The 134,963-nt window shown below is 39.1% G+C and overlaps 6 protein-coding genes across 8 annotated transcripts; 2 read left to right on the top strand and 4 right to left on the bottom strand.

Moving 5' to 3' along the window:
* Nucleotides 1-33,729: 33,729 nt before the first annotated feature.
* On the bottom strand, nucleotides 33,730-40,711 carry LOC136675190 (protein Daple-like). Its single transcript, XM_066651617.1, has 11 exons — nucleotides 40,590-40,711; nucleotides 39,989-40,110; nucleotides 39,458-39,511; nucleotides 38,384-38,448; nucleotides 37,147-37,264; nucleotides 36,950-36,966; nucleotides 36,717-36,834; nucleotides 36,119-36,223; nucleotides 35,255-35,419; nucleotides 34,662-34,844; nucleotides 33,730-34,375 (listed from the first exon to the last, which is right to left on the bottom strand). The coding sequence occupies exons 1-11, from the start codon at nucleotides 40,709-40,711 to the stop codon at nucleotides 34,167-34,169; spliced, it is 1,278 nt and encodes a 425-aa protein (XP_066507714.1). The 3' UTR covers nucleotides 33,730-34,166.
* On the bottom strand, nucleotides 36,723-43,585 carry LOC136674334 (protein NYNRIN-like). Its single transcript, XM_066650295.1, has 12 exons — nucleotides 40,612-43,585; nucleotides 39,924-40,110; nucleotides 39,600-39,714; nucleotides 39,458-39,511; nucleotides 39,307-39,378; nucleotides 38,725-39,102; nucleotides 38,229-38,448; nucleotides 37,961-38,139; nucleotides 37,787-37,880; nucleotides 37,362-37,712; nucleotides 37,147-37,264; nucleotides 36,723-37,016 (listed from the first exon to the last, which is right to left on the bottom strand). The coding sequence occupies exon 1, from the start codon at nucleotides 43,459-43,461 to the stop codon at nucleotides 41,365-41,367; it is 2,097 nt and encodes a 698-aa protein (XP_066506392.1). The 5' UTR covers nucleotides 43,462-43,585; the 3' UTR covers nucleotides 36,723-37,016; nucleotides 37,147-37,264; nucleotides 37,362-37,712; nucleotides 37,787-37,880; nucleotides 37,961-38,139; nucleotides 38,229-38,448; nucleotides 38,725-39,102; nucleotides 39,307-39,378; nucleotides 39,458-39,511; nucleotides 39,600-39,714; nucleotides 39,924-40,110; nucleotides 40,612-41,364.
* Nucleotides 43,586-43,957: 372 nt separating this feature from the next.
* Nucleotides 43,958-46,000, bottom strand: LOC136674336 (uncharacterized). Its single transcript, XM_066650296.1, has one exon. The coding sequence runs from the start codon at nucleotides 45,389-45,391 to the stop codon at nucleotides 44,093-44,095; it is 1,299 nt and encodes a 432-aa protein (XP_066506393.1). The 5' UTR covers nucleotides 45,392-46,000; the 3' UTR covers nucleotides 43,958-44,092.
* Nucleotides 46,001-56,058: 10,058 nt separating this feature from the next.
* Nucleotides 56,059-85,713, top strand: pom121 (POM121 transmembrane nucleoporin). Its single transcript, XM_066651676.1, has 13 exons — nucleotides 56,059-56,639; nucleotides 61,537-61,743; nucleotides 63,417-63,581; nucleotides 63,964-64,044; nucleotides 64,239-64,413; nucleotides 66,469-66,560; nucleotides 66,689-66,768; nucleotides 67,135-67,256; nucleotides 69,750-69,849; nucleotides 79,497-79,898; nucleotides 80,624-81,976; nucleotides 82,143-82,235; nucleotides 82,671-85,713. Exons 1-13 carry the CDS (start codon nucleotides 56,113-56,115, stop codon nucleotides 82,766-82,768), a joined length of 3,495 nt encoding a protein of 1,164 aa, XP_066507773.1. The 5' UTR covers nucleotides 56,059-56,112; the 3' UTR covers nucleotides 82,769-85,713.
* A 726-nt stretch (nucleotides 85,714-86,439) lies between these two features.
* Nucleotides 86,440-107,751, bottom strand: nsun5 (NOP2/Sun RNA methyltransferase 5). 2 transcript variants are annotated; one of them, XM_066651677.1, is made up of 10 exons: nucleotides 107,548-107,751; nucleotides 98,389-98,508; nucleotides 95,738-95,909; nucleotides 95,438-95,546; nucleotides 95,149-95,287; nucleotides 90,431-90,546; nucleotides 90,144-90,322; nucleotides 89,621-89,822; nucleotides 86,820-86,972; nucleotides 86,440-86,735 (listed from the first exon to the last, which is right to left on the bottom strand). In XM_066651677.1, the coding sequence occupies exons 1-10, from the start codon at nucleotides 107,638-107,640 to the stop codon at nucleotides 86,579-86,581; spliced, it is 1,440 nt and encodes a 479-aa protein (XP_066507774.1). In that variant the 5' UTR covers nucleotides 107,641-107,751; the 3' UTR covers nucleotides 86,440-86,578. The 2 variants fall into 2 exon arrangements, with proteins under 2 accessions (XP_066507774.1, XP_066507775.1); XM_066651678.1 differs by lacking the exons at nucleotides 98,389-98,508; nucleotides 107,548-107,751 and adding an exon at nucleotides 97,169-97,789.
* A 4,987-nt stretch (nucleotides 107,752-112,738) lies between these two features.
* On the top strand, nucleotides 112,739-133,000 carry ripk4 (receptor-interacting serine-threonine kinase 4). Of its 2 annotated transcripts, XM_066651159.1 has the most exons (9): nucleotides 112,739-112,839; nucleotides 112,919-113,108; nucleotides 118,562-118,853; nucleotides 120,310-120,458; nucleotides 120,686-120,735; nucleotides 121,568-121,726; nucleotides 125,577-125,683; nucleotides 127,704-127,947; nucleotides 131,590-133,000. In XM_066651159.1, exons 2-9 carry the CDS (start codon nucleotides 112,927-112,929, stop codon nucleotides 132,849-132,851), a joined length of 2,445 nt encoding a protein of 814 aa, XP_066507256.1. In that variant the 5' UTR covers nucleotides 112,739-112,839; nucleotides 112,919-112,926; the 3' UTR covers nucleotides 132,852-133,000. The 2 variants fall into 2 exon arrangements, with proteins under 2 accessions (XP_066507256.1, XP_066507255.1); XM_066651158.1 differs by having other exon boundaries at nucleotides 112,804-113,108.
* Nucleotides 133,001-134,963: the final 1,963 nt, after the last annotated feature.

Here is a 134,963-nt window from a genome sequence, read left to right as displayed (position 1 = left end):
AAAAGCTTATACAAAGACTAATGCTCAGAATTGCCAAACAATACTTCGCGACCTGTGGAACAAAACAGTGAGCTTAAATGTTCTACCATTGATTTGGCTAATCAGAGACAGGTGAGGAATCTAAGCTAGAACTCAGGTGAGTGTGACCTCTGGTGGTTTGGAGGAGAAACTGCTTGGGCTGATGAGACATAATGGTGGAGAGAACCTCAAAAGAAGTGAAGGTGTCACATTGTTTAAGACTAATTTCTAGGGTATTTTGGTAAATATTTTGGGCTGACGTGACATAACTCCCCCTCTGACGGGCAGCTCCAGAAGCCCTAGGACCCCTGAGTCTGGGCCTACCCCTGAGTCTGGGCTTACCCCTGAGTCTGGGAGTAGGACGATCTGGATGATCTCTGTGAAAGTCCTCTATAAAAGAAGGGTCCAAGATATCTCCAGCAGGAACCCAAGAGCCCCTCCCAGTCTACCAGATAAAACAAGCGGCCACCCCGACGCCTGGAGTCCAGAAGCTTGTTGACTATATATGCTGGGGAGCCATCCACATCTAAAGGAGGGGGAGGGAACCCAGCATTGTTTTCCACCTGGGAAGAGACACCCATAGGCTTGAGCAAAGAGACATGAAATGTTGGAGATATACGATAAGAAACTGGTAACTCTAGCTTATAAGAAACAGGAGTAACCTGCTTCAACACTCTAAATGGACCAATAAATCTAGGACTGAGTTTTTTACTGGGAAATTTCAAACGTATATTTCTGGTAGACAACCATACCTTTTGTCCTGGGTAAAAGGGAGTAATCTCTCTACGTCTTTTATTAGCCTGAATTACCTGTCTACGAATGGCTCTTTGCAAACATACATGTGCCTCTTCCCATGTTTGCTCGCTCCTTCTCATCCATTCATCCACTGCAGGCACAGATGAGGGTTCTCCTGACCAAGGGAACATTTGTGCTTGATACCCCAATACACACTGAAAAGAAGTGATCCCTGTAGAGGTGCTGGTAAGAGAATTCTGGGCATATTCTGCCCAAGGTATAAAACGTGACCAGTCATTCTGTGATCTCCAACAATAAGACCTTAAAAATCTCCCTATTTCTTGATTAAGCCTTTCTACTTGTCCATTAGCCTGTGGATCATACCCTGAAGTAAGACTTATATTAATATTTAATGTTTAATATTTAATATTAAATGACTGCAAAACGCTTTCCAAACATGAGATGTAAACTGAGAACCTCGATCAGAAACAATATCTTCTGGAATACCATATAGTCGAAAAACCTGTTGAAAAATGACCTCAGCTGTTTCCATAGCAGTAGGTAATTTTTTCATGGGTATTAACCTGCAAGATTTAGAAAATCTATCAATGATTACTAGAATGGTTGTGAAACCTTGAGATACTGGGAGATCAGTAATAAAATCTAAACTTATATGGGACCATGGTCTGTGTGGGATTGGCAAAGGTTCTAATAAACCCACAGGAAGTTTCCTACTTGATTTACTTTGTTAATACTTGTACAGTATGTGCACAAATTCACAGACATCCTTATCTAGGGTTGGCCACCAGAATTTGTTTTTGACTAGATGAAGAGTACGTTGAATCCCTGGATGACCTGAGCTGGGAGTAGAATGGACCAAGTCTAAAATTTTAGTCCTTATATTATTTGGAACATATTCTTTATTTTGAGGACATTCAGGTGGAGCTGGATCTGTAGCTCTCTCTGCCTCTATTTCGTCCATAAAGTCCCATCTAATCAGAGCTACAATCAGAGCTGGATTAAGAATAGATTCAGAGCTTGTTCTAGTATCCTTATTCCAAAGACGTGAGAGAGCATCTGCCTTAGTGTTCTTAGACCCTGGACGGTATGTGACTGTAAAAGAAAAACGATTAAAGAATAGGGACCATCTAGCTTGTCTAGGATTTAATCGTTTAGCTGATTTAATATACTCAAGGTTGCGATGATCTGTTAGTACCTGAAATGGATGAATGGACCCCTCTAACCAATGTCTCCATTCTTCAAACGCTAATTTCATAGCCAACAATTCTCGATTCCCCACATCATAATTGCATTCCGCTGGACTTAACTTATGTGAGAAGAATGCACAAAGATGAAGTCTAGGTGGAAATCCAAATGAGACAAAACTACTCCAACTCCTGTCTCTGAAGAATCCACCTCTACAACAAAAGGCAAAGAAGGGTCAGGGTGTTTCAGAATAGGAGATGAAATCAACCTCCTTTTTAATTTTTCAAAAGCTTGGGTTGCTTCTTCTGTCCATTTTATGATTTTATTACTCCCACGTAACAGAGAGGTGATAGGAGCAGCTACAGAACTAAAACCCCTAATAAATCTCCGATAAAAATGAGCAAATCCCAAAAATCTCTGTAACTCTTTAACCGTTTTAGGCATGGACCATTCTATGATTGCCTTCACCTTACTGTCATGCATGTGCACCCCTTCTGAATCTATGACATATCCCAAAAAAGATATTTGTTCTTGGTGAAATAAACACTTTTCTCCCTTAACATATATTATTATCTAACAGACGTTGGAGAACTTGACTTACATGATCCTGATGCTCTTTCAATGATCGTGAAAACACTAAGATGTCATCCATGTAGACAATAACCCATTTGTCAATCATATCTCTTAATACCTCATTAATAAATGCTTGAAATACTGAAGGAGCATTGACTAAGCCATAGGGCATTACCTTGTACTCATAGTGGCCCCTTATGGTGATAAATGCCGTTTTCCACTCATCCCCTTTTCTAATTCTTATAAGGTTATAAGCACTGCGCAAATCTAACTTAGTAAACATCTTTGCATCTCTCAACTGTTCTAAGGCCGCAGGTACTAGCGGAAGAGGATATAGATATTTCACAGTAATGTCATTAAGACCTCTGTAATCAATACAAGGCCGTAAGCCTCCATCTTACTTTTTTGAATAAAGAAGAATCCTGCCGCCACAGGTGAAGTTGAAGTGCGAATATAGCCTGCTTTAAGTGACTCATCAATATATTCATCTAAGGCTTTAGATTAAGGTAATGACAAGGGGTAAATTCTACACCTGGGTGGTATAGTTCCAGGTAAAAGATCTATAGCACAATCCCCAGTTCTATGCGGTGGTAACTGACTAGCCTTTTTCTTTGAAAAGACATCTTGTTGTTTAGAATAACATTTTGGAATTAACAAAAGATAAATTATTAGCAGGACTTTCCACTGAAGTGGATTGAACATGAAGTTTAATACATTTAGAAAAACAGTCATCTCCCCACTTCAAAATTTCCCCTTTTCCCCCCAAGAGATTAATGGCTGATGGAGATATAACCAAGGGAAACCTAAAATTATGGGGTGTCTAGGTGCGTCAGTTACAAGAAAGGATATCTGCTCCTCATGTAGAAGTCCCACTCTCATAGACACGTCAGCTGTAGTTTCAAGGACCACTCCTTTCCCCAGAGGTCTGTCATCAACAGTTTTGAGTAACAATGGCTTGGAGAGCAACTTGGTAGATATTTTCCACTTTTCAATAAGTCCTCTATCCATGAAGTTCCCAGCTGCTCCTGAATCAATCAATGCTGGAACAAGAAACTTTTCTGAACTCCATTAAAGTATTACTGGTATCTTTAAACAAGTATTTTTATATATAGAAGTCAAAGAACTCACCTCAAACGTCCTGGTTTAGGACATGAGTTGAGCATATGACCCGACTGACCACAGTAGAAACACAATCGTTCATTATGACGTCTTAGGCGTTCTTCTGCAGACAGATGAGTTTGACTTAGTTCCATAGGTTCTGGATCAGTTGTGGGAGCAGGCAAAGGGTTCCGGGATGGAGCTGAATATTGCAAGTTCCTTTTATTATCCAATAAATTGTCCATGGCAATGGAGGTTTGGATAAACTGGTTGAGAGTCATAGATTCTCCCTGACAAACCATTTCTGCTTGTGAATCCCTCTTAAGTCCTCTTTTAAAAACAGTGAGCAAAGCAGGGTCACTCCAACCACTACCCGCTGCAAGAGTGCGGAACTCTAATGCAAATTTTGCGGCCGTTCTCCTTCCCTGCCTAATTTCACATAAAGCTGTGCCAATATCCCTGCCAGCTTGAAAATGATCAAATACAGCCTTAAATAGAGTGTAGAACTGTGACTCAGATTTTAAAGCTTCATGTTCCTGGTGCCATAATGCTGTATCCCATTGTTTGGCTTTACCAGTGAGCAAAGAGATGACAAAATGAATTTTATCTGTGTCTGAATGAAATTGTTCTCTATTATGTTCAATGTACAGGCTGCATTGCATAAAAAAAGATTTGCAAAGTTCAGGAGAACCATCGTACCTTTCAGGGATGGCAATGTTTACAGAAGAATGACCAGTTGCAGCCCAAACAGTAGGTTGAGATAGTGGTTCATGCAATACTGCTTGATGCTGAGTTTCAGAATGTTTCCCAGAAAGTTTTCCTTTGTTTGCATTTCTTGCATCAACTTCTTCAGTTCTTCCATCATGCGTTCCTGTTTAGTTAGCCTATCTTCAAGTCCTGCTGACTCCATGATAGGCGCGAAGTATTCTGTCATAAATTTCAGTCTTACAAAATGTTTGGGAGTCAGTTGTAGGTTTATTCAAGAGACAAAAACCAAGTTGAAGAGGAGTGAAAAAACCATGAAGACCATTCGAGAAAAAACAACCATAATCCTAAGGAATAAACCAAGTCCAAAGCCAAGATTCAAAAAACCAGAAAAAGCTTATACAAAGACTAATGCTCAGAATTGCCAATATAGTTGAAACAATACTTCCAACCTGGTCTCATGGGTTATACGTACCTCTGAACACTTTTTTTGCAGAGGACCAAATACGTACTGACTGGTACATTTTGGTGCCGATTTTAGAAGCGAATCTCCACAGTGGGTGCTAAAGAGAAACGCAGACTAATGAAAAACTGTGATGGTTTTTCTATTAAAACTCTGGTTGACGTTAGGATTTTTGAAGCTGTTAATCGTCACTGTTATTTTTTTGTTAACGTTTAGAATAGTTTGGGATCGCCCATGATGACTGTCTGTTCTTGAGTGAGCAAATCAACTAACTATTGCCTCCTGTAACGTAGCATCTGGTACGTGTAGGTGAAGCTATATCGTTTAGTCTGGTTGATGGAGCAGATTGTGCACTTTTTTTCTACCAAACTAAAGGTTCCCATAACCTTTTACCTAGACATATCGGGGAACGAGACGTGCTGTCTACTGATTAAATTATTAAATCGTATGAGTGACTTTTTAAATTACGTGTCTTGTCGTCAGGCGACACCTGAGCATATACGTAGCTTTAGATACGTTTTGTAGCCTGGTGGCTAATGAGTTGGCACTTGCTAAATAAAATGGTCAGTGTGTTTCTGTGGCCGTAACGATGTACTTTGTAAACACCATCGCTCTTGTTATGTTACAAGAATGTAAAAGATATCGTGGCTCCGTCAGTGGAAAAATAACAGCGTACTTCGGTTGCTATGGTAACAACGAGTCTATGGCTGTGTCTGAAACTTGAAGGTATGTGCCTTGACCTCTTGTTGCCTATGTAGGGCCTTAGAAGGTAGCATCGAGATAAAGGTATTTCAAACCAAATCTCTTTTGGGACACATTCAGCAGGCATTAATTCATTAACAATTAAAATGCATTAATTAAATATTGGATTTGGGACACTAGGGGCGGCACGGTGGCGCAGCAGGTAGTGTCGCAGTCACACAGCTCCAGGGGCCTGGAGGTTGTGGGTTCGATTCCCGCTCCGGGTGACTGCCTGTGAGGAGTTGGTGTGTTCTCCCCGTGTCCGCGTGGGTTTCCTCCGGATGCTCCGGTTTCCTCCCACAGTCCAAAAACACACGTTGCAGGTGGATTGGCAACTCAAAAGTGTCCGTAGGTGTGAGTGAATGTGTGTGTCTGTGTTGCCCTGTGAAGGACTGGCGTCCCCTCCAGGGTGCATTCCCGCCTTGCGCCCCATGATTCCAGGTAGGCTCTGGACCCCCCGCGACCCTAAATTGGATAAGCGGTTACAGATAATGGATGGATGGATTTGGGACACTACTTCATACCGTCCTGCTTAGCTTGTGTTGGCAGCATTTCTTCGTCTATTTAGTATTATTATTATTGTCATTATTATGATTAATGATAATAATAATAATAATACTTTTGTCGCACATTTATAAGCAAATAAATAAATAAACTACATATTCCATTTAAAGAAAATAAGTTAATAGGAAAAAAGAAGCAGAATCTTTTGAAAAAATAAATTTCTTTAGAAATGTAAAATTGAGGCTGTACGGAGTTCCGCATGATTGGTTTTAAGTAGGCCGTTAATCAGTGCAACACCGTGCTTAACGGGAGCAGGAGTGAGCAAGTGAGCGAGTGTGTAAAACCTTGTCACGTTAGTAATGAATGGTACACATTTATATGAGATTAGTAAGAATTATTAAATGTGTGCTGAACTTTTCTACGCTGTGTTCAACTTAAATACACTTAATGTTACAGCAGTATGTTTACACACGGGACCGATTCCCTCCAGTCCACCTTAAATTCAGCCTTTAAATTACTCGTTTTTATCCATTTTCACATGCTTTATTGTTATGCTCTTTAAATGTTGTGTAAAACTGATAACCACATCTCACAAACTTTTCCTGCCCTCAACTTCATATGTAACGTTAACTTAAAATACTTTAAAAACATAATTTAGTGAGTAAGGTGGACATGATTTACTTTTTGCGCGTTTTCGTAGACACTTTCGGTGTGCGCATGTGTGAAAATATGCACGTGTCAATCTATTAGTGTCGTTCATGATGAAGATGGTTTTCAGGACACAGAAAACTGTTTAAATATTGCAGTCTTTATCTTATTAACCAGACAAATTTACTATGTACAATTAATGTCAATATATAAATTAAACTAGGCTCACTCATATAAAATAAAGTGCAGCTATGACTCTGCCATGATGGCATATTCTGTGTAAAAGTAGAGAAGTCTGTGAAAGGCCAGTGCAAATATGGTGCTCCAGTGAAAACAACTGAGGTGGCTAGGCCAGCCCGTCACAGATGTCTTTACTTAATTTCAAAACTTGTATGCATAATTGGGCCTCTTGTTTAAGGGGCTCAAATATAAGTAGTCACATTAACAGAAATGAGTTATGGTTTTTAATGCCATTTGCTTTCTATTTGTTTAGAAATGCCAGGAAGCACCAGGAAGATATGCCCAGGGTGCAATGGTCAGATAAGTGTCTCCTACAAAGCTTGCCCAATTTGCAAAGAGCCACAACCATATAAAGCCAAACTTAAGGAAAAGAGAAAATTATTCCAAGACAATAAAAACAAGTGGAAAAATCTATCAAAAAGAACAACAACAGGACTGTTGTTCTTAACAGCAGCCATATATTGTTAAGGTCAGGTCATTGCTAAAGGTGTTACCAGCTATTTAAGAAGTTAAGTCAGTTATCCAGTCATATTTCACAGATAATTGTTTTGTCTTTTACTGTTTTTTTTTTGTATTATGTATTGTATACATGAGTTTTAAGGTTTTTGAACAGAATATGTTGTACAGGAGAAATTGATCAATAAGACAGTATTTTTGTATTATTTGGTTATGAAGTATAAAAGGCACTTAGTCACATATTATTTGATGTGACAGTCATCTTATATGCTATTTAATGTCTTTTTTTCAGCTTGACAAACTTGCAACCCTTGATTTCTTCCCTGTATTGCTTTTGGGGAAGAAATGCAAAGGTAGTTTGGTGGCAGATGCAGTACTAGGTGGGGATTACCTTCTAGATGATGATTTGCTTCAGAGGTTAAAAATGATGTACGAAACCATGTTAAAGAGTAAGTATAAAAAAATAGTTTTTTAAAATATTGCTACTGTGGGTTCGAGTCCCGCTCCTGGTGACTGTCTGTGAGGAGTGTGGTGTGTTCTCACTGTGTCTGTGTGGGTTTCCTCTGGATGACTGCCGGTGAGGAGTGTGGTGTGTTCTCCCTGTGTCTGTGTGGGTTTCCTCCGGGTGACTGTCTGTGAGGAGTGTGGTGTGTTTTCCCTGTGTCTGCGTGGGTTTCCTCCGGGTGACTGTCTGTGAGGAGTGTGGTGTGTTTTCCCTGTGTCCGCGTGGGTTTCCTCCGGGTGATCCGGTTTCCTCCCACGCTCCAAAAACACACGTTGGTAGGTGGATTGGCCACTCCATAGGTGTGAGTGTGTGAGTGACTATGCGTGTGTGTTGCCCTGTGAAGGACTGGCACCCCTCCAGGGTGTGTTCCCGCCTTGCGCCCAATGATTCCAGGTAGGCTCTGGACCCACCGCGACCCTGAACTGGATAAGGGTTACAGATAATGAATGAATGAAATATTGCTACTTTTTAAAAATAGTTTCCTGAGCATTTACCACAGTATTTCCATGGTAAAATAAAGCTATTCTAAATCTCCCCTCTTAAGGGTTATGTAATTATTCTTGGTGAAAAAAAATTACCGATCAGCTATAGCATTAACACCACAACCTTCTATTTTTATTTTTAGTCCATCAGCTCCACTTTCCATACAGGTGCACTTCTACAGATGTGGTGCTGTTGTTTGTGTTTGTCGTACTGGTATGATTGGATCAGGCACAGCAGGGTCAATGCAGTGTTAACAGTAATCTATTAGCCAAATACTGTAATACCTGCTCTGTGGTGGTCCTTTAGGGGTAAAGGAGAACAGGGTTAAAAGGGGTTAACAAAGTATGCAGAGAAACAGATTGACTACAGTGCACCTGTATGGAAAGTGAAACTGATAAAATGGACAAAAACTATAGATACAAGAAGATGGTGTTTATGTTATGGCTGGTCAGTGTACACCTTATAATCTGAAGAACTGAATTCTGAAACAAGTACCATGTCAGTACCCAATTCCTGTTTTCTCAACCAAATGAGAATTATAAAATGCATTGGTCCTCCTGTGGAAACAATGGTTTGAATCCAGCATTTTTTATATTTTGTGTATCCCCCTTCTAAATATGCAACCAATAGAATAAGCTGTGTCTGTAGCACTCTACCTCTCATTGCCATGGATATCCGGAATTTTCTGATGACACTGTAAGAAACCAATTTAGAACCGAAGTTTATGAAAACTGTTTTAGTATAAAAAAAACATATATGCATAAAATCAAATTAAAAGAAAGGTGTTGGGGTTTAAACACAGTACAAAATAAACCACTGTCTGCCACCAATCTTTACCTGTAAACTACAAATTAAAAATGTAAACTTTGTTTTTAAGAATCAATACCATATTGCAAAACAAATGTTGCGATACTTGATATTTATATATTTACTTACAATCCAAATTATAATAATACTGCACCAGTTTTTGCAAGCCCCTTCCTTGTAGCATCAATAATTAGCCAATTAGCCATCGATTTTATGGCATAAAGTGCAATTGTTAAAAAAATTGTGCAAAATGTGTTGGAGTTGTCTTGTTAATTAAATTTGTCTTGTCTTTAAGTTCATTTTCAAAGAGAGAAGGACAAGGCCACTGGGTGCCCAAAAACCACTGTCCTGGATGGTAGCTCAGAGATCACCAGTCAAGAGACTGAAGACCCACAGACTGCCAGTCTGGAAATCTCTGGCTTGCAGGTCACCAGTCAAGAGACTGATGACGCACAGACTCCTGATTTGGAATCTGCCAGCCCAGGAACCCATCATCTGCAGACCACCAACCTGACCACCAGACCTGCAAAAGGAAGCAATATTGCTGGTCCCCAGGGCCAAAAGGCCAAAAAAAGAACGAGAAGTGAAGTATATTTTCTTAATAGACAGTAAAGTGTTGTGTATCACAGTAGTTACAATGCGATCGGAAAGTCTTCAGACCCTTTCACTTTTTCACATTTTATGTTGAGGCCTTGTGATAAAATAAAATTAAAAACAAAGTTTTCCCCAATGAATCTACGTTCAATTACCCACAATCACAAAGTGAATATGGAATATTAGAAATGTTTGCAAATTTATTATAAGGCAAAAAATAAAATTTGTATGGACATAAGTATTCAGAACCTTTGTATGACACTTTTTAGCCCAAAGCCTCAACATAACGAAATCAAAGTTCTGAAAACGTTCTAAAGGCATTGTATGTTACACTACATATTGTTTTATTTCGTATTAATTGCTTTTATCTTATTAATTGTATTTAGAGCCAGGCGAGCAAAGAGGAGTTGAGAAGAAAAACAAAAAGCAAAAACGTAATGAACATTTTCTCTTTTTTAAAATATGTTAACATAATTAATATACATTATTATATTATCACAAACCTGAAATAGTGATATAAAATGCAGTTTTTGTCATATTATACCTGAATTGTTGTGTATATATATAATTATAATATAGAGCCGCGCTAATGGATTAGCATAGGATCTTATCCTGTGTATGATTATAATTTAATAAGGTGTTCATTAGTCAAAACTTGGTGTATGCAGGCTCTGTTTGGTATGTTCTTTTTTTATCTGTTACTGTAATAAACCAGTAATGGCTGTAATGGCCTGTCTTTCAGATGAGTGTCCTGAATGCACTAGAAGAAAGATGCAGAACCAATTTCCTTATTCCAGTGTTTTGAAAAGAAGAGTGAAAAACGTAGGTCTTCCTTAAGCCTTTTCACAGGTTTTATATAGATATACTCAGGTTCACTTATTATTCATTTTTTTAAATCCTCTTTGGTTATATAAACAAGACTGTTTCATTCATCTTAATATCAGTATCTGATATTACCACCACAATTGCAGGAAGTACAGCAGAGGTATTATGCATTCATTGTGCCAAACAAATGCAGCTGGATATTGATATTTTTTTCTGAAATTTCAGACTTGTGTTATGATCTTTTTTTTTTTTTTTTTTTTTTTTAATTATATAGGGGAAAAAGGAGGTCCTAATTCGATGGGTTCCGTGCAAGTCTTGGTATGTGTGTAAATAAAGTTGTAACATTTGAAAGTTTATAGGTAATGGGCTCACAATCCACAACCGTTTAAACAGTGTGATATTTCTAAAGTATCAATAGTTCCTGAAATATTTGTTTTAATTATAATACTGTATAAAAGTACAATATAATATTTACATGTACAATTTGCTAGCTTGAAAAATTACCTAAATATGATTACTGACAGTATTTCATTTATGTTTACAGTGGGACCAAATGGAAAGATTCCTGGGAGCCATCATCCTTTATTGACAAATGAATTTGTTATAACATTTGTATAATCTTTGTACATTAATATATTATTTACTTAAAAATAATGGCTACCATTTAAGAGGTTAGATTTTTCTAAACTGTTCTGTTCATGAAAAAAAAAAAGCTTTTTTGATATTTACAAACTCCTGCTGTGTCAGTTTTGTGGTCTAACTAACATTCTCTGTTCAATAAACTACATACAGTTAATTTACTGTTACATTTTCGCATTTGGTTCATTTTAAACAATAATCAATATGAAGTTATTCCATTTGCAAGAAGCTATTTAGCTGTCCTTACTGCACCCCAGCAATATTTGTGGTCTCAGTTGATGTAAACCACAATCATTACATTGTATAGCAAGGTATTCAAGAACGTACTGTAGTGTAGTAAGGTACACCGAAAAATATAAATATATTTCTATATTTATATTTATAGTTTTATAGCGTTGACCTTATTCAAACTCCTCCAATCTCTGATATTTGACTTAATGATATTAGTTAAAATTTATAATTGGCTTAGGCAATTAAAACATTAATAATTAGTTTGAGAATGAATAATAATCATGCTAAATGAGTATGTCAGGATTTTCAGGAAAATAATGAACAAATTGCAAACACTGTGATTTCAAATAATTAGAGTTTTATTAATAAAGAGAAGGTATTTAATTAACATAGCGTAGCCTTATAATCTCACGGTATCACCGCAGGGAAAACCGATTTTGACCTTAAGGTGGGCTAGGCACTACTGGCTTGTGATTAAATTGTTGCTAACTAAGGTTTAATAAATGGTAAATTATAAAGAAGGGTTTACTTAGACATTAGCTCCTGGAAAAGGTGTGAGATACGCTAGCTTACTCGTTTGCCGTTTCACCGAGCCGTCGCGTCCTGCTGTTTAATCTCCGTGCTCTGGGGTTGTTCTCGTCGTTCCCACGTGGTGAGAGACAGGCCCGCTTATGGAGGAGATCTCTTTCCGGTTGAGTTGAAAACTTTCGGCTTCAGGCTGAGCTGCGTCGATCGAGATTTCCCCTCTGTTAGAGTTTCACAGGCGTGGCTGGTTTCCACCGGAATGGAGCGGCTTTCTCCGAGTATTAGCTCGTCTCGTTGTTCAGTTTTCCAGGAGTAATGTCTTCAGGAATCAGTTTATAACGTTAATATATCTGCTATCGACTAATCAAAAGGTTGATATCTTATTCTGGCCACAAATAAGTTTCACCTGCTTTGATCACTCGTGAGATCACACTTCGATGGGTAATAAAACATAAACAAGATTAAAAGAAAAGAAGATATTCAAATTACTCGGCGTATTAGTAAAACTTCATACTATTAGCTAATTTCGAGACGTCTCTCGTAAGCTTTCAATGAAGTCTCTGAGGTTTCTCTTCGTTTTGTTGTCGGCGTGGAGAAGAAAGCGTTTCTTTGTCGTTTCAAGGTTTCTCGGATTTTCTCGCCGTTACTGTTGTCTTTTCTTCTCCGTGAACTGTTTCTTCTCGTCGGCTGAACTCTTCTCTTCTTGGCTGCTGAACTGAACTTTTTGATCTTCTCAACTGCTAAACCTCGAACTGATCTGCTCTGTGTTTTCAAGGCTGGCGCGGTCACGCCCTAACGGGGGATGTCCTTTTCCTGATTGGGCACAAATTCAGTCTCACGTGACTCTCGCGAGGGGGAGAGAGTAGAAGGGGGTTTGAGTCACTGATTCACAGAAAGAATATGAATTTCGCGTATCGAAATTCTTATACCTGTTATCAACATATAACAATGAGTACACTGGATTATTAATATCAAACATTTACATAAGGTTTCATTTTTATGTCCCATTTATGACGATACGCTAGAAAGGAATATTAATCTGTTTTCTCTTATTCAGAGGTAGGATTTCTTTTCATGATAGAAACAATCCACAATATACAACATTTCATTAGGAGGTAGGCATTCATCTGAGGGTACAGAAAGTGACATTAATACATCTGTTTATACACAAATAATCAGAGTTCGACTATTTTCCGCTATGGTTTCCGGCGGCTCCGAGCGAGGCGTAGTTTCGCCAGTGTCCATTTGGGGTCGCTGTTGGTCCATGTGTAGGTGAGTCAACGGGGTTCACTCGAGGTCACTTTTGGTTTAAACATTTGTTGATTCCCGTGGAAGATAACGAGACATTGAGGTGCCACTTTGTCATAAACGGGATTATAATCCTTCCTTTTGTTTGAGGTTCCTGTCTCTTAAAAGCATTATAAAACTTGGTTATCTCGACAGTTCCTGTTAGTTAAAAGAGAGAAGGGGGTTGTTGGGGCCATGTGTTACTTAAAAGGGTTCTTTGATGTCTTAGATTGTGTGTGTGTGTGGGGGCTGTTATGTTGCAGACGAAAAGTCTTCTTCAGACTGGAAAAGTTTTAATTCAAAACTTTTCATTTCTTCATTTCAATCTGTCCAAATCTATCTTCGGTCTATACTCCACTACAGTACATATTCACACTCTACATCAACAAATGACAAACTACACAATTATGCATTGTACAGCAAACTATACCTAACCTATCACTGTTCATTATAAGCTGTTATGTTTTGTCTTTATTTAGATCTGAGGAGCAAGCTATCTTCATCACTAATCACAAAGATGTCATCAGATTTGTGTCACATACACAGCAAAGCCAAACATGTAAGTTCATATTTGAACAGCTATTGGAATATCTCATTTAAATTAACTGTCCATACTGCCATGTATTGTCATATCAACCTGTATAGTTCATTGCTCAAACATCAAGCTGCTAATATGCTGTTGTACTAGTCCCTTCCTTATCCACAAAAGATTCATTTACAGTTGTTCCTTGTATTGACTTGACAAGATCATTTGTCTCTGAGCGTACATATTTTGTGTAAGCGGGCTTAACCTTCCAAATCAATGTTTTATAGGCTTGGGTGTTTTTCACACAAAAAGAGGTCTCACACAGAGTCATGGGTGTTGCAAAGCTTCAAGAGGGGAAGAAGAACCTTGTTATCCTTGTGTGTGATTCTGTGTGTGTGTGATTCTCTGAAGTTATCTCTCTATCATTTACCTGCAAAGTAAATGTTCACTTTTACTTTGTTTTTGTACATACTTTTCACCAATTTTAAATGTCTGTATAATGACATCTTTTTCATCCTTAAGTACATCTAACAGAGAATGCAAAGAAGATTCTCGCCTGCCTGATCCACATAAGAACAATGAGAGAGCTGCAGTGATGTACAAGGACAACTGTTGACATCTGTCTTCTGAGGTCTAGGCCTAAATTCACCCAGATATCAACAACTGTTGACATTGATGGCCTGCTGGGTCAAAATTGTAATGGTATACCAACACTGAGGGCATCCACAAGAAGTGCCTGAACCAGCTTTAGTTTCTGAGAATGCCCAGGTCCTTCAGTGTGTGCAACAGTATGCTACAAATGTTCTATCACCCTGTTGTTGCAAGCACCATCTTCTATGTTGTGGTGTGCTGGGGAGAGGGCAAAACAGCAAGGGAGGCCAACGGACTGAATAAACTGAAAAAAGACTTGAGTCTCTCACTGGATCCAAGCAGATCACACTGTAGGAGGTTGTGTAGGACAGAATGCTGGTAAAACTGCTGGTGATGATGGAAATTCTTTGTACACCTACCCAAATCCTGATGGCATAACATTTTAACTAAACTTGCTATGACTATTCTTATCACAAACTGCTGTTTGTATATTAGGACTACTAGGACAATTGAATATATCTGATCACTTGAATTTATCATGAGTCACTTGTGTTATGACCACATTTCTCTTTGCACACTACAATATTGAATGTACACTGTATCATCAAATGTTTGATTTTCTCCTGCTTTTGTTGGAATAACTGTCTTTACTGTCTGAGGAAGACTTTCTATTAGATTTGTAACATTGCTGTGAGGATTTGATTACGTGAATTTTCAAAATTTACTTAATTTGAAGTTAGCTCTGACTTATGTCTGGAAGACGGTACCATAGCATTCAGTCCAATACTGCTACATTTTGTATGACATTGATTCCCCTCCACAAGCTAACATACTCCTTAATTCCCAGAATCTGAATGGACAGTTCCCAACACACACATGCACACTCTAATTAACGTCTATGTAACCTCCTCTATCTGTCAAACACACTTGCTCACTCAGATTTCAGATATTTTTAATTTACATTTATGGCATTTGGCAGGCACTCTTATCCAGAGTGACATGCAAGGTTATTCGTATTGCAGATAGACCAATATATTATTAGGAGTCGTACCCAAGGACTGAAGGGGACATAGTGTGATGTTACCTACTGTGCCACAACAACCACATGACATGTCTATGTAACATCCATACACAAGCATGCCCTCAAACACACCACACATAGACACAGTTTCACTTAAAAATTATTTTCAATGCAATTATTGTACTTAACACTGAGATGTATTTTTTGTAATTCCAAAAATCTGTATTTTGTAGCACCTTGCACAGTTTTCTCCTAGAGTACTGTATTATTACTGTATTCTGTTACTGCCACTAAATTAGTGTATTAACTAGTACTGTATTCCATTACTGATGTTCTGGATGCTACATGTGACTTCTGTGCTTATATATGTGGACTGTCTGAAAATACTTATGTCGTAGCATGTTACATCTTTCTATGAACAACTTCATTCCACATCTACTTTAGTTAGTAGATTCAATAGTTATAGTCTTCTGACTATTGGTCCTGATCTGTATTTACTGTAAGTCTTTGTAATTATTGCACTCTGTATACTGTGCTGTCCTGCACTTATGTTTTGTGTCATACAATATTCCTGAAAGAAATTTAGTTTCACAGTGTACTTGTATATAGCTGAAATTACAGTAAAATCTCTTGATCTTACACACATATGCTTTACAATGTTTGATTAAATTGTAACTGAAAAATCACTGAATAAATTATACTTGCCAACAGTTTTTTTTATGAAATCATATTTAAGATTCCCACAATAACAATTCAAGAGGTCAAAACAGACTTTGTAAGATGGTGTGGTATGATGCAAAATAAACTAATACAATTTGGACAAAAGTATTGGGACACCTGGTTGCTTATTATTTCTTCTGAAATCAAGGACATTAAAAAGAGTTTCTCCTTTTTATGTCGAGGGAAGACTTTTTACTAGATTTTGGAACATTGCTTTGAAGATTTGACTGCATTCAGTGATTAGCGTTTGTGCGTCCAAGATGTTGGATGATCACCACCATCACCTCACCCCCATCTCCCAATATCACACACCTCAATGCTGGGGTGTTTGTACTTCTCTAGACAACACTTGGTATTAGATATGGTGCTATTAGATTCGTGTTTATGTGTTCCAGGAAGTCATATTCTATTGGCAATACTTCTCTACAGGTACTTGACAAGCTGTGTGTGTGTATTTGTATATATGTGTCAGTTATGGGTGCAACTTAAAGTAACTTAACATGCATTAAAATAAATATACATATATTTGGACACACATAGATCAGCCCTAATATTACAACTACTGTTGTCCTGAAGGGGTGTTCTTGCTATGTGCTAATGTGTATGTAGGTGCATATGTAGGTGCTATGTGTCAAAGTAACACCCATGTAAATGCCAGGACCCCAGGTTTCCTAGCAAAACATTGCTTCACTAACACTGCCTCACCCAGCATCGTCTTGTCATGTCTTCCCAGGTTCCCACATGATATAAAATAAAACCAGATATATTAAACAAGTTCACCATCTTCCATTGTTCCATGGTCTAGTTGTGTTGTTCATATGCCCATTGTAGGCACTGCCAGTGGTGGACAGATGTCATTTTGGGAACTCTGGCCGGTCTGCAGCTATGCAGCCTCATATGCAACAATCTGTAATGCACTTTGTGTCCTTACACATTTCTATCATATCCATCTTAAACGTTTCAGTAGTCCTGCAGTAGCTCTTCTGTGGGATTAGGCTAGGTCGCTAACCTTTTCTCCCCATGCGCATCAGTGAGCTTTTTGTTCCCATGATAATATAATTGGTTCATCTGTTGTCTTCATTGGAACACTTTTGGTATGGCTGTGATCATTTAGCATGAAGTTGTGCAGAGTTAATGAGCTAGGGGAAAAGTCATGCTCATAAGTTCTCATCATATGTTCTGTGTTTTAGTTGTAAGACAAGGGCAGGAAAGAGAATGACAGCTCGATACAGCTGGTTAGAGGTCTAGCTGGCTAGAGGTTTGCTGTATTTTACTACACCAAGGACTGATACAATATATTCAGTTGCCCTGCATGGCTTTGGCATTGCAGCATATTAATGTCAATGGCCAGTCAGGAAGTTTACTCATTTGGCTAATAATTATTTTTGACATTTTCATACCACATTTTTCCTGGCCCCTGGTCATTTACTATTATGCAAGCTTAATGACAAAGTATAAATCCACAGTATTGGTGAAGGAACTGCATGCTTTCTGCACTGAGGCTGGGCACTGCACAGAAACACCTCCAGTTCATCACTGGGGGATCATATGGCATATAAAGAAACCACATCAACATTCTACTAAGATTTATAGTTTTAATATAATCATGAATTTGCTATGTTGTAGTTAAATGTTGATTCCCGCTCCGGGTGACTGTCTGTGAGTAGTGTGGTGTGTTCTCTCTGTGTCTGCGTGGGTTTTCTCCGGGTGCTCCTGTTTCCTCCCACAGTCCAAAAACACACGTTGGTAGGTGGATTGGAGACTCAAAACTGTCCGTAGGTGTGAGTGAATGTGGAATGACTCCAGGTAGGCTCTGGACCCACCGCGACCCTGAACTGGATGTAGGGACTCTCTTTGTTAGGAGTAGCCGCTGCCACCACCTTTGATAAGCCAGGAAGGTCTGGACACAAAATTTAATTATAACCCCAACAATGACGCACAAACAGACGAGGTCCGATTAATATGAAACAATCTTTTATTTTGCACAACACCATAAAATACCTCCCTATATTTGACCTAATCCTCCTCTACAGCTACTCCAGGAAGTCATCAAAAGTGGACCAAAACTACACTCTGTCTAGTGATCACCACAACTGTAATCCACCCCAAAAGTGATATCAATCCACACACATCGTTGTAAACCCTTCTTTTCTATAAAAGAAAAGAATACTACACACAGCAAAGATAAATAGTTTAGACTGCCCACTTCACTTGACTCCCTCCCCTTCAACAGCTTTAAAGAGTTAAGTCAAGATACTACTACTAGTTATATAAGGAAGTAACGAGTATTCAGGTTATAAAAAGGGAAATCCCATGCCAAACATTAAAGAACACTATAAAACTACACTCTTATGTATTAATTAAAAGTACGTAAGAAGTTGTGAAAATCTAAGAGTCAGTATGAATAATTAGTCCCCTAAACACACCACAAAACGGGCAACACAGAGTTTATCATCATTAGCATGGCCTCAATAAAAATAGTCTGACCAGGAACGGACTGACCCGGCTCAATTTGGAAGGTCCCCAGACAAAGCCTGCGTAGGTTCCACTCCGAGCAGCGCCCGATAAACTCCTCCACGCCCAACGCTCCACGCCCGATAAACTCCTCCAAGTCTGACGCTCCGCGCCCGATGAACTCCTCCGCAACCGATGAACTCCTCTGCCCACCGGAATATATCACAATCCAGGGCCGTTCACCCTTTCACCGCCGCTCCCCACCGCCTCTCAAAAACGCGATCGCGACCAGGAAGTCCTCTCTCAAAGGTCGCTCCTCCCCTTAAATCTAACCCCACCCCTTTTCTTCACCATTCTTACACTACCCCCCCTTTTCAATGGGACGTGCCCTCACGTCCTTCACAATTTCACAACATAGTCCCTATGCCACACTGGGGCCCTTGAGATTCTAGAGCGTCCAGGTAAAGGAAACTGAGAAATATCCACTCCTCCATCGCTGGATCCTTGTTGTCCATCTGGATTCCGTACATGATCTTCCGCATCGGCCAATGGTTCAATTGGGTCCAAGCCCCTTGTTGGTAGCTGGGGCTCATCCACTGTCCCTGCTAACCTCTCTCCCCTAGAGGCTAAATTGGACACCCTGTCGTCCCCAGTGTCCCCCTGGAGGGCTGTATTTTCTCTGCGGCTGTACCAGGTTCCCCATGCAGAAGCGCCAGGATTTCCTTTTAAAACCTGCATTCTCCGGCCCGGATCTGGTCTCTCCCCAGATATTCCAACAGGCAGTTCTCTGGGAATGCGTCGCTGTACCCCTGGAAGAGAAGGAACCGTGCAAAGGCGATTATAATGAGCAACAAAGTCTAATCCTTCCTGGGAAGACAATTTAAAGAGCTCCTCAGACAACTTTTTCTTAATTGTGTATGGCCCTGTATAATGTCTCTGAAACTTGGGGCATCTCCCCCTTCTTCTTGACTTCTCGGAGCCATACTCTATCCCCGGCTCTCAACTCAATCGGTTCTATAGATACATTCATTACTCTAACTGGGACTTCCCCTTGAATAACTTGCCCCAAAGAACGAGCAATGAGAAGATCATGTCTCTCTACAAGCACCTCACTGGGTTCCACCAGTCCCCAAACCTCACCCCTCGGAATCCCTGGGACCAAACCCGACACCACCACCTCAGAACGGGGGGGAAGGACTACATTTTCTTTCACTACCACCTTCCTAACACCTCCTTTTTCAAATATCCCGGTCATAGGTAAACACTTGCCTAAAAGTGAACAAGTATGATTTTTCAAATCAATAACAGCCCCAAATTTAGACAAGAAATCAGTGCCCAACAAAACAGCCTGACTAATGTCTCTACAAACCAAAAAAACATGTTTAACCCGCAAATCATCAAACCCACAGGAACCTTCCCAAGTCCCAAGAATGTCCAGCAATGCCCCGTTTGCAGCCCGCACATTTCCCCGATAAACTTGCAATTCCACGGTGGCATCAACCCGTAAGTTGAACAAAAAAGCACTACTTATAAGAGATACTTGTGCTCCTGTGTCTATAAGGCATCTAGCCGGCTGTTCTAATATCCTCCCATGGATATAAAATCCCATACCAGCACTTTCTAAACATAACAGGGGCTGACTGGATAAGCCCAGGCAGGTGGATGAGCAGCCCACAACACCCACCCGTTCTAGTTTTCCGACAACCTTGCTGTAACACAATCTCTGCTTATATGACCAAGCTCACCACAACGCCAACACCGCCGACGAGAAGGATCCGGGTCACCCCTAGACCTAAATCCCCTACTCTCTCCTCGAAAGCCCGATGAGTGTGCCCTATCTTCCTTTAACTTTTGAACTTCCTGAGTCAAGTGATCAATAGCTTGCAAAACCTTGTTAAGAACAGCATCTTCCTTCTCACAAGCGGCTTGTATGCCTCGTACCTTAAGATCTCTAGATGCGGAATCCTCCCTTTCCAAATCCCGTAACACTTCCAACTCGGTGGCCAAAGTGATAGCTTCTTCTAAGCTCTTCGGTTTTGCTGCTCTCAGCTGCACCCTTATATCACCCTGGGCCACCTGATTAATAAAGTGGTCCTTAGCCAACATATCTACAACCTTTACTTCTACTCCAGGGTAAGCCTTCTGCGCTAGCCTCCTTATTTTATTTCCAAATTCGCAAGCTGACTCCTGACTCCCACGCCTACAACTCTGAAAATTTAGCCTCTCAAACTCCTCATTAGCAGGGGGAGTCAAATATTTCTCTAAATGCATCTTCAACTGCGTATACCCAGTTCTAGCCTCAGCTGGCAAGCCCAAAAAAACTTCCCGAGCCTTTCCTTTCAATAACAAAGTCATAAATTTCACCATTAAATTATCATCCCAAGCATTTAATTCAGAAGCCAATTCAAACTGTCCCAGCCAATCAAGCCATGCACAGGAGACACCATCAAAAGCATCTGGCATAAACGCAGGCCTAGAAACCGCCATACTAGAATTCCTAGAAGGCTCCATCTTGTCTACGGGGGAGGGTAAACTTCTAAAAAGTCTCAAAAGATAGATCCCACCGCTGCTGCCAAAATGTAGGGACTCTCTTTGTTAGGAGTAGCCGCTGCCACCACATTTGATAAGCCAGGAAGGTCTGGACACAAAATTTAATTATAACCCCAACAATGACGCACAAACAGACGAGGTCCGATTAATATGAAACAATCTTTTATTTTGCACAACACCATAAAATACCTCCCTATATTTGACCTAATCCTCCTCTACAGCTACTCCAGGAAGTCATCAAAAGTGGACCAAAACTACACTCTGTCTAGTGATCACCACAACTGTAATCCACCCCAAAAGTGATATCAATCCACACACATCGTTGTAAACCCTTCTTTTCTATAAAAGAAAAGAATACTACACACAGCAAAGATAAATAGTTTAGACTGCCCACTTCACTTGACTCCCTCCCCTTCAACAGCTTTAAAGAGTTAAGTCAAGATACTACTACTAGTTATATAAGGAAGTAACGAGTATTCAGGTTATAAAAAGGGAAATCCCACGCCAAACATTAAAGAACACTATAAAACTACACTCTTATGTATTAATTAAAAGTACGTAAGAAGTTGTGAAAATCTAAGAGTCAGTATGAATAATTAGTCCCCTAAACACACCACAAAACGGGCAACACAGAGTTTATCATCATTAGCATGGCCTCAATAAAAATAGTCTGACCAGGAACGGACTGACCCGGCTCAATTTGGAAGGTCCCCAGACAAAGCCTGCGTAGGTTCCACTCCGAGCAGCGCCCGATAAACTCCTCCAAGTCCGACGCTCCAAGCCCGATGAACTCCTCCGCGCCCGATGAACTCTTCCGCGCCCGATGAACTCCTCCGCGCCCGATGAACTCCTCCGCACCCGACGCTCCTCTGCCCACCGGAAACTGGAGTCAAGCTATCCGCACTTTGGAAACTGACGGTCAAGCCATCCGCGCTTCAAATCCGAATGCACGTATAGGCGCGTCATTACGGTTTTTCATTGCGGAGAACACCACATCCGCTTTGGGACAGATAGAGAGTCTGAAATCCGCGTTTGAGCAGCGATGTCTCTGTTACTAAATAAATGCACGCGTTTGAGCAGCGATGTCTCTGTTACTAAATAAATGCACGCAATGCTAAAATGGACTAAATGGGCTAAAATTAACAAGGCATTAGGAATATATTTCGTTTTAAATCTCTTTAAAGAGGCAAAACACGCTTTGATTATTTCATACATTTACGTATTTTTTTTACTTTTCTATAAACACTTAACTGGCTTTGAATAGTAATCCTGGTGGACATGTAGAAATACAGATTACATTTTACTGTCATTAAACAGAGGTAGCTCACTGTATAATATTCTCATGGATTTATACTGAATACCTACCAATATGGATTTCTCAAAAACTACCCATAATGCCTAAACCATTCCACTGTCATTAAACAGAGGGACCTTTTGGCTATCAGCTGTATGATTTTGGTAGAATTTCACTGTGTACTTTTCTCATAAACTCATACTGAATATTACCAATATGGATTTCTCAAAAATTACCCATAATGCCTAAACCATTCCACTGCCATTAAACAGAGGGACCTCTTGGCTATTACCTGTATGACTTTGGCAAAATTTCACTGTGTACTTTTCTCATAAAATCATACTGAATACATTCCAATATGGATTTCTCAAAAATTACCCATAATGCCTAAACCATTCCACTGCCATTAAACAGAGGGGCCTCTTGGCTATTACCTGTATGATTTTGGCAAAATTTCACTGTATACTTTTCTCATAAACTCATACTGAATACATTCCAATATGGATTTCTCAAAAATTACCCATAATGCCTAAACCATTGTACTGTCATTAAACAGAGGGACCTCTTGGCTATCAGCTGTATGATTTTGGTAGAATTTCACTGTGTACTTTTCTCATAAACACATATTACATACGTACTGATATGTATTTCTCAAAGATTACCCATAATGCCTAAACCATTGTACTGTCATTAAAAAGAGGGACCTCTTGGCTATTACCTGTATGATTTTGGTAGAATTTCACTGTGTACTTTTCTCATAAACACATACTGAATATTACCAATATGGATTTCTCAAAAATTACCCATAATGCCTAAACCATTGTACTGTCATTAAACAGAGGGACCTCTTGGCTATCAGCTGTATGATTTTGGTAGAATTTCACTGTGTACTTTTCTCATAAACACATATTACATACGTACTGATATGTATTTCTCAAAGATTACCCATAATGCCTAAACCATTGTACTGTCATTAAAAAGAGGGACCTCTTGGCTATTACCTGTATGATTTTGGTAGAATTTCACTGTGTACTTTTCTCATAAACACATACTGAATATTACCAATATGGATTTCTCAAAAATTACCCATAATGCCTAAACCATTCCACTGTCATTAAACAGAGGGGCCTCTTGGCTATCAGCTGTATGATTTTGGTAGAATTTCACTGTGTACTTTTCTCATAAACACATACTGAATATTACCAACATGGATTTCTCAAAAATTACCCATAATGCCTAAACCATTCCACTGTCATTAAACAGAGGGGCCTCTTGGCTATCAGCTGCATGATTTTGGTAGAATTTCACTGTGTACTTTTCTCATAAACACATACTGAATAATACCAATATGGATTTCTCAAAAATTACCCATAATGCCTAAACCATTCCACTGTCATTAAACAGAGGGGCCTCTTGGCTATCAGCTGTATGATTTTGGTAGAATTTCACTGTGTACTTTTCTCATAAACACATACTGAATATTACCAACATGGATTTCTCAAAAATTACCCATAATGCCTAAACCATTCCACTGTCATTAAACAGAGGGGCCCCTTGGCTATCAGCTGTATGATTTTGGTAGAATTTCACTGTGTATTTTTCTCACAAAGTCATATTACATATTTACTGATATGGATTTCTCAGAAATTACCCATAATGCCTAAACCATTCCACTGTTATTAAACAGATGGACCTCTTGGCTATTACCTGTATGATTTTGGTAGAATTTCACTGTGTACTTTTCTCATAAACTCATACTGAACACTTACCGATATGGATTTCTCAAAAATTACCCATAATGCCTAAACCATTCTACTGTCATTAAACAGAGGGGCATCTTGTCTACCAACTGTATGATTTTGTTAAGATTTCACTGTATACTTTTCTCATAAAGTCATACTCAATATATACCGATATGGATTTCTCAAGAATTACCCATAATGCCTAAACCATTCTACTCTTATTAAACAGAGGGACCTCTTGGCTATCAGCTGTATGATTTTTACAGAATTTCACTGTATATGCTTCGCATAGATAAGAAAGATATTTTCTGAAGCCCATGGGAAAGGACCTTGTGCATTTTCATATCATATGGCAAAAGCATTTGAGTTACAGTGGTTTTTCTGTGATGCTTGGAAGGCAGACTACACAGCTGTTTTTAAACAGAATCTGGAAATACACAGTAATTCAAGTTCTTCATAATTTTGATAATTATTAACGTTCAAGTTGTTAGGATGTTGGAGTTGGGGGCGTTAGAGGTGGTTTGGTATTGGTTGGAAACTAACCCTAGCTGTCTATGTTTTTGAACATAACCTACATGACAACCAATCAAATGAGAGCATCCATCCGCTACAGAGCAACCCAGAGTACAGCATGCCATACTTATGTAACTGTAGGGAAGAGACCACTGATGCAACAGCAGAATATATAGTGCCTTGCGAAAGTATTTGGCCCCCTTGAACTTTTCAAACTTTTGCCACATTTCAGGATTCAAACATAAATATATGAAATTTTAATTTTTCTGTGAAGAATCAACAACAAGTGGGACACAATCGTGAATAAAATAAAATATGCAATATTATTAAGAGGGCCGAATAATATTGCATGCCCCACTTTTCAGTTTTTTATTTGATATTTTATTTTATTCACGATTGTGTCCCACTTGTTGTTGATTCTTCACAGAAAAATTAAAATTTCATATATTTATGTTTGAATCCTGAAATGTGGCAAAAGTTTGAAAAGTTCAAGGGGGCCAAATACTTTCGCAAGGCACTATATATTCTGCTGTTGCATCAGTGGTCTCTTCCCTACAGTTACATAAGTATGGCATGCTGTACTCTGGGTTGCTCTGTAGCGGATGGATGCTCTCATTTGATTGGTTGTCATGTAGGTTATGTTCAAAAACATAGACAGCTAGGGTTAGTTTCCAACCAATACCAAACCACCTCTAACGCCCCCAACTCCAACATCCTAACAACTTGAACGTTAATAATTATCAAAATTATGAAGAACTTGAATTACTGTGTATTTCCAGATTCTGTTTAAAAACAGCTGTGTAGTCTGCCTTCCAAGCATCACAGAAAAACAACTGTAACTCAAATGCTTTTGCCATATGATATGAAAATGCACAAGGTCCTTTCCCATGGGCTTCAGAAAATATCTTTCTTATCTATGCGAAGCATATACAGTGAAATTCTGTAAAAATCATACAGCTGATAGCCAAGAGGTCCCTCTGTTTAATAAGAGTAGAATGGTTTAGGCATTATGGGTAATTCTTGAGAAATCCATATCGGTATATATTGAGTATGACTTTATGAGAAAAGTATACAGTGAAATCTTAACAAAATCATACAGTTGGTAGACAAGATGCCCCTCTGTTTAATGACAGTAGAATGGTTTAGGCATTATGGGTAATTTTTGAGAAATCCATATCAATACGTATGTAATATGTGTTTATGAAAGAAGTACACAGTGAAATTCTACCAAAATCATACAGCTGATAGCCAAGAGGTCCCTCTGTTAAATGACAGTGGAATGGTTTAGGCATTATGGGTAATTTTTGAGAAATCCATATCTGTAAATGTTCAGTATGAGTTTATGAGAAAAGTACACAGTGAAATTCTACCAAAATCATACAGCTGATAGCCAAGAGGTCCCTCTGTTTAATGACAGTGGAATGGTTTAGGCATTATGGGTAATTTTTGAGAAATCCATATCAATACTTATGTAATATGTGTTAATGAGAAAAGTACACAGTGAAATTCTACCAAAATCATACAGCTGATAGCCAAGAGGTCCCTCTGTTTAATGACAGTGGAATGGTTTAGGCATTATGGGTAATTTTTGAGAAATCCATATCAATACTTATGTAATATGTGTTTATGAGAAAAGTACACAGTGAAATTCTACCAAAATCATACAGCTGATAGCCAAGAGGCCCCTCTGTTTAATGACAGTGGAATGGTTTAGGCATTATGGGTAATTTTTGAGAAATCCATATCGGTAAGTGTTCAGTATGAGTTTATGAGAAAAGTACACAGTGAAATTCTACCAAAATCATACAGGTAATAGCCAAGAGGTCCCTCTGTTTAATGACAGTGGAATGGTTTAGGCATTATGGGTAATTTTTCAGAAATCCATATTGGTAAATGTTCAGTATGAGTTTATGAGAAAAGTACACAGTGAAATTACACCAAAATCATACAGCCGATAGCCAGGAGGCCCCTCTGTTTAATGGCAGTGGAATGGTTTAGGCATTATGGGTAAATTTGGAGAAATCCATATTGGTAAATGTTCAGTATGAGTTTATGAGAAAAGTACACAGTGAAATTACACCAAAATCATACAGCTGATAGCCAGGAGGCCCCTCTGTTTAATGGCAGTGGAATGGTTTAGGCATTATGGGTAAATTTGGAGAAATCCATATCAGTACGTAGGTAATATGTGTTTATGAGAAAAGTACACAGTGAAATTCTACCAAAATCATTCAGCTGATAGCCAAGAGGTCCCTCTGTTTAATGACAGTGGAATGGTTTAGGCATTATGGGTAATTTCTGAGAAATCCATATCAGTACATATGTAATATGTGTTTATGAGAAAAGTACACAGTGAAATTCTACCAAAATCATACAGCTGATAGCCAAGAGGCCCCTCTGTTTAATGACAGTAGAATGGTTTAGGCATTATGGGAAATTTTTGAGAAATCCATATCAGTACATATGTAATATGTGTTTATGAGAAAAGTACACAGTGAAATTCTACCAAAATCATACAGCTGATAGCCAAGAGGTCCCTCTGTTTAATGGCAGTGGAATGGTTTAGGCATTATGAGTAATTTTTGAGAAATCCACATTGGTAATATTCAGTATGTGTTTATGAGAAAAGTACACAGTGAAATTCTACCAAAATCATACAGTTAATAGCCAAGAGGCCCCTCTGTTTAATGACAGTGGAATGGTTTAGGCATTATGGGTAATTTTTCAGAAATCCATATTGGTAAATGTTCAGTATGAGTTTATGAGAAAAGTACACAGTGAAATTACACCAAAATCATACAGCCGATAGCCAGGAGGCCCCTCTGTTTAATGGCAGTGGAATGGTTTAGGCATTATGGGTAAATTTGGAGAAATCCATATCAGTACATATGTAATATGTGTTTATGAGAAAAGTACACAGTGAAATTCTACCAAAATCATACAGCTGATAGCCAAGAGGTCCCTCTGTTTAATGGCAGTACAATGGTTTAGGCATTATGGGAAATTTTTGAGAAATCCATATCAGTACGTATGTAATATGTGTTTATGAGAAAAGTACACAGTGAAATTCTACCAAAATCAAACAGGTAATAGCCTCGAGGTCCCTCTGTTTAATGACAGTACAATGGTTTAGGCATTATGGGTAATTTTTGAGAAATCCACATTGGTAATATTCAGTATGTGTTCATGAGAAAAGTACACAGTGAAATTCTACCAAAATCATACAGCTGATAGCCAAGAGGTCCCTCTGTTTAATGACAGTGGAATGGTTTAGGCATTATGGGTAATTTTTGAGAAATCCATGTTAGTAATATTCAGTATAAGTTTATGAGAAAAGTACACAGTGAAATTCTACCAAAATCATACAGGTAATAACCAAGAGGTCCCTCTGTTTAATGACAGTGGAATGGTTTAGGCATTATGGGTAAATTTTGAGAAATCCATATCAGTACGTATGTAATACGTGTTTATGAGAAAAGCACACAGTGAAATTCTACCAAAATCATACAGCTGATAACCAAGAGGTCCCTCTGTTTAATGACAGTGGAATGGTTTAGGCATTATGGGTAATTTTTGAGAAATCCATGTTAGTAATATTCAGTATAAGTTTATGAGAAAAGTACACAGTGAAATTCTACCAAAATCATACAGGTAATAACCAAGAGGTCCCTCTGTTTAATGACAGTGGAATGGTTTAGGCATTATGGGTAAATTTTGAGAAATCCATATCAGTACGTATGTAATACGTGTTCATGAGAAAAGTACACAGTGAAATTCTACCAAAATCATACAGCTGATAGCCAAGAGGTCCCTCTGTTTAATGACAGTGGAATGGTTTAGGCATTATGGGCAGTTTTTGAGAAATCCATATTGCTAAGTATTCAGTATAAATCCATGAGAATATTATAGTGAGCTCCCTCTGTTTAATGACAGTAAAATGTAATCTGTATTTCTCTATGTCCACCAGGATTACTATTCAAAGCCAGTTAAGTGTTTATAGAAAAGTAAAAAATACGTAAATATATGAAATAATCAAAGCATGTTTTGCCTTTTTAAAGTGATTTAAAACGAAATATATTCCTAATGGCTTGTTAATTTTAGTCCATTTTAGCATTGCGTGCATTTATTTATTAACAGAGACATCGCTACTCAAACGCGGGTTTCAGACTCTCTTATCTGTCCCAAAGCGGACGTGGTGTTCTCCGCAATGAAAAACCGTAATGACGCGCCTATACGTGCATTCGGATTTGAAGTGCGGATGGCTTGACCGTCAGTTTCCAAAGTGCGGATAGCTTGACTCCAGTCACCGGAATATAACACAATCCAGGGCCGTTCACCCTTTCACCGCCGCTCCCCAGTCCGACGCGCACACACACCAGGCCCCGACCTCCTCCTCTCTCCTGTCTCAACTTGGAAGCCTCTCAAAAACGTGATCGCGACCCGGAAGTCCCCTCTCAAAGGTCGCTCCCCCCCTTAAATGTGTCTAACCCCACCCCTTTTCTTCATCATTCTTACATGGATAAGGGTTACAGATAATGAATGAATGAATGTAGTTAAATGTTCATATGCAACAAGGATACCTGTGTATTAAAAACAATCTGAAAATTTGAATTCATTTTGTTGTTGAGTTTTAATTGAATAGTGCCGACTGACATTTTCTGCTATAGTAGAAATGCATATGGATTTTTGCATTGTATTTAAAAGAGAAAAGGAGGCAAGATGTTGAAACTGACTGTGGATGTATAATTATAAATTTATCAGTCGTTGCTGAAATGACTAACACTTGTTTTTGTCTGTGTTTGTGTGTAGGGATGAGAAGAGGCAAGTATCAGCTGGCTGCCTTAAGCCTTATGTTAAGAGCCTTTGCCAGCATTGATTTGTTAATAAATCAAGTGGGCTTTATAGACAATTGGTTACGTTTTGAGGGCAAGCCTGGTCTTATAGGTAGGGATGGTATCCACCCCACGCGGGAGGGTGCTGCCTTACTTTCTTGCAGCATAGCACATAGTCTTTTAGTTAGTCAGCAGAGTAGTGTAGATAGCTGCTGACAATCCAGAGCCGGGACCAGGCCGCAGACAGACAGGCTAAACTGACCGTCTGCGAACTGTCTTGAGGCGTCACCCAGGTTCAACTGTATTGAGACTGTGTCTTTCCCCCGAACTAAATGTAAAAGTAGAAAAACAAAATCAGCCTGTTTCAGCAACCTAATCAATATTAAATCATACACAACACCTAGCAGCAACACCTCAGAACTAAAATTTGGGTTACTCAACATAAGATCACTAAACTCAAAAGCACTCATCGTAAATGATATTATAAGTGATCATAAATTCAATGTTTTCTGTCTCACGGAAACGTGGGTTAGACCAAATGAATATTTAGCACTAAATGAAGCCACCCCCCTAGGCTATAATTATGCACATAGCCCAAGAATATCAGGCAAAGGAGGTGGAGTATGTGTAATTTACCAAAATACCCTAGAAATTAGTCTTAAACAATATGACACCTTCTCTTCTTTTGAGGTACTCTCCACTATTATTACAAATCCGGTCACAAAAAAGGACGCATTTTTATTATGCAACATTTACAGACCACCAGGGCCTTACTTACTAAGCGATTTTGCTACAAACCCAGCGGTGTGCAATCATAAAGTTATAATTGTAGGAGATTTCAATATCCATTTTGAGAAGGAAAGTGACCCACTAAAAAAGGCATTTACCTCAATCTTAGACTCGATTGGTATTACTCAAAATGTAACAGGGCCTACACACTACTGCAGCCACACTTTAGACTTAGTTCTGACACTAGGTCTTAACATTGACAAAATTAATATCTTACCGCAATCCTTAGCAATCTACGATCATTACTTAATTTCATATGAGCTACGTTTTAGCCATAATATATGTAAGAACCCTCGCTATTCTACAAGGCGTATAATAAAACCATCTACCGCCCTACAATTTATAGAAAACCTACCAGAACTATCGACCCCAGTTCCAACTCCATCAGACACAGTGGACCTAGATGTACTAACTGATTACCTAGAAAATACCTGTCGATCTACTTTAGAAAAGGTAGCACCACTTAAACATAAAGGTATAAGACAGAAAAAGCTCGCACCATGGTATAATGATAAGACCCGTACTTTAAAACAAACATTACAAAAACTAGAGCGGAAATGGCGATCAACCAAGCTTGAAGTGTTCCATTCTGCTTGGAAGGACAGCCTTATAGAGTATAGAAATGCCCTCACTAAAGCTCGCTCAGCATATCTGGCCTCGCTGATCTCCCATAAGAAAAATAATCTGAGAGCACTGTTTAGTGTGTTTTCTAGAATTACAAAAAATCAAGCAGGTTCTGAACAACTAATTCCAGCAACTCTCACCAGTAAAGATTTTATGGACTTTTTTAATAATAAAGTTGAGAATATTAGACAACAAACTCAAGCCACAGGATCAAATCCATCCTGGCTGCCACCCGATGTGAATGATATAAAACATAATATAACTTTAAAAGAAAGACTTGAAACCTTTTACCCACTCCCACTCCCAATTAGAACTAGAGAAGATTATCACCTCCGCAAACTGTACAACTTGCACACTTGATGCAATTCCCACAAAGTTGCTCAAAGAAGTACTACCAGCTATTATTGATCCTCTTTTAACTATAGTAAACTCATCCCTTAGTCTGGGCCATGTACCCAAAGCTTTTAAACTAGCAGTTATTAAACCTATGATCAAGAAACCAAATCTTGATGCTAGTACACTGTCTAATTACAGGCCTATTTCTAATTTGCCATTTCTGTCCAAGATCTTAGAAAGAGCTGTGGCCCAACAACTTAGTTCATATCTACATAAGAATCATATATATGAAAAATTCCAATCTGGATTCAGGCAACATCATAGTACAGAGACAGCTCTAGTCAAGATAACAAATGATCTTCTTCTTGCCTCTGATCAAGGCCACGTATCCCTGTTGGTGCTTCTTGACCTAAGTGCAGCTTTCGATACAATAGACCACAATATTCTCATAGAAAGGTTAGAAAACATGGTTGGAATCACAGGGACAGCCCTATTATGGTTCAAATCTTACTTAACGGAACGTTATCAATTCGTAAAAGTAAATAATCTAAATTCAAATTATTCTAAAGTAAGATTTGGAATTCCACAAGGCTCTATTTTAGGACCATTATTATTTACATTATACATGTTACCGCTAGGCACAGTTATAAGAAACCATGACATTAACTTTCACTGTTACGCAGACGACACACAATTGTATATTTCAGCCAAGCCCGATGACAAACACAGATTAAAGAAAATAGAGGACTGTGTAAAAGACGTGAAAGGCTGGATGTTGCGTAACTTCCTCTTTCTAAACAGCAACAAAACAGAGGTCCTGCTTTTGGGTCCAAAAGTGGCAAGAAATAAATTATCAGATTTAATTTTAAATCTAGCTGACTTTCCAGTTAAACCTGGTTCAGCAGCAAAAAATCTTGGTGTCATAATTGACCCGGAATTATCATTTGATCAACACATAGGTAGTATCACTAGGACAGCTTTTTTACATGTTCGCAATATTGCTAAGATTAAAAATTCCTTATCCCTTCAGGACGCAGAAACATTAGTACATGCCTTTATTACTTCAAGGCTTGACTACTGTAACGCACTACTGTCAGGATGCACCAGCAGCAATTTAAGAAAACTTCAACTAGTTCAAAATGCTGCAGCTAGGGTCCTCACTAAAACTAGAAAATTTGAACATATCAGCCCAGCTTTATCATCACTTCATTGGCTGCCTGTTAAATTCCGCATTGACTACAAAATTTTGTTATTAACATATAAAGCTCTACATGGGCTTGCTCCTGAATATCTTCAAGATACAATTTCCTATTATGAGCCTCCACGTTCACTCAGATCACAGAATACTGGATTTTTAATTGTTCCCAGAATTCAGAAGGCCTCAGTTGGGGGAAGAGCCTTTTCTTATAAAGCCCCCAGACTCTGGAATGATCTTCCAGAAAATGTTCGGGACTCAGACACAGTCGCAATCTTCAAATCTAGGCTAAAAACACATCTGTTTAGTTTATCTTTTGGTAGCTAATGCTCCCCCATAGATAAAGGCGGCAGATCCGGGGGGTCCATGGACACAAGGAATTATAGTAAACTGAGACGCTTGTGCTGTCGTCCCGCCGCTTCTCGCGATCACTCAGGTTTGTTGACGGTGGAGCGGAGGGATGCCAGTGTTTCAGGATGCTCCCGTGTCTGTGTGTCCTTCTGGTTCTCTCCTTTTAGTTAAAGCTGTCATAGTCAGATCTGCCGGAGTCATTAGCCACACTCTGGAAATTTTCATATTTTCTACTTTACAGTTCAAAACTAATTCCATCCCTTTACATCTTTCCGAGTAAACAACTGCCCACCTGTCTGTCTGGATACTGATGGATGACTGTCGAGATCCTCCTCCACGCTTCAGACCAGCTGCCCACGCTCCAGCAACCACCAAGTGCCTTGAAGCTGTCCCTACACTGAAGTTCTCATGGACTACTAACTATCATCACCAGTAGATTGACCAGAGGAGGATGGGTCACCCCTTGTGAGCCTTGGTTCCTCCCAAGGTTTCTTCCTCAGCTGGGGGAGTTTTTCCTTGCCACTGTCGCCCCTGTCTTGCTCACTTGAGGGTTTTACATTTGTTTTTACATTTCATGTCAAATCTTTGTCTTACTGGAATTCTGTGAAGCTGTTTTGTGACAACATCAGTTGTGAAAAGCGCTATATAAATAAATTTGATTTGATTTGATTAATAAATATGCATTCTCCTTCTTTACTAGTTTATTACCAGGTTTCTGCAAAACTGAACCTAATTAATCATAATACCCAATTAAAATAAAATAATGTCAGTATATGAAATACTAAGTTTGTTTGCATCCATGATGCCTTTTAGAGTGAAAACATGGGACGACACCTTGGAGCCTGCCCACAATTTGAACTTCATTTAATGTTTTTTGTCAGTATACATAACGATTTGATTGTGTGCCACAAAAGAATAAATAAATAATCAAAAACAATCTTTGTCCATTATACTTATCTATTAAGAAAAACAATAATAATCAAAAGGACATCACTGAGCATGCAATATTAGGGTCCCAGTTTCAGCTACAGTTTATGTAATGCATGTGATCTTGATTGAATCAATGTAGTCAATGCAGCAAATATGTAGAGGACAAAATATTAACAGATGCAATCATTCAATAGATGCAAACGTCCATAATCAACTAAAATGTTGAATGCTCATATGTTAACTCTGGACACAACAGCTATAATCAAATAATCAAACTTAGATGATTATAATCAAAATCAACCATAATCCTATTCAGGTGAAAAATATGTATGCTTACATGTATGTAAGTTTAAGAAAAAAAATTTACATATGTAAACAGATCTGAAATGTACTCGGCTACTGCGGTGGATGGAATCTACAATTCATCATCTGTAGATGCATCTGTGGAAACATCCTCATATGGGTCTTCATTTTCTTCTTCCACAACAGTGCCATGATGGCCAACCACTATTTGGTGGTATGTTTCTTTCACAGCTAACAACTCAGTCTTAAGCTCCTCAAGTTTTTGGAGGACAGCACTGTGCAGGCCATGGTAAGCTTGATCAGAAACTCCTGAAGGGTAGCCTAAATATCAAATTGGGATATATAGTACAATGCACAATTAAACACCAAATATAATGTAAAAAATGGTACAAGGTTGAAAGAACATATAGTCAAGCAGTATACACAAATAACATGCCTAATCATCTGATCATAGTATTAGGGTTTGAAAAGTATGATCTAGTTGTGAATGTTGGGTTGTGTTCATAAAGTATGCTTCAATGTGGACATTTCTAGCAAAAATAATCTGTAAAGTGATTCAAGAATGTATCTAATATGGAGCAAACAACATTAAGAAATTAATACTCACTGTTTGCTGCCAGGTCTTCTGATATTACACCAGCCTGGTCCCTTAAAGCTTTGCATGTTCTTGTAAGATGGTTCCAATGTTGTTTCATTTCTCGCAAAAGTATAGCCTCTTCTTCGATCAGTCTCTCCAGCTGCATCACCTTGTCAAAAACTTTCTTCTTCATGCCTAGAGAAGTGTCAAGTTCTAGAAAACAAACAACACATTGATATAAATATCCTATTCAAATACATTAATACTTCTTAATGCCTTTGGGAGTAAAAGCAAATGTTAGTGGTGCAGCTGTCTGTCCTGACAACACAAGCCAACAAGTGTGGAGAAAGAAGACAGAGACCCTCCTTGACACCATAATCAGAGTAGTCAGGCATGGAGTCACTTCTGAAGTGTGTGAGAGATGGTCACTCTATGGGAGGGATGGCACAGTTCAAGTATGTGAAAAAGGGGTAAATATATAAATCTTATTTTCATGGAAATCCACACACTTCTAAAGTCCAAAACAAATGAAAAATACATAGGCTTCTTACCTTTCAAAGACAGAGTTCAATGAAGTACTCAATAAAGTTTCACTAAAATAATTCATGTCAAAATTATCATACCAGAATCCCAAGGCCAGATAGGACTTTCTGACACCAAAAGATCTTCAACAGAATCTACAGATTCTGTGCTGGTCGAAAGATCATTATATTGGGATATGGCATCAGACAGCTTTATCTTATCCTCTGCAATCCGTCTTCGGATCTTGTGTCGCTGTTTGTTACGGTCTGCAGCAAAATTCATGAAAAAATTTTAAAAAATTTAAAAAGAGGTTTCAGGAGTATATGCATAAAGTTTGATTAGTGGACACTCAAAAGGCACCTTATTAACAATACTGTATATCAGTAATTAAGAAAGTAATTGTGAATACTTCTATACCTGAAATTTAACTTTTTATTAATTCAGCACTATCATAAATTTCTGGTAATAAAAAGAACAGTAGTGCAGACAGTCAGGTAATGTTAAACATAGGAATGCTTATTTTTACACCAGACATTGGAAGGTAGGGTTGTTTCCTCAGTGTACACTGATACAGTGTACCATAACAAATCAAAATGCTCATATTACACTGTTTCTTCAATGGTCAGGACCCCCACAGAGGACTTCAAATCTGACAGGGCAGCCATGGCCTAATGGTTAGAGACCGGGCTGAAGTGCCCTTGAGCAAGGCACTGAACCCACAACTGCTCCCCGGGTGCTGGGATTGTTGCCCCCCACTTTGGGTGTGTGATCACAGCCCATAGAGTGCACTAGTGTGTGTGCGTGTTTTATTGTAGTCAACAAATACCATACCACGTATATGTAGTCAATGGAGCGTAACTTTCTGTACTCCTAGAAATGTATAGGGCATATATATCTCAAATTAAAAAAAAAATTGTCACCCAAATACATGATGACAGTAAGGCAATTTGGTCATGGATACTTACCTGTTACTCTATACAGATCCCGCTTTTTTTGCTGGATACCCAAAAAGAGGCTTTCAATCAAATGTTGCAACCTCACTGGATCATCTGTGCTGAGGTCATCTGGAGCTATATAATTTTTATATAAGTATTTAATCAGTATCATGCATTTTCTGTGCCATATACAAAAAAGAAAAACACAATTTATATTTTTTAGACAAAAGTGATTTACATTAAATATGAATCTAACAAATCTAAAAGCAAAAAAAAATTTTATTAAATAAAAATAAAAATAAAAAATAAAGAGAAATTGTAATACAGGTCAAAAAAAAGAACATTCACTAACTTTCTGCCAAAGAATCAGAGAACATGTATACAGTTTGCCCTTTATGTTTTATGGTGACTAATAAATATCTCAATGTTTTGAATGAGAAAGCTACCTCACCTAGGTTTACCTTTTTAAAACAGTTACTGATCATGCATTACATTGCATCTTTGTCTGGCATGGTCACACGATAGTCTTAGCCAGTTAAGGCGGCAGGCATGGAAATACATAAAAAAAAAAAACCGATGGTGATCCTTCTTTACAATTCACAAGAGGCAACAACACGTAAATACTTACTGTCAACTGCCCACTGTTTTACATCAGTGACCCACTGCTGTAGTTCCTCATCGGATTTTCCTGTGCTTTTCTTTATAGCCTCAATGTCCTCTTTGACCTCCTTACTTGTTTGTAAAATCTCAAAAGTATAATAAATTGAAAGTTAAACAAACCTTTGGCAATACTATTATTAGGTATGAAAATCATTAGCAGACTTACGTCAGTTTGAAATAAATAAAATCTTTCAAAAGTACTTGTGCAGGTTTCTTTCCTTTCGCTCATTCCATCCCCTGGCATGCAAAGTGATCATGTCTACCCGTGCTGTGATGATGAAAGAATAAAAGTGCTGCTCAACTATAAGCAAGTCACTAAGTATGAGTAAAGAAACAACCAAGCAGTTTGCCAAAAACTGAGCACAATACATGAGAACTGTAAATAAAGGTTCTCTTACCAGCCTTACTCATGTACTTCGTAGTTAGAGCCACTCGTGACAAAAAGCTGTTAACTTGTTCAACTTCTTCACCTAGGGTAGTACCTGCCCCTGTTTGATTTTTGCCACCCCACTGAACCTATAGAATATACATCAGATGTCAAGAATATAAATATCGAGTTTAACAACAACATCAACATGTCAAAGAACCTGTTAGTTGAGGAATATACAATTACCTCACATTTTGTAGAGTGCCCCTTTGCATGCATAACCGAGAGAAAAGGCTTCATCTGAGTCAAGATTTTTAATTCTGGGAACACATGAGCCACCTTTTGCAGATAGGGCCAATACCGACACATTATGTCAGTGCAGAAGAATTGGCAATTTGTTTTAGCTGCAAGTTCTTTTTGCAAAAACAGAGGGTAAGCAAATATTTCCCCCCTAAACATGTTCAGACCTCTAAGAAATATACAGTGTCTGCAAACTGCGACCTCTAGGCCCTCTTCATCGCATTTTGTGTTTGTCTTTTTAGAGGTCTCCCTAGCTGCAGCCTATGTTGACTTTCCACAGATGCCTTTTCCATGTACCTGTAACACAATGTCAATGTAAGATATGTATGCAAATACTGATTTACTGTGTACAGTCCAAAGACATTTCTTACCGCCTTGGTCTTCTCACGAATACAGTCAACAAAAGTTGCTACAGCGTTGTCATTGGCCAGAAAATCACCATCAAAAAATGGTTGCTCCTCTACCCTACATAAAGAAAATATTTTAATGCTACAAGAGACAGTCACAAGTTCTATACAGTGAAAATGTTCTCAATTATAATATACCCCTTTGTTTTGCTGAAACGATATAGTTTTCTGTTTCCATCAGCAGACACAGCAACTGTAACTGGGGTGCAAGCTGGGCAAGAGAAGTGGTCAATTCCACAGAGTTTTTCTTTTTCATGACGACAGTATGTCCATTCAAGAAAAGCTTTTTGGAAGACATCACCACATATGTTGCCACTCTGGAATTAGGAAAATAATGAAACATGGTTACATGCCAAACTGCAGACAGGACAATTGCAGTGGACATACAGCCTTCCAACAGTCTTACCCTTCCAAATAGTTGTGAGCGCTGTTGTAACATTTTTACAAATGCTTGTCTTGAAAGCCCAGGTGAAGTGATCTTTAGCTGAAAAGGTCTACCTGGTATACAATTTGAAATGCAACTGTTCCTGGCCAGTAACCACTAAAAAGCAGATCCCGTACCTCAGGTGTCCATGACACAAGACATGTTCTGCAACTCACTACAGGCAGAAAGAGATCATAGCGACCTGTACACAATTAAAAAGAAAACAAAATACAGGACATACACAGTGATTATCAACACATACTATGTCAGCAGGTTAACCTAATATACAATAAAAATACCATTAATACAGATGAGTACAACTGGTCGTCCAGTATCAATGGACAGGTTGTGAGTGTCACAATCACAGATTCTGTCTGGTTGTGTAATTGGCAGTAAACACGCTATCAGAACGGAATAATATATTGACTACAAAAATGGGAAAATATGAACATGCTTTTAATTTTTAAGTAGTTCTTACCTTGTTCAAATAGGACATTTTGTCCACTGATGTCTTGCACAGCAGTTGATAGCGGGAGAGTTTTATAGAACCCATCAACAAAAGTCTCTCTGTTGTGAAAGACAAGATATTTGTGTGTGGAAATATCACAATTTCCACAGAAACTGGATTTTGGCAAACACTCCTTGCATCTGATCACTGCTTCTTTTGATTTACAGTGATCACAATACCCATGATGTACATGACCTGAAGCTAGCAAACTGTCAAGGAGTTTAGGTCTTGCTTCCCACCAGCGATCTTCAGACAAAGTTTGCCTTAATGCCCAATTGTGAGATGCTGTGGATCTGGGTTCTGCAACATCACAGTCCAGTGTATCCTGGAGTAGTTGTAGTTGTAAATCTTGCAAAAATAAATAAAATTAATTAATAAACATTCAGCAATTCCTTACATTATGAGCTTGTTCATTGAGAACAGACAGTCCTATTTAATTTTAAAAAAGACATTATTTCTCGAGTGCAAACAGAAAGTAACTAATTCAGTGGAACTTAATGAAGACAGTGCTACAATAAATATAAAATGACATTAAGTATAAAAAATATTCACCTATAACTTGTTGTACATCTACATCTGCCAGGTCTTGTTTGCTAGTTGAAGGTTTAGATGTGCTTGCAGTTTCTGGAATTATATGATTTTTTTTTTTAATTCAATAAATACGTTACCATTTGTACATTACCATAAATTAAAAATGGCTTACCAATCTCAAGTTCCTGTAGGTTACTTGCAAAAGCCATGGAACGTCGAGACTGATCTAGAGTAAACCAAATCCAAAAGTTTATGATTGAATGAGTTCTAAAATAATTCACAAAGAGCAAAGGATCAAAAACATCAAAACATACCCTTCTTTTGTTTTCGCCTCTCATAGACCAAGTATCCTTCTTTATTTCTCTTTTTCCAGCGCACCTTTGGCTCAACATGCTTTTTTTTGGTAGGTGGTTCAACTACTTCTTCATTCTATATTACTCATATAAACATTTAAGAGGTAGAACAATGTGGTATTTCAGAAAATAGCATTTTGCATAAAGCACAAATACTTAATAACAGTGCTATTAAATTCCTAAATAATTCATAAATAATTTTTTTGAATGCAGTAATTTCATTGTTAGTGACCCTCAAATACTTGCAAGAACAAAATTAATGATTATAACAAGGAAACAACATACTTATAAAATGACCATGCAGAGAAGGAGTTGTGAAATACTGTTTGATGCAGTAATTATTTTCATACAAATTGCCATCATCTCTTCCAAATCAGCCATTAGTTCATCAATATCAAGTTGTAATTCCTCCTCCGTTCTGTCCTCTTGTGCAGGTTTACCAGATGATCTCTTTTCAGCCATGTTTTTAAACCTGAGGGTCACAAGATAAATTACATTTTAAATTAAAATATTTAAGTAGTGGATTTTATACTTCCTACTTTTATTAACTTCCTACTTGTGAACAGCATTTAAAAAAAATACTGGATTACAAAGCCTCGTTTATTTTCCAAGGGACAATAAAAATTTGTCCTCTGACACACACCTTATCTAACTAGTGGATTTGTGTGTCCATCATCTGCCAAAACAATTAATTCTTATGACATTCTTATGACTACAGTACCGAATAGTTTGGCAGATTCATGGGATCTGTGGTTTTAATACGGATAAATATATAGAGACTACTTTACAGCAACTCTCAACACATACGGGCTCATTCACAAACAAGAGCACAAGAAACAAAGGTACAAACATAAGCAAACGTACGTACATCCACGACACGAACAGATGGACAGGCGTATATGTACACATACGCAAACAAACGCACAAGCACGCGCAGACACACAAACATACACAGCCATAGTCTCGTTGTTACCATAGCAAACGAAGTACGATGTTATTTTTCCACTGACGGAGCCACGATATCTTTCACATTCCTGTAACATAACAAGAGCGATGGTGTTTACAAAGTACATCGTTACGGCCACAGAACCCGTTTTATTTAGCAAGCGCCAACTCATTAGCCACCAGGCTAATTTAAAAAGTCACTGTGGTGGAAGTTTTTACCCTGAAAATATCAGACAGGCAGTTCTTGTGTCAAGTAACAAAAAGATTTATTAAGAGTAAGAGAGAGCGTGCGTTGTTGGATGAAACCAGCGGGCACACTCCCTGAGAGAAGGTTACACACAGTTTTATCTTTTCCTGACGCTGACGTGAGGAAGTGAAACAGAGCTTGCTCCATGTTCTGTAGCCTTGTTCTCCTGTCTTATCAGCTTTAGCAACCTTGTAAGCTTGGTTGTGAGTACGCGATGTTCGTGTTGCAAGGTGCAACTGTCTGTTTAATCTGATGAATGTGAGCACATGCTGGTCACTTCTTCACGTCAAACGCCAAGGTACATTTTGCTCAGTATCAATCATAAATGAGTTTGTCATTACAATCCCCCCTACTAATACTATCAAAATTTACCTTAAAACAGTCCCACTAGACATGGCTATGATAATATGGTGTAAGCGTCCTAAGTCAGCTTGTCGCTGAATTTTACTAGGCAATCGCGTGCGCTGCATTGTATATGAGTAAGCGTATTTCTACAAATTCACTATGCACATGTGAACATAAGCGAGTGTTTTATTAAACAGAAACAGGTGGTCCATCGAACAGGTCTCCCAACTCCAAGGCATTCTCGTCCGGGAGGGGCAGTGTTGCGATGTAAGTCAGCTGATTCTGCTGGAGAGAGAAAGAGCGGAGGAGGAGAGAGGAACAATGGGAAAGCATACATGGGATTAACAGTTTGATGAAGAAAAGCCCTATCAGCATGGGCAGGACCACGGTCAGCAGCCCCCACAGGGCAGTCAACTGTTCGAGCCACCCAGTTTGTTCGGCGCCCCGAGTGGCGTCTTCTACGTATCTCTGTAGTGCAGTTAGGTTTCTTAGGGCTTCCGCAATCTTGCCATGGTCTTGTCCTTCATCCGGGATGTATGTGCAGCAAGTAGTACCGATTATTTTGCACACGCCCCCTTGGGCTGCAGTGAGTAAGTCTAACGTCAGGCGATGCTGGAGAACCATATCACGCAGAGCGGCCAGTTCTGTCTTTGTCCCTTCTCCCATTGTCGCAGTAGCATTGATAAGTCGAAGAAGGGCGTATCGATTTATTTCTACATGATCTCGCACCTCGCCTAGGCCTACCCACGGAAAAACTTGTTGCCAAACCTTCGCTCCCCCTCCCCAGATGCGATGGTCCCATGGGACTTTGGTGTCAGCTGTAATCCAGGTCTTACTTACCCACTTATGTGTGTTTGTGTCAGGTAGGTCCCTCTTGGTCCTACTGTGTAACATGCTTGTCGGGTGTCTCCCTGTGGGAAAAGCTTCCGTCCACTTGCTGAACATACATACGCAAACCAACATGTATTTCTTTCCCTCTGCCTGAGTCAGTTCTACAAAATCAATTTGCCAGTGCTGGAATGGTTCTGTTGCGGGCGGGTGGCCCGCTGTAGAAGTTTGCGCATGTGCTGCTTTCACAGAGTGTTGTGCGCATATCAGACACTGAGAACAAAATTTTTGGGTTAAGTTCGTGAGGCCTGGAGCGTACCACTGCTTTCTCAAAGTGTCCACTATCCCCCCTTTGGACATGTGGCTACGCCCATGTACAATCTTAATCAGGCCTCTCGTGTATGCTTTGGGTAGGCAGGGTTTGTTTGTTGGCGCATGCATCCAACCTTGTGGGGTCAGTGAACACTTGTCTTGTTTCCACCTCCGTATTTCAGCTGCCGTGGCTGAAGACTGGATATCTGCAAGAGATACGGTAAGGTTAGTCACAGGAATAGCGGAGGCTTGGATGTGGGGTTTGAGTGCTGCTGCTTTCGCAGCAAGGTCTGCCTTTGCATTACCCTTGGTGATGTAATCAGTTCCCTTTTGGTGAGCCGCACACTTAACTATAGCTAATTCTTTGGGTAGTAGGATAGACTCCAGGAGTTCGGCCACTAACTGGTGATGTTTAATGTGTGTACCATTGCTAGTCAGGAATTTACGGTGTTTCCAGATTGCAGCAAAATCTGAGGCCACGCCCCAAGCATATCTGGAATCCGTGAAAACCATCGCTGACTTACCTTCTGCGAGTTTACATGCCTCGATTACGTCTACCAGTTCGGCGGCTTGGGCTGAATATGTGGATGGCAAGGGTTTAGCCACTAAGACCTCTGAAGCAGTCACAACCGCACATCCAACCTTATTCACGCCGTGTTGGTCTCTGGAAGCTGATCCATCTACAAACAAAACAAGATCAGGGTTAGTGAGAGGTTCGTCTTTCAGGTCTAGTCTGGGTGTGCATGTTTCAGTCAGTACTGCCACACAGTCATGTGGTTCCCCGTCCTCGGCCGTAGGGAGCAGGGTTGCTGGATTTAGAGAGGTGCAGCGTTTTACTGTGATGTTTGGCATGTCTAGCAATGTAGTGTGATACCTCAGCCATCGCTGCGCCGACAAGTGTGAGACCTTCTGGTCCTGCAATATTCTGTGAACTGCATGTGGTACTAGGAGTGTAAGTGGAGAGTAAGCAACAATGTCCCGTGATGCTAAGACTGCTTTTTCCGCAGCTGCCACTGCTCGGAGGCAAGCTGGCAGTCCCTGTGCAACTGCATCCAATTTTGCAGAAAAATAGGCAATCGGGCGTTTGTGTGGTCCGTGCTGTTGGCACAGGACAGAAGTCATATAGCCCTCTTTTTCATCCACCATCTGGTGATAGGGTTTGTCTGGGTCGGGGACTCCTAGAACTGGAAAAGTTTGCAGTGTTTGTTTAAGGTTAGTGAATGCCTTTTCTGCCTCTGCAGTCCAGACCAGTCTGGAAGAGCTAGTTCCCTTAGTGGGTTATTAAGTTTCGCAAGGGGCCCTCAGCCTGAGCATAAGATGGTATAAACGCTCTACAGTAAGATGTAGTTCCTAAAAATGAAAGCATTTGTTTTTTGGTTTGCGGTTTAGGTATGGCTGCAATCGCTGCCGATCGTTCTGCTGACAGTGTATGGGTGGTACCTGTCAGGATGTGGCCCAGAAAAGTCACTTCTTGTTTGCAATATTGCAGTTTTTTAAGAGACGCTTTGTGCCCCTCCTTAGCCAAGTGCAGCAGGAGGTCATGAGATGCTACAACACAAAGTTCTCTCGTGGGGGCAGCTATAAGCAGGTCATCCACGTACTGTAGGAGGGAAACGCCCTCAGGAAGAACTAAACCATCTAAGCTTCGTTTCAACACTCCGTTGTAAATGGTAGGGGACTCACAATATCCCTGACATAGCCTGGTGAAGGTGTAGGGTAGGGTTTACCCTCAAATTGGAAAGCAAACCAAAATTGGCTATCAGGATGCACTGGAACGCTAAAAAAAGCGTTTGCTAAGTCCACAACTGTGTACCACTGTGTCAGGCGGGATGGATGATAAGATGGTGTGTGGGTTGGGTACCTCTGGGGCTCTAGCGTGAACTGCAGCATTTACAGCCTGCAAATCTTGAACAAAACGCCAGTTATCTCCCCCTGGTTTCTTAACTGGGAAGATAGGTGTTCTGACTGGGGAAGATGGGCATGGGATAATTACTCCTGCCTCTTTTAGTGCCTCGAGTACTGGCCTAATACCTTCCAGTGCCTCCTTCCGTAAGGGGTACTGGTTCTGTTTGGGTCTGTATGTGCTCTTTGGGGTTATCACAACGGGTTCACAATTCCTAATGAGGCCCACATCATTTTTACCTTTTGCCCAGAGGGTATCTGGGATATCTGCTAGGTCTGTTGGCAAAACTACCTTTGTTACCATGGACAGTGTATCATTTGCTGCCAATGTGACCACTCTGTGCGCATGGAACAGGTAAGGTGTGACTATTTTATATATATTTGTGCAACGGCTGTGCATGATGGGCAGTGGTCCCTCCACAGGACGCCAGTCTGTAACCTTCAACACTACTGTGTTTAACCATGTACCCACGTCCTTCCATTCCTCATGCGGAGCCTTTCCCAGCGACACATGAGGAATGGAGTCGTACACTTCAAACAGCTCAATTTGGTCCCTGTTTAGGGTGACTGTTGCGCCTGCGAGGGTATCGCCCACGTACACTGTGTTAGTCCTAATAACTTCGTTCTGCACTTCCTTAAAGAACTTTAGTTCGAATTCTTTATCTGGCCCTTCACTTATTGTGGCTGTGACATGCAGCTGATCAGGCTGCATCCACTGTATTGCTGTCCCCATATTTAAGTCTTTAGCTTCGTTTAATAGCATCGCTCCTAGATTTCCATGCCCGCTCTTCAACTCCCATTCATATACATACAGAGGCTCTCCCAATCCGTACCTCACGCCCTGAAAATCAGGGTGTTCTTCTGCAAAGTCCACCGACAATCCCGTCGGGGTACTTTCCAGCTTACACTTTAGTTTACACATGAGATCTCTGGCTAGTAAGTTTACTGGGCAACACATGGAAATCAGGAAACTGTGCTGAAAATTTCTATCTCCCAATCTACATTGGAGCGGGCCAGAGACTGGCTCTTTGGTCATTCTCCCTCCAGCTCCAATGGTCGTTATTGATTTGTTTGTGAGTGGCACATTTATTTCATTCCCTTTAATAACTGAGTGAGCTGCCCCACTATCTACTAAAAATTTAAATGGCTTGTTTTTTACAATGAGGGTTACCATAGGCAAATCTAAAGCGTTCTTAGTCAATTGCGTTTGATAAAGTAAATAAGGTGATTGTACTTCCCTGTCTGATGCGTTGGTGTGTTCCCTGGTGTTCCCGTTCCCCTCCTCCGCCCGTCATTCCTCCTCGCCATCCGCTGGTGTCCAGCTGGTTGGGTATTTTGGATTCTTTGGTGGTTGTGGGCAATCGCGCGCTAAATGTTCTGGCTTATCGCAGTTGTAGCATCGATTGTGTCGCTCCATGTCAGGTCCTCCAGGCGCGTCGCGTTCTTTCTTTTTCTGATCTCTTCCTCTGCCTCTCCCAGGTCCTCTGCGTGTGGTCTGGGCTTGGAACTGCTGCACCATGGTTAACATGGCTTGTTCTTGGACGTCCGCCTTTTTCTTGTTCCTCTTGTTTTCTTGCTCGCGGAGTAGTGTTTCGTGGTGTCTGGCATGCTCCTCGATGATCGTCAGGGGCTGCTTTGAGTAACCCACGCAAGTGGTCTTTATGCCTGCGAGAATCTGAGGCTTCAGACCCAGCAGGAGGCTTTGGACCAGGTAAGACTCCCATGTGGAGCGGTCCGTGGTTCCGATCGCCAATGTCACTGGTTTATCTAATCCACAGCTTTCATGGTGAGCCAAGCAACGTAGTCTGACACTGTTTCGTCGTCCTTCTGGACACACGAGGCGATGCGGGAGGAATTGACCATTGCAGAAAAAGCTTGTTTGAGTCTCCCTTGTAAATCCGTTATGACCTTTCTATAGTCATTATTGTCCGCATGGTCCAGGCTCGGGTTGACCATTTTTGGGTCCCCGTTTGCCCACTCTCGGTCGATCTTTGAGAACTGTGATCCAAGAACAAGGAGGTACAGGCGGCGTAATTCCGTTTGGGTTGGTTTAAACGAATTCACAAAGGGTATCAGTTCGTCCGCTGCGCGCGACCCTCCCACCTTCAGGGGGTTGGGCAGACTTTGCGCGATATCTTTTATGTCTGTTTCTGTCCAGTAGCGGACCACCAGTGTGGGTCCACTTGCTCCAGCCACTTCAACCATTGGGCAATGTAGCACTGGTTCCGCTGTCTTTCTTCCTATTGGTGAAAAATCTCCATCTGTGCGGACACGTGATCCAGACCTAGTATGGGGCGGAGAGTACATTCCTGTATCTGTGCTTGAATCCGCGGACGCGTAGGGAGGCGGCTGCTTCGTCTGGTTGTCAGCAGTGGTACGCTCCATCAGTGCTCTGGCTTCCGAATACAGCCCCTCTGGTCGGTCAGGTGCTTGGACAGGGGGTGTCGGGGCTGGTGCTGGCGCTGGTGTCGATGCTGGCGCTGGCACTGGTGTCGGTGCTGGCGCTGGTGTCGGTGCTGGGGCTGGTGTCGGTGCTGGGGCTGGCGCTGGTGTCGGTGCTGGGGCTGGCGCTGGTGTCGGTGCTGGGGCTGGCGCTGGTGTCGGTGCTGGGGCTGGCACTGGCGCTGGGTTCTGGTCGGGAAGTCGCGGTGGGGCAGAGTCGAGGTCAGGGTCCACCTTCCTGGATACACACTGAGGCAATTGATTAGTAGGGACATCATTACGTACATTTCGAGTGCGGTCTTTCTCCCGCTTCTCTGCTTCCTCTTCCCAAAAGGTTAGTGTGGTTAGCATTCCCTCTCTATGTTCCTCACAGTATTTCTTATCACTCTTTAAGTTTCCCGTTGGGCCTGTTTTTATTCTACTTCTTAACGTACTCAGTAATTTAATACTCATTGAACCATGAGGGGGAAACCCGAAAACCTGCGTCCAGTAGGGCATAAACTTGGTCACATCATTGCCGTAATGTTTTCTCATATCGTGGCACAAAGCTGATGTCCAGTCCCCCTCCCTATAAATATACTTACTCTGGTGGCCACCCATTTTGTTCTCTTGACACAGTTCTACTAGCCTGTTTATTGGTCCCTTTCACGGCTCCCACAACCAAGAGAAAATCACAAGGAGGTCCGGACCTGCTTACTGTTTTCCACTCCCTCTTAGAGCGGATGAACTATTCTACCATCGTAAAATAGCGAGATTCTCTGATCTAACTCAGAACGGCCTACTTAAAAGCAATCATGCGGAACTCCGTACAGCCTCAATTTTACATTTCTAAAGAAATTTATTTTTTCAAAAGATTCTGCTTCTTTTTTCCTATTAACTTATTTTCTTTAAATGGAATATGTAGTTTATTTATTTATTTGCTTATAAATGTGCGACAAAAGTATTATTATTATTATTATTAATCATAATAATGACAATAATAATAATAATAATAATAATAATAATAATACTAAATAGACAAAGAAATGCTGCCAACACAAGCTAAGCAGGACGGTATGAAGTAGTGTCCCAAATCCAATATTTAATTAATGCATTTTAAAACTCGGTTTGGCCACTTTTTAAATGTAAACTGAGAGCTAGATGTAAGCTGTTGGAATATTGTTAATGAATTAATGCCTGCTGAATGTGTCCCAAAAGAGATTTGGTTTGAAATACCTTTATCTCGATGCTACCTTCTAAGGCCCTACATAGGCAACAAGAGGTCAAGGCACATACCTTCAAGTTTCAGACACAGCCATAGACTCGTTGTTACCATAGCAACCGAAGTACGCTGTTATTTTTCCACTGACGGAGCCACGATATCTTTTACATTCTTGTAACATAACAAGAGCGATGGTGTTTACAAAGTACATCGTTACGGCCACAGAAACACACTGACCGTTTTATTTAGCAAGCGCCAACTCATTAGCCACCAGGCTACAAAACGTATCTAAAGCTACGTATATGCTCAGGTGTCGCCTGACGACAAGACACGTAATTTAAAAAGTCACTCATGCGATTTAATAATTTAATCAGTAGACAGCACCTCTCCTTCCCCGATATGTCTAGGTAAAAGGTTATGGGAACCTTTAGTTTGGTAGCAAAAAAAGTGCACAATCTGCTCCATCAACCAGACTAAACGATATAGCTTCACCTACACGTACCAGATGCTACGTTACAGGAGGCAATAGTTAGTTGATTTGCTCACTCAAGAACAGAACAGAGTCATCATGGGCGATCCCAAACTATTCTAAACGTTAACAAAAAAATAACAGTGACGATTAACAGCTTCAAAAATCCTACCGAGTTTTAATAGAAAAACCATCACAGTTTTTCATTAGTCTGCGTTTCTCTTTAGCACCCACTGTGGAGATTTGCTTCTAAAATCGGCACCAAAATGTACCAGTCAGTACGTATTTGGTCCTCTGCAAAAAAAAAAAAAAAAAAAAAAAAAAAAGTGTTCAGAGGTACGTATAACCCATGAGACCAGGTTGAATACTTCACGACCTGTGGAACAAAACAGTGAGCTTAAATGTTCTACCATTGATTTGGCTAATCAGAGACAGGTGAGGAATCTAAGCTAGAACTCAGGTGAGTGTGACCTCTGGTGGTTTGGAGGAGAAACTGCTTGGGCTGATGAGACATAATGGTGGAGAGAACCTCAAAAGAAGTGAAGGTGTCACATTGTTTAAGACTAATTTCTAGGGTATTTTGGTAAATTACACATACTCCACCTCCTTTGCCTGATAATCTTGGGCTATGTACATAATCATAGCCTAGGGGTGTGGCTTCATTTAGTGCTGAATATTCATTTGGTCTAACCCACGTTTCCATGAGACAGAAAACTTTGAATTTATGATCATTTATGATATCATTTACGATGACTGCTTTTGAGTTTAGTGATCTTATGTTGAGTAACCCAAATTTTAGTTCTGAGGTGTTGCTGCTATCATATGTGTATGATTTAATATTGATTAGGTTGCTGAAACAGGCTGATTTTGTTTTTCTACTTTTACATTTAGTTCGGGGGAAAGACATAGGCTCGATGCAGTTGAACCTAGGTGACGCCTCAAGGCAGTTCGCAGACGGTCGGTCTAGCCTGTCTGTCTGCGGCCTGGTCCCGGCTCTGGATTGTCAGCAGCTGTCTACACTACTATTCTGACTAACTAAAAGACTATGTGCTATGCTGCAAGAAAGTAAGGCAGCACCCTCCCGCGTGGGGTGAATACCATCCCTACCTATAAGACCAGGCTTGCCCTCGAAACGAAACCAATTGTCTATAAAGCCCACTTGATTTTCGGAACACCACTTGGACATCCAGCAGTTTAATGCCGAAAGTCTGCTGTAGGCTTCAGCACCGCGCCACATTGGGATGGGACCAAAGCAGATTACAGCATCAGACATCCAGTTCAGGGTTGTAGGTGGGTCCAGGGTCTACTCGGAATCACTGGGCGCAAGATGGGAAATACACCCTTGAAGGAGCGCCAGTCCATTGCATGGAGACACACTCACATCCAGGTACATTTTTTGAGTCGCCAATCCACATACCAACATGTGTTTTATTGAATTTGGAAGGAAACCACACAGCTGAAGGAAACTCCCACGGGTCAGTTTTACCTGACACTGGTCCTGGGCCGGTACACCCAGCAGCACAGAGGGTCCTGGGCCGGGACACACTGCAGAACAGCTGCTACTGTGCAGGTCTTGGTCAGGGTCTTGGTGGGTCGGAATCTACGCGGAATCAATGGATCGCAAGGCGATCACACCCACACCCAGCACACCCAGGAGGGGCACCAGTCCTTTGCAGGGCGAATGTCAATATTATAGAAATAGTTTTATTTTTTTATGCAACATAATGGTACGTAATGTAATAATTAATTAATAAATCATTTTTAGGTCAGCCAAGAAAAATGTGTTTTATAAGGAATTCCTAATATGAGAATTTAAATGAACTTGAAAATTTAAACGTGCCCCCACACTAGGGGCAATTCCAATGGCTTCTTATGGAATCCTTCACCTCTACACACAAGCATGTTATTGTAAATCTCTCTGAAAGAAAATCATAGGTCAGTATTAATAATATCAGAATATAATATGAGAGACCCTTTACGCCAATATTCAAATTTCAGTCTCACATACATTATCCTATTCTCTTTTTCTGTCAAGCCTGTCTAACACACTGTCTCACTCTGACTATTACATACACTCACAAACATTATTGAACATATTATACACTACTGTAACGACACCGAAATGGGGCAGACGCTTGCAGATGAAGACAGGATTTATTCACTTATTATTATTATATTATTTAATCCTGGGAATTGAAGTCCAACCTGTCCTGAGGGTTACTAGAGAGGTAGGGAGACTCGTTAGGTATGACAACTACCAAATCTCTTACACACACTATGAATCATCTTACACCCAATATCAAACTGACTCACATTGACAATAACAGAATTACATATCTGTGTACGGAACATAAATTTTGGTAGTGTATAAGAGGTTTCATAAAGTTTGAGAGTGTAAAATACTCAGTGTTAGTGAGTGTGCAAAGCTTGATACCTAAAGGGTATCTCATATTCTTTCACAAATATGAACGCTGACTTTCACATTTAATATTACAATAACCTGTGATTTTGAGTGGTTTATGTGAATGAAACTTTTCACAGATTAGTACATTAAAACATATCAGTGGGGTAGCAGGAATGAATACACTGAAATAAATATCCTGACATCATATATTAAGTACATTTATTGCTAATATATGAAATATTTTATAAATATGGTATGTCCATAAAGCAAAAACCCCTACCTTAGCTTAAACTTAACCTGAAACCTACTGCCTCTGGCTCTGTGTACATGTCACTGTTATTCATCAAGGTAGCATCAATTTTCTCTGTAACACTACAAAGTTTGTTTTGGAATCCAGTGTTATCCTAAAAACGTTAACCCTCCATATAAAACGGACAGCTGAACTCTGTAAATTTCTTGTAATAAATTTTATTTTGTGTTACTAAAAATCTCAGGAACAATTTATAATAAGGGTATATTAAGTCACAATACTTAAGATAATAAGCCATACTAAATGGTTAGGTAATGTCACAATAAATCAATAAGTATAATATATGAGGCAAGAACTAGAATTATCTAGCATTTGTTTAGAATTTTTTTTTTATAAAATCTGAAAATAATGCTTGTTCTGATTTCTATCATTATATAATGACTTATTGTTACATTAGTAGAGCTATCCCAGTAAACAAGGAACGTCCCTGGACGTTCAAAATAAGTCTAAAAGTAGTCTGTCCATCAAGGACATATTTTAAATGTCAATGGACGTCCAAATTCCATCTTAATAAGTTAGTTAAGTGGTGACCAATCGATAACGTCAGTGGACGTCCAAAATGCGTTTTATACAAGTAATTTATTTCGGGACCAATTAATAACGTCAATGGACGTCCAAAATATGTCTAATAGTCGTCTTTTCAATGTTTGTGTTTGGACGTCTTTTGAACTTTCATTTTCAACCTTAAGAGAACGTTGATTAGAAGGCAGTCATTATGTTATTTCAATGTTGAATCAATGGCTAAATGTTTACTGGGATGGTCTTATATTTAACATTGCGATAATTAATATTTAATAATAAATAATAAAATAGTTACACTGAATATACTGAATGTTGACATGCTGCTGACACGATAAAATGCGTGTATGGAGTGTTTAGTTCATACATAAAGGACTACTCAAACTTAAGTGTCACCTTAAGTGTAATGTAATAACACAATAGCTAATGAGATTTACATGATACGAAACCTTTTATTTACATTTGTGGTGATTATATCTAAACTCTCATAGCAAAGTATATAATAGCAAATGTTTACCTTTATTATGTGTGTAATATATGGCAAATCTCAAATGTTTGGATGAGAGATGTTGGTTTGAGCATGTCGACTTCTTCATGCAGCATGGACATTGTGAACCATTTGTTTTTTCTTTGAGTTCTGTCACTGACGCAAATTCTGTACTTTTGCCGGATAAATATAGTCAATATAGCTAAGTAATTACTCACACGAAAAGTTAAAATAACATTGCCTAACAGTACATGTGGACACGGCCTAACTTACCTGACATGATCACCAATGGCGTCACTGATATGGAAAGTCAGGTGGTGCACAGTAAACTCTGTGTGGCAACATTCGAAAGAAAAAACACAACCCACCTCATGCAACATTTAAATCACTATATATGTGGAGGATTGATATGGTTAAGGAGGAAAAATACCATAAATTATAATTAAACCGTAAATTAAAGCAACAAAGTTGCTAAGTATTTCCTTAAAATTACACCTTCAAAAACACAGTGACGTTGCTACTACAGGCTCTGTACTAATTATTGATTGCAGCAACACCTGGTAGGGACCTGCCCATTGAAGGATGAAAGGGGTCAAAAAAGTATCCAAAGGACTATGGACTACAAAGGGCTGTTGTATGGTCAGTGAATTTGAGAGAATGGACAGAAATATTGTGGTCATAATATTGTCATATGACTGTGTATTCTAAAATGTAATTGAAACACCTCTGCCTGACACTGTGTATCAACATTAATCTACTGAGGCAGATCAATGTGACATCGATTTACAAAAACAATATCTCAAACTGGGCGGCACGGTGGCGCAGCAAGTAGTGTTGCAGTCACATAGTTCCAGGGGCCTCAAAACCTGGAGGTTGTGGGTTCGATTCCCGCTCCGGGTGACTGTCTGTGAGGAGTGTGGTGTGTTCTCTCTGTGTCTGCGTGGGTTTCCTCCGGGTGACTGTCTGTGAGGAGTGTAGTGTGTTCTCTCTGTGTCTGCGTTGGTTTCCTCCAGGTGCTCCGGTTTCCTCCCACAGTCCAAAAACACACGTTGGTAGGTGGATTGGCATAGGTGTGTGTGTGTTGCCCTGTGAAGGACTGGCGCCCCCTCCAGTGTGTATTCCCGCCTTGCGCCCAATGATTCCAGGTAGGCTCTGGGCCCACCGCGACCCTGAACTGGATAAGCGCTTCCTTAAAATATAACTGGGACCAACACAGCATGTTCTAATAAAAATATCTATATGTATAACCAGAATTCCAGCACTCACAATTTTTCCATCTGGAATAACGTAAGATAATTTAGTCTTTCAGAATATTAATCCTTAACAAATTCTAAAGTCTCCTGCCCTTCACTGCAGCAAATGATATAACCATCTAAAGGTTTTGGCACAGAACATTAATGTAGATTAATGGGACTCCCCTGATTTTTTTTCTTGCTATTTTTGCTGTTATAAATATTTAGAAATTTACCTGCCAAACATATTTTCTCTGATGTGTAGGCAGTTCCAATACGTAAAAAAGAGAAGACCAAAAATTGGAATTAAAATAAAAAATGTTAGCTAGTACATTTTTATAGAAAATGCACTTTTCATGACTTCAGGAATATAAATAACTGCCCTGAATATTATAATAATATAATAAGGATTATGACAGAGGCACAGATCTGGACAGACTATTTCACCTGACTAAAATCCAGCCTCCTTTTTGTTTGTTTTATTTTATTTTAATGATAATAATCCCTGAGTAAATGCCTATTACATAGTCGTGCATAAATGTTTCATTCACTCAACATTTTAAAAATATTAAAATCGTATTTCACTGTCTCCATAAAATTACTTAATTGTACTTAATAAAACACACAAATCATTCCGTTAGCTTTTTTAATTATATTAGACAAAATATTAAGAAACGTCTGCATAAGCCTTTTTTTTCAAAGCGGTTTGTGTTATCCGTTATTTAGTACATTTTGTTGTGTTTCGGCTTCCGTAGATGCAGCACTCGGTCGCGCGCAGGGTGATTTCTTGAATGCGTGTTCTCGCAGACTCAAGAAACACGAACTGGACGGGGAACTGAATCGGCCACAACACCGGCACAGGAGCCGCTGTTCTGCTGTGTGTACAGGTGTTGTGCCGAATTCAGCACCCTCGCCGCGAGATGCATCCCCGGCATATTTAGTCCTAAGGGAGGTTAATCGGCGTTTTATGACAAAACGGGCAAAATATCATGTTCATTTCCGTCAAAATAAAAATAAATCGCGTTTTCCCCATTAGAAACACTCTAGATGTTGAGATGTAAAAAAGAAAAGGTCGCTTGTAAATAATAAAATGATATAATCTACATGCAACACTGCTTTATCTGAAGTCAGCTTCGACTTATTCTAAAACAAACGTGTACGTTCATTTTCTGACCACAATGAAACTCCTACATATCCTGTCGCAATTTTATGGAACATTTAAACACTGGAAATAAATAGTAATATAGGACAAAAGCAGCGAATTGTAAATAAAATTACCACTTCATTACTGTACTTGCTAAAATGTTATATCCATGAAAATGTACACATGCTGCCACTGCCTGAACATAACTGCAATATTAAAAGTTGAATTAGAAAGAACCCAGTTTTAATTTTGGCTACATTTCTGTTTTTGCCATGAAACTTATACAGGTATTTTATATAGATCCTATAGGTGTACTGACAAAAACAAACCATATTTGTGTGTACAGAAAGAGAGTTATGATGGGGTGCTTTTTAAGGCAGTCCACCTGCCTGAAAAGGCACCCCTGCTTTCATGGTCTTCTGCTGCAGAATGTTAAAGAATAAGATAAAATGTTATTATTTGAGATACAAGAAGATGTTGTGTTCTCTTGGTACAAAAATTGTACATTTCAAGAGATGGGTTATCTTTAAAATAATGCATAAAGCAAGTGGTTGTATTTTCTTGATTTCCATAAATTCCGCAACCAGATACTCTTAAGATACCTATTTAGTTTTCCCCGACCCTCAGCTACAGTCAAAACCGATCCACGGAAACTTTAACATAAGCCAGTAAACAAGGAACGTCCCTGGACGTTCAAAATGGGTCTAAAAGTAGTCTGTCCGTCAAGGACATATTTTAAACGCCAATGGACGTCCAAAATCCATCTTAATTAATAAGTTAGTTAAGTGGTGACCAATCGATAACGTCAGTGGACGTCCAAAATGCGTTTTATAAAAGTAATTTATTTCGGGACCAATTAATAACGTCAATGTTTGTGTTTGGACGTCATTTTCAACCTTAAGAGAACGTTGATTAGACGGCAGTCATTACGTTATTTCAACGATGAATCAACGGCTAAATGTTTACTTGGAAGTACAATAAAATCTAAACGTGAAGTGTCTTCAACCCTCCATGCAGTTGTATACAAAATTATTTCAACTTACCAAATTAATTTTCATGACATTCAAAAGAGGATTAACATAATATTTAGTCGCGAGGTTATCAGTCTTTAGACATTTAAAAGTCTTTTTAGTGTATGTTTGACGTTGCAGTGCACGCTGGAGAAAATGTCTAGTCGGCTCACGAATCGACCGTTGGAACGATTCTTTATAATAAATCAAACGTCTGCTTATTAAATATCCCTCTATAAAAACGTTGAGCGTGTCTGTCTCTAGATCTCACTCTGCCTTTAAGTCATGAATATAGTGAAAAAACAAGTCATATGAAAATTAACTTGTGTTAGGATTATATTGAATGTTATGTTTTTATGCTGGAAAATGTGTCATGAGAGAAATAAGCAGTCAGCTCCGTGGTTTAGACATTCGACTTTGTTACAGCATTCCAAATACAAATGTAAAGTCTCAAGCAGGCGAATTCAGACAGCCAGGGTTTCTTTCAACATAAACCTATCCTGTCAGTTTCACCGAGAAACAAAACAAAGCATCATAAGAAAGGGAATCGATTTGCCCGACCAGTTATTTGATGGTTCAAAAAAGTGTCGGTTGATGTGGTGACTCGAGAGCGAGTGGGCGGTCTCCAGCAGAGCGCGGAATTATGGGATGCGGAGTGTCGGCGGCGCGGTGCCGTCATGTCTCCTGCGGATAAACGGCGGATAGTTTTCACCGCCGCTGCGTTGCTGTTGCTAGCCCTGTTCTTCTTCGTTCTGAGTTTCGTCCCTTCGTATCTGTACGGCCTGTTGTGTGTGTTGTGTTTGTGCGGAGCGTGTGTGTACGGCGCGGAGGAGTGTGGGGTGTTTGAGAACACGGGCCTCGGTCCGCGGCGCCGCCTGAGCGTGCCCCCGGCTCTACTGCGCTGTCTGCGGGGCGCCGGACACGACAATATCCTCGAGAACAAAAGCGACGCCCGAAATTCTCTAGCTAGTCCGGGAAACAGACACTTAAGCGGCTTCACCCATAGACGAGAGACCACCTTCAGCGAGTTCAGTCCGCGAGACTTACTCATGGGTAGCTACCTTTCCAGACCTGAGAGCCCCAGCGGCGCGGGAAGGCCTGCCACAGGCTCCGGAGCTCACGTTCACCCGGGAAGGCAGCTCCGAGAGAGACTAACACGACCCAACCACGGAGCCCTGACTCCAACTAGGAGGCTGTCCTTCGGGTAAATCAACTTCCATCACCGCTGCCCTTGCGTGGTGCTCGTTCCCTGTTTACACTTCTCTACGTTGAACTTCAGACGACCCGGTAGAAGTTATCTCTAAACAAAAATGAGCCCCAATTAGGATTAAAATACAATGGGTACTACGAGACCAAATGTATTGTCGTGAATGTCGTACAGCTAATGTGATCCCCATCGCAGTTCTTGCTCTCCCGTCTTTTCCCTCCAACTTTTAAAATTTGTGGGAGTTGCTTATGGACACGGAGACGTTCTGCGATTCCGGATCTGATCGGCAGCTTTTTATTCACCGTGTTCTTACTCGAATTTACTGTTCAACCTCAAATAGTGCATCGTTTACACGCCAGGAAATAACTGCTGCACCATTTAGGCTGAACTAAACATTTGAGTTAGCACCTAGTCACGATTGTAACTTAAATGCTGTGAGATTTAAGGTGGAGCAAAGAGTTAGAACAATGAGCGAGTTTTAGAAATGTCACAGCGCCAGTGCTGATCCCCTCACACAACAGCTTTCACACACACTGTTCCCTTCAGAAAGTGAACGAAAATAAACAAGTCGGCAATTGTTAATTTTTTGCCATAAAACTGGAGGTCATAATTTAGATAGCCTTGGACCGAGCACTAGCAAATATTGTTTTCATTGTAGAACATTATATATTGAAAGCGTTAAATGACCTCCGTTTAAATTACATTTTAATTTTTGTTAACCATCTTGATAATAAGATAAGAAACGTGAAGGATGAAAGAATCAGTCAGAGTCTTGGCTGAGCACTTATACTACAGGGTGGGCTATTTATATGGATAAACCTTAATAAAATGAGAATGATTGGTGATATTAACTTCCTGTTTGTGGCACATTAGTATATGGGAGGGGAAAACTTCAAGATGGGTGGTGAACATGGCAGCCATTTTGAAGTCCGCCATTTTGCATTCAACCTTTGTTTTTTCAATGGGAAGAGGGTCGTGTGACGCATCAAACTTATTGGGAATTTCACAAGAAAAACAATGGTGTGATTGGTTTTAATGTAATGTTATTCTTTCATGAGTTATTTACAAGTTTCTGACCACTTATAAAACATGTTCAAAGTATCACCCATTGTGTTGGATTGTCAATGCAACCCTCTTCTCCCACTCTTCACACACTGAGAGGAGAAATGCTAGCACAGGCTTCCAGTATCCGTAGTTTCAGGTGCTGCACATCTCATATCTTCACAGCATAGACAATTGCCTTCAGATGACCCCAAAGATAAAAGTCTAAGCGGGTCAGATTGGGAGACCTTGAGGGCCAATCAACTGCCCAGGATGACCAATCTACTTTCCAGGAAACGTATATCCAGTGGCCTTGAGGTTTCCACTGATGAAGAATGGCCCCACTATCTTTGTACCCCATATACCACACCATACAATCAATTTTTTTTGTTACAGCAGTCTTGGAGGGATCTATCCAATGTGAGTTAGTGTCAGACTAATAGCAGTGGTTTTGTTTGTTAACTTCACCATTCACATAAAAGTTTGCCTCATCACAACAAAATCTTCGGTGTAAACTGAGGGTCCTGTTCCAATTTTTGTTTTGCCCATTCTGCAAATTAGTGCGCCGATCTGGGTCATCCTTGTTGTGATGCAGCAGCAGCTGGAGTTTGTAAATGAAGCTAGGACAGCCACTGATGTTTCTTCATTAGTGGCAGTTTTCATGCGTCCACATTTTGGCAAGTCCAACACTGAACCAGTTTCACAAAACATTTGTCAAGCTGTTTGCTAACTGTATCATGGGAGATGAGTGGTCTCGTAGAGTGTCTTGCATTGAAATCTGCTGCAATGACCCGGTTACTACGTTCACCAGACATTAACACAATTTCTATCCGCTCCTCACGTGTTAACCTGCGACATGTCAATGGCATTAAACAAAGAGAAACTTGTAAATAACTCATGAAAGAATAAAGTTACGTTAAAACCAAGTTACGTTAAAACACCTTTGTTTTTCTTGTGAAATTCCCAATAATTTTGATGTGTCACATGACCCTCTTCCCATTAAAAAAACAAAACAAAAGTTGGATTCAAAATGGCCGACTTCAAAATGGTCGCCATGGTCACCACCCATCTTGAAAAGTTTTCCCCGTCACATATACTAATGTGCGACAAACAGGAAGTTAATATCACCAACCATTCCCATTATAATTAAGGTGTATCCATCAGACAGACTCAAACGTGCAAATTCAGGCAGCCAAGGTTCATGGGTTATCTTAAGGGGTGAGTCCCTTCAAGATATGGGACAGGGCATTTCAGATGTGGCCACATGTTGGAATGGTAAGTGGAGATACCAGTACAAAAATGTATGACGTGTAACACTAAACAACAGGGACATGCATGGTATTTACTGTATTCATAAGACCAACAAATGTAAGGTAATTATAAAATAAGAAATCAAAGCACTAAAATAATAAACAGCTAGTTATATGTGGACATCTTAATTAGAATATTAAGTACAGTGTTTAGTTGTAGCCTATGTTATCAGATAGATAGATACTTTATTAATCCTGAAGGAAATTTAGCAACCAGAAGCAACAAACAACACAATTGTCAAGGTTGTTATTCTTTACAGGACATGGTAAGCAGATCAAACTAGAAGAGCATACAAATATAAAATGAAGTAAGAAATATATATATATATATATATATATATATATATATATATATATATATATATGCATGCAAGGGCAAAGAATAAATATTAGGGAAACTATAGTAGCAAGGGCAAATAAAATAGAAATATAAGGAAAACTAAGGTAGCAAGAGCAAAGAACAGCACAGTGCTACACCTGTGTTAGAAAATGTATCAAACAAAGTACTGGTGTCAATATGTGCAGTGAACAATGGTGATGTGCGACTGGCTAAATGTGTGATGTGCAACTGATCCTATATATAGATATATTTATATAGTAATAAGAGTGAAAACTGTAAATGATTCCTTAGGGCAAGGATCACCAACAATGATTGAATGAACATTTTAAATAGAACTTGTACACTTGCTAAACAGAGGACAGAACAAAGAAAAAGTTGTTTTCAATGATGAATTTAATGCTATTTATTGAGTTTGTATAATTTATAAATTGATGCAGGCAGCACAGTCAAAAAAATCCTGGGAAAAAGATATGTTAAGCACTGGGTCACAACCTTTTAAGTTTATTTTTTAATTGTTTTGGAATTGCAGCAAGTAATTGTTACAAAAAGATTTTTGCTGGTTCTTTCTGTATATAAGACTTAATTACTCAGCCACAATTGTAGCTATGTCCATCATAGAAACAAAATGATTTCTCAAACAGTAGGCCACTGCCCGAGGGCTTCATAGTCATGCACAATTAGCAGCAGTTTCTGCTATTGCCCTTTACGCAGTAAGGTTTCCGGACTCCCTGAATCTTTTCATTATATTATGAGCTATCTATGGTGAAAGACCTAAATTTTGAACTGACTTTTGACTTGAACTGAGAATCATTGTGAACTGACTAAAAGTTCTCAATAAATATGGCACAAAGTCTAGAAACATGCTTCTTTTGTGCTCAGTCTGGATGACTTCACCATCCATCCATCCATTATCCACCGAGTCCGGGTCGTGGGGGAAGCAGTCGGAGCAAAGAAACCCAGACCTCCCTCTCCCCAGCCACCGCCTCCAGCTCCTCCAGGGGTATACCGAGGCGTTCCCAGGCCAGTCGAGACATGTAGTCTCTCCAGCGTGTTCTTGGTCTGCCCCAGGGCCTCCTCTCCGTTGGACATGCCCGAAGCACCTCACCAGGAAGGCGTCCAGGAGGCATCCGAACCAGATGCCTGAACCACCCCAACTGGCTCTCGACGTGGAGGAGCAGCGGCTCCACTCCGAGTCTCTCCCGGATGTCCGAGCTCCTAACCCTTTCTCTAAGGGAGAGTCCAGACACCCTGCAAAGAAAACTAATTTCAGCCGCTTGTACCCGTGATCTCGTTCTTTCGGTCATTACCCATAGCTCGTGACTATAGGCGCGGGTTGGAACGTAGATTGAACGGTAAATCGAGACCTTTGCTTTTCTGCTAAGCTCTCTCTTCACCACAACGGACCAGTACAGAGCCTGCATTAGTGCTGACGCTGCACCGATCCACCTGTCAATCTCCCGCTCCATCATTTCAGTCTTATTTTGCCCAATTCCAAACTTGGGTATGTTGCAGGCATCACATTGTTTTATATATTCAAAATAAAACAATGTTACTCAGTGAAAAACAATTATTTTGTTAGTTAAATAATATTTCAAGCAATTAAAGTTTGTATTTTATTTTTTCATTATTATTTTATCATTTTGAAAGCTAGATCTTGGCTATATAAACAGTCTTAAACATTAATATTTAGAACGTAATTAGAATTAAATTCCCAAGAAATTGAAGCAAGATATTTTTGCTGAATCATTTATGGGCTTCCTCTCACTGACCAAAAAACCCCACATTGTTAGGTGGATTGTTTACTAAAATGTTTATAGTAGTGAATGTGTGGTGACCTTGGATGGATTGGCGACCCCTCCAGAATGTGTCTCTACCTTGAGCCTAGTGATTAGGGGTAGGTTCTGCACCCATCATAACCCTGAACTAGATAAGCCTCTCCTGCAGTTCAGAATAGTTACAGGGTTATGAGCTTCGTTTTGTTCTTTTCTATGAGTCTTTTATTTATTTATTTTTTAAAAGTTATGTTTTAAGGTCAGGATTTAACTTCACTTCCTCACATATCTCACAAATAGCCTCAGTCTCTACTATGACATGGATATTGGTATATTACATGTGTAGGTTCCTCCGTGTTGATTATTTCTGTTTTCTGCTGTTTTGTGCCCAGCTTTTGTAAACATAGTCTTTTCTAATCCTTTGCCAACAGAGACCCAGTAGCAGGTGGGAGGTTTACCGTCACTCCCCAGAGACATTACCCACTCCAGCAGACAGGGACGTCATCAGTGGGTGTGCTTCCCCCAGCTCAGTGGGATGGTTTCCGCAAGAAGAACATTCTTACTCAGCGCAATACTCCCATTCGCAGTCCTGTTACAGTAAAGATTTCTAGGCCAGATAACCCAGCACGGTCACCATTGTGAGTTACAGCATTACAGCATGGGGGAAAATAGAAATTTGGGCTTTTTTTTGTTCAAAATAATGCTTGTTCCTAACTTAAAATAACTGCTACACATTTTACATATACAACCAGTTACTCTTATAATGAATAGAGGTGTTGGAAGATGCTGTGGAAGTCACTGCTACATCGAGCACTCCCACCACACAGAACAGACACCCACGGGCAGTGCCACCGACTTTGAACACCATTGGATTTCTAATTGGTGGTCCAACAAAATGGCTGGTGCACAATGAGAATTTTTGTTTGTGAAGGACATGACTTTTGTCAGAGTGAGCTGGTTGTCCTGACCAAAGTGTATTTGATGAGGATGGGGATATTGTTTAAGACAAAAAAATAAAAAGAAAATCTATAAATTAATGAGGAAATTTTTAAAACATCTAAATAGTAATTACCTGTGTATGTCTGAATTATGACTTGGATTAATGTGCAGTGTTCCCATTAATCTTTAGAAATTATACAAATACAGATTTTTGCTCCTTAATTTGTCAACAGTAAATCATGCAATTTTATAAAAAAAATGTTATTTTAATGCAGTAAAATATTATTTTAATGCAGTGATCATGTTATTAGGTCAGGGTGATTAAAAAAATATAGTAATGGGTATTACAATATTTGTGTCATTGATAATGTTAAGGAACATGTTCAGTAGAATGTGTGATTGTTTCACTTAAATGCTAACAGCCTGGCAAGCTTGTTAATATTACCTGTGTTCAGGTTGTGAGAAATCGCTCTAAATGTTAGTCTCTGACCATGTCCAAAACTGCGTACTGCTGCTCTGAATAGTATGAAAATATATATATAGCTACCACTCTTAGCAGTACTTTCTGTATGTAAAGTTCTATAGTGTGTTGTTTGGGATACAGCATCTCTAACGTTAATGTTAAGCAAATGCTGTTCTACATCATTATAAATGCAATATTATACTGCCTTCTGGACATAGGAATCAGCGTATAGCTAATATTTTGGGTATGGGTTGGGCTTTGACTCAGCAAATATGCCCCTCACCAATATCAAACTCACTGCCTTTGCTCATTTTGCACAGATTAAATAGTGAGCAACTGAAGCACAGTTTAATATTAAACTTTCTGTGTTTTTGAACATTAATGTTAATGTTGTATCTGGTGTTTATAATAGTAAGCTACTGGTTTGGAGATAGAAGCTGATGTTACTAGAATAAATTAGAGAGTTGTAAATGTGTATATTATTACCTTTTTTGGGGCCGATATGAGACAGGTTTTCCCCTTCATCTGAGATGGGGAATGGTAGAAAATGTTCGAGAACCACTGATATAAAGCTATATATTAAAAAAAATTATCTTGACAGTGTTTTTAAGCATATTCCCCAGGCTTACATGGTTGGAGGGAACACATTTCCAATGTGAAATAAATAAATAGAATACCTTTTGTTAAATGTTCCTCCTCTGATGGCTACAATGTGATACAATCTATAACTTCTGTGTTCACGTTTTTTTAAGGTATTACATTAATATTTATTGTTATAATAGAAAGATTAATATTTAATAGCTCATATTTTTGTAATCCTAAAAATGTTAGTCTGAACCAAGTGTAGTAAATTGCCAAGTAATTTTAGACAGGAAACTTATTCTGTCCTTTGTGCCATATTTCTTATAGTTTTGACCAATTGAACTCTCCTGGAGCCCTCACATCCACTGGGTTTGGAGTCCAAGGTGATCCTTGCTCTAGAGAGACTGTCCTTGGCATGCTCAGAGAGAGCCGTAAACGTGATGTTGATGATGCTGACAAAGGCCATGCAGCTGGGCTAAATAGCAAAAGGAGGTATGAATCTCAGGAAAGATAAGTAGCATTGTTCCCAAAAAGTCAATGTTAAGAACTTTGAACTGCTTTCTGTACAAATACATATATTAATAATGAGCTTTGAATTACTTAATGTGCTGATAGTTGTTCACTACTAAAATATTCATATTTGAACAGGCGATTGTGCCCTGAAAAAATCTTATAGTTTTATTTTGAAATCTTTCTGAAATCAAGACCATTTTCATACAGTCTTTTCATCAACAGACAAATTAAAGTGAAGTTTGATTTTTGGCCTAATTGTTTCTGTTTTCTTTGTTTTCATCTGTTTGTGCACTTCAATAAACAGGTCACAATTTTAAAGCTGTTAAAGTGACGCTGAATATCTCTTACTGTTCTATTTCAGGCGGCATGACAGTAGTGGAAGTTCCCAGTCAGCGTTTGAGCCATTTCTAGCAAATGGTGCACCATCACAGCTTGTGCCAAAGTAGGTTGCATTTTACTATACAGTGATATGATCATGTCAGCATATTTTGTGCTCAAATCCTTTTGATAATTATCATAGTACAGGAAAAAATGCCTTGGGCAGGAAAGAGGCAGTTAAATGTCATAGAGATGATCAAGCTCAAAATGTATGCAGTTATACTGTTACAGCAAGACAAAGCTTTTCCCCTTCCCTAGGCCTGGAAGTCTGAAGAGAGGGCTGAATTCCTCTATGTTGGAGGAGTCTACAATGAAACGATCTCGCACCTCCTCTATAAGTTCAGTGAGTGGTGCTACTGCATCCTGTGGCGTGCCAGGATCTGTCCGCAACCCTATTCGCAGCTCCTATAGCTCCTCCCAAGGTTACCCACAGGTAACAGTCCATGGCTTCTCTGCACAATTCATAAAGCCTGATGTTTGCTTGCCTGGAATAAAGGTGTAATATTAAGATTTTCAGTGATAGAACTGGTATTATTTAAAACATATAATATTGGTATTGTATTATTGTTGTTATTTATCGCTACTTTTATTTTTATTTTTTCAAACTTCTTATACTTGCTCTCCTGACATTGCATCAATTAAATTACAGAAAGCAAAAACTACACTGTGGGGTGGTGCACAGCCTTAAATATTTTTAAAAGATTAAAGTCACTTTAATATTATAAAGTCTGTTTCCTGCACATTTTTAAAAACTGACATAACATGACACAGCAGTGTGGCTGTTATTCTGTAGTATCTTTTAGAATAGCACTGCTCCCATAGCAGAAACTCAACTAAAATCCCTTTCACACATGAACTCTAGAGAAACTCTGGAGTGTCAGGTCTGCAGACGTCCCAGAGTGGTCCTTTCATAATTGTAGCATGCAGTGGGTAATTTGTGTCAGTTCTGTTTTTGCTGTGGGAAGTGTGTTGGGCTTGGTTGGTATTTGAGAAGCACGTGCAGGAGATGCAGCATGAGTCTCCAGAACATTGTGTTCACATGTGCTTACTCAGATTTAAACTTCTTCCTCACTAGGGTGCTTTGAGGATAAAGTTAGCATAAAGACAGAGGATGAATGTTATGGGTTTTGGCATTCCCACATACAGTTCCTCCTGGTAAATGTTACTGTGCATGTATGAAGTAGGCTCTAGTATGAGTAGATGAAATTATAAAGCTTAGAAAACATTCCAAACAGAATATTTGTTTGCTGATTGAACCAGTAAATTGAGATAATGCAGAAAACATTTGTCCTCTCATACCTGTTTCTGTGCAGTTCAGTGGAACCTCTGCTAACGAACGCCTATACTAACGAACTTTCCAAGATAAGAACCGGGCCTTTGAATATTTTTTTCCTCCACCAACGAACCACGACTCTAGAAACGAACCCGAGCCGCCGCCGGCTGGAAATGGCCACTGACCCCAATAGGCGAGTCTCCCAGCACGCCCAGACTTGTTACCCATTTTCTCTCGTTCTCTCAACCCTCGAGCTTTTAAGATTAGCAAATTGTAGTTTTAGCAATTTAGCATTTGTGTAAGTAGCAGACACCCACATTCACCCGCCTACTCTCCGTTATTCCACCCACCCCCACCTCCCGTCATACAGCCAGTGCCTGTGTTACTCCTCCAGCCAGTTGTCACATCTTCAAGCGATGTGTAACCACTTCACTTTTATTTATTTATTTATTTATTTATTTATTTTTACTGTTACCACTGTATTTGTCTTTTATTTTTAGTAATGCTACATGTATTTTTTTTTTTTTTTACTAATTTGAGAGTTTTGTGAACATATAACGGGTGACTTTTAACGGGTGCAATACGGGTGACTTTCAGGGTGGGCTGGAACACATTAATTGCTTTTCCATTATTTTTAAATGGGGAAAATTTACAAGAGAAACGAACTTACGAACCTAGTCACGGAACGGATCAAGTTCGTAGGTAGAGGTTCCACTGTATTTCTAACTTCATGTTTATGATTTTACCAGTTACAACGAAACTAATCAAAATTTGGCTTTTTCTCTTCTTAAAAGGAGAAACTTAACTGTTCCTCTGATTTTTACTGCTCACTGAGTCCAAGGCAGGAACACACCATGGACAGGGCATCAGTCCATTGCAGGGCATTACCCACTCACACCCATGAACAACTTAGCATGGCCAATCAACCTACCAATGTGTCTTTAGACTGTAAGAAGAAACCCGTGCACTCGGATGAAACCCATACAGAGAACACCAAACGACTCACACACCCATGACCGTGGAACTGCATGTGCACCTGGAAGTCTTATTTATAATTCTCTCAACAGAAATCTAATCTCTTTGAGCTTCTAGTCATTGATGACTAAATCTTATAAAACTGTTTTGCGCTTGTTAATACAGGATTTAGAAAAAAAAGCAAATCGAATTATTTCATCTTTTATTTTCATTAACTTAATGACCGTTTTGTACCTACAGAGAAGAGTTGCGTCTAGTTTGAATTTGTCTCCTCTTACAAGCCCTGGATCATCTCGGTGTCAGACTCCTGAACGAGCAGCTAAAAAGCCCAGGTGAGCATAATGGGTTGATAAGCCTGGAGAAAGGGCCTACAAATGCAACAAATCTAAAGGGTTGTTCATGTTTTTCTTTGATTTTGATATTCGGCACGAAACTAAATTATCGTGTGTGTATTATGTAGGGAAGAGGATGCCGCTTCTCCGAGTTCTGTTTCTTCCATAAAGTCTGATAAGACAGCCACTGACCGTACTCCTGGCTCAGGTGAGACTTGTATTAGAATGTTTTAAGTGTTGGCTTACTGGTGTTTTTGCTGGTGGTGTAAAGGAAGCAAGCAACATATAATTAATGCTCAGGTTTTTTCATATCAACAAGGCCTTTATGAATACCTTGGGAAGTGAATCAGGGATTAGTTTGCAGAGAAGGTTGTCTCAAAAATACAGAAATGTGTGCTGTGCTAAAGGTTTTAAAGGTTGTCTCAAGCCCAGTGACTGTGTTAATCTCTGATAATAATGTTTTTTCATTATACATTTATTCATTTCAGTATCCATGGTTGTGGACAGTTTGTTCATAGTGTTCAAAACAAATATAGAAGATATTTGTTTACCAAAAACTGCTTATATCCTTCAGGGAAACACAGCCCTGTGCCTGATGCACCTGTTACATCAGCATCAGACTCTGGAGGAATCAGTGGTAAACGCAAGCGCAAAATCCAGCTGGTATCCACACGTAGAGGAGACCAGATCTCTTTGGTGAGTGGCATGAGCCAGTTCCTGAAGAAAATAAATTCATAAATTCAACATCCATTCCACAGTACAGAAACGGCCCTGTTTAAGGTTATCAATGACCTGCAGATAAGGGTGCCCTTGCCATTTTATTTAGATGCTGATTTCGACATGGTAATCATACTATCATCCTTTCAAGACTGTCAGCTGGGTGTCATTGGTTCCACTCTTGACTGGTTTACCTATCAAGACCCTGGTTTACCTTATCATACCTAATGAATCGAAAAAAGTTTGTTACACTTTCTGGACAATGTTCCATCATTTCTACCATAACACATAGGTCCCTGAAAACTCAGTGCTTGTTCCATTATTATTACTACTACTAGAGATGTCACAAGAACCGATACTTCGGTACTAAGTCGATGCTAAAATTCTGAAATCAATATGGATCTTGTATCCTGTGGTACCCGAGATCTCCAGGCCACACAAGGTAACCGTAACACACGAGGTTACCTACACACTTAAGCTGAGAAAGATAAAACAACAACAACACCAACATGAAGAAAGGCATCGGCAGGAGAAGCAACAGGTCCGTTGTGATGTCAAAAAAAGAAGTTGGAAATATTTTGAATTTGAGTTCAACAACCAAACAGGCTGCAGAGTCATAAAGCCCGATGAGCCCAGGAGCAGCTCACACATAAACAAAGCATGCCAGTGCTTACCTTGGGTTGTCTCGAGACCAAATTTGAGCTTTTACAATGAATAAAACAAATTCAATAAACAATTAAAATATGATCCCAGTGTAGCGTAGACTCGTAGCTTTCTAACAACACATTGGAGACCAATTATATACAGGAGGGGTGTGAGGGAGGCTGCCTCGCTCTACATCCAGTCAGGGTGAAGCGCCCACCTTCCAACATGTCTGGCATTAAAGTAGGTAGAGTACCGGAATAAAACCAAGTAAACAAACAAATGTCTTATATATAATAACTTATATAAAACTTATATAATTTTTTGATCCAAAAAATTTTAATCCCTGGAGTCTGAGGCCTTTCAACCATTCTTGTTGTAATCAGTGTCTTTGGATAATTGAAAGGCACTTTGTAAATGCTTATTGTTAATAATAATAATTTAAGACACCCAGTCCATTGCAGGGTGAAACACTCACGCCTATGGACACTTTTGAATAGCCAATCCAACTACCAATGTGTGTTTTTGGACCCTGCTAGGAAACCAGGGCTCCTTGAGAAAACTCACATAGACACTGACAAAAAATAAACTCCTCAGTCGTCCCGAGTGTTGCCACCTACCACAATTGATTGATCTTTCTGTCATTTAACCTGCTGTGTGTGTATTTAGACTGCTATAGGTGTGTGCATGTACTGAGCGTTGCTGATATTGTAAATAACTTTTCACCACGGAGAAATTCAATCTCAAACTGTTCTCTGCAGAAACTGTGAAAAATGTCAACATGGCAGAGATAGTTGTGTATTTACAGGCATCAGTGCCTATCTGCAAATGCAAAAAGGTGCCAAATTATCAGTTATATCTGCTAAAATTACAATAACACACAGATAACACTAACAAAAAAAGAATTCCACATATTGGCAAATAATATATCGGCCGCCGATATATAGTGCATCATTAAACCCATGTTATTATTCCCCCTTGTGTTTTGTGCTGTGTTATGTGCTGTATGTTCCTTTCATTTTGTTTGATTGTTTGCTGTTTGGGCGGCATGGTGGTGCAGCAGGTAGTGTTGCAGTCTCACAGCTCCAGGGACCTGGAGTTTGTGGGTTCGAGTCCTGCTCCGGGTGACTGTCTGTGAGGAGTGTGGTGTGTTCTCCCCGTGTCTGTGGGTTTCCTCCGGGTGCTCCGGTTTCCTCCTACGATCCAAAAACACACGTTGGTAGGCGGATTGGCGACTCTCCATAGGTGTGACTGTGTGTGTATATGTGCGTGTTGCCCTGCGAAGGACTGGCGCCCCCTCCAGTGTATATTCTTGCCTTACGCCCAATGATTCCTGCCATTAGCTTCTGGAACTCAACTATCTTCCTTCTGTCAGGTGTCGAGTTAGGGTGAAATTTTATAAATGCCTTATTATTATTATTATTATTATTATTATTATTAATTGAAGGCCCGTTTGCCTTCAAAATTGTGAATAGGTTTGTAGGTATATTAAATACAAAGTTTGAATTTTAATTCTTTACCCAGTGTATCAACTGCAGCACTTGTTTCCCACTCAACCCTGCACATGCTATTTTGGGAGGAAACAATGCCAAACAAGACCGTGTGTCCGGCTACATTAAAACCTAGTCAGAAAATATTTTTCCAACACTTTCTTTAATTGATACACCAATCTTCACCTTATCAAACTGTAAAAATATACAGGACATTATTTTTCAGTGGAGACCAAAGTAAATGTAAATCCTTTAATGATTGGGTGAAATTAATCTTTTTTAAGCATCAATTTGTTACTTCATCTGAACAACATTTTAATAAGAACGTCTTTCTCCCTAGCCACCACCCCCTGAGCTGGCTTACACAATCACTGTGAAGGATCTGGACATGGAGAAGAAAGCCGCTCTTAGTCAAATCCAGAAAGTCCTTGAGGAGCCTGGTGAGTGTATATATTTATTTAGGGGCTGGAGGATAGAGTTAAGGACACTAACTTTTTTGCCAACTAAACTTGCCAATGCAAAATTCGGGCACCCTAGTATGGAGATTCTCCGTGCCAATAGACCAGGGGTGGGCAATCTTATCCTCAAAGGGCTGGTGTGGCTGCAGGATTTTAGTCCATTCAGCCACACCAGTCCTTTGCGGATAAGACTGCCCACCCCTGCAATAGGCGAATTTATGCCCATTCTAAAGTTTAGTCTTCAGGTTTGCAGACAGGTGGACTTAATAATTGCATTAGCGTGAGAGTCCACAAGGTGGGTATTCGTCTTGGCAAAAATGGGAATACTGAGAACTTTCTGCAAAGTTCCAGAAAAGCCATCTGCCATCCAGTAATCTTGAAGATGTTTCAGAAGGTACTAAATGTAGTGCAGTATAGCTATGGGCTTATATGAATGAAACAGAAAAGGATTGAAAAATAAAATTTAAGACAAATTAACAAGGAATATTTTAATACAACATTCATGTAGACCTCTTGTGATTATTACATAATTGCATGATCACGATTATTTGAACTAAGAGCGATGATTTGGGCTGACTGTGATCATATAATATTATTTGAATCCCAACAAACAGAATATCAATTAGGTGTATTTCTAAACAAATGAGATTTAGGCTGTGCATATCTCCTGTTTATACTTCTGTCTACATCATACCCGCCAAATGTTTTTGGTTCTGCTGTTCACATTGCCTATATAATATGACCTATATCTGACATCAGTCTGAAAAGATCACGCTCCTAAACTGACCCGCACACAAAATGAATGATGCTTCAGGTGCTGACCAAATGAAGGAATGGGACTGGGCTGGTGTTTTACTGTAGTGCTATATCACAAAACTTCCCTTTTCTTTATTCTAAAACATTATATGTTAAAAAAAAAAAGTACAGTGGGACCTCTACTTACGAACTTGATCAGTTCCGTGACCCGGTTCGTAAGTAGAAAAGTTCGTTTCTCTTGTCAATTTTCCCCATTTAAAATAATGAAAAAGCAATTCAGCCCACCCCAAAAGTCACCCTTTTTGCACTGATATATGTTTACAAAACTCTCAAATTAGTAAAAAAAAAAATACATGTAGAATTACTAAAAATAAAAAAGAAATACAGTGGTAATAGTAATAAACGACTGGCTGGAGGAGTAACACAGGCACTGGCTGTATGACGGGGGGTGGGTGGAACAACGGAGAGAGTAGGTGGGTGAATGTGGGGAGACAAAGCGTAGATACGGCTTAACTTAGCACGTGCTATTTACACTAATGCTAAATTGCTAAAACTACAATTTGCTAATCTTAAAAACTCGAGGAATGAGAGAAAATGAGTCAATGACTCAAGTCTGGGCGCGCTGGGAGACTCGCGTATTGGGGTCAGTGGCCATTTCCAGCCGCCGGCTCGGCGGAGGCTCGGGTTCGTTTCTAGAGTCGGCGTTCGTTGGTGGAGGCAAAAAATACTCAAATGCCCGGTTCGTATCTTGGAAAGTTCGTTAGTATAGGCGTTCGTTAGTAGAGGTTCCACTGTAATAATTAAAGATTCTACAGAATATTAAAACGTGAACTGATTTTTCTTTCACTCTAAGCACAAATTCCTGGGTCTCTCATGAATTCGAGTCTTAAAAGAGAAGGCGAACACAGACATGATGAGTTTAATATTTCCAGGAGCCATATTTATACAGCTTCATACCAACATGAACTATATCAAAATGAACTACTGAAAAAGAATGTGTTCTCTTCTTTGTTTTATTAAAAAAGACACCTTTAGACAAATTTCCATGTGTTTTATTTTCTCATAAATGACAACGTTTTTCTCATAAATGGTAAAAAACCTTTGACCTGGCCATTTCCAACTCCTAAACACCCCAAATGGAAATGAAACAATGCTTTGGAGATTATTCTCAGCAGCCAGCATGACGTAAAAGTCATGAATTCCAAACTGGCTTTTCAGACAGAGTCAAATTTCCACAGATGGACATGGATCATATTAAAGTGACCCAAATCTGATAGAAATTGTCAGATTTAATGCTACTTGTGCTGTTCACACAGCCGCATGAATGACACATCCGTGTCACGTATGACTGGGCCTCTCTACCTGCTATGTGAATGTAGCCTTGTTCCTAACGTATTCCTTGCCCAGAATATGCCAAGCCAGTAAATAACTTTTTTTATGGATTTTTAAGCCAAAGTACATTTGATTTGAGAATTTTTATTTTGAGAATTTGCAAATATCTTGTTTAAACATACAATTTTAAAAGATTCTACTAAAGATTCTACTAGCTGTCTAAAATGAGGACATTCAGTTGTATCATCAAAGTTGCCACTTTTGTATGTATCTATACCTGAGTGACACAAGAAAATTCTTTCAAACCTTTCACAGATATCTGCAGCCAATTCTCCCTTTTTCTGCCTGCATTTAGCTATTTGTCTCCAGTCAGTAGTTTTGTGGCATTTGTGGCTAATCCAGTCATTGAAAGCTTTCCAGCCTTTTTCAATGTTCTGACCTTTGTCACCCAAACCACCCAACTCCTTTTTAGCAAGATGTCTGCTGTCTGTTAAGTTGAGGACTTGGCTTTCTATCATTGAGGTGCAGAGAGTACTTTTTTTTTCTGCGCGAGATCTATAAATTCAAGACTCGTATACCTATATGTTTTGGAGGTTTAAACTCCTTGGACAGGCTGTCCAGTGTTGCTGCATCTAAAGGAACATGGTCAATGTCTAGCCTGGTTTTGGTAATTTCACCTCTCTTGTGAAGTACCTCAGAGGATGTGATTGTCACTAGCCTCATTTGAGCTTTCCTTGGGACAGTCACTTTACCACGCTAGTACTTGGCCTATGCTCAGAGTCCTCCTCAGAAGATGAATGATCACTGCCATCAGAATAGTCAGTCTCTTCACACATGTTGATTGCAGCTAATTGTGAATAGTGTCTGGCTGTTACTGGAGGATTTAAATCTGAGTAACGACTGCTCTTGTAGATGGCTTATTGGTTAAGGATAAGACTGACTTTTACATTGGGCATGTTGCTGTTCAAGGGTTTTCAGTGATCTCAAGTTTTTTAGGGCATTAATAGCAGCTTGTTTATATTTTTTACATTCAATAGCTAGCTCTGAGATCTTCTCAGATTCTCCTAGTCTGTGTTCTAGTGATTGACTGATATGGGTTTTTCGATGGCCGATGCCGATTTTTAGACAGCAGTAGTTGTCTATGGCCGATATGTAAAGCCGATATTCCCGTTCCTCAGGCAGTGAATAAACTTTTTTATTTTTACAGAAAACCCTTCAAATGTGTTAAAAAATTATTTATATAATAATAATATATTATATATAATAATAATAAACTGAAGAGTTAATGAGTCCCATTACTTTTTTTTTCTTTTTAAAATTGTTTCCAGGGGTCTACTTTCATCAGGTAAACTTTTGAGTTGATACCTCCTACTGATTTGAAGTTATTCAGGCTGGAGCAGTGTCTCTTTAGACCCCAAGCTCTTCATAAGAAAAATGATTACTTGTACTGCAAAAATACAGTGTATATATCTTGTCTAGACCTAATGTCAACATCTTAGTGTTTTTCTTTACTTTCTATGAGAAACTTGTCTCCAGTCCCTCACCAAGTGGCCATTTACCCCTCACCAAACAGTAAAAACCCTTAGGTATGGTGTGTTTTATTCTGATGTACTAAGTTCATTTCTGATGTTTACACTTGTTTCTCACTGAGTACAGTGTTCCTTTAAATGTCTAACATGTTAAAAGGCGAGCGCTGCACTCTGATTGGCTGTAGAGCAAGGCAACCTCCCCCACACCCCCTGCTGCATTTAAATGTCCTCAGTGTCCTTACATAACTAGTAAAATATATCTAAGCTTTGAAACATGTTTATTGACTTGATTATTGTTTGTGGAGTTTGTGGCTGCCAAATAGAACCGTTTGAGTCTCTCTCGCCCTGTCTGGGTCTGTTAGGTGCTGAAAACATACCGCTCTGCTGTGCGTTTGTCCCTCCTCCTTGGATGCGCATCGCCATATCTCTGCCCCTGATTGGTCTACAGACTTGATTGACATATCGTTGGAAAGCTGAGAACCTAAGCTATGCAGTAGTAGGTGTGACGTGGGTCCACAGGGATCATATTTTAATTATTTTTTGAAAATGTGTACTATTTTTGTTTTTTGTTTTTTTCTGGAATTTTTTGTTTGGCCAGTACTCTTGACACAAACGTGAGGATTTCTCACGAACGGTTTGACGGAGAGACTCAGATTTAGTCTCGTTTTGAAGGGAACTATCTAAGGTAAGCACTGCTGTGCTATATTTGTGTGTGAGCCGCTTTTGGGCTTTTCAGACTTCGAGAACCCGCGGTTTTGTCATTGATGAGGAAGAAACCTGAAGTTTGGATTATCTTATTTATTTGGCTTAAAATACCTTAGTCTGACCGTTTGATTGGTGTATGATATGTATACGTTACTCAAATATGGCGCTGTGAAAAATCTGAAAATCTGCACTGTCACTAATATTTTTTCATAACAATTTCCAATAACATAGCAAAAATACTTATTTATCGAGTGGGATTATATATAAAATGATTAAATCAATGAAAATCAGTGACTTTAAGCTTTAATTTGGTACATTAACCGTCTACTTTGGACCTGTAGTACTTGAGATATACTGATGAATATAACAATGAGTGATTTTATTTTATTTATTTATTTTTTTTATAGGCGCTGCCAACCAATGAGCGAAATAAGAGGCTAAATAAAGCTGGGTTTCTAGGTTACAGCTATCTACTCAGTCGTTTATGATAGCAGATTATTGAGTTTATGTAACAAAGAGCAGCCAGTAACAAATAGTGAGAGCTGAAGAAGAGAATAATTCATACCGTTTTCTCTGATGAGATGGCATGCAGCTACAGGTTGGAGGCTTGTACTCGTGTGCTCGGTAATGCCGATATATCGGTCGATCACTACTGTGTTCCATGGACTTCAGTTTGTACATCCAGTTCTGCTTAAAGACATAAAGGCACTTTTTTTTTTTTTTTAAAGCAGAGTCATGTTTGATACCATATCCTAAAGCTGATCTACATTCTTCCATTCTGTGTGTGCTGAAAAGTCTTTAGATAAAAAGTACTGACTGCTCTTTTGCTCATTGATGTACTTATTGACTATGATGTCTATTACCTTTTCAAAATCTGATTCAGTCCACTGAGGTATTTCAGTCCCACCCTTAACTAATGTGCTGTTTATATAGTTAATAGGTTTCCAGGAGACTTTACAATATTTATGAGCATTTTGGCCATTTGAAGTCATGGTAAGGCAACACAACAAGTAAACAAACAAACAAAACAAAAGTTTCCCTCAATAGCTAACAGTAACTTTAACTACAGTTTTTCCCCCAGTTAAAGTATATAACAGCCACAAAATGGCCAAAAGTTTTTACCAGTGACACACCTGTGTTTCAAAGAAACACAAACAGGCCTCTTTTGGTCAGAAAATACCAGTCTTCCCTCATATAGAGGGGATAACAGTAACAGCAGTTACAAACTACTGGTCTTCCCTCACCCGAAGGGATAAGAGTATCAATACAGTTACAATTTCAGGATACTTTTTCTGACTCTTATTCCTTATATCCTAGTCTGCAGAGGAGAAGGTTCTGCCAGAATTTGTCTTAAGTTTCTAATGGCATTACTGAAGGATTCAGTATGCCATCCGGGTCGTGGCACTAACTTTTTAGAAATTTGACAGGAAGAGTCAGGAGACTGGAGTTCGGCGTTGACTGGATTTTATGTATTGACAGGATCATGTATGAGTAATACTGGGTGATGGCAGTCTATCTCAGGATGATCTGAAATTTGGAGACTGGAGGTTTCCTCAGGTGCATGCAAAAAAGCACGGGCACAGCTAGGTCATCAGTTTGACACAGTTCAGTCCATTCTAGGGCTGCAACAACTAATCGATTAAAATCGAGTGTTAAATAGTTGGCAACTAATTTAATAATCGATTAGTTGGCTCTAAGTTATTATACACATGGGTACAGTTGCTACACGTGACGAACTCTGGAAGAAAGGTTTGAAAAATGGCGGAGGCAGTCACAGCAGAGGATAATGTTAGCACAAGCAGAGAGAAAAATGTACGACCCAAGTCATTAAAAGTATGGGAGCACTTTACATTAACGCCTTCAAGGAACAGCGTTAGGTGCAAAATGTGCACAGCTGATCTCGCATGGCACGGCAGCACAACATCACTTCATGAGCATCTGAAAATGAAGCCTGTTGGAGCTGTGTGTGAAAGAGATTAAGTATAGTAAGTTAATTCTACTTTTTCCTCTCACTCAATGTTCCTAGAGCCTGCTAGAGTAGTTAAACAACATTTGTTTTTCTTAGTACATTGATATTACACTCGCGTTTAGCGAACAAGCCTTAGCATGCCCCCGAGTTTTCTCTTCCACCTTAAATGTGTCAGCTCGACCAGCAGTGCCATAGTTTTAGTCAAGCTAACGTTACTTAAACAAGATGTCTCATTTTTAGTAAATTTATATCACTCTTGTATTTAGCTAGTTTTCCGTTCCACCATAAATGTGGCAAAACATTTTTTTAAATAATTTATTTAAAGCCTTTTTCAAGGTCTTTTCTGACTGACATTGCGTGTTAGTGTTTGAGTATCGCAGCCAAGTGTATATTAAATGACATACACTGTGTTAAATATTGATAAATATAAAATTAATGTAACTGTTGGGTTAATTCTTCATGTAAACGCTAATTTTTAATAATGGTAGGTTGTGTGTTCCTTATACAATTACAACATTAGTTCTCTAAAATTTTAAATATCTTAACAATATCTGATCATATGTGTTAGATGAATTTCCCTTTTATTCTCAGCACATGGCAGCATCACCCAATATCCATTTATGTAATTTCAGTTTGCCTGCATTGTTGTTTGCATTTTAGATCAGTAGTTATTAACTTAAAGATGCATGTTCATATCTATACTTTCTCCCTCACCTCAGATAAAAACAGCCCAGCATTGCTGACTATATTTTGAAGAAGATCTGCACACTTCAGCAAGCAGCTGTTCTCACTGATGGTATCCTGAATATGCTAGTAACAGACAGGAAACCAAATTTGGCTTGTCTTCCTTTTTATCCGATTAATAATCGATTAATCGAAAAAATAATCGACAGATTAATCGTTTATCAAAATAATCATTAGTTGCAGCCCTGGTCCATTCCCAATCCAGTCTGTTGCTGTTACCAGTCCAGTATGTTCCCAAACCAGTCTCACACCAAATATTTTAGGAGGGCCTTATATACATTGGAGAACTGGGGAAAGGGAATAATAAGAAAAGTTTGAGGGGTAAGGGGGATGAAGAAGAATATGGGAATTGGGGGAGCAGTAAGAAGAAGAAGAAGAATGAGAGGAGGGGTAGGTGTGATAAGGGTGATGGTCAAAGAAAGGAGATAAGATAGAGGAAGAGGTGTGAGAAGAGGGGTGTGATTAAGATTTAAAATTTCATGATTGTGACATCCCTACATTCATGTACGTAATTTAGTGTCTATTGTGGAATTGCATCCTTTGATTAGCAGTTAGTTGCACAACCTCACAAAGTTGATGTGAGTGTTTTAAGCTTAAGAGAATGCCACATTGTGTGTCCAATCCAGTGCTGAAAAAATAACAGCTCCATAGTGCATGGGAGTTGGGTGTCTATATTGGCAGTATTAGAAAGAGCCAGGGAACAAGCATTTATCCTACAAATTGAGATTGAATTGACCTGCAATTTCACTGCTGGACTCCCCTAAATTGTCCTCAAGTCCTACCATTTTGGCTGTTGAACACAGCAGCTGTTTTTCACACAACCAGCGAGGCAGATTGATTCATGCTGGTCTATTCACAGATGATTGCTTTCATGTCCACATTGCTCTGGAGCACAGGTGATTCCTCCTGTTTGCCTCCAAAGGGCGAGTACCAAGTTTTTTTTATTTATTTATTTATTTTGAGTCATTTGGATTTTCTTAACAAGGTGTGTGCATGCAGTCCTGTTCCTCCTTATGGCTCAGGGACAAAGTTTCTGTCTTATTGTGTCATTTGGCTTGTGTGCCCCATGAGGAGAACGCGCGACATACAGCCTCAATTTGCTGCAGCACATGCAGGCACTGGGGCTCACAGTGAACTGGGACAAGTGTGTGCTAGTTCAGACACAAACTATTGATGTGGAACACCAGACTGAGGCTAGACCCATTGTGTCAGAGACACACGCTTGTCCACATTTCAGAAAAATGTGTTCCTGCCAGGCAGCACGGGGGCACAGCAGGTAGTGTCGCAATCACAGCTCCAGGGACCTGGAGGCTTGTTAGTTTGAGTCCCGCTCTGGGTGACTGTCTGTGAGGAGCTTGGTGTGTCCTGTCCGTGTGGGTTGCCTCTGGGTGCTCCAGTTTCCTCCCACAGTCCAAAAACACACGTTGGTAGGTGGATTGGTGACTCAAGTGTCCGCGAATGTGAGTGTACGTGTTGTCATGTGAAGGACTGGCGCCCCCTCCAGGGTGTATTCCTGCCTTGCTCCAAATGATTCGAGGTAGGCTCTGGACCCACCGCGACCCTGAACTAGATCAGCGGATGCAGATAATAAATGACTGAATGAATGTGTTCCTGCCATTAGCTTCTGGAACTAAACTATCTTCCTTCTGTCAGGCATCGAGTTAGGGTGCATTGTTTAGGGTATGCTGTCAGAGCAGCCCAGGGTCACGACCGACTGGCAGGCTTGGGGTCACATTGCACTAAGGGCTGCGGGCAACATGTCTTACCCTGAGACATTTTCTTCCCATGCTTAAAGGGAGGCATGTGTTAGTATGCTGAGTTAATATGTTGATTTATTATGTGAATCATGTCGGTAGAACAAGATTCCGAGTGTTGTCCAGAAATTTTGGACATGGGCTTATCTGAGATTACGGTCTGAGGGCAGTGCACATGGCTGGCACCTCCACCAATGTAGCAAACGCCCTCTTTTGCCACACCCTCCATTCAGGGATGGAGGAGACTGCATCCCCATGTGAAACAATTAGCATGGAAGTTATTTAGGAAGGCTCAGGTGGATCTTGTGCCTCACGGGACAGGTCGCACTGTCCCCTGTGGTTTTTCCGATGGGTTGCAACAGACAGCCCATCCTGGCCCTTGACTGACCACAGACACTGCTCTATGCTTTCAACCTTTTGCTGCTTCTTACAGCTATCTGGCCATCAAAAGCCATATTGTTTTTCTTGTCTATGGGACACCAGGGGAGCTACAGAGACATTTGCATTTGCTCTCACAGCTGCACAGGCATGTGTCTGTCTCAACCTCAACCGGAATGACTGAGAATGTGGCCTTTAGGCCCCCTACTGGACTAGTTGTGTGTTCCCCCCACTGTATACTTAGATTATAGACAGGGCAAAAAAATGCCCATATGTGACTTTTCACAAACATTGTCAACCCAGAGATTTGGCCATAAAATTGTTTTGTTCGATGCCAACTTAAATAGGCAAATCCTACTCGGTTCCATCTTTTGAAAGGTCTTGCTTAAAACCACATTTAAAAACAACCATATCTTGCTCTCTCATTGTTTAAATAATTCAACTCTTCTACCCCCAAACCAGAGCCAGAGAAGCCAGCTCCTGAACCAGCTCCTGCTCCTGCTTCTACTCCCTCTACAAGTCTTTTCTCCCAGCTCCAAGCTCCAGTATTCTCAAACAAAACCACATCTGTTGTGAATGCCCCCTCTCTGGCGTCTCTCACCACCCCTCCTGCTGTACCTACATCTGCCTCCACGGCAGTCTCTATCACAGCTCAAGTGCCAGCTTCAGCTCCAACCATTGACCTTACCGTGACTCAAGCGAGCACAGCCTCTGCACTGACCCCTACCACTAGTCCTCCTGTGACCACAACCACTTCAGCTGCCCCAGCCCCTGTACTGGCTAACCCACTACTGGAATCGCTTAAGAACATGAAGAACAACCCCCTGCTTGGTACACTTTCCCCACTGGCTGCAACCTCTGCAGGTAATCATTCATTAATGATGTACTTAATAATAAAAAATTATATATTTAAAAAAAGGTACAAATTAGTGATATATAGTAAAACCATGACTTGAGTAAATCAACTAATGGATTTTCCGAGATACTCTGCCGTTGCTCTTTTTCTCCTTTATGACACAGTTACGAGCAAGCAAGATTACACCACCTGACACTAAGTAGCCCAGTGAGCTTTAACTTCAGTTGGTTATCTTGCCGTGCAAGCACTTCTATCATGTCCGTTTTTTGTAGCATTAAGTGTAGAATAAGCGCAAGAGCACAAAAAAAATTCCCCCAATCTCCTCCACCTCCGCCAGCATTTGATCTTCAAGGTAAACACACTTAATAGAACCGGTTTATTTCTTTATATTTATTTTTATTATGTATTCTTTTATACATTGTTATGTATAAAGTACATTTTTCTTATTTAAAAACGCATAACAAAAAGGGTGTGCTTTTTGGGAGGCTGGAACAGATTAATAGCATTTCAATTCATTTTAATGGGGAGATTTAAAAGGCACAGAACGAATTAAACTCGTAAGTCAAGGAATTACTGTATTTGATACATATGTAAGGGAGAGACTGTGTTTACATGTTTTAAAACAAGTTTTCCAAATTGTTTTATCAGTAGTGACTTAAATAGTTTATGACCACTTCTCTGATGCTTTTTTTTCACTCCATGTTTTCACTTCTGTTGTCACTTCTGTTTGTAGCTCTAGCAGCACCTGTGTTGGTGCAGACTCCTGCCCCCAGTGCTTCTATCAGTTTAAGCACCGGCTCTGTGAAATCAGAACCAGCCCTTGTAGCTCCACGGCCCACGATAACAACCTTGCCTGCCCCAGCCACTCAGCCAACCACATCCTTGCCCTCTGCCTTTGCCCAGATACTGGCCCAGCCACTGCAACCAAGAGAGAGCAGCCTCTTCAGCACTGGGTCTGCAGCAAAACCTGCACCTGCTGCACCAACACTCATATTATCTACTGGATCAACTGCTCCTAGAGTAGCTGCTAGCACCACAGCCGGTCCTGCACCATCTGTTTTTAAGCCCATTTTTGGGGCAGCAACCACAGCACCAACCTCAGCTGCAGAAGTCAAATCTACGCAACCCACTTTCAAGCCTATTTTCGGCAGCCCTGCTGGCAGTGGTCCCAGTGCTTTTGGTCAGCCAACTACATCTGCTCAGACTGCACCAGCAACACAGAGTGCTAAATCAGTGTTTGGGAGCCTTACCAGCTCCCAACCAGCAGCTGTTTCTGTTGCTTCTTCCACCCCTGCCACACAGACTCCTGGTCAGTCTCTGTTTGGAAGCTGGGGCACTACATCTGCTGCTCCAGTTCCAGCTGTAAACAGCACCTTTCAGTTTGGAGCATCTTCTACACCCACCGCCTCAGGTCTTAGCACCAATACCACCACCAGTAGCAGCAGCACTAAGTCCTTTCAGTTTGGTGCTTTAAAGCCTGCACAGACTGCTGCCCCAGCAGCTCCTCAGAGCACATTCACATTTGGTCAAACACCTGCAGTGCAAAATTCTACCACAACCCCCTTTGGAGGTTTTGGGATGGCTAGCAATATTATCACCACAACAGCAAGCGCCCCTACTACGCAGGCCACATTTGGTAGCTCATTCAGCACATCCACCTTCTCCAATGCACCTGCTGCAGCAAAGCCTTTCACATTCAATTCAAACAGTGGGAGCAGTGCGTCTGCACCTTTTGCATTCGGAGCAACCACAAGCACAGCAGCACCTACCTTTGGGACTACTAGTCAGCCTACATTTGGCAGCACCTTGGCTGGTTTTTCTTTTGGGAACACCACCACCCCATCAGTAGCTCCAGCTTTTGGAGCCACCACACAAACTGCTGCCCCTGTCCCAGCCCCTACCTTCACGTTTGGAGCAGCCCCAGCCACCCCACTGAATTCTGCCCAAAGTGCACCAGCTCCAGCATCCGGAGGGTTCAATTTCACTGCATCACTGTCAGGAGCACAGTTTGGAACACCTGGACCTGCAGCACAGACTTCAGGATTCTCATTTGGAACGAACAATGCTGATAGCAAGACTGCTTTTGGTGAGCACCTAGCTTTTAATAAAAGCTGAAAACGTTTTTACAGAATATCTACACAATTTGCTAGTATAATTTGTTGCTTAAGGTGAGGTCAGACATTGCAGCATGTTTTGTGCTTTGAATACATATGATTGTTTTATTTGAACATATAGTACACTTGTTTGTACAGGAACATCCACCCCTGCATTTGGCACTGGGAGTGGTCCCATCCCATTTGGTAGTCCTGGGACACCTGTCCAAGGATTCGGTACCCCACCTTTTGGTAAGTATAGCATTTGCTAATTTTCTTTCCAATCATGCTTTAGGACCAGTTCTTCATTGACAGGTAGTACTCACCCAAGCACACAAAATGCCACCTACCAAGATAGTAGATATGACCAACACTTAGCACCACTATAGAGCCCTTTTTCTTTTACTTATAAGATTTGATTAAACCTTCTTTCTTTTTAAATTATGCTTTTAGCCTCTCTAACACATGTATAGTAACCCAGAGGAGCTTTGTGTGAATGTATTATATTTGTACCAGATGCATATGTATGCATGCATGCGCCAAACCTGCACCGGACCTATATCATAGTCCAGATGTGAAAACAGCTTTAGTTCAAATTATTTGCTGCTATTTTTTAATATTTTATACCTATAATTTTTCCCCTCCTAATTTTGAGTAATATTGCATGAAGTTGTTTGTGTTTTATAGGCACTTCTCCAGCCACTTTCTCAATAGGTGTGGGCTCCAAGCCTACTGGGACACGGCAAAGACTGCAGGCACGCAGACAGCATGTGAGGAAGAAATAACACTGATCTGAGGCGTGTCCTTCACCCTCCTCTTATGTATTTGGACTAAACCCCTTCTGAGTTTCCCAGCTGCTGCCACTACCACAGCCATTGCTGCTAATGAAGCATTATCAGGCTTTCCACAGAATGCATCTGACCAAATTCAGCTGTAGGCTCTGTAGTCAGTTAAGGCGGGTCAGATTCTGAGAGATTTTGAGACTTTTTGAGATTTTGAGGCTAACTGGTAACTCTATCCCTGTTCTAAGACAGGAGAGATCAGAACACCCTGATCTTCTGTGAAGGGTTTTTGGACAAAGATCGCTAAATGTTGTACTTGACACAAAAAAAAAAATAGGACAATAGACAATTGAAAACATGGACATATAGGGGAATATACGGCCAAAAGAAACTGAATCTGATTTTGACAGTTTGCTTTTCAGGTTTTTTTTTTGTGTTAGTTTGGGGTTTTTTTGTTTTAAAAAAAAAGCTAGCTGGCCATATAACCTACATTTTTATATGCTCAGATTCATGTTACACTTAAAAGTGCACCCTTTTTTTTTTTTTTTAATTTGTGCTATCAACTTTCTCAGCAGTACAATATTCTTTTATGCTTTTGATCATTGACTGAAATGCTTACTAGGTTTCCATATTCCAAATAATGGTAAGTATTCTATATGTTTTAGTTGAAAAATGCAAAGATGTTCTACTTCACTTGAATGCATTGAGTTGCAAAATAAAGTTATTTGGTATTTTTCATTGCTTTTTCTGGCAAATCCCTTTAAAAATGATTGGAAACCATGCGTTTAAAAACTGATCACTTGTCAGACACATTGAAATTAAAATGTTTAAACCAAAGCAGATGATTTGTGCAACAAGCATATCTCTGTTTACCACCATTGGATATTTGACTACCTCACCTATATTAATCGTATTACAGTAATGGATCTTACCTCTCTATTAGTTATGATACTTTGATCCTGCTTAGAATTTTTTAGGTGTCATTTAGGAATTAATATTCCATTATCACTAGAACAGAGATCAGGCTTAATTCTTGGTCTATAGCCATTATTTTAATTATTCTGTATGTTTCCTTAGTCATTGCTGTCTTTTCATTTGGAGTTGATACCTCACTTCTAGTTCAGATATGGCTATATTTAACTGACTGACTTGTTTTCTGGGTATGGATTGTTCCTGCTTGTGTATCGTTTTACATCAGCTAATAGTGATTCCCATGTCATTGTTTCGTGTTCAAAAAGCCCCATCATGCTGTCTTTCATGTTTTGAATGTTGGGCATATTTTTAACTCCTTCACACAATCTGTCCATTTATTTTATTATTCCTTATTCTGTGTGCCTTAGTGCATCTGATTGCAGATTTTGTGCTGTGAACGATGAAAATAAAGGCAAATAGAAGGCGATTGGCAAATAATATGTTAACTTCTATTTGGCCTACTTTTTTTGGCTAGATCTCAGGGTTACGTTCCATTTTAAAGTTGTTCTCTGCATTTCTCCAGAGCTTGGTGACAAATTTTTTGTAACAATTGGAATATAACAATGTCACAGATGCCAAAAGTACTACATACAAGTATGAAAGCACAAGAAGGTGGCTTTCATTATAAATGAATATGGAAATTGAATCTTATTATTTGAAAATGCAGAAAGTCCAAGAAAGGTGTTTTTTTGTGCATGCACATTATTCAAGACTTAGCTATGTATGTATGCTATGGCTTGTGCATGTTTGTGAAATGTTATGAATGAATACTACTGTCATTCCTTAGGGATGGTCAAAGGTCAGAGTTTAAAATTAGATGGTTTAAGATGAGGTTGATCTGGTTATTATAGTTGACCACATGAGCCCCTTAAATTTTGCAGTCTTATCAAAGAAACTCAGGTGTATATCGAGCATTGCCTTTTTCTTTCTTCTGAATTTTTTTTTTAAACCACTTATTACCATTGAGTGTTTATTTACAGAGTACAGGAATCAATATATTTCAAAAAGCACAAATTTCCCGTCCCATTTGTTGACCTTGTTAAAATCACTGACATTAAATTTCTCTGTACACAATAGTGTTGTCACCTTAGCCCTTAGGATGGTATTTTTCATGTGAGTCTTAACTTACTAAATAGTTTGTAAACAATTTAAACGTCTTTGTGCCCATATCTAAGGGAATGCACCAAGGGACCAGGCTTTTCATTGTTGCTGAGCCGTACCAAATAAACTGATCTTATTAGACACACAGACTGTTGAGAAAATGAGATGTATGCTGAGAGCTGGTTATCTCAAGCTGTGAGCGCTGGGGCAGTGTATTGTGCATTTAAGTTTGTTTGTTTTTGTTTTCCATGACCTTGCTGTAAGCATTTTATGATGGCATGTTTGCGCGTGTATAAATACATTTATGAGTCAAAGAGAGTATGAATGTGTGAATGACTGGAGCAGCGTATTAGAATAAACTCTCCCTGCTCGTTGTGATGGTATGTACTGGTTTTCAATTAAAAAATTGAAGTCTGCTTGGTTTAGTAAAAGTGTTGACAATTACTCGAGTGGGTACAAGACCTGACGGTGTCAGTTCAATATTTTTATAGTACAGACAGAACTGCTTTCTATACAACACTGTCTTTGCATCTAGGTTTAGCCAATCTTATACCCAAGCTGGCCTGGTGAACATTATGTTGACATCATCACACCCTGAACACACATTTCCTGGCAAACTTGGCAGTAGGCAGAATATTTTTTTGGAGACTAGTGTTCATAATGTAACAAAATTATACATACATGAATTTGAAAATAATAGTGTAATCTAATTGACTATAATATATTTTATTTAACAATTATTTTTCCTCAGTATTTCTGCTCATTCTTTTCACATTTCAGTATGACATTTCTCCAAGCCAGCTTTTTATTTCAAAATGTGTTTGAGGATTTGCAGGTCACCCAATCAAATTGCACTATAGAGAAGAGACTGTGAGGGGGGGGGGGGGGGAGAGTAAGGTTTAAAGTAGGTTTAGCCAATGAATGGACTTAAAGAATAACATTAAAAGTGTTTTTATCTTGTTAACCTGTGTCTGTGGTCTTTTTAAATGCTATCCTTAGCATGATTTTAGTCAATATCATGGTTGAGCATTTCCACTTTGAAACTGTAGTCTTCCAAACATGAATCTAGATAAGCTTTAATCTGTCATAAACCTAAGGAACTAATCCTAGCAACTTGGTCAGTGCTTTTGAGCTGTTGGCATGGCAGCGGGTGGAGATTGACTAATAGCATATTAATTTCAGTTTATCTGTTGCTGCACTGTTTGTTGGACACAGGATGCCACCCATAGGATACTCTTGGCTGTATATTTTTGTTGGTGGCCTATTTTCAGTATTTCACTACTTTTAAAATTTATAATGGTAGATAGGAATGATTCTATGAAATATTAATATTCCCACGATCAGGTGATGTAAACATCCTGGCTCGCAGAAAACAAAAACTATTACAAAAGAGATGGTACACAGCTACATAGCTTCTTTCTCCATCTTCTCTCCTGTACCTAACCCAGATACAAACACCAAAACATAGAAACGCATATGCAGTGAGTGACATTGTAAATGTCTGGTTATTTTAGACACAAAAAACAATGTGCTCTAGAAATTCTGAAACCCATGTGAATGCCAATTCAACAATATTTGCTGTCTGTAAATGGTAAGATTACTTGATTTTTACCATTTTTAATATTAGATATGAACAAACTTTCACACATGATAGAGACATTCAAAAAAATATGCCATAGGGCTTTACATAATACACAATACAACAATTAATATGGCATAATAGTTAAAAAAAAAAAAAAATTAAGACTCCTGCTTTTGGTGTTTCTTTCTGTTCCTCTTAGTTTTTACTTTTAAAGGAAGCTGGGGCTGTTCCATGGAAGTGTTACGGTTGGGTCTCTGTGTTTGCTCCTCTTCACTGTTAGACGGCGCACTTATATCCACATCCATGGAAGATGGCCTGCCACAAGAGGTTATGAAAGTCAAACTTGGTTTTAAGGTCTTAGCTGTACTTTTATACTAGGCTTAAATTCATATGACTTACGATGTGTGATAGCTTCCCTCGTTTGAAGTGGGCTTCTTTTCCAGCATTGCTACAAAGAACCCATGAGTGAAAGTTTTTGTAGTGCTGGCTCTTAGACACTGGGTCAGTGGGACATGACCTCTCTCAGGCCATTCAGGAAAAAGATGCACTAATCTATAAAGGGAGTCATGACATTTACAAATCTAAATTAACTGAAGTTACGTGGTGAAAGGTGGCAAACAAAAACATGCAGAGCAACTGATGGACTAGTCTACGGAGCCCCTAAAGAGACTGGGGGAAAAATAAAAAAAACACTATTGATTTTGCGTTCCCTCGTAAATAGTTTTGCGTTCCTTCGCAAAGCCAATTGCATTCCCTCGCAAATACTTTGTGGGCTCCATAGTACTGTGCTTGCTTTTGATTATGTGCTTGCTGTGCGTGTCAGTTGAACTATGGAGCAGCTCGTTGAATTTTACTTTGATCTTGGACTGAAATATAAAGACGTAGCATCTCTTCTGAGCAGAAAACATGGATATCTTATTGGGGAGCGTCAACTGAAACGTTTGTTGCTGTGTTGTTAACTGCTATGAAATGAGGATGAGAGTATTTAAAGTGCAAGCGCATAGACAAAGGTTACGTGAACAGTACAGAGATACAGACAATGAACAGCTTCCAAACAGTGGGAGAGAATGGAGAGTGAACACCTGAATAAATGTGTAGCTTTTGGTAGTGTATTGGAGTAATGTGTGTATGTGTGTAAAAGTTTCTAGCAGAAAATGGTATCCTTTTTACTGCAGCTTTAAAAAACAGAATTCCCAGATTAAATGAAATGCATGGTGTAGCGACTGGCTCGCGAGCTCCACAGCTGTGTCTGGAGTCATCGCACTGAGCAACGTCTCTGTAAAAATCAGTCCGCAGCGTGCCCTGAGATCTCTGTGTGTTAAGCCACCACCTTACACTCTCCATCTTGTTATTGAGTGACCGGATTTTTAAGAGAGTCTTTGCTTAGTAAAGGTTTTTCGTTAAGATTCTTAGCTTGACCCCTACCCCAGTCAATAATAATTTTAAAAAAAACAGCGGTCCACACTTTTACTTTATTTCACGAAGCCGCCTACGTCTCATACACCTGTTACTATGGAGATACGTGGAGCTACGGTGTTCTGACTTGCACTTGTTCACAACTTCCTCTGATGTTAGGCAGTTCCTTACAGATGTATGAACGATTCACACTGGCAAAGAAACTGTGTGTTAGTAGAGATAAATAATACATATGTAATCTCTGTTTCAAGTGGCTGAATTTCCCTGGAAACTGCAGTGTCCTTATGTGTTAACTGAGTCACGAAGACAATTGTGTATCATAAAACATTTGCAAATGAGCGCAATGCATTTTGCGAGGGAACGCAAAATCAGTAGTGTTTTTTTTATTTTTCCCCCAGCCCCTTTAGGGGCTCTGTACTAGTCTGTAACTGAGGGAGAGGAGAAAAAGAAAGAAAGAAAAAAAAACAAACAAAAAAAAGTGCCCATGTATGCTCAGTGGAGCTGATAATATACAAACACAGTGGCTTGCAAATGTTGCAAAGCCAATGTTCCTTGAACATTTTTTTTTTACTTACAACCAGAGGTTTAAATGTATTTTATTGAGATTTTAAGTGATACACAAAGTAGCACAATTGTAAAAGTGGAACAAAAATGATACATGTTTTTCAAAATTTTAATCAAAGAAAAACTGAAAAGCACCTTTTGCTGCAATTACAGCTGCATGTCTTTTGGGGTATGTCTCTACCAGCTTTGCGCATCTAGAGACTTATTCCTATTCTTTGCAAAACAGCTCAAGCTCAGCCAGGTTGGATGAAGAGCTTCTGTGAACAGCAATTTTCATTGCCACAAATGCTCAATATGATTTAGGTCAGGACTTTGACTGACACATGAATATTCTTTGATTTAAATCTGTAGCTCTGGCTGTATGTTTAGCGTCATTGTCTTGCTGGAAGGTGAATCTCCGTCCCAGTCTTTTGCAGCCTCCAACAGGTTTTCTTCCAGGAATGCTCTGTATTTAGCTCCATCCATCTTCCCATCAACTCTGACCAGCTTCCCTGTCCCTGCTGAAGAAATGCATCCCCGCAGCATGATGCTGCCACCACCATATTTCACAGTGGGGATGGTGTGTTGAGGGTGACGAGTATTACTTTCCACCACATACAGCGCTTTGCATTTAGGCCAAAAAGTTAAACTTTGGTCTCATCTTTCCAGAGCACCTTCTTTCACATGTTTGCTGTCTCTCCTACATGGCTTGTGGCAAACTGCAAATGTCAGTTCTTATGTCATTCTTTCAACAATGTTTTTTTTTTATAGCCACTCTTCCATAAAGGCCAGATTTGTGGAGTGCACAACTTATAGTTGTCCTGTAGACAGATTTTCCCACCTGATCTGTGGCTTCCTTGGCGTTCTCTAACAAGCCACTGAGGCCTTCACAAAACAAGTGTATTTATACCAAGACTAAATTCCACACAGCTGGACTATTTTCTAATTAAGTGACTTCTGAAGGCAATTCATTGCACTGGATTTTATTTAGGAGTATCAGAGTAAAGAGGGTTGAATTTTTGTTCCACTTCACAATTATTTGCTACTTTGTGTTGGTTTATCACTTAAAATCCCAATAAAATACATTTACGTTTGTGGTTGTAAAGTGACAAAATGTGGAAAGGTTCAAGGGGTATGAATACTTTTGCAAGCCACTGTGTGTGCACACACATATATATACACACACATACACGCGCACACATTTTTTTAGAACCATAACTACATGGGCATTTAGTCGTTACCTGAATCCAGGGTTTTTCTCAAGGCAATCAGACACCACCTGCTCATTCTCTTGAGAGTGAATAGAGCATGTAGAGTAGACTACACGCTGTAGCTGAGGGAACTGCAGTACATGGTTCAAACAGCGCAACTGAAATGCCGCCAAAGCATCCAGACGCTCGCTATCCAGCTCTTCTGTGGTTCTGTCAGATAGGCAGACCATTCCTTTGGAAATCAACAATTTAAAATAAAGAAACTGCCAACAAATACCTGTAGTTGGATAGCTTTTGCATGAAATATTGCACAGCTGAAACATTGTAAAATACATTGTACTGCATCTTAATTTATTTGTCATTTTATAAAAGTTGGAAATAACTGATTTTTAATTTCATGCTAGAGTCCAGATTGTGTGTCCAAAACTAATTAAATCTGAAAAAAATCTGTGAGGTGCTACAAGACTCTTGGTGCTCACAATCCCAAAATGGAGAAAGGATTGTACCAAACTGCCATATAGCATTCATGCCACAATCACAATACACATATCACCTGATCCACTGCATGATGGGTCAAGAAGGATGTGTGTCACATTCTTGTATTCTGGGGAAAGTGGGTCAACCTTGAGAAAATCCTGATTGGCCAACAGGTGACATGTGACCCCAGCACGAAGGAGAAGTGTGCTCATGGTGGACAGGCGCTTTGCATCAAGGTCAAAAGCAAACAGCTTCCTGTTTGGATAAGAAAACAAAAATAACATGATAGAAGAAATCTCTTGTATCTGTGGGATAATTACGTTTAAAAAAAATATTCCAACACTACAGACCAAGAGATTGTACCCTTTGTTTTTCATTATGGCTGCAAGGTGGCTGGTTTTGTTCCCAGGCGCTGCACAAGCGTCAATTACATGGCCTCCAACTGGGGGGTCCAGGAGGTATGCAGGGAGACAACTGGCCTATAAAAACAAAAAATAATAGGTCCAATCCAAGTAAATGTTAGTTCTTCAAGGTATACTCAGTATAGTGTGTGTGTGTTTGATCTGATCATAAACATCCACATCAACCCTAGTGGGTAAATGTTGCTAGATGCTAGATGTTGCTGATCAGATCATAAATGGCCACAGCAACTTTAGTGTTGAGGTGTAGGAAAATTTTATGGCTGCAGGTAGGAAGTGCCCACCACACACACTATGTGACGCTCTAACTGGCATAGGATATTCCCTTAATGACAATTAAAACGTTGTTATATTTACCCACATTGGTTTCATAGCTCATTTTAAATAAAACCTTAAAAATGGACTGTTATGAATAATATGGACATTATTTCTTGTGGAAATTATATTGAAGTCCAAATTTATTCATTCATTCATTCATTCGGATCATCCCAGGGTCCGGAGCCTACCAGGAATGGTGTCCATCACAGGCATGACATAAGTATTTGAATTTATTTTGAATTTGGAAATTTTTAATTATACAGTGGAACCACTACTAACGAACGCCTATACTAACGAACTTTCCAAGATACGAACCGGGCATTTGAATATTTTTTGCCTCCACCAACGAACCATGACTCTAGAAATGAACCCGAGCCAGCGGCTGGAAATTGCCACTGACCCCAATAGGTGAGTCTCCCAGCACGCCCAGACTTGAGTGAGCGTTTAAGATTAGCAAATTGTAGCTTTAGCAATTTAGCATTAGTGTAAATAGCAGACATCAAAATTTGTGCTAAGTTAAGTCGTATCTACACTTCGTCTCCCCACATTCACCCCCCACCTCCCGTCATACATCCAGTGCCTGTGTTACTCCTCCTCCTAGTCGTCACGTCTTCAAGGTAGCGATATGTAACCACTTAAAACTTTATTTCTTTTTTATTACTGTTACCACTGTATTTCTTTTTTATTTTTAGTAACTCTACATGTATTATTTTTACTAATTTGAGAGTTTTGTAAACATATCAGTGCAAAAAAGGGTGACTTTCGGGGTGGGCTGGAACGCATTAATTGCTTTTCCATTATTTTAAATGGGGAAAATTGACTCGAGAAACGAACTTTTCCACTTACAAACCGGGTCATGGAACGGATCAAGATCGTAGGTAGAGGTTCCACTGTATATTTGTCTGAATTTTGAATATTACAATTATATTTGTCTGAATATTTTATATTTATATTTTTGTATGGCATTTGGTATAATATTCAGATTTGAAAATTTTATATTAAAAAAAAACACAAAAAACTGATATCTGATTTGAAAAATACAGATGCAAAAACTCTGAATTATAAAGCCATGGGTGTTTTTTTATTTATTTTTTTTTGTTTTGTTTATTTGTTTTGTCTCACTAATTTTAGATGAGGCCACTGGACCTTCATTACACACAGCACTGTTTTATAAGCAGACATTTACAGAAATGTAAATATTTCTACATAAATGGAGGGTTCCCTGTTATGATCTGTACCATATTATTCTGGTTAATAAATATATAAAGGTATTTGCATTTAGTTAAAAAAGTCACCATTCAAATACAACGTATTCATGAACTGACAATATTCTTGGGTAAATTTATGTCATTTATGTACAGGGTCTTTTTTAAAAAAAAAAAAAAAACATTGTGTTTGGGGGTAATGCTCTAAAAATTTAAACATCATGAAATTCAGGACAGTTTATGATCTGTTTACAAAACTGAAGCCACGGCTGAAGATAACTCAATCATGGCAGGAGCTGAAAAAAATTTAATTTTAATGGTGACGTGTCATTAAACGCAGAATAATATATACTTGATGAGTATATATTAGAGCAGGGCATTTATGTAGAAATGTTTAAATTTCTATAAGTGTCTAATTGAAAAACAGTGTGTGTGTTGGAGATTTTGTTTTGTTAAAATATTGGTCAAGCCATTCATTCCCTACTGTTGTGTCTTTAATTGTAAAAGCTGCAGAAAGGCAGTGACAATCTGTGGTCAGTGTTACTGACAGAGGAGCTGACTTTCAGTCAGAAAGTGAAAGGCTTGTGAAACAAATGTATAAGAGATTATAATAAAATCTCAACAACTTTAAAAATATTTCTGTCTGAGCGTCCAGTAAAACACTAACACTGAGCAGAGCAGTTGGCTAAACTAGAGACAAGGCAAAGTGTGTCCCATTTCTACTCTCAGAACCCTTCATCACTTGAACACTGCACCCCTTTGCTGACTTACATTGTCATTAAAGTGCTCACTTCAAGGAAGCATTTAGGGCTAAGGGCAGGAATTGGGACAATGTGAGACTACTCTGTGATTGGTGGTTTTGAGAAGAGTGTAGTGGAGGATGGATTCAGATCAGGAAATGAAAAATTAAGACTCTGACTCTCTATTCTTTTATATAAAAGGAGAAGACGGGACCTGCATTCCACAGAGTGTGCGTGCTGAAAGACTACACACCCCCACACACACAAACAAACTCATGCACACACCTATATCTGATAGCCAGAAGGCTAAGCAGAACACTTTTCTGTGACCTGAGTGGTCCTCTTCAAACTTTATGATGACCAGATGACTAATAAACCCAAAAGATCACTCGATACTTGATAAAAAATACTCCAGTATACTCATTATGCTATATTCAAGTATGTATGAAGTATTAATTCATTGAGGTTATATTTTTGCCAAAACATAAGTGATCTTTTTCTTTCTCTGGAACTTGAGACGGTCACGTGGACTCCCCAAACCCAGGAACCAATCAGAGGATGGTGACCTCCCAAATGGGCATGACCGCGCCACCTATGAAAAAGGAGTTACTCGCCCTTACACTCTCTCTTACTCCCTTACGCTCTTGTTTTCGTGACGCTCTTGTCTCTGTTTTTTCTTTGTTTCTCTCTACGCTGATGAAGCCGACTCTTCCAAAAGACTCTTAAAAGAAGACAGATCTTCATGCGAACTAACAGGGGACGCCTTGTGTCAGTTAGCATTGCAATACAGAAACTAAAAAAGTAAAAAGGTCGATTAATTGACAGTAATCTTAAACTTTCAACTTTTATTTTGTGTTTGTTTTTTGTAGCCCAATCCAAGTTTAATTTTACAACTGATCAAAGCAGGTGAAACTTATTTTGGCCAGAATAAGAGCCACCACTGAAATTAGTATTAGTTATTTACTTCGGAGTACATCGCTTCTGAGGATCGAAAGAAAACAGTGCGCTTCCTTGCAACTTTCTCCCTCACTCCAGGAAAAGCCAGCCAGGCCAGTAGTTCTCTGTGAAGGGAATCCCCCGACTGACGTCACACCGTCTAAGGAAGCCGAAAGTGGCTGACTCATCCTGGAGGAATCTCCTCTCTCTCAAGCCTACCTTCAGCTGTGACAAGCCAAGAACCGGAAGAACGGAGATTGAAATCTGCTGCACCCATCGGCTTGGTTATAATAATGACAAGAGTAAGCAAGCAAGTAAATTCCTCATTTTTAGAAGCTGATGTCGACTGAAGTTTCTTGATAAATTTACATACTAATTAAATCATTTAGCAACACATTATTCACAAGTCATATAGCCTAGCCAATTATTAAATTATTAAAACTGGTTTCACCTGCGTTGATTCTATGAGATTTTGCTATGTTTATCAACTTATTATCATTCCTCTTAATAAAGTATTTCCATTATTTGAAATAATACAGTGTATGGAGTTTGTTCCTGAGAGTCTGAAAATCCTCAGAACTCATCCCTAGCGTTGACAGTATTTCAACCTCTGAGAAATTATTAATATTGTTGTCACCTAAATTCAGTAATAATAATAATAATAATAATAATAATTATTATTATAAGTGATAATTACCGTTAAACATAACTAACTCAAGTACTGTTACTACGCTACAAGAGGGCACTGTGATTGATCTGCGGTCGATCTCTCTGTGAAAGTTTACTTTCCTTGAGAAGCCTGCTGGTTGATCTCTGGCCTAGATTTGTATTTTTGCTATCTGAATGTTTAGACTTGAATTCATAGGTTTTTATTCTTTAAATATTAGTTTTTTGTGAATATTTCAATCTGAATATTTCACCCTCTCAAAATTAAAGTTTATCAAATACCATACCAAAAAAATTCAAACATAAAATATTCAGAAACATTTTTTTAATTTGTCTGAATTTTGGATAATTAAATTAAATTCAGACTCAAATACTTGTCACTGATTTAGCTGCACACATTTTTGAGTAGCCAATCCACCTACTAATGTGTGTTTTTGGACAGTAGGAGGAAAACAGAGCACCCACAGAAAACACATGCGGACACAGTGAGAACCCACCAAACTCTTCACAGAGTGTGACCTGGAGCAAGACTTGAACGAATAAACCCCAGGACCCAGGAGCTGTGTAAAAGGGACACTACTCGGTGCGCCACATGCATTGAAATATGTGTGTTGTGAAAAAAGGAAACTCTATGTAAAATTATGTCCACATGTTTAAACATAACCACACCAGAATGCAGCACAGCTGTTGTGTAATCGAAGTGAAAATGTTTAAAACGTGAAAAACTAGATTTTTGACTAAAAAAAAAGAAAGCAATAATCACTACAATTCTATGAAGATATGATAAATCACCTCACCTTGTCTTGCAAAATGATATGGCCTGATTTATACAGGTAATGGTCATGGAAGTCCCTCTTTGCACTGAAAACCAGAATTTCCCTGAGGTGCACATCACCCATAAACATCTTTCCAGAAAGATGGTTTAGATCCTCAATCCTAAAATGATGCATGGACAGAAGTAAAAATGATAAAAAAATTGACAATTTTACTTATTAATAAAATCTAATTTAATATGACATTTTGGGAGCAATGAGGAGTAAAATGAAGTGACATAGAAATTGTAAGAAAAATTAAGCTTTGACTAACCTGCTTGCTTTCCCCTGATATGAATAACCCTCTCTCTTCAGGTAGTCAACCACATCGTCAAAAGTCGTTTTCAGTGTGTTGATACGAACATAACGTGGGATATCATGGGCTATGGATGTACAACATGCACTCATTTTTCAATATTTAAACAGCAAATATCAAATCAGAACAACAGAAACCATTTCTAAAGATAACCTGATCACAATATTTTCTGATACTGAACCTTGAGAAATAGCTACATTTCTAGCAGCATTTTTCGCTGTGTATTGGATCTTTAACACTGCAAACTTGAAGACAAACCATTTTTTTCCTGCACACTGGGAGGAAGCAGGTCCTCGTTTCTTCTCACTTTCTGCTTCACTTTCATTCGAGCCAAAGCAGCCTGCAGTCTGGAGCGATGCTTCACCATCATGGTCTTCCATGACCCTCCACATTTTACCCCTCGACCAAAAAGCAAGTCAAAGACCAAAACCTAATTTCACATGACATGAAAATGGAGAGGGCAAGGGTCATAAAGAGAAAAATCTTCAAAACCAAATGGTTAAGGTGTAAAATTCCTAAACTGGTCCAATATGATGTTCTTACAGAGTCACAATTGTTCAATGTCTTGGTTATAGAAATCAGATTTTCTGAATATTAAAAGTAGTGATCGAACAATAAATCGGCCGATTTGTGGCATTTTTTGTATAATCGGCATTGGCTGATATATGAGCGCAAGAAGCCGATATTTACACAACGCACACAGGCAATGCTGTGGGCAGCTCCGTCATTCTGGCTGTTAGAGCGCCCCTTGTGTCCATTTTGCCATTTACAGGCAGACATCATTGAGCACAAGTACAGGAGTACAAGCCTCCAACCTGTAGCTGCATGTCGTCTCATCAGAGAAAACAGTTTGAATTATTGTCTCTTCTTTGAGTAATATTTGAGTAATGTGTACATATCATACATCAATCGAACGGTCAGACTCTCAGTATCACGAGGATATATGCTAAAACGTAGGACTAAGGTATTTTAAGCCAAAAAATCATTATCATTATTAAGATAATCTAAACTTCAGGTTTCTTCCTCATCAATGACAAAACCGCTGCTTCTCGAAGCCTGAAGAGCCCACAAGTGGCTCACACACAAAGCTAGCACAGCAGCGCTTATCTTAGATAGTCCCCTTCAAAATGAGACTAAAATCTGAGTCTCTCTGTCAAACCGTTCGTGAGTAATCCTCATGTTTGTGTCAAGAGTACTGGCTCTTGAAAAAATAGTACACATTTTCAAAAAATAAGTAAATATGATTCCCGTGGACCCACCTACTGCCGCGTAGCTTAGGTTCTCAACTTTCCAATGATATGTCAATCAAGTCTATAGACCAATCAGGGGCAGAGTTATGGTGAGGAGGAGGGACAAAATACGCAGCAGAGCAGATATATTTTCAGCGCCTAACAGACCCAGACCCAGCGAGAGAGAGACTAAACGGTTCTATTTGGCAGCCACAAGCTCCACAAACAATAATCGAGTCAATAAACATGTTTCAAAGCTTAGACGTCTTTTACTAGTTACGTTTCCCCCACTGAGGACATTTAAATGCAGCAGGGGTGTGAGGGAGGTTACCTTGCTCTACAGCCAATCAGAGTGCAGTGCTCGCCTTTTAACATGTCAGACATTTAAAGGAACACTGTACTTGGTGAGAAACAAGTGTAAACATCAGAAATAAACTCAGTACATCAGAATTAAACACACCATATCTAAGGGTTTTTACAGTTTGGTGAGGGGTGAATGGCCACTTGGTGAGGGACTGGAGACGAGTTTCTCACAGAAAGTAAAGAAAAACACTGAGATGTTGACATTAGGTCTAGACAAGATATATACACTGTATTTTTGCAGTAAAAGTAATCATTTTCCTTATGGAGAGCTTGGGGTCTAAAGAGGCACTGCTCCAGCCTGAATAACTTCAAATCAGTAGGAGGTATCAACTCAAATTTTTACCTGATGAAAGTAGACCCCCGGAGACACAATTTTAAAAAGAAAAAAGTAACGGGACTCATGAACTCTTCAGTTTATAGTGACTAACATTTGTTTTTCAAAAATAAGACAAGTGCGTACATTTTTTGTGGTTTTCATAAGCTTTTGACCACTTCATGTATATTTCAGGTCCTCTAAATGTGTTTTTTTTTTTTTTTTTTACACATTTGAAGGGTTTTCTCTATTGGCTTTACATATCGCCCATCGGCCGATAATTAAAAAGCCTGTAAAAGCCACCTCACCAAATAGCTGCTTGAAATGGTTACAATTTCAATTCAAGAAATTTATGAAATGTAGTGTTGTACGATCATTCTTTGGCCTTTTCTTGGTTGGCTGGTCCTGCATTTGTAGAACTCTGTGAATGTGGTGTTGTTTAAATGGTAAGACTTGAGCAAAATAAGTCAATATATTTTCTCTTTAAAACTGCAGTTTTCCAAAGACAGTCCCAAATGGACAAATGAAGGCAGCTAGACTGGAACAGCTGGTCAAAGTTCTGTATAACAGAATGAATAGGAGAGAGAAGTAAAATAAGAAAATGTTTAGAATAAATATAGTAAATAATAAAACAAATGAGAATTCATATTGGCATGCATTTGGGCACTTGAAAACCTTTAAGAGCAATGAAAAGCCTGGGAATATAGACATGTAGAGAGTTGGTGATTTAAGGAAGACTATGAAATATTTTTTCTTTAATATTACAACTTCAAAAATCACTGTGATACTTCACTGACCATTTAAAGGGAGAAATAGGGCCTCTGTCTTTGCTACTCTGAGCTCAGCACTGCACAAACTGCATTATGCAACATATGAAGGAAAGCCTGACAAGTCAAATACAATATTCACAGTACTAAATTATACAGTCTACATTACCAATTATGAGATTTTGAAATTGGAGTGCTCCTGTTACAGTAGATTAGGATGCCATGTGGAAACCATACCTTTGCTAAATTCAGTCTTAGTTTTTTCTCTTTGAGGAGTTTTGTGCTCTCGATAATCTCCTGAAGCACACATGAATACTTCTGAGTCTCACATACGAGGGCAAACAGCTGTTTTATATTCTGAAATACAACAGACATTAATGAAAATACTGTACATGATATGAATACAGTTTACACTCAGATACTGTATTACAGAGAGTTTAGCAGCACTAATTAACTCTCCAACTTGACTTCCTTTTTAATCAGAGTTAAGACTGTTCCTCAGTACAGGTTTTTGTTTTGTAATAAATTTGTTAATATATTTTACATTGCAGCAATGACAAAATAGTATTCCATGATGTTTTAGAAATACTACAATATTCTAAGGAAAAAGCATAAAATGTCTAACACTGTGCTTAAATTTTTGTCATGAATGTGTTTAAGAAAAAAAAAATGTCAGAAAAATATACAGTTTTAGCTAGTGATGCACGACATATCAGCGGCCGATATATTATTTGCAGATACAGTGGAACCTCTACCTACGAACTTCATCCCTTCCGTGACCCGGTTCATAAGTGGAAAAGTTCGTTTCTCGAGTCACCTTTCCCCATTTAAAATAATGGAAAAGCAATTATGCGTTCCAGCCCAGTCCGAAAGTCACCCTTTTTGCACTGATATGTTTACAAAACGCTCAAATAGTAAAAAAAAATAAATGTAGCATTATTAAAAATAAAAAAAGAAATACAGTGGTAACAGTAATAAAAAATAAATAAGTTTTAAGTGGTTACATATCGCTACCTTGAAGACATGACGACTGGCTGGAGGAGTAACACAGGCACTGGCTGTATGACGGGAGGTGGGGGTGGGTGGAATAACAGAGTAGGCGGGTGAATGTGGGGAGACAAAGCATAGATACGGCTTAACTTAGCACGAATTTCGATGTCTGCTATTTACACTAATGCTAAATTACTAAAACTACAATTTGCTAATCTTAAAAGCTCACTCAAGTCTGGGCACGCTGGGAGACTCGCCTATTGGGACTGGAGTCAAGCTATCCACACTTTGGAAACTGACGGTCAAGCCATCCGCGCTTCAAATCCGAATGCACGTATAGGCGCGTCATTACGGTTTTCCATTGCGGAGAACACCACATCCGCTTGGGGACAAGCGGCGATGTCTCAGTTACTAAATAAATGCACGCAATGCTAAAATGGACTAAATGGGCTAAATTAACAAGCCATTAGGAATATATTTCGTTTTAAATCACTTTAAAGAGGCAAAACACGCTTTGATTATTTCATACATTTACGCATTTTTTTACTTTTCTATAAACACTTAACTGGCTTTGAATAGTAATCCTGGTGGACATGTAGAAATACAGATTACATTTTACTGTCATTAAACAGAGGTAGCTCACTGTATAATATTATCATGGATTTATACTGAATACCTACCAATATGGATTTCTCAAAAACTACCCATAATGCCTAAACCATTCCACTGTCATTAAACAGAGGGACAGTACAATTGTTTACGCATTATGGGTACTTTTTGAGAAATACATATCAGTACGTATGTAATATGTGTTTATGAGAAAAAGTACACAGTAAAATTCTACCAAAATCATACAGTTATTAGCCAAGAGGCCCCTCTGTTTAATGACAGTGGAATGGTTTAGGCATTATGGGTAATTTGAGAAATCCATATTGGAATGTATTCAGTATGAGTTTATGAGAAAAGTATACAGTGAAATTTTGCCAAAATCATACAGCTGATAGCCAAGAGGCCCCTTTGTTTAATGACAGTGGAATGGTTTAGGCATTATGGGTAGTTTCTGAGAAATCCATATTGGTAGGTATTCAGTATAAATCCATGAGAATATTATACAGTGAGCTACCTCTGTTTAATGACAGTAAAATGTAATCTGTATTTCTACATGTCCACCAGGATTACTATTCAAAGCCAGTTAAGTGTTTATAGAAAAGTAAAAAAAATACGTAAATGTATGAAATAATCAAAGCGTGTTTTGCCTCTTTAAAGTGATTTACAACGAAATATATTCCTAATGGCTTGTTAATTTAGCCCATTTAGTCCATTTTAGCATTGCGTGCATTTATTTAGAAACAGAGACATCGCTGCTCAAACGCGGGTTTCAGACTCTCTCTGTCCCAAAGCGGATGTGGTGTTCTCCGCAATGAAAAACCCTAATGACGCGCCTATACATGCATTCGGATTTGAAGCGCGGATGGCTTAACCGTCAGTTTCTAAGGTGCGGTGACTCCAGTCTATTGGGGTCAGTGGCAATTTCCAGCCGCCGGCTCGGGTTCTTTTCTAGAGTCATGGTTCGTTGGTGGAGGCAACAAATATTCAAATGACCGGTTCGTATCTTAGTTCGTTAGTAGAGGTTCCACTGTATGTGGATTTTTTTGGATATTCTTGCTATATTGGAATTTTAGCCGATATTACAACCGATAACATTTTGCACTTTCGGATATGCACCGACGTCTGTAAATACACAACTCTCTCTGCTGTGGGGGACGTTTTTCACATTTTCTGGGATTTCTTCTCCGTGGTGAAAAGAAATTTAAAATATCAGTGACGCTCAGTACACGCACACACCTTTGGCGGTGTAAATAGACACACAGCAAGTTAAATGACAGAAAGATACTCTCAACCACCACAGTGGAGAAGCCCTTCTAATGTAAAACACATAAATAGATTCGGCGTCTGCATTTACTGACGATAAACGATTACAAACTCACGCTTGGTCGCTTGGAACTTCTTTATGCCGCTGCCTGATTTGGACGGCGCATGCGCAGAACACCATGCTTGCTTGTGTACACTTGACTGATAGCTCCGATATTTAAATTTTTTTTTCTTCTGGTATGATTGTAAAGAGACACTGCCCTGTTTGGTCGGATGTGTGTCCCACATCCCTATTCGTCATGTTTTGTTTAAACAGAAGACTCCCTCAACACTGTCAGTTGTAAATAAATGCACTTTGCAGGTTCTCCAGTTGTTTAAAACAGTAAAGTAAAGTGAGGAAATGCTAACTCATCTTTAAACATACAAAGTTACTCACTCTTGAAGATAAAGTTCTTTTTTGCTCTAGAAAATAGTCTCTTTGCTGCTATATGCATGAAGGTCAGCGCATGCGCCGTCCAAATTGGGTAGCGACACCGTTCTCTCCCTCAGCTCCGTTCAGTCAGCAACAATGTCACCGGAAATAGCTTTTTTTTGCATTTCTACCGTATTTCCATTTCAAAATAAAAAACAGGCATCCTTGTGTCGTCTTATGAATAAAAAAAACTTGATTTTTTTTTAACCTTAAAATCTTTACTAATTTTTACTATTATATATATATATATGCTTTAGTGTGTATATATATATATATATATACATACACACACAAAAGTACATTGAAGCAGTTCACTTGGTACAAAAATGTAATGATTTATAATACACAAACACACACCAACACACACACTATCTATCTTGTTCGCAATCCGTGCGGATGTGGGAAATGGATTAATAAAATCAATTCAAAAATTTCTCTGCATGCTTCTATTACTTACATTATTATTAAATTATTATTATTATTATTATTCTTAATTAAGGAAGGTTATTCTTTTACACTTAGGACAAGGGGGAGTATACAGAATGATAAAACTACAGAAGGGATAATATACATGGATTTAAATATTTTATATTTTAAAAAATGTTCTAAGTATCCTCATAGTTTTATGTCAAACATATATTCATATATAGGATACTATGGGCACGACACACATCACGGCCAACTACATTCACATCAATGAAGAATGGACAAAGTTTTAAACAATACCTTTTATACATTTAAACAAGCGTCACTGCACATTTAGGAGTCTCTTACACTATAGTCGTGACGCACCATATGGTGTAATTCATTCACATATGAGTGATGGACATAGTTTTAATGGAATACTGCCTAAACAATACATTGTGTCAACACAAACCCATAGTGAAATTAACTCTCCAAACCCTCCTCTTTGTGTCTTTGAGGAGGTGTGCGTTTTGTTCTCCCTGTGTCCACTTAGGTTTCCACCGTTTGCTCCTGTTTCCACTCAAGGTCCAAAAACACACATTGGTAGGTGGACTGGCGATTCAAACGTGCCCGTAGGTGTGAGTGTGTGTCCTGTGAAGGACTGGCGCCCCCTCCAGGGTGTGTTCCCACCTTGCGCCCTGTGTTTCGGGTTAGGCTCTGGACCCACTGCAACTCTGAACTGGATAAGTTCTTACAGACTATTAATTGATTAATTAATTGATATAATACAATATAATATAATCAAATTGATATATCATTTCACTGTCACACTATTGGTGTAAAAAAACTATTTCATGCATCATGAAATGTGCTGTAATTGGGCTATAATATGAGAGAGAGAGAGAGAGAGAGTTGGAAATATACTGATATTAAACAAAGTATTAAAAAAAAAAATCAAATAATCAGTTCAATAGTCTGCATACAAAAATCTTAACATATTTAAAAAAATTTAAAAATTTATTACATTTGTTTAACCAAATCTAAAACAAACTTATTTCTCTGTACATGGACAAAAAGAAAACATTTTATTGTTCATCATGTAATAAAAAATCATATGACAAGTCATGAAAACTGACATACATCATTTTATCTGTTTTGTGGTGTAATTTATAATACTTCATATTTTCCATGCGTCATTATGTTTGATTGGTTTACATAATAAAGGTCTACCAGGAGAGCAAAGAAATATCAGGACATTCATGCATTTCTTTGATTTCAAGAAATCAAACTTCATTCTGGAGGTACTTAGAAATTCACTGTAATATGTTTTGATGGAGAAGTTCATACAACAGATCTCATTCGGTTATTGCAAAATGGAGTTAGTGGAATACTGAATAACACTGATTTTATATAGAAGCATACATATAGACCACAGTTGCTACCATAAATTTGTTTTCAAAACTGAGGGCACTTGTGATAAAATTCATATTGAAAAGACACATCTATAATTCTTCCATGTAATGCCAAATATTGGACAACCATAAATTTTTGTATTTTAGCAAGAACTTTAACAATTTCATATGATTTTAATGAATCTAAGATTTTTACCTTGACAATAGTGTTTTTCTTGTCAAATTGAGAACAGCAGCCACCCAGTGTACAGAGCCTATATTAATTGGAATAACTATAATGTTATATCTCCACCAATTTCTTTGAACTTCTGGAGCATCTGGCAGTATTCTGTCTCTTCACAATATAAAGATGCAAAGATGTTGATTTTCAAATGTAAATGGACACATCAGCACCTTTTTTTTCCTTCACTCTTTCTTCAAAAAGAGCAAGGTAAGCATCTATAGTTCTGTCATTTAGCCAACTTCCACTTTGTATTATTTCTAAATACTCTTCAAATATATTTTTGGGAGGATTATCATGGTTTTGCAAAAATATATCTGAATGCGTGTAAGGGACAATTTTTCACATTGTTCATTACATTCATGTGAAATTTACACAATTTTGTAACTCTAAAGCAAGTAGAACACAGTTAGATTTGGACACCATTTTATGAACAATAGTAGATCCATAAGTTATATGATTAACACCATTGACAGTCCAGCCATTTTTACCTGCTTTGAAAACTTTAGCAAAGGGAAGCTTTTTATGGAAAGAGATAATGGCTCCAGTTTTGTAAATATTACAGCTAAACACTGAGAGCAGAGTTATTATTTGATCTGGATTAATATTGCATTGTTCTGACACTACAAATATTTTGGAAAATGATTTACAAACCGGATTCCAAAAAAGTTGGGACACTAAACAAATTGAATAAAAACTGAATGCAATGATGTGGAGATGGCAAATGTCAATATTTTATTCGTAATAGAACATAGATGACAGATCAAAAGTTTAATCTGAGTAAATGTAACATTTTAAAGGAAAAATATGTTGATTCAAAATTTCACAGTGTCAACAAACCCCCAAAAAAGTTAGGACAAGTAGCAATAAGTGGCTGGAAAAAGGAAATTGAGCATATAACGAACAGCTGGAAGACCAATTAACACTAATTAGGTCAATTGACAACATGATTGGGTAAGAAGATCACAAATTCCACCATTGTTGTGCAGAAAGATAGTGCAGCAATACCAGAATGGTGTTACCCAGCGAAAAATAGCAAAGACTTTTAAGTTATCATCATCAACTGTGCATAACATCATCAAAAGATTCAGAGAATCTGGAACAATTGCTGCGCGCAAGGGTCAAGGCCAAAAAAATCTACTGGATGCTCGTGATCTCCGGGCCCTTAAACGTCACTGCACCTCAAACAGGAATGCCACTGTCAAGGAAATAACAGAATGGGCTCAGGAATACTTCCAGAAAGCATTGTCAGTGAACACAATCCACCGTGTCATCCGCCGTTGCCAGCTGAAACTCTACAGTGCAAAGAGGAAGCCATTTCTAAGCAAGTTCCACAAGCTCAGACGTTTGCACTGGGCCAGTGGTCTTTTAAAATGGAGTGTGGCAAAATGGAAGACTGTTCTGTGGTCAGATGAGTCACGATTTGAAGTTCTTTATGGAACACTGGGACGCCATGTCATCCAGAGCAGAGAGGACAAGGATAACCCAAGTTGTTATCAACACTCCGTTCAGAAGCCTGCATCACTGATGGTATGGGGTTGCTTGAGTGCTTGTGGCATGGGCAGAGAACTATGTTCAGGTTATAGAACAACATATGCTCCCATCTAGATGTCATCTCTTTCAGGGAAGACCCTGCATTTTTCAACAAGATAACGCCAGACTACATTCTGCAGCAATCACAACATCATGGCTACGTAGGAGAAGGATCCGGGTACTGAAACGGCCAGCCCGCAGACCAGACCTTTCACCTACAGAGAACATTTGGCACATCATAAAGAGGAAGGTGCGACAAAGAAGGCCCAAGATGATTGAACAGTTAGAGGCCTGTATTAGACATGAATGGGAGAGCATTCCTATTTCTAAACTTGAGAAACTGGTCTCCTCTGTCCCCAGACGTCTGTTGGGATGCCACACAGTGGTAAAAAAAATGGCCTTGTCCCAACTTATTTTTGGGATTTGTTGATGCCATGAAATTTTGAAACAACATATTTTCTTATTTCATATTTTACAACTTTTGATCTGTGATTTGTGTTCTATTCTGAATATAATATTAGATGCTGGCACCTCCACATCATTGCATTGAATTTTTATTCATAATTTGTTTAGTGTCCCAACTTTTTTGGAATCCGATTTGTAAGAGGATCATCAAGTCCTATAGATGTAATCAGGTTTGTGGGTACTGTAAGGATTTTATGTGGTTTCTGCTATATATAACTCAATCTGCATTGCACTTGCAGCTGTATAATGACAAAACATGAATGTACATCAGATCATTTGATAAGAAATTCCCTGAAAGCATTTGTTTTACAAAGTTGTCCACGTAAGAATAAACAGGCTGTGGTTTTGTGGGTTTGTGCTGACACAATGTATTGTTTAGGCAGTATTCCATTAAAATTATGTCCATCCTTTTTCTATGTGAATGAGTTACACCATAAGGTGTGTCACGCCTATAGTGTGAGAGACTCCTACATGTGCAGTGACGCCTGTTTGATATAAAACTGCATGTTTTCAGAAAGAGGAGGTTCTGGAGAGTTCATTTCACTATGGGTGTGTGTTGACACAATGTATAGTTTAGGCAGTATTCCATTAAATTTTTTAATGGAATAAATTTTAATTAAAAAAAGTATTCCATGTCCATCACTCATATGTGAATGAATTACACCATATGGTGTGTCACACGTATACTGTGTGAGATTCTTCCATAGTGATGCTTGTTTCATACAAAATTATGAAATGCTTTAGAACAATTCATGAAGTTAAATATTTATTTGAATAATTACACATTTAAAAAGTATTAAACCCCAGAGTCTTTTTTGTGAAAAATCTACTTCCGGTTGCCGTGGGAATCGGATCGCTAGTTTTGCTGTCTTCACGTTGCTCTCTCCCTCGCTCTCCAAAACAAACCCGGTGCTGCATTGTCCCACTGGAAACTATTCGTGCAGAACCAGCAGTAAATCTTTGATAAAAATATGAGTAAACTACAACTAACATACTTAAAATATACGATTAAAAAGTACAGATATGTTCAAACACTTAAGAAAAGGCTTGTCCTATGACAAGCTATGATAAAAAGAACTTGGTTTGCTTTAATCAAATATGAATTTGCTTTCCGTTTAAAAGTTAAAATTATTGGTTATTAATATCGGTATCGGCTACTCCAAGGTGCTAAACCAGTAAACAAGTAACGTCCCTGGACGTTCAAAATGGGTCTAAAAGTAGTCTGTCCGTCAAGGACATATTTTAAACGTCAATGGACGTCCAAAATCCATCTTAATAAGTTAGTTAAGTGGAGACCAACCGATAACGTCAGTGGACGTCCAAAATGCGTTTTATACAAGTAATTTATTTCGGGACCAATTAATAACGTCAATGGACGTACAAAATACGTCTAATAGTCGTCTTTTCAACTTTCATTTTCAACCTTAAGAGAACGTTAATTAGACGGCAGTCATTACGTTATTTCAACGTTGAATCAACGACTAAATATTTACTGGGAATTATCGGTTATCGTATCGGCCCAAAAAATTCAAAATCGGTGCATCCCTAGTTTTAGCTAATAAATTCACTAATATGTGAGATATTTGACGAGCCTTGGTTGTTGTTTTCACACATCGAGCTAACTTTTGTTATACGGATTTAAATAGGGAGTGAAAAACAAGTTCTACCCTGGGCAAAAGTATTGGAATCATCATTAAGATGTTGTTCACCCTCATTTTATACTTTGCAGCAAACAAACAAATCACAAATATGACACAAAACTAAATGTGTTTATTACCTGAACATTCCAGCTTTGAGAGACATATAAGACACTAATTAAATAAAATGATTGCAATTAACCGCATAATTTCCAGATGCTGGTTGTTCACAATAAGCTGTTTACATTTGTTGCAAGTAAACAAAAATGGAAGGTCAGAAAAAGAAAACATATGGGTAGACCATGGCAGATGTTAAAAGTATCAGGACAGATAACTCAAATTCATCAATATATATATAAGCTTGTGTTCCCCACGTGTGTGGCAGATTACCTGGAATTTACTGTCGTAAACCAGCGTTTTCACTGCTCCCTTCTTCTGTTCCACTTTATCCAGGATCTCTGCTGCTTTCATATAAAGCGCCATGCTTTCACGACCCCGCTTATTATTTCTCTTCTGATATCAACCGTTTGTGTTTAGTGTTGGCGACAAACGGCGTTTGTATTTGGACAGGCCTTCACCACACTCTCTTCCTGCTTTGCGGCAGCTGCAAAACGTCAGTACAGAGCAGGAGGATTTACGACAAAACGCTGCTGTTGGTCATCCACTAGAGGGAGACACACACACACACACACAACCACAACCACCTCAAGACCTGAGGGATATTCCACATAGGAGGATTTCTCAGTTAGCCAGATATCTTAAACCTAAAGATGAGTACTTTCCAATAGGAATCTCCTTCGGCTCTGTTCTTATTCGACAGTTTTGTCTTTGGCCTTAAATTATCTGGCTAAATAATCAATCATGCTTTGTGGAACAGCCCCCAGCTATGGAGGACCAAACCAGCAAAAACAAATAAATAAATGACTCAATAAAGTTAATTTAGTGAGTTTATCCATCCATCCATAATCGGTAACCGCTTATCCAATTCAGTGTGTCCAGAGCCTACCTGGAATCATTGGGTGCAAGGCGGGAATACACCCTGGAGGGGGCACCAGTCCTTCACAGGGCAACACACACACTCACTCATTCACTCACACCTACAGACACTTTCGAGTCGCCAATCCACCTACCAACGTGTGTTTTTGGACTGTGGGAGGAAACCGGAGCACCCGGAGGAAACCCACGTGGACACGGGGAGAACACACCAACTCCTCACAGACAGTCACCCAGTGGAAACCCACGCGGACACAGGGAGAACACACCACACTCCTCACAGACTGTCACCCGGAGTGGGAATCAAACCCACAACCTCCAGGTCCCTGGAGCTGTGTGACTGCGACACCTACCTGCTGCACCACCGTGCTGCCCTTTAGTGAGTTTATATATTTATATATTATTTATGTTTCATTTTTCCTTACTCTTATATGATAATAAAGATGTTACAGAGTCTAAACACTCTTACTGGTTGATCGATGCCCGATGCTGCAGATTAGTGGTTCTCAAACTGTGGTATGTGATGAAGCAGAACGAGGTGGTACGCCAAATTACCTTGAAAAATGTACTACATAATTAAGGAACTTAATTCATTTATTCGTTTTGTGTAAATGGCATAATTATTCACATGTAAAAACCATATAAAAAACTCCCAGTTTCAGTTGCTTACTGGATGTTAGCAAAGGTTAGAGACAGACCTGAGCAAATTGGACATATTGAAAAATGTAGTAATGGAGGCCTTAATACGCCCATAGTACAACTTGATGAAACACCTGGACTGGTAGTGTGCAGGAGAGACAGCTCTGTTCCCGGCAGTTATTCTGTTTCCAGAAATGGAGCTGCGGGAAACACATCTCTCTCTATGTAGCTCGTCTGCTCCAGGGATAGAGCTGCAGGAGACGCTGCTATCCCTACGCTTATTCTCTGCTCCCAGAGGCAGACACAGCTCCCTCTGCACCCCTTCTCTGCTCTCAGAGATGGTTAGGGTCACAGTCAACCCACATGGCAGCTGCAATTTTTTCTTTATTCCAACAGTCAACACATGTCTATAAATGTATGACACGAGACCGAATGTGCAATTGGACCCAAGAAATGGTGTGACATCACACTTAACAAGTGAATACATACATTGTACCATTTCATTGAGGCTCATCTCTCTGAGCAGATCCGACACCAACCTTTGCGCCAACATTTGTGTTCTCTGACATTTCTATAAGAATCAACTGCCCTGTTCAGGTCTGGATTGCTAAGTGTGGACCTGAAAAACATGCCCCTTCATTATCACATGTTGAAAAAATATATACAGAGATAATAATCATAATAATACAGAAATGAATATACTGAGGAATAAATAAATGCACAAAATGTAAAGACTATGCATAAATATACAAATTATAAATTATATTATTATCCTGCCCCTCAAATTAATTTATTTGTTTTAGGTTTTATGTCCTATATTAAGTCATTAATTTATGTATTGTTTTTCTATTCCTTTTATTATCTCTTTAATTCCAATTTTATTAATTCATTAATCAATTCTTCATTTTGGCAGGTTTGATCCTCCACACCATACAATTTGATTTCTTTCTTTTTTTCAGTGTCTGAATGGAAGGTTTCCAATACAAGCAGGTGTACAACACATACATACACACCATTAATGTTTTTAATAATAGAACCACAAGGCAAAACACCTGGGAGTAAAACTAAACCTATTTTATTGTTTGGTAGATACTGCTGGATATTTTTTTCGTAGTTAACATTCATTGTAGATTCTTTTAAACTATCTAACCAGTATCTGACGTCTACTTATTTGCTAATCAAAATCAGGATAGCTCCTGATTTAGATCTGTCTATTGCCTATAAATGTTGTAAACGATTTAACCGTCATCCAAATTAGCACTTCACATGGACCTGCAAATTAGCAGATCCACACCCTCAAGATGCGTATTCACAAACCAGAGCTGAGAGGTACCACACTAAATGGATGGGCATCATGGGCTATGGGGGTTAGCTCCGTATGCTAGCATAATGTCTCATAAAGAATCACACTGGAGTCACATACAACTAATGTACTCTAGTGCAAATTAATAGATGCTTTTTATGAAATTTATCTTAAAATCTTCAAATAGATGCAAGTTTCTTGTTTACGTCAAGTGCCCAAAATGAGTTGATGCTGTAATGTGAATTAGTGGTGAATTTAGAAAATTTGCAGGGCTTCAGAAAGACTTGCCTCTTAATTTTTAAGCTTATAATGTTAAAATGGAGATGAGTGTGGTGTTAAATGTTAAATTTCCTGGGTCAGCATCTTGTGGAATCATCTCCTGAAATTATCATACTGCTGCATTTCTTTTGTGATACAGCTCTACATGGATTCTTTTATTTTTTTCTTTATGTTAGATATGGATGTTTGGTGAACAACAGTTTTACAGTCTTGCCACAGATTTTCAGTCAAACTGGGCTCTATGAATTGATAGGACCACCGAAACATTACATGGCTTTGAACTTGGCTTTGAACCACTCCAGTCTAGCATGGGCAGTATGTTTAGGGGTCTCCAGCTAAAAGATATACTTCCACACCAGATTCCAGTCTCTTGCTGAATGGAAGAGTTCTTCTCTGTGTATTGCTCTGTATTTCGCTCCATCTATTTTGCCCGAGGTCATGTTTCTGCTGAAAATATTCACCACAGGACGCCAAGGATGCTGTATTTCACAGTGTACTTAGCAGACAAAGTTCACAGACATCAAAAGTTAAAATCTTGTACAATCCCCACCAAAGATTAATCGGCCTTTGTGTTTGACAATGACTTTCTACCCTAAAGCCCAGTGTGTCCAGGCTATGGTTGTCCAATATCGGTAACTGGCATTTTGCATACTTCTCTAATTAGTGTCCACCATAAACCAGTTACTGGCCTCTCATTATTTATTCCTCTTGCACTTATGAGGCTTTTCCTGAAAATGTCATCTTTGTTTTTAATCAATGCTTGAGTGCAATTCAATCTTTAAAGCCCTCTTTTTGGAATTCTTTTTTAAGTGCTATGAAAATGAAAATACTCTGGTAATTTAATAAACTCATCTATGTTCAGCATTACATATTTAATATCTAGAAAAGTCCTATAATGCCTTAAAAAGTGATGTGTATTGTCACTGTCCAAGGAAAACATGCATTACCAAAATAGCAACTACATTGTAAAGAAAAAAAATAATACTGGAAATGTAAAAATATATCATTCATTCATTATCTGTAACCGCTTATCCAGTTCAGGGTCGCGGTGGGTCCAGAGCCTACCTGGAATCACTGGGCGCAATGCGGGAATACACGCTGGAGGGGGTGCCAATCCTTCACAGGGCAACACAGACACACACACACATTCACACCTATGGACACTTTTGAGTCACCAATCCACCTACCAACGTGTGTTTTTGGACTGTGGGAGGAAACCGAAGCAACCGGAGGAAACCCACGCAGACACAGAGAGAACACACCACACTCCTCACAGACAGTCACCCTGAGGAAACCCACATAGACACAGGGAGAACACACCACACTCTTCACAGACAGTCACCCGGAAGAAACCCACGCAGACACAGGGAGAACACACCACACTCCTCACAGACAGTCACCTGGAGTGGGAATCGAACCCACTACCTCCAGGCCCCTGGAGTTGTGTAAAAAGATATAATTCCAAGTCATTTTGGAGCAGTTCTATTGGTCCATTTATTATGAAATTTTCACACGATGTAAAGGACTTAGCTGCTGTGTTCATATATTATAATAAACTACAAATAAACAAAAAATGGAAATTAATGTTTTGTTTTGTTTCTTCTCTTTTTGGACAGCAACGATATGTAACTCTTCAATTTCTGCCTTCATTTGGTACACATGGATCTATGACAAAGCAATTAGTTACTGGCTTTATCTGCACGTATACCTCTGCTGCTCACCTGCATCGTAGCTTGATTAAGTTTGTGACATTTAAAACCTTCTCTGAGTTAAGCCTTTTAAGACCATTATTAAATATAGCAAATAAAATACACTACACAGACATATTAAAAAAGGTAAAAACATGATTTTAAGTGGAGGGGCATTTTTTTAAAAAATACAATTTAATTGAATTATCCCAGATTTATTGTCCATGTGGAAGAAGTGCACAGGAACAGCCAGCCTTACTTTTTCGTCATATTACTCTCGAGCTGAGGTTGATGTAAACCCAGTCATGAATGGTATAGTATGTTTCTGAGATGAATCCACACATTCCATACTGGGATCATTTTGCCAGGATCACATAAAAAGACATTGTTTAGCAATGTTAATAAACATTCCCCAGCTGGCCCCTCAGGAACGTTGCAGTGCTTGCACCAGTGTACTGACTGCTGCTTGTAGAAGTATTGGGTTTTAAAGTAAATTCCTTTAGTCTTGGATGAGTTTGTAACACATATTGTATTATAGTTTGTTGTTTTTCATAGAAATTGAAGAACCATCCTCCAGGCATTGGATAAATATAAGCAGGGAAAGGGTCATGGTGAGACATGCCAGAATCTACTTTTCTCATAACTAGTGTTGCCTAACTCCATCAGGCAGTCCCAGGAAGTGATGTCACTCACTGAAGCCCCACCCTCTCTTCACCTGAACAGAGGGAAGGGTCAGACAGAAGCCTTCTGAAAGGAACGGAAAAACAAGGAAGGACTCAGGTGTGTGACTTTCTTTTGTTGATTTTTTGTGAATTGGAAAGGCCAAAAAAGGACTTGAACAGGAAATTTTATCTGACAGCTTTAAAGATGGATGTCCATGAGAACTCCCCAGGAGTCATGGGGTCACTGAAAACTTTTGACTCATCGGAGTTTGGGAGTTGGGAGAAGATAGGCTCTGGCGGATTTGGACAAGTGTACAAAGTACGGCATGTGCAGTGGAAAACATGGCTGGCCATTAAGTGCCCTCCCAGCCTTCATGTAGATGACAAGTGAGTGGCAACTCTATTTATTTATTAATTAATTTATTTATATATTTACTAAGATGTACATAATTTTTATTGTGATTTTATAATTGTTTGTGTGTGTGTGTGTGTGTGTGTAAGTATAAGAAAGTGGAGTTTGTTTTAGTGATATGAAGGCTAAAACTAGGCTAGGCCAGCTGTCTGGTTCCCACACTTTCAAGGAAGTGAACATTTGTTTTGTAATAGCAGTATAACCACACATATTTATCTACTGAATTGTCATAGTTTCTACTATATAATGGCTTTGTGTTCCAAAGCAACTTAGTGATTGTTTATAAAAGTGTATTCATGTTAATCTGTGTGTGTGTTACATACTTCCAAAATCTCTGTTTGTGTTTCCAATTATTTCAGCCGATGAAAAATAATAAATATCATTGCAAGCAAAAGGTTAAATTTTTATGTCACCTTCAGTACTCTACTTTTTTGAGAGCTTCAACAATATTATCTCTCCACACACTCACAGACACACACACACACCCACCCTAAACATACACTCAGGCCCCTTTCATGTTTTGGGTCTTTGTAACAGAATAAAAGACAACGTCCAAGTGCAATTTTGTAATGTTAACTTTCAACAAATATACATAGTGTATAGAATGTATGCTGGTGATTTTCACTTTTAACACGTCAGTAGTTACAAAGGTCAAGTTAGCATGCTGGGTTATGTGTTATTTAATTTGGGTGTTTTTCCTTTTTATACTTATGGCTATTTTACCTAACCAGTTATTTGAGATATGTTGAGATTGTGTTCAGGTGTTTCGTGATTAAAAAACAAACAAAGAAAAGATGCTTCTATAACTGTGATGTCCAGTAATTTAATGTGTGTGTATGCTTGGACAGTGTTCTTAAATGTGCTTAGGACACCTGTGTACGAACTCTGATCTCAGGCTTATTCATGCAGGTCTTATTCATGAATGTGTCTATAAACAGCTGTTTGTGTTTAGTCTGTGTCTGCAGCTCCTTTCCAGGGCTTTCTTAGGCTGATATTACAAAGTGTGTTTTAACATTTGAATTGAAATTGCAGTTTAAAGGAGAACAATGCATTAAGCAGTTTAAATGGAGAGTTTTAGTGTATTTAGACATGTCAGAGGTTACTAAATAATATGTTGTATACAACAACCACCACAGCTGAATCTACTTTCAGAATTCAAAAATAAAGTCAGAGCATCAGGATATGTTTGCTCATAACACAGGCCTAGACATTAATTTCTAGAAAATAAATAGTAGATAAAATAAATTAATTTAATCTCAATAAATTAAATCTCAATTAGGTATTGTATAGAAAATATTAAATATTCTTTCTCTCTCTCTCTGTGTCTGACATTCTTGTAGGTATTTTTGGCTACTTTATCATGGTCATTCTTACAGAGATTTTTTTAAATTTGTTGTTTGGATTATGTCGGTACATTTAGTTTTAGGTTCTATATTTCTACAGAATTCTCATATCATTGTAAACATTTGACCTCCCAATGAATAGATTCATTTTAATTCACAACAGCAGGAAATATCCAATTAAACTGGATTAGAGTTCAGAATTATTTCTAAAAGTATGCAACAAATACATGGCACTGGGGAGCAACTATTTAACTTAGTTTTTTCAAAGCTTTTGAAGACATGGAGAATGGGATTTTTAAAGATTTAAAATATTGTGGTAATTTTATTTTGCCACATTAGAAACACATTACCACATTATTATAAATAATTTTTATTAAAATTAAATCTAACATTACAGAGGGTATGTTGTTCCTCTTCTTGAGTTCAAGGCATCATTGCATTTTATGCTATTGTTTATGCCTGCTTTGTTGCATCCAGCCCCTAATGCTGAAACAGAATGTTGCATTTCAGTCTTCCAAGAATTAGCTTTGGTAGCTTAGCTTTGAGATGTAGCTTCAGCCATATCATCCAGATCAAGGCATTACACACACATACATACACACATATTGTAGAAATAGTACATAAGCAAACAACCACTGAATATTGATTGTTTCACTGCAGATCAGTGTCTAAACCTGATCAATGCACACAAAAACAATTTATAAACTGTGACCCCCTACGTTCTGTAAAACCTGTGTCACAAATAGAGACTAGTGCTCTATATTTTTTAACCTGCAGTCACATAACCAGACAGGGCTGAACGCCTTATCCCCCTTTTACTGAAACCTAGTGTTTCAGCTTATACTTTTAGAGTGTTGAAAGTATTAAAAAAATATATACGCCTCTTAAATTCTGGCGTGATGAAATTACATGCAATGCAATAGTCAAAAGCAACACAAATAATCTGCCCCAAAATTTCTGTCGGTGCACACAACAGAAAAACACCCTTGAGATATCTTGCTCTATAAGTCGACACCTTGCTAACATCACTAAAGTGTGGACTTGAGTGCTTAAATCTCAAAGGGCTTAAGGCACCATTAGGAACAGGAACAGAGACATCCAACTGTATCTATGGGCATAAAGACTTAAAGGTCAGTTCTTGATGTAAATTTAGTGGAACTAGCCTGTTGCTAGTTAGTCAGTGGCTCAAACAGGACATCAGTGCAATACATCTACAATTAGCCCTCTCCTACTAAACAAGCCACCAATTCAAAGCAGGCATTGTCCTTGGTGAACCTACCTGCCTGGAGTTTTTGGAGACAATGAGCAGAGTTGAGGAACCGGTTGCACCGGCCCAGGGTTTTTTTCCCCTCTCACTCTTTTTCTCTCTTTTTAAGAGGAGCTTTTGTCTGATGCTAAGGGATTCAATAGGGAGATTAAAGGATATTCCTTGAGGAATATTCTTCAATACACCTCTTTCCTTCCTATTCATATTCACACTCTGCCCCTCTCTTTTTCCTCTCTTCCTCACTCCTTATACATCATGCTTCAAAACTTTCATGCCCATGTATCAGATTTCCTCTTTAACAGATATAAAGTAGGGCTGTATAAAAGGGTTTTTGGATCTAAGGCTAAATATTATGTAAATGAAGAATGTAGGACGGCATGAGAATAGATTAGAAGTGATGGGGCAAGATTTAATTATTAGTGAGGTGACAATGGAGTTTTAAATTATTATTCTTTCAGCATAATGTATCTTTTGTTACTTTAAAACACACATGAAAAACACATGCTTAAAAATGTAATGTTAGGACCTTTTAACCTTCTCCTGTAAAGTGAGATCTTTCTTTTAAAAGCAATTCAGTGCTTTGCAAATGTCTTTTTTCCCTGCAGTCTAAACCAGTTATTTGTTTTTTGGATAAAAAGGAGAAAACTAATTTATTAGTAAATTACAGACCTTTCAACAATTAAACCATTCAGCATTCAGGTCTGCCTGAGAAATATATATTTTTTCCACACCTCTAAAGGTCAGTATTAGATGCTGGTTACATTTTCTGCTTGTCAGCATTCAAGTAATCCCAAACAGAGTTAATGAGGTTGAGGTCGGTGTTCTGGCATAGCATGTACATATTTCTGAGGGTACCAGCGTCTTACTTTGACTACTTATTTTTTTTTTCTTGTGCTTTCTCAGTAATGGTTTCTCAACAGCTTTCCCAACATTCTTTCACACCACAAATAGGCATACCAAATTCGATTATAATTTAACATTTTTGTAAATCTTGTTTCAAATCTAGTTTAATGAACTGAAATTAAAGTTCAAAAATAAATTATTACTACAATAAACTAAATATTTATTTATTTATTACTAATAAATAAAATGACCATTAAAACAGATTATTATTAGATTATTAATAATAACGTGGCTCATGATATTCATCTGTAAAGGAAGCTGTCAACTTTTTTGATTTTATTTTTTAACTTGTCATATGTTTGCGCAGTGATCAGATAAGATATCAGTGTATGATTATTTCCTGGAATGCCTGCAACAGAAAATATGTGTGGTCTGTTTACAAGTAAATAGCAGACAACTGCCATAATGGGAAATGTCTTAGTGGACAGACTCTTTACATTTACATTTGTAGCATTTGGCAGATGCGCTTTTCTACTGTAATTATAATTAAGTTAGAGAGGTAGGCAGACGGTGGCAGTCACAGTCACACAGCTCCAGGGACCTGGAGGTTGTCGGTTTAAGTCCCGTTCCAAGACTGACTATGTGGAGTATAGTGTGTCCGTGTGGATTTCCTCTGACGGTCCAAAAACACACGTTCGTAGGTGGATTGGCTGCTCAAATTGTCCATAGGTGTGAGTATGTGAGTGACTGTGTGTGTCGCACTGTGAAGGACTGGTGCCCTCTCCAGGGTTTGTTCCTACCTTTGCCCAGCCGGGTAGGCTCTGGAAACACAGTGACCCTGAACTGGATAAGTGATTGCAAATAGTGAGTGTGGATGTGAATGAGGTAGGCACATTATTGCCCAAGAAATTTTAGTGGTATGGTCTGGTTGGCATGGTAGGGAATCAGGTGGTAAGTAATTTACTTATTTATCAGTATGGAATGCACAGAGCAAAAACCAACATGATCTTTTCTTAAATCAAATTCTGTTTGAGACTTCTCCTTTCAGCTTCCTTTGGGAAACGTCAATATTTGAGTGCTTTGGTTATCCATACACTGATAAACGGACTCATGTAAAGTACTTTGAAGGCTGACTTAGTGCAAAGTATCCATACCCACAGCTCATTTTAGAGCTATAAATGCCATTAAAATTAGATAGTCAGCCTTGATGGGAATAATTTGCATCTATAGTGCATATTATTTTTTGTTTGACTGATTTACCACCTTCAGGCCAGGCATTTCTTGAATTCAAAACAATCACCTTTAGCCACGCATGTCTGTTTAAGGTCAGCCATCTGTAATGTTCCCACTATCAGTTTTCCTTCCATAGAAAACACTCATGGTTTAATTTTAAACAGAGCAATGTACAGCACTAGATGAGATGAGACTATCAAAGCCACTGAATACCATAATTATATATACAACCTACTTTTTTATGTTTACTGTCCTGATAGCAAACATTGGCTTTGTTGAATAATCACATTTGAATAAGTTTGCATCATGTTTTAGTAGTACAATAAATGTTGGATCACTCTGTTCAAATGGTTTTATATATATATAAAATAACATATAAAATAACAAACAAGTAAACGCTTAGGGCTCATTTTCACACGAACCCTGTGATTTACACATGCCTTTGTTTTTGGTTTGGTATGTTTTGAAAGACCCCTGCATTTATAAACTAAACTGTTTTTGTCAGTCTAAATTAAAAAATGGGTTACCAGCATCAGTAAATTTTTTGATCAGTCTGCATTTCAGCTACCATTAAACACACCATATTCCATCCTGCTCCTTACATGCTTTTTTTGTTAAAGATATTGTTTAATATATAATTTTGAGCAAGTGTCAAAGTTAAGTAATCCAATAGGATACACAGCTCTACTAGTAAGACACAATTAATCAGTTCAGCATTTGATTGTTTTTTCTTTGTTCTCAGGGAGCGTGCTGAGCTCCTCGAAGAGGCCAATAAGATGGAGGCTGCCAAGTTCCGCTACATTCTCCCTGTGTATGGAATCTGCAGTGATCCCCAGGGCCTAGTGATGGAGTACATGGAGACGGGCTCTCTAGAGGCTCTGCTGGCTGCAGAGCCATTGCCTTGGGAACTCCGCTTCCGCATTATTCATGAAACAGCAGTGGGCATGAATTTCCTGCACTGCATGAACCCACCACTGCTGCACCTGGACCTAAAACCTGCCAACATTCTGCTGGATGCCCACTACCATGTCAAAGTGAGTGTAATTTGTAATGTATTTTTTCTATGTCCTGATACACCTGATGTATTTGAAAGTAAATTTAATGTAACAGCTGTGTTCAGGATCAAATTTCCTCACCACTGATTCCTGTGCAGCCTTGTGTATGATGCATGCCAGAGCAGTAGCAGTCCATAGTTCTAAAGAATTGAGAATGTGATTGGTGATCATATGCAGTACTGTGGTTTGTATAATAATAAATCGAAATATTATTATTTCTACAGTGCTTTTCTGAAACCCGAGTCATGTATCTAATTGAGTGTAAAGAACCTCCAAACATTTTAAACTATTGAGTCCATATCAATTAAAACTTTTCGTACTATCTAAATTATTCTTTAAAAAAAAGAAAAAAAAAACAGTAATTCCAGTGCATGGAAATGTTCTTGCCAAATTCACCAGCAATTCACTGCAAAAGTTCATCATGTTAAGGCGTTTGTATGACCAGATATTATAGATGTTATTTGTCTGGTAGTATGCAAGATATTTTTACATGATAAATTGAATGACATGTAGCAGTTGCTACCAGAACCTCGAATTTGCATTATCATTCCTTCTGCAAGGGAATAACTGCTTTCTCCCTGCTTTTACTTGGCTCTTTCTTTGGTTTTCCATGAAGTTCCCTGAGGGCAGAAATGCTTTCCCAGCGCTTATCCCGTCCATGCCCGTCCTCACTATGGATGAGTAAGCGTGTGATTGGAGGATGGGTGGGAAAGCATTCCCCTGGATTGAAAAGGTTGGATGTAAATACGTGGCACGGGCCGGTCTCAACAGGCTGGTGCTAAGCAGCCTTAATGCATGGCAGGCACACACCTGCACACGTCCACACGCATTCAGACACAAGGCCTTCCTACCTCTTGGGGGCGGCCTGAGGGCATGGCAGCACACAACCCGCCCTCTTAGAAACGGTGGCATGGTTTAAGCTCAGCACACAAAATAACAAGGCTCATTTCAAGGCCTTTACATTGGAGGATTAATTAGGCTTCAGTTTTGGGTGGAGGTGAAGATTAGAGGCAGGGGTGAAGGGAGAAGTTAGAGCTTATTTTATTCTTTTTTTTTTTTTCTTTGGCATGAATGAACCTTGAAATCAATCTAGTTAGATTAAGATATATGCTTCCCAAAATGTATACACTGTAGGTTATAAGTGCATTTACAATGTATATTTGAGCCATATATGCAAACTCATTGGATGCTGTAGTTATCTATAGTTTAACATTTTCTAAATGGTTCTAATGGTGAACATGCAGTTCTCAAATAAACATTAAAGAGGATTTATTACATGGAAACATTGATATTTTAAGTAATTGGCAATGGGTTTGGGTGTTTAGGTTTAAATTAGTCATTTAATTAAATCCAGTTAAGTGGAAATGTATGTAGAAAGGTGGCTGTACTGAAAGCTTTAAAGTTGCACTCTCATGTTTGCTGTTTCTTCTTTTAGATTTCAGACTTTGGCCTGGCCAGGTGGAATGGCTTTGCTCGGAATGATGACATCAGCCGAGATGGGTTTTGTGGCACTATCGCTTACCTCCCTCCTGAGAGAATCATTGAGAAAGACAGAGTCTCTGACACTAAGCATGATGTCTACAGGTCAGCCTATATAACTTGCTCTTAATAATCATGCCAGAATTTGTACTATTCAACATATGAGATCATAAATATCAACTTTGATTACCTTATAAGTACATATGGGAAATTATTAAATTATATGTCCACATGCTATATTTTGACAAACTTATAAAGTGAGAACAGTCCCATGTTCTTTAATCAGTACCTAATTAACTATTAGCCTGCCTGCCTTTGTGTTGTTCATGTAGCTTTTCGATTGTTATCTGGGGAATTCTCACACAGAAGAAACCGTATCAAGGTAAGATTCGAAGTAATGATTATTTTTCACAGGCTTCAGAATGTTGCTTATTTCACTGCTATGTTTGGTTATGTCCTTTTTCGGCTGATGATTAAACCTAAGCTTTAGAGTCTGATGATGGACAGCCCCAATAACCCTTATATTTTAGTATATGACAAATGAATGCTGATGTGTAAGAAAACTTCTTTATTTCATACATATTTCCAGGGCAGATAAGCAAGAACTAGACACTTTAGATATCACATTAGCCGTTTAGGCACTTTGTTACAACAAAACTTAAATGCTTTTTTAGACATTTATATGAATTGAACTGTAGTTTTTGGCTCCAAAGAATGGAATCAGTGTGTGGGCAGACTGTGTGTTTTCAGAAAATCAAATTACAGACACTAAACACTTGAATAACTGGAGTCAGAAAAGGCATACTGTGTTTGTTCTTTGTTGCTGTTTGGCACAGGAGAGCATATGGCAACAAACCTCTCCTGGAAGGGGTGCAGTAGTATTTTCCAGTGTTGATATTACGACTTAGAAATTTAAAGCACATATCCACCCCTCCGAATTTTACATTTCCATGGCTTATTCAGAATTGGTAATATTCCATTATTCAGTTTATGCCCTTAGCTAGCTTCGTCACATGTATGAACTTTCTCCACACGCAGGACAAATGCTGCATGCTATACATATCATTTGTCTTGTAAACTGAAACCTTTCCCTTTTTTGAAATAAGCAGTTTTGTTCCCATTGCTAAATCTTCTATGCTAGTGCCACATTTCAGTGCAAGTCACTGCAGTGATCTGAAAAATTTCTCTCTTGTTTATTGTACTTTGGCCCATAGGGGAGAACAACATTCTGCACATCATGGTGAAGGTGGTGAAGGGGGTGCGTCCAGAGTTAAGTGCTGTGCCCCGCAGTCGACCTCCAGCCTGCTCAGGGTTCATGGCCCTCATGGAGAAATGCTGGAAAGCTTCTCCAGATGAGCGGCCCAGTTTTCAGGGTGAATATCACACATCAATCATACTGATAACATTTAATTACATTTACTTTTACAGCATTTAGCAAACGCTCTTATCCAGAGTGACCCAAAAGTGCTTGGTGTTCAGACAGAATGTGTATCCTAGCTAGTACAAATAGGTACGCTTGTCAGAACAAGGGCCAGTCCTGAAACCTAGAAAGAACAAAACGTAGCAATTGCAATGCACAATACAATCTAGTCAGTGCTCAAACCTAGAAGGAAAAACTAGTCAGTGTTCATACCTAAAAAGAAAGGATTTAAGAGCAGATAAGTGCAAAAACATGTTACAGTGAGCAATTAGTTTAGTGCTCACCTAAGTGGTTGACAAAAAAAGTGTGTCTTCAGTCTGTGTTTGAAGACTGCAAGACAGTCTGCTATTCAGACAGCCAGTGGAAATACAGGAAGCTGTGCAGTGGAGTGACGTGGGTAAACTTTGGAAGACTGAAGACAAGCAGTGCAGCTGCATTCTGGATCAGCTGAAGGGGCCTGATGGCCTGCAGAGGAAGACCAGCCAAGAGTGAGTTGCAGTAGTCAAGCCTTGAAATGACTAGATACTGGACAAGCACCTGGGCAGCCTCCTGAAAAAGAAAGGGTCGAATTGGCTGGATGTTGTACAGTAGGAATCTGCATAACGAATGCAGGGATGAAAAACAGATCAGTCTTGCTAGGACTGAGCTTCAGGTGGTGAGCTGTCATCCAAGAAGAGATGTCAGTTAGACATGATGAAATGCGACTGGAAACCTGAGTGTCAGAAGGTGGAAAGGAAAGCATTAGTTGAGTGTCATCAGCATAACAGTGAGAGCATCTTGTGGTTGACTGTTTCAAAGGCTGCAGAAAGGTCCAGAGGAATCAGAACCGATGACAGTTTGGCTGATCTTGCTGCCTGAAGCTTCTCAGTAACTGCTACAGGGGCAGTTTCGGTTGAGTGTGCCGGTTTGAAGCCAGGCTGGTAGGGATTCTGGAGCTGGTTCGGGGTAAGAATAAGGGACAACTGATTATAGACTACACATTCAAGAATTTTAGAGAGGAAAGGAAGGTGTGATACAGGTTTGTAGTTGCTGAGGAGTCCAGAGTGGGCTTCTTCAGGATGGGAGCCACCCTGGCAGTCTCAAGAATTAATTAAATTGATGCCCACCCTTTGCAGCTATAACAGCTTCAGCTCTTCTGGGAAGGCTTTCCACAAGGTTACGAGTGTGTTTAAAGGAATTTGTGACCATTCTTGCAAAAGCGCGTTTGTGAGGTCAGATGTTGGAAGAGAAGGCCTGGCTCGCACTCTCCACTCTAATACATCCCAATTGAAAATGGGATTCACTGAGCTCCTGAGAACAACCCAGTCTTTCACAAATGTTTGTAGAAGCAATCTGCATGCCTAGGTGCTTGATTTTATTTACCTATGGCCATTGAAGTGATTGGAACTCCTGAATTAAATGATTTGGATGGGGGAGTGAATGCATTTGACAGTATAGTGTACGTAAATGTGTGTAGCTGGCTGTACAATGGAATCTCAAAAATGTGGTCTTCTCTTACATGTTCTTCACAGAATATTACCTTAAAATCATCAAGTAAGATCTTTAAATATATTCACCACACCAGAGGTTTAATTAGGGGCAGCCATGGCCTAATTATTAGAGGACCAGGCTTGGTACCGGAAGGTTGGCGGTTTGATCCCCAGGACTGGTGGAAACAACCATAGCTGAAGTGCCCTTGAGCAAGGCAGGCACTGAATCCCCAAAGTGTGTGTGTGTGTGTGTGTGTGTGTGTATATGTGTGTGTGCTGCCACAGATGGGTGGAAGAAACATGTCGTTGTACATTGTAAAATGACAAATAATTGCATGTTATCATTGTCACATTAATTTAAAACACATTTGCTTTTTAATGTTTTTTTTTTTTGTATTCTGCAATGTTGTTTTTGTTTATTTATATATGCTGTCCATTTTTGTTTAGTGTGACTATCAGCACTGTGTGTCTATTTTAAGTTTTGTTCTGAAACTACAAGACTAAAAGTACATAATATAACATTAGTAATGAAAACTTAGCCACAAACATTCTAGCCTTGACCTGTCTCAAGTTGTTAAGTTCACTCAAATTTACACTTTATATCACAATGCTATACACTGATCAGCTATAACATTATGATCGCCTTTTTTCTACACTCTCAGTTCCTTCTCTCAGATACACTGATTAAACCGGAGCACTTACAATTAGACAGTAGTCTATCTCGTACCACATTTCAGCAATTTTTCAATGATCAGGACCCCCACAGAGCAGGTATGATTTGGCCGATGGATCATTGTTAGCTTATTAGGAAAATTGCTGAAAAGGGGGATAAACAAGTATGAACGGTACGAGATGGACTGCAGTCTGTAACTGTAGAACTACAAAATGGATCTGTAATGGTCAGTGGTAAGAGCTAAGAGAATGGACAGTGAGTGTAGAAACAATGTGGTGGTCATAAAGTTATGGTTGAACTGACTGTAGCATGTTTATAAGAAATCTTGTATGAAATACATCAGTGGGCAAGTGGTAGGCCTCATATGCAAAGTTTAATCAAATAAGCCAGTCAAAATCACCATTTCAAACAGACTAAAATTGGCCGCAATAGTAGGCAGATCTGACATCTAGAATGTAAAAAACTTGCTGTTATTTGATCAATTTTGTTCATAGAAATTCTGAAAACTTCACACATCTCTTTGCGTACAAACCTCAAGCGTACATTTAGCACCAGGGTGCAGTACAGTGAGTTTTGAATAAAACTTTAGGACTGTGGAAATAATGTCTGCAAAATATTTGGCTCTGGCTGTTTGTACTGAGTGATATTTAAAGTAAATTTAAAAATAAGTAAAGAAAATATTTAAAATATTTTCAATACAGCTAGCTACAGTAGCATAGAATGCTGAAAACTGATTAATTGTCTGCAGAGTTAAAATATGAGAGAAATTTGTAGATTAGCCAGTCTTAGGAAGAACATAAGGGAGGTTTACACTGAACAAAATGGGCTTGTGGTCTGACATACATATGCAACCTTAATGCAAAGAAACACAAAGAAAATCCCAATGATAGAGTAAGATCCAGAGTATGTCTATGCTCATGCATGGAGCCCATTACAGACTGGGCTGAACTAAATGAAGTCAAGAAGTTGTAGAAATTCACTAACTAACTAACTAGAAATAACACTAACTAAAGGCTTAGTAGGGCAACAAACATATTAAAGTAGTAATATCTCCATGTATCAAAACATTGTCTATGCTATGGTAACTGTTAAAAAGTCTTGAAAACACTGTTGAAAATACTTGGATACAATCCTTTTTAAATTTGGGGGTTCTGTACACAAGAGCACAGAACACAGGGCATTACAGTTCCATGTTATAAAGCTTCATCTCAAAACTGTAATAGTCCTTTACAGTCAGTAAACAGCATGTAAACAGTTTCTGAAAATAGTTGCTAGACCAGAGATCCTAGGTGTATTTAAGAAGTGACAACCTTTAGGGGTCAGCTCAACAAGGGGCAATCATCAACAAGCCAAGTCTCAGACACACAGAGAAAATCCAAGGCATGGGAATTAAAAAAGTAATTTAAGTAAAAATTATTTATTCACTACAGATCTAGCATGAACTAATGCTAATTTAACACTGAGTGTGTAGTGTGGACGGATGAGGGGTTGGCTGAAGGTGAATATTCCAACTGCCAGCGGTTGCTAAGTTTGGCCCCTCTGCGTTGAGAGTGTAATGCATATGTGCAATGCAGCTGCGATGACCATACTGATGGAAGAACAATACACTTAAAAATAAAATATTGTACATTCAGTGTATAATTTCTTTCTGTTTATTACAGAGATAACTTCTGAGGCTGAGGAGTTATGCTCCAAACCCCATGATGAATCCCGAGTGTCTGTGTCTGAGTCTGATTGCTCCCCCTGCCCAGCTCTACCATCAGAACAGGTACAAATGTTTCACCAGGACAGTCCAGTCCATTAAAGTTCGTCCATGACAGTTCTCACCTTTTCAGTTAGCCTATATACTTTCACCATTCTCATGTTTTTTTCTTTTACACATTCCTTTCTTCCATAAGTCACTGACCTCCTAAACAGAAGGTACATAAAGAAAAAAAACTTCTACCATTGTGCAACGTGTAACAACCTTCTTTAGTATTTATGCATGATTGTCACAATTGAGCCAGGCCATTGGGCAACTGTGGCATTTGTTGTTGTGCTCTTAAAGCACATACCACAAATGCTTAGTTTAGCTGACGACACCTCATTAGAGATAGGGAATGTAACTGGGCAAGATAGTTTACCCAGCGTTCAATTAAAATGACTTTTCCTGTATGAATTGAATGCATTTTGTTAAGTATGTACCTGACTAGATAAGGTCATTACTGAATAAACTGTCCTTGCAAGAACAAGTTAATCATCTGTTAACCTGAACATTTAATCTGCAAGTTGTTAGACTTAAAAATGAGAATGCACTATATACCAATAGTTTTCAATTTGTATGTGAAATGTTTATTCATGCTGTATGCAAAATGTTGTGAAAATGCCTATTAAAACAAGAATGATATTTTAATTCTATTGATGCTTTAAATAAAAAACGTACAAAGAAAAGTTTTGTAAATATAAACACATTTAGAATTTGATTCTTGCAACACACTCCAAAAAGTTGGGACAGATGTGTGTTTACCACTGTGTTACATCACTTTTCCTCATTACACTCTGTAATCCTCTGGGAACGTGAAAGTTCCCGTTGTTAAAGTTTTAGAAGTGGAATTTTTTTTTGCCCATTTTGGCTTTATACAAAATTTCAGCTGTTCAACAGTCCATGGTTACAATTGCCTGATTCTCCTCTTCATGATGCAACAAAGGAGACATCTGAACTGGCAGGCCAGTCAAGCAAAGCCTCTGTGTCTACAAAGGCGCGTTGTTGTAGAATGTACAGAATGTGGCCTGGCATGGTTTTGCTTAAATAACCATAGACTTTCTAGGAAAAGACGACAAATTTATAACTGCATATGTCTCTTTAAAAACCCAATGTTTGCCTCCACATCAATGGAAACTTCTCATATGCAAATTACCCATTTTATGGTCATAGATACACCCCCATACCATGATAGATGTTGGCTTTTGCATTTAACAATAAAATCTGGTTTTTCATTAAAACAAGCTGAAACATGGCAAGGCTGACCCTAGCACATGTCTCTACTGTTTTTTGGACCATCGGAGATGATATTTTTCATATAGAATATGAGCAGTAGAATTGATGTAAGGCTTTCCTCCTTGCATAGCAGTAACATAATATAACTTTTTAAGTGATAAAAGTTAAGTACACCCAAACCTGTGTGTCAATATTTATCATTGTAACTAATCAGTTTCTCATTAGTGAGAAAGGTGCTCATTCAACATGGGTGTCCAGCCTTACCCTACGTGTACTGGTTTTTTCCATGTTTAATGAACCATTTCACAATATTAAGTACGCAATGTAATAACTGACGTAATTATTTTTGTAATCCCATATTAATATTTTTATTTGAAAATTCTCTCACGAGTTTGTTATAAAGTGATGAGCAAAAACCTATTTGTGCTTGCAAAGACCGAGGGTTTGTTGAATATAAATGTATAAAAGAGGCATTCGTGTTCTTATAGTTTAATGCTTTTAATGTGACGTGGATGTTTTTACTTTTATGTTGCTCCCATTTTTTTTTTTTGCTGCCAACGTTTTTTTGGAATGTGTTGAGACATCCAATTCTAAATTTGTTTATATTTACAAGATAAGGCAAGGGATGTACATTTATAGAGCACCTTTCATACAATTTACAATTTACAAAACACAAGCTTTATTTTATAATCTATATTCAAATAATTACCTATGCTACTTTTAATGATCTAGCTTCACTTCCTTGTTTAGTTTAATTTATCAGGCTGGGCATTTATATATTGTTTGTGTGTTGTTTTTTTATTCTTAATAGTCTAAGGTGCAGAAACCAGTGAGGCCAAAGTCAGCCATGTTGCCAGAAAAGGACCACAGCCTCTCTGAGCTCCTGAGTCAGCTTGATTCTGGCATCTCCCGCAGTTTTGATCATGTCAAAGAGGACTGCCTGGAGATTAAAGATAACACCAGCAAGAGACTCTCAGGAATTTCCTCTGTGGACTCTGCCTTCTCCTCACAAGGCTCCATCACACTCTCTTTCGAGAGAGAAAGCTCAGGCAATGGTAAGACATGAGTTTTTGTTACAGTGGTAAAATGGTTGAAAATTTGTACTTCGTCTGTCAAACGTTCTTTGAAATGAAAATGAAATTACAGAATTTAACCTTGTAGCAAGAAAATATTGAATTTGTAATCATTTTATGTCTAGTAGTCTATAGTCATATCTAAATATAACATTTGTTGGAATGAGGGGGGAAAAATCAAATTACATGTTACATAAGTCAACACAGTACACATACACAATAACGTTCATGTGACAACGTATTATGAAGTAGCATTTAGAGGCCTTAAACTGTTGAGACACATTACAAATACAGTGAACCATTCCTATATTTGTATTGCAGTTTTCACATATGAAATGTGAACTAGAATCAGCTTTTCAAAAGTGGGGGTGTTCTGGGGTGGGGAAGTAAAATCCCTCTCAGCCAAATTATAATTACAATCATGACCAATTATAACTAATGAATTTTTACATTTTATGTACATCTAGGCCTACAGTACAGAAATACTGTGATTTTTTATTTTTTTTTTGCCTTGTGTCTAGTCCCAACATTTCATTGTTTGTGCTAGGTTAATAAAACCGCTGCATGGTCCCCAATCTATTCAATCTTTGAGTGAAAACCACAAAGCAGACACACATGAGGGGTTACAAATTGCTAGCCTGTGGTAGCAAATTGTCAACCCCACTTGCTAGAGTTTGCTTGGGGAAAAAAAAAGTGTCCCCTGCTTTTTCCTTTTCTGCATCCTAATATTGCATGACAAAAAGAAAACAACTTTTTCAAAACACAGTCCCAGGGCTGTCACTAGAAATTAATGATTAGGGGAGCTAAGCTTTAACCAAGGGGTCTAAGGGTAATTGCCTCATAGCAGGGTGCTAAAGGACATTTGGGTCTAACAATGTTCATGCACAGTCCTATGATGGAACTATATTATATAGCAAGAGAATGACTGAAGAAAAAAAGTTACCCCCTAGCAAGTAGGCTAGATATAGCCTAACAGTACTGTAAAGCAATACCATCGGTTCACAAATTAACCTTGTCATACATATTCATATTATATGGAGGTATACTTGGTGCAAAACTGCTGAGCACATGTGACAGTGAAATTTTAAATGTATAAAATAGTCACATGTGTATCAGTACATTTTGAAGTCACAAAGAATCTCTTTAGGAGATACAAACCTGTAGTTTTTTTTTCTCTCCCACAAATACAACTTTACAATTAGACCGTTACAAATTCTTCATTGCAGGTGCACAAATTCAATTCTACACACACACCTACAAATGCTCAGTTTTGCTACAGTTGTAGCAGTGAATAGGGTGCAAAACACATTCACACACTCGTATAAATCATGCACAAAAGTTGCACATTCGTAAACCAATATGTGAATCTGTGCAATCTGAGTTACACCCCTGTATTAAAAAAGGGGGGTATTTGCCTTGCACAAACACAAGTCAATGACTACACCTGCTCAAATACGAGTTTCAAATGCTGTCTTTTCCGCTCACTTTTACACCAAACATCATAGTCAGTGTGGTGCAACACTAAAATCCCATAATCCTGCTACATATTAGCAGATACTCGTAGTTTTATCTCAATGCCTCTTTCTTCATTAGAAATCTGATAAAGATTTATATTCCGTTTTCCATTCCAGTTTCTACATGGACACACGGTCCTCCATTTTTGTTTTCTGGAGAAGGCTTTTTGTAGGAGGTGCTCAGCCAAGTAGCATTCAACACGTGCCTAACGAGTCCTCTGATTAGTCAGGAAGGTTCGCTGATCTCTGAACAGTGCCTGCCCCTGGCTCTACAAATGTACAAATTAATTATGCATCACACTGACTGAAATATTTGGTGCAAAAGTGAGAACGTGCGGAAGTTGACATCTGTGAGCGAAAAAGACAGCATTTGAGACTCGTAGCTGCAGATTCGAGCAAGTGTAGTCACTGACTTGTGTTTGTGCAAGCCAAATATTCCCTTAAAATAAAACTGTGAGCGGATGTTATTATTGGATTTTTGCACTTGCAATGAAGAATTTGCGAAGGTGTAACTGTTAAGTCGTATTTGTGGAAGAGGGAAAACATCTACAGGTTTGCAACTCCTGAGGAGATTCAAATTTTCTGATACACCTGTGACTATTTTCTACAACTACAAATTTCACTGTCACGGGTGCTTGGGGGGTTTTCACCAAATATAGCTCCATAATATTAGGCTATCAAGAAAATGCTGATGTTGTGACAGACTGTGAATTTTGCTTGACCAATTTAGCGTGGGCGGCATGGTGGGGCAGCAGGTAGTGTCGCAGTCACACAGCTCCAGGGGCCTGGAGGTTGTGGGTTCGATTCCCGCTCCGGGTGACTGTCTGTGAGGAGTTGGTGTGTTCTCCCCCTGTCCGCGTGGGTTTCCTCCGGGTGCTCCGGTTTCCTCCCACAGTCCAAAAACACACGTTGGTAGGTGGATTGGCGACTCAAAAGTGTCCGTAGGTGTGAGTGAATGTGTCTGTGTTGCCCTGTGAAGGACTGGCGTCCCCTCCAGGGTGTATTCCCGCCTTGCGCCCAATGATTCCAGGTTGGCTCTGGACCCCCCGCGACCCTAAATTGGATAAGCGGTTACAGATAATGAATGAATGAATGAATGAATTTAGCGTGATGTAGTGTCGCATATCACTTCATTCTACCTGTTGAGCGTTTATTCTTCTTCCAAAATCCTGCAGGACAGGAGGACGTTCCTCGTTCCCAATGAAATCTGTAGCTCTTGTTCCCTTGTCACTGACGATAAATCATATATTTGCTGTGATTGGCTGAAAAGTCGTGTGTGTGTGTGTGCCTAGGGTTGCCGATCACTGCGTGCGTAGCATATTGTACTATACACCGGTTTTTATCTGACAAAATTGTGCTAACCCCTGCCTTTCGCATATGGAATAAATAGCAGGAAATTTTTGGTGTCAGATACGTTTTCACCTACAGGACATACTCTGTTTGTTTAGTTGAGGGAATGAATCAAAATGTCCAAAGATGTAAATTAATGGGCCAGCCTGACCTGACCTATAAAGTAGTCTATAAAAAGACATTGTTGTCGGACCAGTTTCAATATAAATTTATTTATCTCTACAGTAACCATCAAATAACTATTTTCTGCTACTATAAATGGGAGATTTAAATGCTCAGAAGAGTTGTCTTGTTTGAACTATCAAAGAAAAGATCATTGGACAAAGTTTACATATAATTGATGTCTCAGAAGTCCTACATTTCATGTTTTGTGATGTGTGGGATTGTCTTGATGGTACAGTTATGAACATGCACATTCACTTTCTGTGAATTCTAGTGGACAGTGACGTACTTTATTCACACATGGGCTCAATAAGATATAACACAGATTTGGACTAGGGTGCTGGCATTATAAAGTCGGCTTAATGCAAATTCCCAAATCAGTTGTACCAAACATTCTTACATACAGCACCCCTAATTTCTGAATAATTCAGGGTTGTTGGGCATATCAGCCCGGGGCTTTTTTTTTTTTCCACATTTCACATTAAAATATATTACCTTACATATTATCTTTTAATTATGCATCATTTTTAAAATAATTTCTGTGCAATCCCACATAGCTTCAGATTTATTATTGAGTTTGTTTCTTTGTGTTGCTTAGAGTCAAGTGAACTGCAGAGAAAGAAGCTGTGTGATGCTATTCGTACTGAGGACATCGCCAAACTGATGAAGATACTCCAGCCACAGGATGCAGACCTCCTCCTGGAAGGGGGTGGCAGCCTCCTACACTATGCTGTGAGCCTGGCCAATGAGGAAGCGGTCAAATTCCTGCTGCTCAACAACTGCAGTGCAAACCTGCCTGATTCGCGAGGGGCCACTCCCCTCCATGTGGCTGCAGAGAAGCGGCTGAAGAGTGTAGCTGAGATCTTGCTGAGCCGCAAGAGCACCAACGTGAATGCCAAGGATGAGGACCAGTACACAGCACTGCATTTTGCTGCTCAGTACGGTGATGAAGCACTGACCCGGCTTCTGCTTGACCGTGGAGCCACCATGAATGAAGCAGATGCTCAAGGACGCACTCCCATACATGTAGCCTGCCACCACGGCCGGGAGAATGTGGTTCGTGTGCTGCTGAGCCGTAGTGCTGATGCCCATGCCAAGGGCAAGGATGAATGGACAGCACTGCATCTGGCAGCCTGGCAAGGTCACCTGGGAATTGTGAAGCTGCTGGTCAAACAAGCTTGTGTTGACGTTGATGGTCGGACAGCAGATGGACGAGCTCCCCTGCACCTGGCCTCACAAAGGGGACAGTACAGAGTGGCCCGTGTTTTGGTAGAGCTGGGAGCTGATGTCCATGTCATGTCTACTGGTCTAAACACTCCACTCCACGTGGCTGCTGAAACTGGTCACACCAGCACCTCTCGACTGCTTCTTAAACATGGCGCCGACCTCCAGAGTCGCACAGCACAGGGTCTTACTCCTCTTCATCTAGCTGCCCGGCAGGGTCACTTGGCTACCGTCAAAATGCTACTAGAGGAAGGAGCTGACCCTCATGAAACTGACCACATCCACCGTACTCCCTGCCATCTGGCGACCGAAGGGGGCCACTGTCAGGTCATAGAGGAGCTGCTGCGGTGGTGGCCAGAGGCGGCAGGTAAGCAGGATGAGAGTGGATTCACGCCACTTCACCTGGCCGTACGAGGAGGATACACAGATGCCATTTGCCTGTTGTTAAACCATGGAGTAGACAGCACTCCACCTACTCCCAGAGGTTCCTTGTCTGAGCCACCCTTTGAAAACCTGAGCAGTCAGATGACCGGGACCCTCCGCAGAAAAGTGCTCATTTTAAAACTTGCTGAGCAAGAGGAAAACAAGCCTATGCAAGACTCCACAGAATCACTGTGCGCTGCTGCTCACTGCTGAGAAAAGCTAGGACAGTGATCTGATACTTTATAGTATCCCTCTTTTGTTCTGGACATTTTGTTTGCCCTGCCCTTTGAGGAATCATGTTGCTGCCTTAAGAATGCCTTGTACTAATGAAACTTTATTATATGGCAATATATATATATATATATATATATATATATATATATATATACAATAAAAGCCAATGGGCAGGCACTCCTGTTGTGGCAGATTTGCTTAAAAACATTCCTTTGAGATTATATATATATATATCAAAGGAATGTTTTTAAGCAAATCTGCCACAACAGGAGTGCCTGCCCATTGGCTTTTATTGTTAAGTGATTGGTTGTCAGAAGGTTTTCAGGTCTTTTCACTACAGTACATTGAAATAGTTCTTTGTGTTACAACACCTATACAGCAGGTCAGAAATGGCTCAGGCTGTACCAGTTATCTTAAACCCGGACCCTACCAGGCCAAAAAGATACTTCTACATCCAAAACTCGAACCCAAACTTAACCTGCTTGCACACACTCACTGATGGATTATCATTACTACAACATTTTTCCTTGTTCTTAAAAGCTTGAGATGAGCAACAGGAAATGTCATGCTGGAACTTAAGCATTTCCACCAATGGAGCAACTCTGTCATTATTCATTGGTTTCGTTAAACTACAAATTCTTCTGTCCATCAAAGAAAAAATAAACCCATGTGAAAATTTTGCCTAAAAACTTAAAAATGTTTGAATATTTCTTTACAAACTACTTTGGAGACTTGCTATTTGCCCAAATGTTGACGAAATATACATCTAGCATTTTGGAATGGCATAGAACAAATCTTGTATTTAACAATTATGTTACAAGGTGATGGTGTGCTGGATGGTGAATGGACACTTGGGCGAAAAAAACGGGATTTCACTGTACATTTTTGTTTTTTGTAAAAAATGTAATTATATGGTTGTGGCCAGCACAATATTGTTGCCTCTCAATGGTAATTTCCATGGGCTTTGGGCTCTTGAGGACTTTTCCAGCAGCAATGAACGTATTTCTGAATGGGAGAAAAAAAATGTATATAATTTTACAACTGTACATAGAAACCTTACAAAATATACTTGTCGTCACTTGATATCCTCAACATATCCCTTTTGTCGTATGTATAAATGTAATGTTTATAATCTGATTATTTTAATGTTTTGTTAAATATTTTCTAAATTTAGCTTATTCCTGTATTGCTTGTTCATGTGATCAGATTAGTTATTAATGTAGCCTCCAGGCAAACTTACTGCGTTTGAGAGAAATGTACTTTTAGGAAGAGCTGAATGTGCCTACCACTAAAATTTTATTTAATGCTTAGGTCAGTCTTTTAAAACCTACACCCCCATAACTGTTATCTTGGCAGTGTTTCAAGGTTATTCCAAATCCAAGAGGTTAATTATACCATTAAAAGAAGCTTCTGTCCATTTATAACAGACAGGAGAATGTTTAGAAGCACTTGGCTCACTCCATGGGAACAGGCCCTGGGGGAGATCACAGGTTGTGTATGGGTAAGGAGTGTAGGTGGGGAGAGAGGGTGGTGACTGTACAGATTGAATACCCTCATATCGAGGCTGATGGCCAATTCCTGAGACCACCTTATCTTTTCATCACTCTGTAAAACCACAGGGCTGTGCCTTACTGACGCCACATGAAGCAATGTTTTAACAACCCCCCAATTTAAGACGCTTTGAGTGGAACTGCCAGATATTTAATTACTAGGCATTTACATGCTCTGTTTGCAACGAGCCTCTGAATTGACTGGTGAACTCTGTGAGTGTGTAATGTGTGTTTGCATATGTGTGAGTACATTTAAGTGAGAGTTTGTCTGAAAAGGCGTGTAAGCTAGTGTTGTGTATTTTTTTGTGTATTGCTGTTTATTTCTCTGCAATGTGATCCAGCACAGTCTTCAGTAGCATTAAGTACATAGTAGACTCTTTTGTTTGACTCTCTCCTTCAGGATTACTTTAACAGTCATTTGAACTTAGGTCACATTTTTTTGTATGGAGAATCCTTTCCATGTACCTATAGTGTTTGCACAGTTTCACTTTTGTATTTAATGGCAAATAAAACTTTATCATGTGACTTAAAAAAAAAAGAA

This window comes from Hoplias malabaricus, chromosome 18 (assembly GCF_029633855.1).
Source record: "Hoplias malabaricus isolate fHopMal1 chromosome 18, fHopMal1.hap1, whole genome shotgun sequence".
NCBI classification, from domain to species: Eukaryota; Metazoa; Chordata; class Actinopteri; order Characiformes; family Erythrinidae; genus Hoplias; species Hoplias malabaricus.
The sequence above is the reverse complement of the archived record's forward strand: the minus strand, read 5'-3'. Positions and strand labels throughout refer to the sequence as shown.

Bases quoted from the DNA above. Each gene is read 5' to 3' on its own strand.
- LOC136675190 (XM_066651617.1), bottom strand. From the start codon at position 40,711: ATGTACTTTGTAAACACCATCGCTCTTGTTATGTTACAGGAATGTGAA. The intron at 39,512-39,988 runs GTATGAAAATAA...GGTTTACTCTAG, and splicing joins GGAAGAGATGATGGCAATTT to ATCAGTCTCGACGTTCCATG. The intron at 35,420-36,118 runs GTAAGTATCCAT...ATTTTGCTGCAG, and splicing joins GGATCTGTATAGAGTAACAG to ACCGTAACAAACAGCGACAC.
- LOC136674336 (XM_066650296.1), bottom strand. From the start codon at position 45,391: ATGGTAACCCTCATTGTAAAAAACAAGCCATTTAAATTTTTAGTAGAT.
- nsun5 (XM_066651677.1), bottom strand. From the start codon at position 107,640: ATGGCGCTTTATATGAAAGCAGCAGAGATCCTGGATAAAGTGGAACAG. The intron at 90,323-90,430 runs GTACAATCTCTT...TTATCCAAACAG, and splicing joins GCCATAATGAAAAACAAAGG to GAAGCTGTTTGCTTTTGACC. The intron at 86,736-86,819 runs GTAAGTCATATG...CTCTTGTGGCAG, and splicing joins GAGGGAAGCTATCACACATC to GCCATCTTCCATGGATGTGG.
- LOC136674334 (XM_066650295.1), bottom strand. From the start codon at position 43,461: ATGGTGGATGAAAAAGAGGGCTATATGACTTCTGTCCTGTGCCAACAG.
- ripk4 (XM_066651159.1), top strand. From the start codon at position 112,927: ATGGATGTCCATGAGAACTCCCCAGGAGTCATGGGGTCACTGAAAACT. The intron at 121,727-125,576 runs GTGAATATCACA...TGTTTATTACAG, and splicing joins TGAGCGGCCCAGTTTTCAGG to AGATAACTTCTGAGGCTGAG. The intron at 125,684-127,703 runs GTACAAATGTTT...TATTCTTAATAG, and splicing joins CAGCTCTACCATCAGAACAG to TCTAAGGTGCAGAAACCAGT.
- pom121 (XM_066651676.1), top strand. From the start codon at position 56,113: ATGTCTCCTGCGGATAAACGGCGGATAGTTTTCACCGCCGCTGCGTTG. The intron at 56,640-61,536 runs GTAAATCAACTT...CTTTGCCAACAG, and splicing joins ACTAGGAGGCTGTCCTTCGG to AGACCCAGTAGCAGGTGGGA. The intron at 79,899-80,623 runs GTAATCATTCAT...TTCTGTTTGTAG, and splicing joins ACTGGCTGCAACCTCTGCAG to CTCTAGCAGCACCTGTGTTG.